At 35.9% G+C, this 144,179-nt stretch overlaps 1 protein-coding gene across 1 annotated transcript; it reads right to left on the reverse strand.

Moving 5' to 3' along the window:
- Nucleotides 1–15,228: 15,228 nt before the first annotated feature.
- On the reverse strand, nucleotides 15,229–87,691 carry LOC128864588 (insulin-like growth factor-binding protein complex acid labile subunit). Its single transcript, XM_054104340.1, has 12 exons — nucleotides 87,562–87,691; nucleotides 74,214–74,411; nucleotides 59,091–59,218; nucleotides 53,385–53,528; nucleotides 53,131–53,235; nucleotides 52,603–52,729; nucleotides 52,253–52,449; nucleotides 46,041–46,196; nucleotides 42,341–42,487; nucleotides 41,807–41,969; nucleotides 40,685–40,816; nucleotides 15,229–15,940 (listed from the first exon to the last, which is right to left on the reverse strand). The coding sequence occupies exons 1-12, from the start codon at nucleotides 87,689–87,691 to the stop codon at nucleotides 15,420–15,422; spliced, it is 2,148 nt and encodes a 715-aa protein (XP_053960315.1). The 3' UTR covers nucleotides 15,229–15,419.
- Nucleotides 87,692–144,179: the final 56,488 nt, after the last annotated feature.

The following is a 144,179-nucleotide window of genomic DNA, read 5'->3' on the forward strand; positions in this document are numbered from 1 at the left end:
GCTTAAGCGAAATTAAAGCGCAGTATTATTTGTATTATGAACAATTTGCTTTTAAAGTGAGTTTTAAGGGAAAAATAAAAAGCTTAAGCGAGAAGTCAAAAGCAAAAAATCTTATTATTGATAGCAGTCATTGCAAACTAATTTAATGCTATTTATTTGCGTGATTCGATATCAATTTCTTGCTAACCAAATAATAGATAATTAAAAATGAAAAATAAAAACAACAAAAAAAAACATTTTTTTTCTTCATGTGATAAGTAAGATGCAAAAATAAAATTTTGATTAAACAAATGTTTACAAAGAAAAATTTAAGGGCGCCCTTAAACAATTTCTATATAATTTTATATGATAAATAAAAAAAAAATTATATATGAAAAATAGGACTCCCCTATTAAGGGGATTTATATTTGGTAAATACTAAGGTTAAAAAACTGAAAAAAAGACAATGTAGGAACCACCCTACTATTTTTGTTATATATTATAGGAGGAACATAAATTAAAGAGCACTTAAGTAAAAATTTGAGGCCATCTCTAATACATTTTTTCTAATTTTGCATGACAAAAGCAAATGTTAAAAAAAATAAAAACAAAAAAAGTTTAAGGACCCAGCTAATGTATTTCAGTTTATTTTCTGAGATAAATATAAATGTAAATATAAATGTAAATATAAATATAAATATAAATATAAATATAAATATAAATATAAATATAAATATTAATATAAATATAAATATAAATATAAATATAAATATAAATATAAATATAAATATAAATATAAATATAAATATAAATATAAATATAAATATAAATATAAATATAAATATAAATATAAATATAAATATAAATATAAATATAAATATAAATATAAATATAAATATAAATATAAATATAAATATAAATATAAATATAAATATAAATATAAATATAAATATAAATATAAATATAAATATAAATATAAATATAAATATAAATATAAATATAAATATAAATATAAATATAAATATAAATATAAATATAAATATAAATATAAATATAAATATAAATATAAATATAAATATAAATATAAATATAAATATAAATATAAATATAAATATAAATATAAATATAAATATAAATATAAATATAAATATAAATATAAATATAAATATAAATTAAAATAAATAAATCAGAAAAACTGAGAACACACCTAATACACGTATCTTTTATATGATGGATTTAAATGTCAAATAAAAAATTATAGAGGCAATTAAAACTATTTTGCCTTATTTTAGATGATAAATGTAAATGTCACAAAATAAAAAATAAAAAAAAAATTAAAAAAAAATAAATAAAAAAACTCCTCTTATATACATTTGTGATTATATCTGATAAATTCAAACATTAAAAAAAAGAAAATAAACAAATTGAACAACTAACCTCTCTATATTATGTATTATATAATGAATATAAATTAAAGAGGATTTAAGTAAAAAGGTAAAGCCATGTCTAATACATATATTTTTTCTAATTTTGCATGACAAAAGCAAATGTTAAAAAAAATAAAAACAAAAAAAGTTTAAGGACCCAGCTAATGTATTTCAGTTTATTTTCTGAGATAAATATAAATGTAAATATAAATGTAAATATAAATATAAATATAAATATAAATATAAATATAAATATAAATATAAATATAAATATAAATATAAATATAAATATAAATATAAATATAAATATAAATATAAATATAAATATAAATATAAATATAAATATAAATATAAATATAAATATAAATATAAATATAAATATAAATATAAATATAAATATAAATATAAATATAAATATAAATATAAATATAAATATAAATATAAATATAAATATAAATATAAATATAAATATAAATATAAATATAAATATAAATATAAATATAAATATAAATATAAATATAAATATAAATATAAATATAAATATAAATATAAATATAAATATAAATATAAATATAAATATAAATATAAATATAAATATAAATATAAATTAAAATAAATAAATCAGAAAAACTGAGAACACACCTAATACACGTATCTTTTATATGATGGATTTAAATGTCAAATAAAAAATTATAGAGGCAATTAAAACTATTTTGCCTTATTTTAGATGATAAATGTAAATGTCACAAAATAAAAAATAAAAAAAAAATTAAAAAAAAATAAATAAAAAAACTCCTCTAATATACATTTGTGATTATATCTGATAAATTCAAACATTAAAAAAAAGAAAATAAACAAATTGAACAACTAACCTCTCTATATTATGTATTATATAATGAATATAAATTAAAGAGGATTTAAGTAAAAAGGTAAAGCCATGTCTAATACATATATTTTTTTAATTTTGCTCGACAAATGCAAATGTTGAAAAATATTAGAACAAAAAAGTTTGAAGACCCTCTTTATATATATTTATTTTATTTTCGTTGATAAATATATAAGTTAAAAAAATGTATAAAAAATTTCTTTTCGTTTTGTTTTACATGATGAATACAAATGCCCAAAAAAATAGAGACTCCCCATTGGACATTACATTAGAAAAATGAAAAATAGCTTAAAACCGTCCTAATACATCTTCTTTGATATCTTGTTCGATAAATATAAATTCAAATAATAAATTTCAAAAAAGTTAAGAACAACCTTAATGGGCGTTTGTTTTGTTTTATATGATAAATATAAATTTAAAAACAAAAAATTTAAGGAAGCCTCTAACATATTTATATTTGATTTAATATGACAAAAAAAAAATCAAGAAATATAAGCACACCTCTTATACACTATTTCTTCTTTCATATTATAATTATAAAGTAAAAAAAGTTGTAAAATTAAAGAACACATCAACAGATTGGAGTCTTCAATGACAGTCAGGCTGCATTGAAGGCCGTGGAGAACGCGAAGCAAACTTCAAAGATTGTTCAAGAATGTAAGAAAAGGCTTAATTCTGTCGCAAGACAAAACAGGCTTGTACTTATATGGGTTCCGGGACACTCCGGTGTTCAAGGAAACGAAATTGCCGACGAATTGGCCAACCGTGGATCAGCGGTGCCGCCACAGGGCCACAGCCAATAATCGGAATCAATCCCGCAGAAATCAAGAATTGGATCAGCGATTATGTAGGCAATCTACATAAAGAGCGATGGTCCGGTCTAGAACGCTGCAGAACTGCAAAGTGTTTTGTGACAAGTCCGAACAGAAAACTGTCAAACTTTCTACTAAAACTTAGAAGGAAAGATATTCGGTTGATGGTCGGTATCATTACAGGATACAACCCATGGGGTCAGCATATGACCACCATTGGAATCATCGAGAACCCGGTATGCCTGTCATGCTTGGAGGAGGCGGATAGCACTGAGCACTTTCTCTGTGAGTGTCCTGCCTTTGCTAGAGCAAGGCTACGAGTATTAGGTTCCGATGTCATGAGAATGAGTAATATTCGTTCTCTAAAACTGAAGGACATTTACAGATTTGCCAAAGAATCTGGAAACTTCTCGCAGGACTAACTATCTCTATCTCTGTCTCTATTCTTTCCTATCTCTTTCTCTGATACTTTTCTCCCTCCATCCTTGACTATCTACCCCCTTTTCAGAACTTTAAATACAATGAGCTCTTTAGCCTGAGTGTTTTAGGAGCCACCAAATCTCCTGGTTCTCCTTGGCTCGACCTTTTCAAATTCAATTCATAGAACACCTCTAATATGTTTCCATTGTATCATATTTGTTAAAATAAATGAAATAAAATATTAATACAAAAATTTTAAGGACGCCCTTAATACATTTTTATTTTATTTTGTATGACAAATGTAAATATGCTAAGGACAACCTTAATACACTTTCTTAATATGTTTCACAAGCACAAATATTATAAAAACGAAAACAAACTAATTATTTAAATAATACAGTTTTTTCTATTTGATATGATAAATATAAATATTAAAAAATGAGATTATATCAAAAAAGCTAAGGACGCCCGTAATAAGCTTTTATTTGATTGTGCATGATAAATATAAACGTTAAAAAAGAAATATAAAAATAATTAAGGATTCCCCTAATGCACTTGTGTGTTATATTTCACAAATACAAAGCTTAGACAAATGAAAGGTGAATTAAATAAATGACAGAGGAATTAAAAGAAAATTAAATAAACACGTTCAGGGCACATCCAATACACTTTTTTTTATTTTATATGTGAAACATAAAGTAAAAAAAATGCTAAACAAATTTAAGAACGCCCCTAATAAATTTTTATTTTATAATATATATATGATAAATATAAATATAATAAAAAAATAGCAAACATCTCAGAACACCCCTAATACATGTTTGTTTTACTTATATGACAAATATAAACGTTAAAAAAATGTATCGAAAACGGTAAGGAGCTCATATTTGATAATCCCAAAAGTTGGAAAAATGAAAAATCTAAAACCACCCTAATACACTTATTTTTGTATTTTAAATAATAAATGTAAATTAAATAAAAAAATGAAGTAAAAAAGCTAAGGACACCTCTACAAGATTTTTTTTTTAATTTATATGATAAATACAAATCTTGGTAAGTGCTTTCGTTAATCATAATAGTTTAGCTAGAATTAAACATTTTATATAGTGTTTACCATAATATATTGTATATACTATGTATATATCATATTATATATTCCTTCTCAATATTTTTTTAATATTACAATACATATCTTGTTTTTTTTTTATGTTTTGTATTTACAAATTTTGTTAGTATCACATTTGGAATGTGTCGCCTCTACTTATCGTAAATAGTTAATTAGTTTACTTACATACTTTCAGTTAAACATAAAAAAAATTATCCGCTACTTATTAGATATTTAATCTTAATCTCTCTTATTAGCTAAATGAAACGTTTGCAGTACGCTTCCGCGCCTAATTTTAGGCTTCATTGGGTTTGCGTATTTAATTAGAGTTCTTCTTCGTCTTGCTTACTTATTTTCACTATTTTATACCAAGTAGCTTAGTAAACTTCCTTTCACGCACGCACACAGTTACATACACAGACATACAATCATATTCTCACTCATATTCGTACATATTACATTTATAAAAATCCGTTGCAAAGCATTTCTTTCTTTATGCTCTCTCTAGCAGAAACAATTATCGATCAAGCACACACAACATTTTTGTATAAATTTTTGTTCGATAATTAATTGCCGAATTAATTACATTCAGAAGAATTTTTGTCGCAAAACAAGGTAAACTGAATTTTCGATTGTTAAATTTTGTGACGGCTGATTGTACCGGAAATGAGAATCGTATTTGAGTAAAGCATAAAGTGAAAAAAAAAAAAACCAAAAATACTAAAGGAAGCCCGATATGTGATGCCATTATTTTTGCAAATTTCACAGCAGCTCGCATACATCTACGCTTACGCATTCATTAATATGTTAAAATTCTGCGAAAAGAAACCCATTTCATGTTGAGAGCCATTGATAGCTGACTATGTCACACATGTGTGTATGCGCACAAATATGTGCATGAGCGAATTGAAGAGTCTTCTTTATAGAGCGCGGATACCCTTTAGAGAAATGTACTAATACCGAATCGGGTGCTGACAAGTTTTGGTGGCGACTGCTTTCAATAAGAAATAAGATGTTAATAGTGACGTATGTATAACTCCGGAACAGCAAACTGTCGAACTTTCTTCTAAAACCTGTCAGAAAAGAGGTTCGGTTGATGGTCGGTATTATAAGAGTACACAATCTATGGGGTCAGCATATGAAAACCAGTGGAATCATTGAGGAGGCGGATAGGAGGAGCAGATAGCACTGCGCATTTGCTTTGTGAGAGTCCTGCATTGGCTACAGCAAGGCTACGTATTTGGGGTACCGATGCCATAAGATGGTGTAATATTCATTCTCTCAAACTGGAGAATATTTTCAGATTTACCAAAGAATGTGGAAAGTTCTCAGAGGTCTAGCTACCTTGAAGCCCATATTTTATCAAATATTTTTCCTTCTGTTACTTTTCTCCTTCCACGAGCTTTAAATACAATGCGCTTTAGTATTTAAGAAACTACCAAATCTCTCGGTGCTTTTTTCTTTGCCCTATTCAAATTTTAATTTCAGTAACTTTAGCTAAGCGCAAACGGTAGTTAATCCACAGTGTAGATATCATGAAATTAACGTTTTTTCAAGAAAAAATTATCAGCTCTCCTTCTAGTATTGGCATCATAATTTACTGCATCACTAACTTTAGCCATTATAAGAGGCTTGGGGCGCAATGTGTGAAAAGAGTGACTGAACGCGTTTTCTGCTACAGAGATTTGCTACTGTTGCACCTTTACCGAAATCTGTTGTTGCTGTTTATTATGTGTGTTACAAAGTATCTTGCAATTGTTGAAATTTCTGAATCAATCACTTGTTTAACTAGATTACAAGATTTTCCCTGCAGGGTGCATGTATGCATGGGATTGGGGCATCATGCATACGTGCGTGCGTGCTTGTGCGCATGCATATGGTTGCATGTGGTTGTATGATAGTAAAACCGGAATTGAATCATATCTTGTAATCACGCAATATCCGCACTTAAATCAATGGAAATGGCTCAATTACACACGAGCACATAGGCACTCGAGTTCACATGCGCATGTATGTGTATAGCTGCATGCAGTTATTCATGTGCAAGCTGTAAATTGGCATATTACATTAGGGCTGGCTTATATGAAATTCTTCAAAATATATAACACTTCGAATTAAAGGCAGGCCACCATACGAGGTGGAATGAAAGACCAAATGATAGAAACAAATTCTGCTAATTAGCGGTCGCCCCTCGGCAGGCAATGGCAAACCTCCGAGTGTGTTTCTGTCATGGAAAAGTTCTGCATAAAACTATAGGTCCCTCTATTTGTAAAAAAAAAAACTTAGAAACGAATACTCCGGAATTGATGTTGATTGTTGATGAGTGTTCTTAATAACAAAATTATTCATAGAAAAAAAAACCTGATGGATTTCGTGCTTCAACAGGGTAGCAGCAACATGTATAGGGCATCAATACATATTTGTGCTCCAATAAATGAGGAAACAGGTGGTTACGTGAGAAAAGGCTCTGAGAAAGGATTTGTTGTATAGATCGTGAACAAATAAGCCTATGAGTTTTAACTGTTTTCACAAGACTAGGAAATCGGTTATTACTAGAATATGGCCAGCACTCGATGAACGACGGGATATGAAACTCTAAATGAATGTGAGATTTCTCACGGGAATACAAAATACAAAAAACAAAAAACATTGGACTATTGAGTAACTGTCGCTAGGCTTGGAGCCCAATGTAATGATTTCTATGAAGATATAAATATGAGAAAGATGCAGCATCTACTCAACTTTTACTGTTTCTTACAGGTTGCGAAGAATTTGGCGCAGTCATATAGGATGGACATATTGCGAAGTTTTGAAACTAAAACTGGCTTTACAGATCCTCTGCTGGAACAAAACAATTTGAAATACCCTAATATAATTTAAATTTTGTGAGCTTCCGAAGAGGAAGCTGAAATTTACTTACTGCGCAACACATCTTAACCTTCTCTAAGCGGGACCAAAGCTTATAAGTAATACCTTCGCCTACAATAGTGAGGATTTTTGTATTAGTTAAAAACAAATTGGTTTACATTTTTTGAGTCTCAATAGAAGAATTTAATGTTTGCCTCTTGTGCGATATGCTTTAACCGTCTCCAATTGGGGGCAAAATTTATGTGTGGCATCCTTGGCCATGGTATTATTTATTGAGGGGCTTAGAGTGAAAAACTCGCTAAATTGTTTTTTTAAGCAGCAACGTCGTATTCATATATCTATATCTACAAATACGAAAAAATGCATTATTCATGAATAGATAAAAACTGAAGTTTATGAGTCAATATTCTTTAAATTTTCAAAATTTTAAACTGAGTTCTTAACCGAATTTTCTCCAGTCAATAGTTTGCTCATCTGATCCGAAAACATCTTATTTGCTATCGTTCGCAAGAAGCCTGATGTTCCAGAATGAAAAAATCCTTAGATACGGCATTTTTTCGAATTTTTGTTTTAATTAAATATTACATACTTAGTTTTGGAATTTTACGGGAAGTCCTCTCAATGAAATTAATTTTTCGTAGAATATGAATTAAAGGTATGCACAGGGGCTTTAAGGTTTATGGAACTTCATACAGACTAATTTTTTTTAAGAAACCTAATACGGCACTGGGCTGGTCTGACCATATCTGTCACATTTTCAGCCGTAAGTGACATAGAACTGCTGCTTAGCTGCTCAAATGACAGCATTTAAGCTTTACAAGTGTCTACTAATGGTGATTTTTTTGAAATTGTGAGTCATGTATACTTTTTACTCTGAACTGCCAATACATATTTTATAAATACATTCGTACGCAATTTTTAAAGAATTTTTAACCAATCGGGATACTATTTGATCTGTGCTCCATTACAAGCAAAATCATTTATAAATAAGTACACATTAGGGTGTGCAAAAAAAAATTTTTTTTTCCAAAAAAATTTTCAATCAAACCGAATAATCCTTGATTTATCATCCATCACTACTAAATCTTTTATACATGAGTACAAATATAAGCATTAGGATGGTCCAACAATTTTTTTTCTTTCCAAAAGAATTTTCAGCGAAAATGAATACTTCATCATTTGTCCTCCATTAGTACAAATTGGTACATGTAAGTACAAATGTACACATTAGGGTGGTAAAAAAAAAATTTGGTTTTGTTTCTTTCCAAAAGAATTTTCAACAAAACCGATTACTCTTTGCCTTCCTTCCCCATTACTACAAATTTGTACAAATAGTATTTCTTTCCAAAAGAACTTTCAACAAACCCGAGTAATCGTGTCCATCACCGTCATTCCAAAATCTTTTATAAATAGGTGTAAATAAACACATTAGGATGGTTCCAAAAAATGTTTTCCTTTCCAAAAGAATTTTGAACAAAATCGAATATTCCTTCAATTGTTCTCCAGCACTACAAAATCTTTTATAAATAAGTACATATATATATGTATGTATACACATTAGGATGGCCACAAAAAAATTTTTTTTTTTGTTTCTTGCTGCTACTGCCTAAAGTTTTCTAAGACCAAAGAAGTGAGTCACATATATTTTTATTTATTTAATATTTACCCCTCACACTCGAAAATGAATACTGAATTTGCGTATAAAAATTATATTTTTCCGTACATTTTATTTACAGTTCGATATAATTTAATCTCTTCTTTTAATTTTCCTTCGTAATCCTCCAAAAAACTATCCCTTATATTTTATTAAAAAAAGGTAACTGTTTTTTGTGTTGATTCTGAAAATCCCAAAAGACTAAAAAAAATTCAAATTAAGAAAAATCAAAATAAGAATCTAATTTTCTTATTTCTTGAATAAATTTTTTTTGTGCCATCGTAATACACACACATACATACACGTTTTCAAGTGCATAGAAAAATCGATGCAATCGTTTTCACTACATTTTACGACTTGAATAATGGATGAGTTGGCTGCAAGCGAACTCTTATCGGTATTAGCGCAAATGCGGATGAAAACACATAAATACAGGCAGCCGTATATGTCATTCTAGCATTTAATGTGGTAGTGAATCTATGCTGGCATAATATTCAATGCGTATTATACATGGCTATGGAGGCTAACGAAGATGTGTGCGTGAATTGTAAATGTGTACGTATACATATATACGTATGTATGTATTGAGAATAATTCTTCAAAGGGCCGGATGAAATGAATATCTTTAGTATTTCCAATTTCCACTCACTTCTACTTTAAAATCGCTCACATCTAAGTATAAACTTTTTACTGGCCATTAAATTTTTAGTGTGTATAAAATTCCTTTAAGCATCACTAAAGAGAAAGAAATATGAATACTCAAGAAATGGCAAATGATTAAATGGAAACATAATAAGCTTTCCTTTTATTTGCTGCTAACAGATTCCAGTGGTCAAGCGCCTCGGAAAGCCATATAAAGGCAACTCAGAATGCGCCTTCTTTTCCTGCGTAGAAGTTAATAAAGGGTGTTAAAATTTCAAGGGCCGATGTTGAATGTGAGCCACATCTAAACGTCAAGTTTTTTCTACATTTCATTTAACATTTTTGAATTTCAGACTAATTCAATTTGAACCATAGAAAGATGGACAATCAAGCAACGCGTTAAAGTTACTCAGGCTTATTATAAAAACGGGCGTTCAGATCAAAATGCATATCGAAAAATCATCTCCAGTGAAGAGGCACATTTTCACCTCAGTGGATACGTCATTAAGCAGAATTTCCGCATTTGGGCGAATGATAATCCAAGAGTGATTGCCGAAAAACCAATGCACCCACAAAGAGTGACTGTTTGGTGCGGTTTATGGGCCGGCGGCATCATTGGGCCGTATTTTTTTCCAAAATGAGGCCGGTCAGACAGATACTGTGAATAATGTTAGAATTGGAAAATATGGATCTGGACGATATGTGGTTTCAACAGGATGGTGCCACTTGTCACACTGCTAACGAAACAATGTCTCTTTTGCGTGAAAAATTTGATCGCCGAATAATCTCACATCGCGACGATGTCAATTGTCCGCCAAGATGATGTGATTTGACACCGTTGGACTTCTTTCCTTGGAGTTATTTGAAAAAAAAAGGTGTACGTCGATAAGCCAGCAACAATTCAAGAGCTAAAGGATGAGACAATTCGGCACATTAACGGCATAGAACCTCAATTATGCCTCAGCGTCATCGAAAATTTGGACCATCCGATGGAGGTGTGCCGCCGAGGCCATTTGGCCAATATTTTGCTCCATGCGAAATTGAGCCGTACAAATATTATCATAATAAAGAGAAATTACAATGATTTGGGTTTCGGCAGATGCAGCCCTTTCACGTGGTATAGAGAGAGTCACACTTATGCCAAATGAGTTAATATTTCATAGGTATACACCTGGTATATTACCTGATGAGCGAGTACACAATTAAGTTCCCTTAACTCCTCATTTCAGACAGCCAGTGCTGTTCTTTTATGCGAGGCTTGAAATTCCGAATATCCATTAACTTTCAATCTGCAAGGTCTTTAAAAAAATATTTGCGGATATAAACATTTCGTCATATTTGTCTAAGCAAGGCAGTGGCAGCGTTAATGCTGCATGCTTCCCATATCCGCTTTGTATCTGTTGTTGCAATATAAGTTATTAAAGGGGCAGCTCACTTGCTGGCTGTGCTTACCCATCAGGTAGTGACTCATCCACTACACGCCAGCTCAATAAAAGGCGAAATGAGATCTAAAGTTTTCAAAAAGATAGAGAAGTTCGTTATAGGTAGAGTTTATTGGAAGGTTAGATTCCAATCCGCCCCTTGTGATACCATTTTAAAAATGGAAAAGGAAAATTATGAAAAAGGTGTAGTAGAGGTCGGGAGGTGGAGGATCATAGAAAATAAAATACCGATCACAGTGTCTAATGTCACTGTTAAAAATTCATATTTAGGCCTACAGTGTCCCCGGACGTAGCGACTAAGTAAGCGCCAAGATGCCTAAATCTTTCCGCCATGAGAGCAGGATGCATCTGTAGCAACCTTCCTACAATTGTTGCAAAAAAGACTCGAAGTATTGCTACTTTGATGACCACAACTTATTGTTCTATATGCCAGCTCACTTTTGAAGTATTGCTACTTTGATGACCACAACTTATTGTTCTATATGCCAGCTCACTTTTGGCACGATTCCACGAAATAGAGCAATGGCTTTTTATGCTTACCGCAATCGTGGAATACTTCACAGCCCGCCTGTTAGAAGCTCTTATATTAAAGGAGGTGCTATTTAAATGCAAATATTTAATTTCCGATTGGCTGGAGTCTGTACAGTTGCATGTACTATGAGCCATACCTCTTATTGGTGGCAATGCATCCTGATGAAAAATAAATAAATGATTCGCGCGTGAATTTCAGCCTACAAATGGATGGACCTACAGTTTTAAGCCGACTCCGAACGGCAAATAATTTTTTATAAGGAACTTTTTCATGGCAGAATTACGCTTGGAGGCTCGACATTGCCTGCCGAGGGGCAACCGCTATTCGAAAAAAAAACTTTTTCTATCATTTTGCTGTTTCATGCGCGGAGATTTAAACTTTCACACTCCCGAATGATAGTCACGCAACAACCCATTCGGCTACGACAGCCTGATAGGTGCTTTAATAATCAGAGAGCCTTAAACAGCAGTTAAGTGAGAGTTGATTAGATTGTATTCCCACAAAGTCGTATCGTCCTGCTTTGAAGATGACCGTAGACTATACCCGTAAGTCTATTTCTGTGGGATCGTCACTTTCGCCTTTCTGGTGGAATCTTGTGGAGACCCTTTTTCAACACGTCATTCAGCTTGTCGAAACCTTATTTGTCCCGGTATCCAAACTTAGGCACGAAATACATTGTGCAAGCATAAATATTTTAACTTTTCCAAGTAATTAAGTTTTTTTTTTTAAGTCTTTAAATCGATTCATTTACGATTCAACTCTAAGTTTAAAGAGCTCATTTTCATGCTTTTAAATAAAATTTACCAAACTCTGCGCAATAAAATTTCACTTTATGACTTAAAGCCGAATTTAAATGAAAACTTTAGAATTTTTTATTAAACTAATTTAGATTTCCCACCTTATTTACTTTTCACTCCGCAGCTGGTCGGCTGCAGCATGCGATTGGTATCGCTTGCGCTTTGTGTTAGTTCTTAGTCGACCATCAGCAAATACCAAAGCAACCAAATTAGCGAGGCAAATTGAAATGGCTGGCAAGGTGATGGTGAAGGTGATTTTATTGGCACTGGCTATGACGACGGCGAATGCTATAGATACTCGTGTTCGCGCCGAGCAGCATGTTGAGTCGCATGCAACGACATTTGCACCAAAAAGTTTTGATGGGAAAAGTTTAGACATGTTCCGCGTCCGAGTGCAACAAAGGCGTCTACCACACTCGACTCAGCCAAAGCTAAAGTCCAAGATAAGGAAATAACTGACTCTTGCATTACTACTTTCTTAGTGGCTGCGCCATTACCGCTACGACTTGTGCTAGACAGCCAGAATGCGTAGATAATGACAAACACATAAATTGCAGCGATGATACCGAGTTTAGGGTGCTGGCTGGAGGTGACGGACAACTGGTGATGGCATTTCGAAATGCTTGCAAATAAAAGTGGTTTTATAGACTTATGAGTTGAAAATCATACGATTAAAGTGGAATTTGCAGAAGTTAGCCAGCAGCATTTTTTTAACTGGACAGTTTCAGTCCGAACACGAAAAAGTCTCAGGTCCTGTAACGTGTATCGCATGCACGTTGGAGTATTTAAACAATTATTTTATAGAATATGATTTTCTTTGTCTTTAATTATTAACCAACGCGGCATGAGCCTATCAATTTGTAAGAAAGAATCGTAGGATATTCGTCTAATATTACGTTCAAACATTAAACTGCTTTCGAAGACCTACGAGAGACACAATTTAGCAGCTTAGAAAATTATTTAACACAATTTTCGAAGTCTTCAATTAATAAGACTTATTTGGCGAACAACATTCAGTGAAAGTTCCTAGTCGTTCATATGTTTTTCAGCAGTGAGTGGGTGTGGGCATGTTAGAGTGTGTGGAAAATAAGCTGAAGAGGTCAAGAAGACTGTTCCAAGACAATGTGCCAAATCACAGAATTTTGACTCAACAAAAGTAAAGAAAGGCTCAAAACAAAGTAAAGAAAGGCTCAAAGGCAGTCGTCTTATTACTGCACTAACTACGATAATGATACTCAAAGGCGCGAAGAAGAGAACTCCTCCAAAAACCAGTCTATTTGAGCTGAATTTGGCCTGGGAATCGATACTTCTGTTCGCGACTTAAACGTTAACTTGGAGTTTAAGAACAGTAAACTTTAGATGTTGCCTTTCAATGTTACCTTTTTTTGTGCATATGTGGAGATGTTGATGTTGATGGAGCAGTTACTCTCACCAAATACGACCCGCATTTTGAAGAATTCTTAAAAACCGATCGATTGATGGACGAAAATGCAAGTAGTGATCGGTCAGACGTGCTTCGACGCCATGATAAAGTGGGCCATAATACTTTCGCATAGTCTTTAAGAAAATTGAAATTTAAGAAATTGCCCTTTCATAGCAACAGACTTATGCCACAAGCCAAAATGAAAGAGCACAAAAGTGCGCTATTCCCAGGCAGTGACGTCTACATGGAAACAGAACACATGAACAGAAGCGAATGCGAGAAGAAAGCGATGAAAAAACTGAGGTTTGTTAGTGTACACCTTTTCCTTTAAGTAGCCCTACAGAGAAAAAACCGGCACGCTCAAATTGGAAGGGCGCAAAGGCCAGTGGAATCACTGCTTTTGGAGAGAATATTGTCTTGAGCAAATTCATCGTACGACGCGCCGTATGGCAGTTGCACCAACCTGATGGAGCCAGTAATCCTCCAACAGATTTTTCTTAATGAATGATTGCAAAAATGTAGCCATCAAGAACCGTTATCGATCACGATTTATAGTTGCGGCACGGCCTTAATCATCGTCGAAAAAGAACGACCCGATAATTTTCGTAGCTCGCTGAGGTTACTACTGTATGTCTCGAGTGTTTTTAGTGCCCCAAAATTGACGATTTTGCTAAGTGAAATGCACGTACGCTGAGTTGAGATATTCGAAGAGTTATTTTCAAAATAAAATTTCACGATTACTAAAATTTTGTAACACTTCGTAGATAAAATTGTGCTGCAGAGGTGTCTTTTAAGTACTATGGAAGAAAAGACTCGACCAACAACTATCAAGTTATTTAAAGTTCTCGTATGTCAAGTATGAACGAAACTCCCGTTATATGCTCCGAAAGGATGTTAAAGTCTCAAATGTTGATAATAAATCGAAAATCTTAAAAAGTTACACCAATTTTATGATTACTTTTTGAAAAAATCTTCCCACTTAGAAGGGCCTTTCCGCCTCAGGCATTTTTCGGCTTAAAAGCGGGCCTGTGCGAAAAATGCTTCTTTAATCGTTTCTGCCATAGCATTCAATTTGTTTTCATGCTTTGCTTGTGTTTCTCTAATTTCTCGTTTATTTTGCTTACAATTAATTTCGTTATTTTCTTTTTAGTGATCGGAAAAAAGTAAAAAATTAAAACGAAAATGTAAATAAAAACGTTCTTAATGTATTTCCGCAATATTTGCAGCACGCACGAAAACACACTTACGTGCGCGTTGTAACATTAAGTGCCGCCTGCCTTCCTACCGTTCCTATCGTTTTCGCCGTCATCGCTATTGTTGACGACGGTGACGATGATGCCGCCGCTGGCGCATTGAAATTTTTATTTGTGGCCGATGTGGTGTAGGAGGCAGTGGCAGTGGCAGCAGCGTTTACGACATCATTACCCGGCGGTCAGTTCACACTGATCAGCGGCTCGATTGTGGTTAACTGCAGTTGTTGTGGTTGTTGTTGCTGGTGTTCGGTCTGATAATGCACTTGCGGCGGGGGCAGTACCACAACGATTGCTTCGGATGGCAGTTTGTTGCGCGCTGGTGACATGGGTGTCGCAGCGCTCGTTGCTGCCGATGGTGCACCGGGTGGTATGACGGTGGCAGCTGCGGCTACTGCGGCCATAGCCGTGGCGGTGTTATTGCCAGCACAACTGCTATACGAGAAATTGTTCAATATATTATTCGTTGATGCTGGTGGTGGTGGTGGTGGCAGTTGTGATGGGGGCTCTTTGGCTGGTGGAGGTGGTGCAGGCGGCAGCACAAGGTCATCTATTGTGCAGACACGATCGTCGATTGGGAATTTGAAATTAATCTCATTGGTGGGCGTGGTAGGTGTAATGGCGTGCTCTGGAGGGCTGCCACCATTGGCGGCGTTGCCGTTGCTTGAGTCTGGATTCTTTTCAATGCATTTGCCACTCTCACCTGGAAGGAGAATGAAAGTTGAAGAAGTGAGCAAATGTTAGTTCTCAAAAGTAAAGGTTTTATAAATTTAGATTTTTTTTTTTAGTTCATATAGTTTTTGTTATTCTTCATATAATTTATGTATGTATGTGAATCAATATCAAGTCAATATAAAACCATTTTTTTTATCATTTTATTCAAACTTTTTGTTCACCATTTAAATTTTTTTCTGAATTTTTCTTAACTTAAGTTTTTACAACAAATATAATTTTCCAAACAGTTGTGAATTTTTTTTTATGCTTCCTTAATTTATTTTTCTTAAGATTTCTAAAAGAAGATTTCCAAATTTATTATTCTGATTTTTTTGAAAACGGTCATATAAGTTTTCCGGATTATGTTTACCTTTATTGTGGGTATCAACTAATACGTAGGGTGCCTTTTATATTTCGGGATTAGAGAACAAAAACAAATTTTAATCATCGAAAATCACTTTATTCTTTTTCAAAATATTCTCCATGAACATCTATACTCTTTTGCATGCGTTTGAACCAATTGTCGAAGCACTTTTGCCACTCTGAATGAGGTACCTCCAAAACATGCATTCTGAATGCCGCAACCGCTTCTTCAGATGTCGAAAAACGTTGACCTCTCAGTTTGTTTTTTACGTACGGGAATAAAAAGAACTCATTCGGTGCCAAGTCAGAACTATACGGCGGATGACCCATTAATTCGATGTTTTGGGTGCTCAAAAATGCAGTTGTTTAAGCCGATGTTTGAGAGCTCGCACTATCCTGGTAAAGAGTGATCCGTCTTTGGCGATTGGTTTTCCTAATTTCTTGGAAGACAACTGGCAAACAAATGGTTGGGTACCCCTGTTCTGCGTTGTTCTAGTGGTACGGTTGCGACATGTCCAGTTTTTCCGAAAAAACAGGCTACCATTTGCTTGGAACTGCTTCGTGCGCGAACAACTTTTGTTGGATTTGGCTCATCTTGAAACACCCATACAGTCGACTGCTGTTTACTTTCGGGCTCATACGCGTAAATCCATGATTCATCACCTGCGACGATATCATAGACATGTTTCGAAGCCCCGCGATCGTATTTTTTGAGCATTTCCTTCGACCAATCGACACGAGCCTTTTTTTGAGCGATTGACAAATTGTGTGGGATCCAACGCGAACAAATATTTTTGACAGTCAAATGTTTATGCAATATTGAATGTATGCTGGTCCCACAAAAGCCTAAGATTGTCTCAATCTCACGATAGGTCACATGACGATCTTGCAAATGGTTCGCGCAATCAGTTCGCGCACAGCATCAATGGTTTTCGGAACAACAACTGATTTTGGACGACCTTCACGAAATTCGTCTTCGCGTGAACTACGACCACGATTGAATTCACCATACCATCGATAAACACTGGTCCTTGATGGAGCTTCATCGCCAAAAAATGAATTAAGTTCATCCATGCAATGTTGCTGAGTTAATCCACGTCGAAAGGTGTAAAAAATAATTGCACGGAAATGTTCACGATTTAATTCCATTCTTGGACCGAGATGAATCTTTTAAGTTACTGTAAACAACACAAATAGCGCTGGTATTTCAAAACGTTCTGAGTACGTAAAAGGCAAAAAATGTCAAACTTTGCGATACAACTGTCAGTTGCCAGATTGCAACACCAGGGTTGCCAAATACTGCCAAATAAAAGGCACACCTCGTATATTAGCTTTTACTCGCAAAGCAAGTTTTTGTTTCGGTAACTGCTATGGCTAAATCTGTGGATTCCAAAATTTTGCTTGAATTATTTAGTTTTCTCGATTGACAAAACTCCTAATGTCGACTTTTTTTAAATATATTTACATGACCCAAGAAAAGCAAAATATGCAGTCGTATGGAGTCCCTAAGTTGCCGACGAGATGCTTTTACAGCTGTGCGAAGTACGAGGTTGTTCAAAAAAGGTGACTTATTAGTTTTCCCGGAAAATATTAATTTATTCATCAATATTTATTTTATCCTACGTAAAGTTACCCTTTATCCAAATAAATATAACACACTTGGGCTAGTATTTTTTTCTGGTCCTTGGAGCATTTCTGATGATTGCTTCTTGGTCTGGCCTTACGCTCTTTTAACGATGCAATCTTCACCTTCTCACTCACGGAAAATCTCCATCGTTCATGGGAAATTACAGTTAGGGAAAATAAGAAGTCACTATCAACCTGTTATTGTTGTCACTTCATTATTAAAGCAGCTTACAAGTTCTTGCTGAGAGTAGCGAGATCATCAGTCGTCGCCGTCATACTTATCTAAGACTAGGCTCGGGAAACACCCTATTTAAATAGGATGGAACCAAATAAAGGAAGGTATTAGCTGAGGAGGAGAGGAAGGTAGTAGATGAATAGGTTTAGCGGATGTGAGTGAGAGTGGGTTAATGCCACGCGGTTCATGTTCTCTTGCCGCACATAACTGGAGTTTTCTGAACAAATTATGAATAGATAGATGCTCAACTTGCTACAGTACTCAGGGCGTAATTTTGCCTAGGTAGCGCAGGATTCACGAATCATCTAATTCTCTTTGCTTCCAGAGGGTGGCCTTGGACTCCCATAACGGCATTCATGTGGTGAGTGTTTGTAAAGGTTGTAATGGATTCTCAGTGAATGTCGCTTGAAGTATGGCGTGTCTATATAGCGCTGGCTCCAGTGAATGTTTTACGTATGTGTGGATCTCGTCGGTTACGTGGAAAATATGGGTTTTAATGTAACTAGGAAGTGACTCCGAATAGAAAAGAGAACTGCTTCTTTACGAATATGGTGCTCAGGTGACATCAGAAGACATCCTGTTGCTGCCCTAAATGAAATGTTTTGGTAAGTTGTAGTTTCGTTCGCTGCCTTCAAACCCGATTTTGAATATGAAAGCTGAGGCAAAAAAATACAGATTATTTAATCCGCAAAAGGCCCAAATGTAGAAACGCCTCAAAGCACCATTCCAGAGGTATTAAACTATCTTATTGGATACCATCTTTAATATTGAAAGAATATTTGACTTTAACAGATTTATACTACAAATCTTCACGACATAGTGGGTGGCCTCAGCGTTTATTTACAGACTATTATCAAATCAAACCGCAAATGAAACTAGAACTACTTTTTCTTCAAAGAACGAATAACATTCTCTTCAGAGACATTAACTAAGCATCATCATCTGATCGCTATCGATCTAGCCTCACTTTGCAAAGGTACAGCGCAAAACTACTCTTCCAAAACTATTGCAAGAAACTTGGAAAATAGTGAAAGTTAGAATGTTCTGAAACAAGAACACAACCTATAAGTCTAAAACTTGGGCATTGCTTCATTTGTCCAAATCGATCCAACAGCACAAAATATATCAACAAATACGTTAGCTGCAAGTAAAGCAGGCTCAAAGTTCATACTGGAACAACCAAGGAATGCATTAATTTTTTAAAACAAAACCTAAAATCTAATAGGACTATGAATAAGTTCGTGCGGTTTTACAACAGATGGCGTAACTTGATTATTATTCCATCGATCCACATTTCCAAACATTCATTGGAGAGCTACTGTCGTAAGGCACAAACGTCAGTATAAGTTTTTTATTTGAAGCGTAAACAACAATATTTTTACCACACTTGAAAATGTCGAATTTCGTGCCAAATAATGTGTTCTTGCGGGGAATTCTTCTTCATTATTTTAATATGAAGAAAAAAGCAGCCAAAGTCATCGTATCTTGGTGGAAGTTTATGGTGAGCATGCTCTATCTGAGCGAACGTGCCAGAAGTGGTTTGCACGCTTTAAAAGTGGTAATTTTGGCTTGGAAGACGAAGAACGCGAGGGTGCGCCGCCAAAGTTCATGGATACCGAATTGGAGGAATTGCTCGATCAAGATCCGGCTCAAACGCAAGAAGAGGTTGCAAAAACTTTGGGAGTTGATCAATCAACCATTTCCAAACGTTTAAAAGCCATGGGAATGATCCGAAAGGTAGGCCATTGGGTGCCGTATGAATTGAAGCCAAGAGACGTTGAACGCCGTTTTATGGCATGCGAACAACTGCTTCAACGGCACAAAAGAAAGGGTTTTTTGCATCGAATTGTGACTGGCGATGAAAAGTGGGTCCATTACGACAATCCAAAACGTCGGGCAACGTATGGATACCCTGGCCATGCTTCAACATCGACGTCGGCGCAGAATATTCATGGTCTGAAGGTTATGCTGTGTATCTGGTGGGACCAGCTGGGTGTTGTGTATTATGAGCTACTGAAACCGAATGAAACGATTACGGGGGATGTCTACCGACGACAATTGATGCGTTTGAGCCGAGCACTGCGAGAAAAACGGCCGCAATACGCCGATAGACACGACAAAGTTATTTTGCAACATGACAATGCTCGGCCACATGTTGCACAAGTGGTCAAAACATACTTAGAAACGCTCAAATGGGATGTCCTACCCCACCCGCCGTATAGTCCAGACCTTGCGCCATCCGATTACTATCTCTTCCGATCGATGCAACATGGCCTGGCTGACCAGCACTTCCGTAATTACGATGAAGTCAAAAAATGGATCGATTCGTGGATTGCGGCAAAACCGACCGAATTTTTCACAAAGGGAATCCGTGAATTGCCAGAAAGATGGGAAAAAGTAGTAGTAAGCGATGGACAATATTTTGAATATTAAATTTGTAACCATTTTACGTCAATAAAGTTTCAAATTTCGAAAAAAACCCGCACGAACTTATTCATAGTCCTATTATATATTTTGTATTTCTATAAATTGATTTTATATTTATCAAATAAAAAAATGCGCTAATGCTGGAATTGCAATCAAAATATTTTCTTTCGGATATTGGGCAATATTGACCCGTTAACGTCACGTAGGTTTCTTTTTATAAGTACAGGACAAGGGTCAATAGAATAGCCGATATCTCATTTTGAACAATAAAGAAAACTCAAAGTTATAAAAACTTTTTTTTCAAAATTTTCTGAGTTTTCTTCTAATTGAGCTCCATACTGCAAAAAACTAATTTTCAAAAGAATTGGCGAAAATTTTAGCTATTACCTTTTTAAACAGTTGGTTTAAACAGCTGACGCACGTTTCGTGTTTTGACTCATTGTCAAACATCTTCAGTTTGGTCTATAATTTAACCATGAATCGTCTTACAAACGAACAACGCTTGCAAATCATTGAATTTCATTATAAAAATGCGTGTTCTGTTAAGAAAGTTTATCGCGCGCTTCTCCAATTTTATGGTCAGTTTAATCGTCCCACTGAAGCGGCTATTCGAGCTATTGAGGCTAAATTTAGAACCAAATTTACATTATTGGACATCAAACCATCAACACGCTTACGTAGAGTGCGAACTGAAGAAAATATCGCAGCTGTATCGGCCAGTGTTAATGATGACCATCAATTATCGATTCGTCGCCGTTCGCAGCAATTGGGCCTCTGTTACTCAACAACGTGGAAAATTTTGTGAAAGGATTTAGGTGTGAAACCTTTCAAAATACAGCTGGTGCAAGAATTGAAGTCGAACGACCTACCGCAACGCAGAATTTTTGGTGAATGGGCTCTTGGAAAGTTGGCCGAAGATCCACTTTTTTATCGAGAAATTGTGTCCAGCGACGAAGCTCATTTTTGGATCAATGGGTACGTAAATAAGCAGAATTGTCGATTTTGGAGTGAAGATCAGCCAGAAGAATTGCAAGAGCTATCAATGTATCCAGAAAAGGTCACAGTTTGGTGCGGTTTATGGGCTGGAGGTATCGTTGGATCGTACTTCATCAAAAATGCTGCGAATCATAACGTAACTGTGAATGGTGAGCGCAACAGTGAAATGATATCCAACTTTTTTTTCCCCCAAAATGCAAGAGGTTGACTTTCAGCAAGACGGTGCCACATGCCACACAGCACGCGTAACAATGGACTTGTTGAGAGGCGAGTTCGCTTAACATTTTATTTCACGTTCGGGACCTGTCAATTGTCCACCCAGATCGTGCGATATAACGCCTTTAGATTGTTTTTTGTGGGGCTATGTTAAAGCTCATGTCTATTCAGACAAGCCTGTTTCAATTAACGCATTGGATGACAACATTAACGCATTTATATGTGAGATACCGGCCGAAACATTGGAAAGAGTATGCCAAAATTGGACTAAGCGGAAGATGGACCATTTGAAGCGCAGTCGCGGTCAACATTTGCATGAAATATTCTTCAAGCATTAAATTATATGGACTGTACTATCCATTTAAATAAAAATTGCATGCATATTTCTGAATTTTCCGTGTGTTTTTTTGAAAAACTTTCCTATAGCTCTTAAAAAATCACCCTTTACTTGGCACAATTGACATGGAATCGCTAGGTATTACCTGAAGGGCTATGTGATCAAGTAACACTTTTCAGAGTCGCTCTAAAATATATGCATAAATAAGTAACTAATCCATTTACCAATTTTAGCTCTATGAATAACCGCATTCTAGAGTTAGTAGTTTTCATACTCGTAGTTTTACAAAGCAAGTCTTTGTTTGCTTTTATAATATTTATTGCTACCAACTCTTACGGCAACCAAAGTTTTTGCCGCACACAAATATGTATATACACCTACGTTTCCTTTGCTGCTCGCTTGTTTTCTTTTAATTTCTTCACAGTTCGTATTTTATATGTTTTTACACAGTTTTGTTGATTTCTCACTAGACTGACCGCCACAACTTTCCTACATAAAAGACAAAAGAAAGAAAAATAACCGGAAAAACAAAAAAATAGAGAAATGCTTTCAAAGTTTTTCAAAAGTTTATTTCCGTGTTGCCACTGGCTGTGTCTGCCACAGTTCCCATCTCTGGTTGGCTATCAGTGTCGATACCAGTTTGTATTCCTACTGAGCGCTCTGGACGCGTACACTCATGGGCAGAGTAATAAAAACTCAATATATTTTTTGGTCAATTTTCACTACTTTCATTCCTTTTCTTATATTTTCGCTAATTTTTTATAAAAATATAGGACAGTTTACAACAAATGCCATATAAGTTACATTTTAGAACTTTGTAAACTTTCGAAAAAATTTCGTGAAAAAATCCAAATTTTTAATCAGAATTTCAAAATAAAATTGGGATGTGCAGTTTAATAGCCCTTTTAATTTTAATATGTATAATAAAGTTCATGCTTGAAATGGTTGAAAATTCTCGTTGATTTTTAATACTCTTTTGTCCGCCGTGTTGGGAATTTTCTCTATATAAAAAATTTCGCGCATTCGTTACATGAAGAAAATGCGTAACTCACTTACTTACTTAATTGGCCGTAACAAGCCGTTACCGAGTTACAGCCTGCCGGAAACAATCTCACTAGGTTAATCTATTTTCCGCATACCTTATCCAGTGTCATAAATCAAGAAAAGGTAGGTCATCTTCAAACACCTTTTTCACCGGAGCAGTTCCTTCCATACCTTAGTCGCTGCAAGGTGACTCGTTTGACTATGTCAATATCTCCGTAAAGCTAATACGGCTCGTGTTTCTTTTGAATGCGGTAACCGTCATCTATGCGAGCAGGGCCAAAAATCTTGTGAAGTACCTTTCTGTCAAAAACTACTAGAGCGGCTATATCTGATTGCTTGACTGACCAGGCCTCGGTGCCATAGAGAAGCATTGGGATGATGAGTGTCTTGCAAAGTGTTCCAATTGCGCACTTACCCAAAAGTAGCACTTGTTGGCAAGAGTTATCATTCACTTAATTTCCAGGCTGTTAGCGTTGTTGCTGGTAATAGCGGTACCAAGATATATGAAGTCATCGACCATATAGTTTTGCCCTCATTTATCACCAAACACATTCGTGCGCACTCCTTTTCAATAGCCGTCAAAGCGGCGGCGTTATCCCTCTTGGTATGATATGGTATGAGTTGATGTCCGTTGCATATGCAAGAAGCTGAACACTTTTATAGAAAAAAGTGCGAACTAAACATTCCATAACTAAGTTGACGAGATCGTATGACAATGAGTCAGTTTGTCTGAAATCTCGAACGGTATCAAAAGATTCGGAGTGGTCTTTTCCTATCTTGATGTCGCTTGCCTGTGCTGCTGAGCGTTATCCCGCAAAACCGTATCAGCTTAACAAGGATACCGAACTCAGACAAAATATGCGATCTAGTTGGTCGCAAATCGGGCTATCAAAGGCTGCCTTGTCATCGACGAATAGGTGGTGCATGTCGACTTGGTTTTCGTGGGTCTTTTACAGGATCTGCCGCAGTGTGAAGATTTGGTTGACGGTGTAGCGACCAGGCCTGAACCCGCACTGGTATGGTCTTATTAGGGATTGAGCGTAAGGTTGTAGTTTAAAGTTTCAAGTTCACTAAACTAAACTGAAAATGCGTAACACCTCAGTGAAAAAAATTATCAAAAATCAACGAAAATTTTGAGCCAATGAAAACTTACATTTTTTTAAGCGAATCTTTAATGGATTACAAAACTGCGCATCCTAAGTTTTTTTAAATTCTAATTAAAAAGGTTGATCATTTCATGAAAATTTGTGGAGTTTTCATAATATTTATACAGAGTTTTAAAGCTGAGTTCCAGGCCACAGAGATATACCAGGGAACTGTAGGGCTGACTAACTTGCAAGAGAAGGTACCTGTATGTCAAACATAAATAATTTCATGGGGATACCTCTCGCAACTTGTAAGTTTTTTGTTATATATGCACTAATCTATACTGTAAATCAAAGAAAGATTAGGCAAACATGGAAAAGGCTAAATTTACGTCTATCCAAGAATATTATAAATTTGAATAGACTTTAAGTAAGGACTTTAGTAGGGCCCCCACAGGGAATTGTCTCATAGGAAATCATGCAAGGAGATTAGGCGTTACATGCATGATTTCCGTCGTAGCTATAGGAATGGTGAGGAGTTGGAAACAATTCAACACCTTTCTAGGAAGCAGGAACCGATATTTCAGATCCTACTTCTTAATGACTATGGATGATTTATACACTTTGAACAATCTTTTACGCTTTGTCCAAAGCTTTGGATGGGACAATCTGGAAAGGCAAATGTAGTCCAGCCCTTGTGGTTAACAACGGACCCATTTCGTGGTATAAGTCACGTCGTTGCCCTAACCTAACCTAACCAATTAAAAGTTTCAAATTTTGTGGTATTTGTTGTAGAGCAAAAATATTTTTATAAAGAATTTATAAAGGTTAAAGCAAAACAGAAAATTAATTAAAACTGGCTAAAATAAAGTGCCCTTATGACATAGACCATGAGTGTACGTACACATACATATACACATACTATAAATGTACGCATGTATGTACACAAGAGCGCCCTTTAGCTGTTTTTCTACAATTCCACAGCTATCATTACCGTTAATATTATTATTGGCGTAGTTTCATTTTATTTTATTTCATTTATTTTTTACTTGTTTTTCTTTTTTGCAAACCCGTAAGTTAGTGCGCGCCCCAGGATTGCTTTCACAGTTTGAAAAATGACGCGAGCTGGCTTCCGACGTACAAACTTGGCGCAACGCAGCAAGCACCAAGAAAAACGATATCGTTAAAGTAGCAAAGCGCGGAAGCGCATAACAACAAGCAAAGTTGAGTACTCAGCTACATTTAAGTGGAGTGATGCTTTAGAACTTGTAGCAGCGGAAGGAATTTGATTTTGGCAATTACCAAGCGCAAATGATTGCTTTGTTAAGGTACAATGGAAAATGTGGATGTGTATGTATGTATCTACTTATATAAATATATATATGAGCACTGAAAAGTACCAGCAGTAAAATGCGGCAAGAAAATATTGCTTCTTGCTTTGTTTTTGTTTTATAATTTATCTCACTCGACTAGCTTGAATTTTATGAATGCCGTAGCGTTTTTCAAGTTTTATACTATACAAATATATACATATATATAAACACGTATATGTATTGCATATAATTGTAGCGGCTCTGGTTTTTCAGCTTTTTAAGCAGCTTATGTATTGGTAAATTGGTAAATTTCTTTCGCACGCGGCATGATTGGTCATTGGTCATTAGTGCAAACTCAGCGCTTATATACTTTTATGAAATTTATAATGGCTTCTTTATTTGTATTTCTATAAAAATTTTGTTTTTTTATAAGTGTGCGAATAAAATGGTTCGTAGTATTATTTTATGGTTTTTATCTGAAGTACAGGGTGCGCCATCTCGAGCTTCGGTATGGAAATATTGAATAACTTTAGCAACTAGGAAAATTGAATATTTTTTGGTGTTTTATTATTTAATTTTGTCCTTTACAATCTGTTTCAACTGCACTTAAAACACAACATCCAGCAAATGACCACCTTTACGAGCCACACAATATTGTGCTCTTTTTTTCGAATTTTCCATTACTTTTGCTAGCATTTCGGGTGATATTGCCTCTATTTCAGATCTAATGTTGGTCCTCAGCGCTTCCAATGTAGTGGGCTTTTTGGCGTATACTCTACTTTTTAAATAGCCACACAAAAAAAAAATCTGGCGGCGTCAAGTCCGGCGACTTTGGAGGCCACTCAACATCGCCACCTTTCGACATCAACCGGCCAGGGAACTTTAGCTTCAAAAAGTTCATCGTTTTGATCGCCGTGTGGCATGGGGCGCCGTCTTGTTGAAACCAGAAGTTCAATAAATTTTTTTTGTGCATTTCTGGAATCACATAGTGCGCCAAAATCCACCGGTAACGGTCGCCATCGACGGTTTCGCCTTCACGAAAGAAAAATGGTCCGATGATGGTTTTAGCGCTAACGCCGGCCCAAACAGTGACTTTCTGGTCATGCAGTGGCTTCTCGTGAATAATGTGAGGATTGTCTGTGTCCCAGATTCTTCAAAATTTTTAGTCAGATTGCGTATGGTGTTATCAGAAGGCACTTTACTACCGCGGTATTTTCGACGGTATGCACGTTGAGCAAGCACAATTGAACGACCATTTTCCAAATACATGGTCACAATTTCCGCGCGTTCTTTAGGTGTAAAGTTATTCATGGTTAAAATTTTACTGAATTGACGTTTCCAAATTACTTTTTCTCAAGTCCTTCTGACAATGGATAGCAAAGTTATTCAATATTTCCATACCGAAGCTCGAGATGGCGCACCCTGTATATGCATTCATTCCCCCATATTTTTGTTACGAAACCGGTTGAAAACCTTGAAAACACTGCTTTTGGTAAAAAAGAAATGTATAAAAAATAGAGCGAAAGCCTGACGCTATAATCAGAAATTAAAAACTGACATTAGTTCTTAAAATAAGGCAGATGTCTAGTGCGCTTTCAATATCTGTGCACCTGTACGTGCCTTGCGCGCTACACGGCGTATACGCAATCAAACGGTGATCAAAATTTACACAGCCAACTGGTTTGATAGACTAGATATCTTCAGAGTGACGTAAAAAGTGAACTGTTTATCTGTTTAACACGCGGTTTGATATTAAGGAGCAAATTTAAAAAGAATGAAGTGTAATTTTATGTATTTGAAATAATAAAAAAAATGTATTTCGAAGTTTTTTGTGCGACTAAGAATAGGACATTCGATTCACACACACATTCATATAATAAGTGGATCGTGAAATTAACCAAGCTCCCACTGCAATACATCTGGTGTGCCAATGCAATATCTGCTGGAAGACTACCCTGGACTAAGCCACACACGAGCAACAGATTTTTTGGTAATTGAAAATCCCCAGTTAATCAGAAATCAGCGAACTCATTTCTGAATTTTCAAAGCTTACTTAATTAAATTCAATATCTGAATATATTTCTATTTTTCTTCTAACATTGTACTTAGTTTTACATACATACACACTATTTTTAAAAGAGCTCTGCACAAATCTTGAGACGAAGGCTTTGGTACCCAGTACTCTAGAAAAATTTTAATGAAATAACTATTATCTATTTAAGTATGTAATTGGAGCTTAAAATACACACGCAGGTTTGCCTCTGCCAATAAATAAGTAAATATATATTTGGAAGTTAAATATCGAAGTATTTATTGTTAGGCAATAACAAAACAGTATGTGATATTTTTTTAACAACAGGAAATTAAAGTGCAATTAAAAACATAAAGTAAATTGTATTACTTTATGCGTGCGAAACATGGAAAGTCACAGATACCATATGCAATAGCCTACAAACATTTATCAACAGATTACTGCGCATTATTCACCGCATATTTTGGCCAAGAGTTGTCACCAACGAAAATCTTTTAAATATTTCAATGTGCAAGCCCATCGCAGCTGATATCAAAGAAAGGAAATGTCGTTGAATTGGGCACACCTTATGCAAAGAAGACAATGACATCGCAAAGACGGCCTTCGAATGGAATCCACAAGGCTCCAGAAGAAGAGGACGACCACGAACAACTTGGATGCGATCAGCACACGCGGAATACCAATCAAGATGTTCCTGGCATGAAATTTGAAAAATTACACAAGATCGCTCACGTTGGTCTGAGTTTGTTTCAGCCCTATGCTTTGATTAAGAGCGGTGTTTCTTCATATAAGGAATAAAAAAAAAAAAAATTATATAATAATAAATTAATCTTCTGGTAAAAAAATATTTTTTCAATATTTATTTCATACTCATATCAACATTAGAGTACCCAAGAGATCTTGTAAACATCAATGAGTATCTGACTCAATATTGAAGCAATATTCATACAAAATATAATATCTTGCCTATGATTGCTGAGACTTGTTTGCCTCCTCCGATACCTACTATTATATATATATATATAATTGGCGCGTACAATCTTTTTGGGTGTTTGGTCGAGCTCCTCCTCCTATTTGTGGTATGCGTCTTAATGTTGTTCCACAAATGGAGGGACCTACAGTTTCAAACCAACTCCGAACGGCAGATATTTTTATGAGGAGCTTTTTCATGGCAGAAATACACTCGGAGGTTTGCCATTGCCTGCCGAGGGGCGACCGCTATTAGAAAAATGATTTTCTTAATTTTGGTGTTTCACCGAGATTCGAACCAACGTTCTATCTGTGAATTCCGGACCTACTATTGCCTCCTTAAATATTATACATTCTTTTTCCAACACCCTGTATATATGAATCAGAAATTTTTGACTGTTTTTGACTAAATATTTTTAGTGAGATTTTACCCGATTTATGCATTACTCTGCTTAAAAGAAGAGAAAATAATTTGACAGTTTTGACTTTAGTAAAACCAATTATGTGTTACAGCGTTCTGAGATGGCGGTAAAATAGGATCAATGGCATAATAGAAGATCCGATATGCTCTTCAATACTATGACGACTACGCAAAGCCCAGGCAGGTACCCAACAAAATGTTGGTCGTTTATGAATACTATGCAGCATCAAATGCAGTTACAAATCGCAGGTTCGAAAAATTCGTTTCTGGTAATGTGGGTGACAAAGATTGGGCTTGCTCTGATAGGTCGATCGTCGAAAATGTCGATAAAATCATAGAAATCGTGATGTTGAACGAGCATGTAAAAATTTACACCATTTCCCAGTAGCTGGAAACAGGAGCCTGCAGGAAAGCCTTTTGGAGCCATTTACATTTAGCTGATATTATGAGGAATCGCAATGTATAAGTGCTATGCAAATTAATGAAAAACTACCTTTTGAAGCTAATGCTTATACGCTGAAACGTAAGAAAATCGATCACTCTTGAAAGGGAATAGTAACTGGTAATGAAAAATTAATCATATTCCAGGATAATAGGCGGAAAAATGCCGGAGGTTTTAATAGGAACTATCCACTGTAAACTGCTTGCCAAGTAATGATTCCAGACTGGCGATAGACCAGATGTAGCCTGAATTTGCCATTAAGAGGTAGTGTTGTGTTCCATCTACTACTACTACTGCTACTACTTTTACAACTACCTTCAGTACTACTTCTACTATTACTAATACTACTACTGCAAACTGCGCCATCTTTTATGTCGGTATGAAAATATTGAGGTAAGTGAGGACAAGTCAGGTATTTCTATTTGGTTTGGTTATTTACAATTTATTAAAACTATGTTTTGAATACAATATCAATCATGTGGCACCTTTATTAGCAAGCACAAGCTGCGTTCTTTTTCTGCGTTTGTTATTACCTTGTCAAGCATTTCGCGTTCCATAGCGTCAATTTCGGCACGAATGTTTGCCTTATAAGCTGGTCAATAGTCTGCGGCTTGTTGGCATAAACCTTACTTTTCATATAACCCCACAAAAAGGAGTCCGAGTATGTAAAGTCAGGTGATCTGGGGGGCCAGTCGATGTCGCCTCTTTTTGACACTAGACGTCCCGGGAATTATCGTTGCAGAAATTGAATTGTTGCATTCGCAATGTGGCATGGCACACCGTCTTGTTGAAACCAGTAACCGTCTAAACCTTTCCCACGCATTTCCGGGCAGACATAATGAGCCAACATCCATCGATATCGGTTTCCGTCGACCGTTTCGTTTTCTCGGTAAAAATTTGGCCCAATGATAGGTTTAGCGCAAATGTCGGCCCAAAAAGCTACTTTCCGGTGATGCAATGGCGTTTCATAGATTTCGAGTGGATTCTCAGTTCTCTAAATGTGGCAATTTTGTTCATTCACGCTGCCAGAGAGGTTAAAATGTGCCTCGTCAGTCATTCAAATTTGCTTTAAAAAATTGGGGTCAGTGTTAACCACTCGAGCGATTGTTTGGCCGTATTCCAAGTGACGTGAATGGTCTGTCGACAATATTCTTTATGTCAATTACACTTTATAGGAAAACAAATTTATATTACCTTTTAAAGTGCGCCGCATTGTGATTTCACTGACGACAAAATGCTGAAGCGATACGACACTGTTAGCTCCTGGGCAACGCTCTCCCTCACTGCTTCAACAAGTTCATTTGAACGTTTTGGTCGTTGATGAATGGCATGTTGACGATCTTCTACTGTCCCGTGCTCAATCATTTTGCCGCGATAGTTTTTGCTATATGCGCGTTGAGTTAGAACAATAGAACAACTATTTTCTATGTATAGCGTCAGTATTTCAGCGCGTTGTTTAGGTGTGGAGCGACCCAAACGTATAGAGCGAATTAACGTATGAAAACATGTATGTTGAAGTCGATCGGTTGGTAAATGACAAAGTTAATCAGCGTTTACATACCGACATAAAAGATGGCGCACCTTGTACTATTACTACTATAGGGTGGGCCAGGTAAAATTTGCTTTTTGAATCGGCTATAAAAAAAGCTAATCAATATTTTTTCACACTTTTTTTTTATTTTAAAGATTGAGCATTGTCATTTATGAATGAAAAATAATATCATTAAAATGACTGCCACGACTGGCTTTATAGTAGGCCATTCGATCAACCCAATTTTTTAGCACATTTTCGATTGTTTGGGCTCCAATTTCATGAATGGCAACTTCGATTTCGTGTTTTAAAGCATCAATCGTCTCTGGATGGTGCGCTAGTATTTGTCTTTAACGGCTCCCCACAAAAAATAGTCCAACGGGCTTAAATCACAGCTCCGAGGCGGCCAATTGATATCGGAATTTCGGCTGAATATTCGGTTTTCAAAAACGGTAGCCAAAAGTTCGAGCGTAACTTTGGCATTGTGACAAGTTGCACCATCCTGTTGAAACCAAATGTCGTCCATGTCATCCTCTTCAATTTTTGGAAACAAAAACTCGTTGAGCATGTCACGCTAACGCTCGCCATTTACTGTAACCGCGGCTCCTCGCTCATTTTCGAAAAAAAGTGGTCCAAATGCCGCCAGACCAAAAACCGTGCCAAACAGTGGCTCGTTGTGGATGCATTTGCTTCTCTACAGTAACGTGTGGATTTTCTGAGCCGCAAATCCGACAATTTTGCTTATAGACGTAACCACCGATGTGAAAATCAGAAAAGAAGAAGAAGACTGACCACTTTGGAAATAGGTTTTCAATATTTCCCAATTTTGTTCAAGCGTATAGCGTCCCATTTCGTAAATGTCAAACCTTTAAGTAAATTATGAACACATTTGACATGTCATTTGTGTTACCATTCTCAAAAAAATAGGTGGTTCTAAAAGCAAACGCTATATGGCCCACCCGTATTACTACTACATCTTACATATTAAACAAATGCAGTCGCCTACCTATGAAAACGGAATTTTTTTACTACTCATTTTTTTATGCAAAGTAATCTTCGATTTATGTAGGAATTTTTTAATCCCTCAGGTAATTTGTGAGAGCTTCGGCAGAAGAAAAAAATTTCTTTTATTTTAAACTTTTCATCGAACTATTTTTAACATATTTTCACAGGAAATTCAGTGCTGCACTATAAGTATAGAATCCATCTTTAAAAAATAATATTAAGTAGGTAAAGTACGGGACATTGCTTCACAGCTTAATGCCTCTACTTTCTCGTTGATAGGCTTTTCATGGTATGGAATTAAATTCAATTTTAGCAAGAGGGAACTAACTTTGTCGTTTTTGGAGTAAATCATGACTGAGTTGAATTAATGGCTGGTTGTTTAACAGATGTTATATTCCGTACCTCAAAATTTATAGTAGTTTTGAGAAGAAAACTAGCAGAACTTTTAAAATAAATGCTCCTTTTTTTGAACTCCATAAGAAGTGGTCTCAATGGAACACCCTATATTACTCAACTCAATATATTCATTCACATACATTTAATTGGTGTCTCATCCTTTACTAGGAGCTTGCTTCTTCTATTGTTTGTGGTGTGCGTCTTGATATTGTCGTACACTGGAGAGCCCTACAATTTTATGCCCAATTTGAATGACATATAATTTTTTTGAAAGACGTTTTTTCACTTTTGAAATACCCTCACAGGCCTTTGTTTGCTGTTGAGCGACCACTAATAGAAAACATATTTCCTATCATTTGATATTTCGTTTGCGTTGCTAGCTTCGAACCCGGACTAGCAGAATGATGGCCACTAATAAATCTACTCGGCTATGGCGACCCCATGAGCTGCCACAAATCTTACATATTTTTAAGGTGCTTGAGTAGTGAATTCAAGCTTTAGTTTAATATTTATAATTTCTTGTACATTTTTAACTTTACAAAAGAAGCTCCACTCCATTATTTACTATTTAATCGCCCCACAATTTGACAGCTCTGAATTCTTTGCCCTGCGCTTGCGTAAATATTTGCATTCTCGTTCGCGAATTGTTTTTCTTTTATGCTTTTGTTTTTGTTTTCCTTTTTTTGCATGTTGTTTTTTTTTTGCTTTTGTTGTTTGTTTTTTAGCTAAAGTTAGCACTGCGGCGTACATAATGCCCGCTGCCGTTTTATTACCATTTTGGAAGACTGCCGCTGGCAAGATACATACAGCTGTGTTCGTAATAATAGCAGCGCGGGTTGTTGCAAGGTTCTGATTCTTTATTTTTTTTTTTTTTTGCTTTGGTATGAAAATATTGTACACCTACAACAAAAACGATATATGAATAAAGTTTAAAAATTAAAATAGAAAAATTCAACAAAGCCATCAAAAGTTCAAACTTTTCAGGCAGTAAAACTTCAAGTACGCAGTTTTAACACCCATTAAATTTTAATACAATAAAGTGCAAGTTTCAATTGGCTGACAAATCCCGTTGTTTTTTTTTAATTTTTCTCCATGCGGTCTTTTTCATTTTCTCCAGATAAATAACATCTTGAGCATTCATTATATATATATATATATAATTGGCGCGTACACCCCTTTTGGGTGTTTGGCCGAGCTCCTCTTCCTATTTGTGGTGTGCGTCTTGAAGTTGTTCCACAAATGGGGGGGCCTACAGTTTCAAGTCGACTCCGAACGGAAGATATTTTTAGGAGGAGCTTTTTCATGGCAGAAATACACTCGGAGGTTTGCCATTGCCTGCCGAGGGGGACCGCTATTAAAAAAAATGTTTTTATTAGTTTTGGTTTCACCGATATTCAAACCTACATTCTCTCTGTGAGTTCCGAATGGTAATCACGCACCAACCCATTCGGCTACGGCGGCCTGAGCATTCATTGCATGGGAGAAAATGCATAAAACTGCTCGCAAAGAAAATTTTCAAAAATTTGCGTGAATTTGAAGCTATAAGCTATATAGGCTAAGGATTCTGACTAAAAAGTTCGAAATTTTGTTGAAAAGTTTTTCGGTTTTTATTTTTCTTTTTCGATTTTATATAAAGTTTAAAACTTTTATTTACTTATTTTTTGTTGTAGTGCGAAATAAACAAATAAGTAGTAAAATCTTTCCGACATCTCGCCCTGCTTTTATTGTGAACACAGGTGTATGTATGTAGGTATGAAAATAGTAGCCAGTTGTAGAAGATGTGCGTATGCCCCGGCAATTCGCCATGGCCCTTTATTAATTAAGTGTAAATTTTTTCATTTCCCTGCTCCCAAGTGGCACTCGAGTTCATTTTCATTTGCGTTTTATCTCAATGTTCCTTCACTTTTTTATTCCTTCACTGCATCTTTTTAGTAATTTAAATTTTTTCTTCACACTTTTCGCGGTCTTCACCGCTCAGCGCGTATCCTATGCCCCAGCTGGGTGCTGGAAGTTAATAAGCCATTGTGTTTGCAAACAACGAAAGCTCGAGCTCTAGAGATTCAATTGATGTTGTTGGCCCTATGCCCAAAGGGTTAAAGCAACGAAAGCGCAAGAGGCCAAATGAGGTTTGAATTCAGTTGAATTGGCGCGTCAGGCGCGAAGGTACCAGCGGCGCATGCACGTGTGCTCTTCCGATTTTCTTCTTCTACATTTTCTGATTTACCATCTACATGTATCCGTCGTTTCTTTTCAATTTAGCTTCTACTTCTTGTAATGCCTATTTGCGCTTTAAAGTGCCAGCTTCTGTGAATGGCGCATCATTTTTATTGCCCAAATTTTAACTCTGTATGCTCTCTCTTCTCCATTTTTTACTCTACCTAATTCTCACAGCATACATTTACTTTGTTACCATTTTGGTGTCTATTTTTTCGTCTCTTACACATCAACATTTAAATTAATTGCTTCTGGTTTATTGCGTGTGCTTAGTGTTATGACTTTCTTAATGGAAATCTTCCGCCCTCGCCAGATATTTGGTTTCTTTGCATTTTATTGCGTATAATTTACATTGTAAATGCATATTGAATTGAAGTAAAAATATGTACTTAAGTTCCAAATGAATTGAGTTCCCTTCTTCTTTGGGAAGAGCAGAAAAAAAATTTTTTTTGTGTAGTTAAAGTGCAGCTAATCTGTTGGCAAGCAGCTGAAATTGGCAAAATAAGCACAGCTGTTTTGCTCATTATCAACAACTCAGTATCAGACAGAGAGATTTGCGGAAAAAGCGTTATCTGTATTTGTAACTTGAGGCACCTTTGTGAGCTGCCTTTCAGCTTTTACCACAATAATTCCATTTTTGCTTCTCTCTCATCCCATTCACAGTTTTAATTTCCTAACGTACATAAAGGTATTGGTAATAACTCACACACAAGCATTCACTTTTATGTGGATGTAGCAGGAGCGGATTCAGGAGCGCAAAACCGTTCTGAGTGTCAAAAAAAAAAAATGTTTGTTCTAAATTCAAAAAAAATATATAAAAAACAAACTACGAAAAAAAAACTCCAAAAAACAAAAATTAAAAAAAAATATTCTGCTGGAAACTGATTTAACTTTTCCTGCTGCTTATTAAACCAGTGTCCTATTGCACCAATGAAGTATTACTTATAACTTTATAATTTTGGGATAAATACTTTTTTTAAGTAAAGTGGATGAGTCCTGCACTATGTACTTATGAAAGAAATTATCAAAAAATTTGTTCCTGGCAATTATTCTGAATAATTGACTTCATGGATAATGAATTTTGGATTTGATAAGCAGTCCGCCGACAATTTCTGTTGCATTGCAAATAGATAACTCTTTCAGTAAAGTGCTTGAATAGAAGGGTCGGTATTTTCCAAATAAGCCTCTAAGCGAAGTCTTAGCAAGTCCGTTTGCAATTTGCTTTGCTTTGGCGCAAGTTCCGAAAATGTCGCAGTCGCGCAGGTTAGCTTGCGCTAATCGGGAGTGGACTCATGCCAGGGATCACTTATTTGACGTTTCGAAGAGTGGAACTGTAGTAATTGCAATAAATAAATAAATACTTTAAAGTTCGATTTTTTTAGTTTTAATGGAATAAGTAAGCATTTCAATAACAAACTACCAATTTTTAAATAAATATTACTCTGTAGCGAAACAACTTATCAATAACAAAAAACCAACCGAATTTTGCTTCACACATAAATTTAATAGCACTGTGCGACAGTGATATTATACTTTTATGGAGACCTAGCACAACTTGCGCTATAATATAGAAAAAATTATGTCAAAGTTGAAAAAATAGAGAAAAAATAAAAAAATTCCAAATACTTCCGTCTACTGTCTCGTCAGTTGTCATTTCAGAAAAATTGTCAACACGCTGTCAAAAAGGCTTGTTTTTGTTCATTCGAACTAAAAAAACAAATTCGAAATCGGATGGAAATTGGCGAAGTTAGGAGTGATTCTTCACATCAACCTACTGAAAAACGGTTTTTTGGCCATAAAGTGAGATTTTGGGGGTGTATTGGAAATTTCTCCTATACCATGTTTTTTAGTTTTTCTATACCCACAAGTTGAACTAGGTCTCCATAAAAGTATATTTAATTTTTTATTTTTTTTTGTCACACAATATCAATTTTTTGTATCAATATCATTTAGACTGAATAAATGTTACTCGTCATTGTTATGATAGGCAAAATAATTTTTAGCATAGTAATATTAGGTAGATGAAGTGGTTGGAGATATTCGGCATATATCCACTGCGGCTATAAGTTACATGGTTCATTCGATCAGCCCAATTTTTGACTACTTTTTCCAATAAATTAGGCCGTATGGCGTCAATGATGGCTTGAATATTGTAATGTATCAATTGTTAAGCACGCTGTATGCCAAATTACACCGTGTTGTTGGAACCAAATGTCGCCAATGTTTAGCTGATTAATTTTCGGAATCAAAAAAAAATAAGTCATCATAACTCGATATCGCTCGCCATTCACCGTAACGTCAGATTCTTCTCCATTAATAAAGAGAGAAGGACGTTGAAGACGCCAGTTCTCTATGAGCTTCGCGAACAGGTTTATTTTTTTCAAAATAAATTTCCACAATTTGAAAGCAATGTTCTGGTGTTAAAGGATTCACGACAAATTGTTTCACTGAACAGAAATGCCAACACAGCATTCCGTTCTCAGCTGTCAAGCCTCGATATCGATATCATGCAGCTAAAAAAATACCCCATATTTTTTAAGGAAGTGATGCTGACTTTAGACAGAAATTGTAATATCGACTAACCAAATAAATGAAACAGTAATAAACTTTGCCTTTTATTCAAATTCCCGGTTTGAACTGAATCTTTTGAAAATAATACATATTTACTACTTGAGAGCCAAAAGCAAAATCAACAACAAATATATATGTAGCTATAATATGATAAATATATTATATATTTCATGCTTCATTATCCTTATCATTACAATACTTCCCAAAAGTATGGAAAGTCGCAGAAATCATTGCGCTACCAAAACCGGGTAAAAACCCAACAGCTTTAACTTCACATCGACCTATAAGCCTACTTCCGACTATATCTAAAATTGCAGAAAAACTTTTACATGACAGAATTACCCCAATACTTGACACGAAAAACATCATTCCAAATCATCAATTCGGTTTTCGAAAAAAACACTCAACTATCCAACAAATACATCGAGTTACACAAAAAATAATTTCAGGCATGGAAAATAAACGATATTGCGTTGCTGTATTTTTGGACGTCGCAAAAGCTTTTGACAAAGTTTGCCACAGAGGCCTCTTGCATAAAACTAGGACAATATTACCACTGGACTATTATTTAATTATCAAGAGCTACCTTACTGACCGATGCTTCTACATTAAATACAATGACAAATACTCACATATACATCCAATAACAGCAGGAGTTCCTCAAGGCAGCGTTCTAGGACCACTGCTGTATGTCTTATTTACCTCTGACATACCACTATCAGACGAAACTAATTCTACTATAGCAACATTCGCAGACGATACAACTTTATTGTCATCTGACAAAAACCTCTCAACCGCAACAACAAAATTACAGATGTACACCAACAATGTAAAGAAGTGGTTTGACAAATGGAGTTTAAAAGTAAACGAGGAGAAATCTGTACAAGTAATATTTACGACAAGAACAGAGATTGCTGCTATGCCGATTAAGCTCAACAATAAAAATATACGAATTGAAACATCTGTAAAATATCTTGGAATCCATCTGGACTCAAAATTAACTTGGAAAGATCATATCAGAAAGAAAATAAAACAAATCAAGAAAAAATTTGACAATTGCATTGGCTAATAGGCAGAAATTCTAAGCTCAATATTTCCAATAAACTTTTAATATAGTACAAGGCGGTCATTAAACCAATCTGGACCTACGGACTTCAAGTGTGGGGAACTGCAAAAAGAACTCACATAAACAAAGTACAGCGACAACAATCAAAAATCTTACGTATAATAACAATGTCCGACAGGTACACAAAAAATGATGACATCCATACTACATTCAATATACCATTAATCGACGAAGAAATAAAAGCGATATCAACAAGGTATTTTAACGAAATAAACCAGCACAAAAATAGAGAGGTCAATACACTCTCACAACTTGAAAGAAGAACTTTACGACGTCTGAAGAGAAACCGACCAATTGACCTATTAAATTAAATATTAATTCTCGTATGCTAAAATAACTGTTGTATATAAAATGTAATTGTTTTCCTAAAATGTAATCGCTCTGTTCGTCTTGGCACTGGCCATGATGAAATATATTTAATAATTTTCCTAACTAATTGTTAAAAAATGTACTAAATGTCAGTATGACAGATGTATGATTAATGTAGGAATAACAAAAAAAAAAAAAAAAAAATAATAAAGAAAAAAATTAGCCAATAACCAGTAATTTTTTGACATTCTTTAGAAGGTGGCGCAAAATTAATCATCCATTTTAGTTTTCGAATAACTTTTTTACTAAATAAAAAAATGTTTTTGACTGCTGGAGATTTTTATTTTGACCTTTCTTTGCGCGCTCCATTGTTTGCCTGTTTGTTTACTGCAGCTGTTTAGTTCACAAGTATTTTATTATTTTATTTAAAATTTTATTTTTTTACAATCGTGAAAAGACACAAAAACTCTCTTGCCCACCATCATCTCCCCTCATGAGCCCACCACCATGTTGCGCATATTGAAGACGTCACTATGGAGAATAGTCAAGTTATTTGTTTACAAATCTTTTGAGCAGCGAATTATTCCCGCTAAACACTTAGGGGGCGTCCATAAATTACTTGAGATGTTTAAGGGGGTGGTCGAGTCAAATCTCTTCTAATCTTACGTTGGAGAGAGGGGGGGTCTCGGCAAATATCACGCAATTTTTTTCTGATTGAAACAAAAAAATTGTACATGCTTAAGATTTAATCTCAAGCGTAATCGTAGTATGATTAAGATCAATCACTAATTCGTTCAAAAGAAAATAATTTCATTCATACTTCGACGTTATATGTACATTACTACTGTCAAACCACCATATTTGTTTTATACCAAATAGCTCAATTTAATCTGAATTTGCGGTACAGTGTAGCCCGTCGGTTGTTTTCGCGCCACTATGTGCCGAACGCCCTATCACTCAGTTTGACGTTTGACAATTCCGGACTTTAAAGAACATGACGGAAAATCATTTGCTCCATTTCTAATACGCGTACCGATTGAACCGCTGAATGCCTTCATCAGCACGCCTATTGATCTCTATTGCCCAAGTATACGTGATGATTTAGAGAAAATATGCTGCAGTAAATGCGGTATTTACTTCGCATCTATCACAAGAGCTGCAGAGCACAGGCGAGCAGCTCACATTGCACCAGCTAAGCAAGCGCGTATGTTCCGCAAAGTGCGACCCTCACGGATTGTCACAAGACGAGCTAGTGAGTTACTGTGCGCAAGCCTCAACGGCTTAGAGTGGCTAGATTAGAACGAAGTTGAAGGAGGACATGATTTTACTGAAAATCATATGGACATGTTGGTCCCAATAGTCTCTCTTGAAACCGCGCATGATTCTCCATGGACTAAATTAGAGTAGATATTCTTTTTTTAATCGCAGTAGTTACGATTTAAGTCTTCTATTGTTAAATTTTTATTACACTTATAACTCTCAGCAATATTGATTACTAGTCTTAACTAGTCGTAAATAAAAGCACGAAGCAACTTTTTTTTCTTTTTACAATAACGATCCAACGCGTTTACATAAGAAACCCACATTTTGAAAAATCTCACGTGAGATTGGGGGATGGGGGAGGGGGTTGAATAAAATCTTACGACATCTCACCAGGGGGGGAGGGAGTTTCAGAAAATTGAAAAAAACACCTCACGTAATTTATGGACGCCCCCTTATGCTTTACCTTAAATTGAGGCATGCTTTATGAAAAAAAAAAACAGAAAAACCCAAATATCATTTTCCTGCTTCTTTTTTTCCTCCTTTACCACCAAAGTGCTACTTAGGAGCATCATGTATAAAATTTTAGTACATATAAGGAGGAGAAGATAAATAAAATCTGTGGTTTGGTGGTGTACGCTCGGAATGCTCACTGCTTACATTTGGTCAATACAATATTCCGTATGTTTCAGCTCCACTTTTTACACATTTCACGACTCTCTAAGTGAGTTAACTGCTAACCATTTTAATTACAACGAATTTACTTAAATAAGGCGGGATGAGCGAATGAGATTTTACTGTTGCTTGTCACTTACCTCCATTCAGTCTATCCTCACGTGTATAGTAACGTGCACGTCGCTTGGAAAAGCAAACAGCCATGGCCAGTATAATGACAACAATTAAAACCAATATAATGCCACCCAGTATGGCGAGCGTATTAAGGCCACCTGCAAGTGAAAAAAGTGAAAGATAAAAGCATAAGCAAATGATGGGAGCGAAAGTTATTGTCGTAGTGTGTAAGGAATCGTAAAAAAATCTATATGAAGTTTCAATGCGAGGAGAGCGAATAACTTGTGGAAAAATTCAATTTTCAGCTTGGAGGAGCTGTTCGTTTGCGCTTGAGACAAATACTGCAGACTTTTTTATTTTGTTCTTTTTTATTTTAAAACATTTAATTTACTGCATAACTGCATTCTTGAATTTCATGAATATAGTGCAGGTAATTATGACAAGTTTTGATAAGCAATTTATTTCTTATTTAATTTGAATAACTTTTTAAAAAAATGTAGTTCATTCTACTACAAAAACACTATAAATCCAATTCTAAATTTTGTGGAAATTAAAAAAAAATCCTTGAATTCTCAACGAAACTTCAAACTATTTAAGCAAAATTTTTAGAAAATATTTCCCTAACGCAGTTTTATAGCTATCAGGTATATACCTCTGAAATGAGCTATTAGCCCTAAATGTCGTTAGGAGAATCTTTAAGCCTTCCCAAATGTCTTGTTTTTTCGTCTGTCTACTGTCAACAATATTCAGTTCATTGTTTGTTACGTTTATGTTACGACATCGTGAAATGCTGATTTGCGGACTTGCCGCTCTCGAAATGCTGCTCTCCCGGTTCAAAAGGAAGTCTTTTTTGCATCGAATCGTTACGGGTGATGAAAAATGGGTGTATTTCTGTAATCCCAAGCGTAAACGATCGTTTGGTCCGCCCGGCCACAAGCCAAAAACAACGACCAAACCAAATCGCTTCGGCCGCAATTTCATTAAAATAATATCATCATTGTTTCTCTATTTATTTCTTCAGATTATTTTTATCACAATTTTAACCCTAATTCAATAACTGATATGAACTACCCTATTGCGATAGAACTTCCTCTAAATCAATACAAAAGTAAAGACATCTGTCCTAAAATTTTCAATTATTTACTTACCACGCTCAAGAAAATTGTGCGAAGTGCTCGCTGCATTCTGCTCCTCATCAGTTATATAGTCGAGGCAGTCATGCAACTTCGACACATCCAAATCTGTTATTTCGGAGCCACGCAAAGGTTTGGGCAAAAAGCAAATTGGATATGTTTCCCATTTCCATTGAAGCTGTGGGGATAGAGCAAAAACGTGGAATAAAAAATAAATGCAAGTGCAAAAATGCAACTGGGACAAAAAAATGTGTGTAATATTGAAAGCCAAAAGAGGAAATAACAAAGAGTTGCGATAGCAATCAACTGCAAAACAAATATTTCTTCACTTTCTTCTAGTTCTCCGCTTGCTTTTTCATTTGTAATTATTTGCATGCAAATGTAGCAGAAATTGCGCGCACATTTTATGAAAACAATAAAAATGCAAATAACTACCACCAGCACAAGCAATGCAACGAAAAGTGTTTGGTGGCAACAATAGCAGCTTATGCTGCATTTAGTGTTTTTTTTTCTATTTTTGATTATCGAAGTGCTCGCTCCTATACTCACATGCTGCACGACATTTATTAATTTTCCCATATGGCATTCATCGCATATCAGCGGATTGTTGTCCAGTCGAACATTGCGAATGCGTTGAATTCGCCCCACTGTGTCCTCGTTGATGCCGTACAGTTGGTTGCGCGATATGTCCAAAAACTTGTAGGCGCATATGAAATGAGAAAAAAGAAATTATTTTATAAGAAAGGTAATATAAAATGAAGGTAAAAAAAGAAAACAAATAAGTACGTATTAGTATGATAGTTTGTATTTTTCGATTGTCAGTATTAGAAAATATACTCTGCGTCAAAGAACTATATCACAGGGACTTACTGACTAGTTTTAACAATTCATTTTGATCTTATTTAAATGTAATGATTTTTTTTTGTATGAAAATATAGTTGATGTCTATGCCCAAACCATATAAATTCTCGCTTAAAAAAAATGTTCAACAAAATTTCTTCAAAAACAAAATTTTTGGAAAAATGTCAAGTATGAAATTTATAGCTCATTGGATTTTATTATAATACATAGCAAGTTTCAACTGGCTGAAAAATTGTACTGATTAAAAATTTTTGTTTTTTTTGCGCTAGCGGGTTCGCGCATTTTCTCCATGTAACGAATGCTCGACATTTTTTATTCGCAAGTTTTTACTGGAAGACGAACCATGTGTTCATAAAAAAAAGTACTCAAATGAAATAAACAATTACCGCTACTATTGGCATAATTATTCCAAAAATATCTATTCTGAGATGAATCGCGAAAGATCGGTAATTCAATAGAAACATCCCGAAATCGGAATTTACCAGTGATCGCAAAATTAGTATGCTTCTATTATAAAGTAATTTCTGGGCAAATCTCTGCGAAATCTTGGGATTATAATAAAAACATTTCCGGGAGCAAAAGTTACTGATAATATTGACCTACATATTTAAAAATGTTTTGTTCTGGAATTAGTTCTGAAAATTCGGCGATTGCAACAAAACTTCTCCAAATCGAAATTTACACATTTTTTTCGTTCATGCAATGCCTTTTTTCTGTTCCTTCTAACAAAATTATCAAATACCACATTGACAGTTTCGGGTTTTATTTCACAACTGGCTCGGACCATATTCACCTTAAGAGCTTTAACTGCTTCTACATAACATCGATCATTCCCGACTTCCCAAGTTTCTTTCAACGTTGTTCAAACATGGGAAGTGTAAGACCGACTGACCGTTAATACTCGGTGAACGAAAAAGCTAACAAAATAAAGTTTTGCCAAAACGCCTTCATTAAAAAGGTAGAAATATGTAATTTAACTCCATTTTAATGATTTTCATAACGCATAGTGTTGGTATTTATGCTTGTAGGTTAGGTTAGGTTATGGGGGTAGTCGGTCCGTACGACCAACTCACTTAGATTATACAGGTCCGTTGTGATATCACTGTGCGACACGGGAACCTTGTTTATTTATTTCCATCAAACCATTTTGTAACTTTTGTGACGCGCAGAATTGGTCTAATCCCCATGCCAGACCATTCAGTAAGAGAATTGAAAAAGTGTTTACCTAGACAACCTGTTCTGGTTTTAGTTAAGGCTGGACAATTGTAAAAGAAGTGCTGAGCTGTTGCTTCCTCTTCCTCACCTCTACAACTTCTACAATATTTATGGGAGAAAACTACTAGTTCCACGGAATGACTGCCAAATGGTCAAGGACCGATGACACAAGGCACGACCTTCGAGATATCCTCTCTTTAAAGGCTAGGCAGTTCATTTGTCTTTTTCTTGTTTATTTGCGGCCATAGTAGCCTAGCTGTTACGCATGTATCTTGATCTCTCCATAACCTATTGACCTCTTGGGTAATGTTGCTTTTACTTATTAATTTGCCCGTGGCCATAGGTAATCTATTGGTACTTTTATCACTGAACAGTACCTTTCCTGGCTGGGCCATCGGTTTTACAGAGTCCCTCTTTATCTCGGTGCTCCGGAGCCTAAATAAGGCTGACCTTGAATACGACGCTAATATCATTAAGGGCTGCCCGAGATTCCTGTGCAACTTTCGATTTTAGTATAGCCTCACTCATTGATTTAATTACCACCTGGCTATCCGAGAATATTTTTATAGTAGTTTTTGTGACGCCATGCGTATTTAAAAATGTAGCCACCTCTTTATATGCCTGATAGACGCTGCAGTAGTCTGGTAGTCGAACGGATAGTTCCAGTTCTAATTCCTTCGAAAATACTCCATTAGCCAACCTTATCGTCTAGCTTGGAACCATCTGTATAGAAATTTATCAGATAAGTACAATACTTAAATTGGAATCTCCGATTCACCACTCCTCTTGTAAAAGCAATAAAGTTATAGAGGTAGATCCGACACTAGCGAGTATAAAACTTTACCTCATACGACTGGTAAAACTTAGTAATTCCTCTGATATTAGACAATTTTCGTTGGACCGCGTTCATAGAGAACAACTTCTGTTGATTAAAGTCGTAACTTGCGGAAAAGAGAGAGACGAGGAAAGAAAGAGCCACCGAGTTGCTCATGCTCGATCTACGCGCCTTGTGTTTACGTTCTTCTCAATGCTGTCGTTGGCTGGATACAAAAACTAAACAGTTGCAAGCCGGGTGTGAACGAAGGGCAGCACCAAAAAGAGAACTCGCAAAGTTGAAGCAACAAAAGTCTCCCAATACGAAAGCGCTTTTACTGATACTGATTTGGTGCTTCGAAATAAATGTAATTTATGGCATATCCTTTCTTGTGCTGGCAACGTATGTTTATTTATGCTTTATTTATTCATCACTCGCTAGAGTAAAATAGACGAGTTAGGCAATCGTGCGCTTCTGTCGCATATGGTTACCTTCCTATTGTTGGAACTAGTACTGCTAGTCAAATCTGCATGATTATCCAAACAAAATTTTATTTCTGAGTTATGACACTCTTGTCGCAAATGAGCGATATACACATACATATAAACGTCTAATTGAAATATATCACAACAATGTTTGCATTTAGTTTATATGCATGTACTGATATGTTGCACGCCAGCCATTTTTGGGCGGGGGGGAAGTGACATGTTGCATGTCCTTTCCAATTATTTTTATATTTCGCTATACTTGTTGTTGCTATTGCATGCATGCAATAAATCCTTTCTGCTCATAGTGTTGGACTGTAGAATCGGTGATTCGTTAGTCGTGTATGGCCAGAGCAATTTGTAGCAGACGATTGTTGACGACTTTTTCACTTTTTGCCGAAAAATACTTCAGTTTAGGTTATTTTAGTGTTTAGTTGCTGGTCTGTTTGCCTGCTTGTTTTTGGGTAACGACAACGACTTTTTCACTTTTTGCCGAAAAATACTTCAGTTTAGGTTATTTTAGTGTTTAGTTGCTGCTCTTTTTCCCTGTTTGGCGTCCATTCATTTTAAATGCTAACATTTTGGGTTTGCCCGCTTGAATGCCACATACAAATTTGGTTTTAGTTTTATCGTTGTCTAACATTTTGACATTGTAGTTGTCAGTGCTCTAACATACATGCGAAACATACACACATACAAAGACATAACAGGCGTACGTTAAAACTAACGTTCCCACTATCGCACATTCAATTCTGTTTTGGGTTAGGCGCTTCTACGTTTAACCAGCCATCGGAGCAGAAACTTCAGTTTCAACTCATTTTATTCTCTGTATGTATTTGGTTGTGCTCTCTTTCGCCTCTTTTCTTCCACTCACCTCTAACTCTCGACACGGATCGATTACTTGCAGCGACATATTGTCCAAATGATTGCCGGATATGTTGAGATAGCGCAGCTGCTTGAACGGCACTAGCAAACCCATCGGTAGTACTCCCATATCGGCCACGGAGAGATGTGTCAGCTGTGGTATGACCTGTAAATGGTAGACAACAACAAGTATAGAGCACATCAATGTGTACATTTCGGTAATAAACATTTTCAAAATTAAATTTGAGTAGTTGAGAAGGAAGGATGTGTCACTTTATTGCCAGTTTTTATTGTTCGAAAACTTTTTATTGATACTAAAATTGTCCACACATAGTAACTGCGTTTATGTGTTGGCGAAAAGTGCTGTGTGTGTGCTCTTGAAAACATATTTAATAGTTTAAGATTGTTTGAAACAATTAATTTAACTTTTATATCCGAAAGATAATACTAATGGATTGGAATGGAGTGATAAAAAAAAGCTAAAAATTCGGTGAAGATCACAATGTAAATTTTACTTTCTAGCGCACGCTTTCACTAGTGTGTGCTTATTTGAGGGGCAACTTTGCAATGTTTAAAGTTTTCACACAATCTCACTCTCACACATGCAAGAAAAATTATGAAATGCATAACAATTTTGGCAAACTTTCGATTCAAAGCAGGGTGGGTGAACTACTGCGGCATAATAGTTTTACTTACAGGATCCAAGCCCACGTAAAAATCATTTTTTTATCACTTTTATTATTCATTTACATATTTACTATTGGGAGGTTGAATTAGTTTTAAAGGTGACACACAGATGGCGCTATTTATCACTTTTCCGCGTTGGCAATACTGAATATATATTCATGACAAAGCCTCATCCCTAGGCTTTGTTTATCAGTATCTGTCATTTCGCTGAAGTATAAACAACGAAGTGTTTTCGTGCTCCGAGTATGTCAACTTTCGTGCCGTCGAAACGCAATTTGCGGGAAGCTTTGCTTTTCTGCTTCAATTTGAAAAAAAATACAGCCCAAGCCCGTGAATTGCTGCAGGAGGCCTACCCAGACTATACTCCGTCGATTTCAACATGTGAGTACTGGTTTCGACGATTCAAAAGTGGTGATTTTCACACCGAAGACAAGGAGCGTCTTGGCCAGCCCAAAAAGTTCGAGGACGTGGAATTGGGGGAATTGGTAAACGAGGACTCGTGCCAAACCCAAGAAGAGCTTGCTGAATCATTGCAAGCGTCTAAAAGCGATGGGAATGATCCAAAAGCAAGGACATTGGGTCCCGTACGAGTTGAAGCTGCGCGACGTCGAACGGCGATTTTTTACGTGCGAATTGCTGATCGAGCGACAAAATCGGAAGGGTTTTTTGCATTGGGTGGTGACTGGCGACGAAAAATGGATCCACTACGATAACCTAATATAAAACGCAAAAAATCATGGGGTTTGCCCGGCCACGCATCAACGTCGACGGCCAAGCAGAATATTCACGGCAAGAAAATCATGCTCTGCATTTGGTGGGATCAGGTCGGCGTCGTATATTTTGAGCTGCTCCAACCGGGCGAAACAATCACGGGGGATCGTTACCGACTGCAATTGATGCGTTTAAACCGGGCATTGAAAGAAAAACGGCCGGAAACGGTAAAAAGGCACGACAAGGTTATTTTGCAACATGACAACGCTCGGCCGCATGTTGCTCAACCTGTCAAAAAATACCTTGGAACGCTTGGCTAGGAAGTGTTACCCCACCCGCCGTATAGTCTAGACATAGCTCCCTCCGATTATCATTTGTTCCGGCATATGAGTCTCGATTTGGCGGACCAGTGGTTCTCCTCGTACGAGGCTACCAAAATTTGGGTTGAGTCATGGATAGCCAAGCAGCGGCCAGAATTTTGGAGAAACGGCATCCGGAAATTGCCCAAAAGATGGGCGAAAGTTGTAGCTAGCGATGGCCAATACTTCGAATAAAATATTTTGTACCGTTTTTTTCACAATAAAGCCCCAAATCTTCGAAAAAAACCTTTAAAACTAATTCAACCTCCCGAGAATTGTTGATTGTCGATTTAAAAATCTGTAGTAAACAGTAGAGAGAGAACAAGAGAGCTTTGTCCAAAAAATTTCTCGGATCTGGCGTGAAATAAATGTAAAAAGCTTCCGAGCTTCTGGACCCTTCAGAGTTAATCCCTGCAAAATCGGCACCAAAATGTCATTCTCTGACAATGCATTGGCTTCTTCGATATCCAGATGTAGTAGTTTTGTTTGCTAAAAAATGAAAATATGTTGAGATGAAAATACGCTGCGTCACCAAACTATGTATGTATATATTTCGAACAAAGTTGTTGCCCAATTCGAGTTATTCTACGGCCTAAAAGATAACGATAGACGCAATAACGAAGCGGATAGCCCTTTGAATAGCTGAATAAATTAGACTTTATTGTGAATAACGCGAGGTCTTTGAGCAAAATTTGTATCACACTGTTAAAGCCGATGCAAGTCGATGTTCAGGACTGAGTCGCAGATTCTTGGCTCTATCCATCTCTCTATATAACTATCTATATGCGTCGGTGAGACCTACTCTTGTGATATATATATTTATATATATTTTTTCCCCTTGTTCACTCCTCTCGGGAGCACTCGTGCGTTGGTTTCGTAAATCTATTTTGCTTTCTGACAGGATAGGTGATTAGCCTGTCGCTACCAGTCCTAAGGAGTGGAAATGCCCACAAGTCGTTGCTTAGGAACAACGCCTTCTTACTGCTTTGAGCGCCATCTGTGTTTAACATTTTCCTGGCAGAAGGATCGTACAGACTTCGCTAAATTTAGTGTATCTGCGCTATTACCGCGGTTGACCGCTTCCTCTTGCTGGCGCCACTGATGCAATGTGTAACTCTGTGTTTTTTTTTTGTTTTCTTTTCTTGTTTTAGCAGCCACAATACAACTAATACGCTGACTATTGTGCAGGAGTAAAGATGGAAAAAAAAGTTTTGAGGGTTCAGGAATGAGATCTTTTTTTTTTTTGTTTTAGAAACAGGGAAAGTAGGTAAATTCGGAAAAGTATAAGGACCCTAGACTACCGTGGCCGCAAATATATTATATGCCTCGTGACATACACTTATATAAAAATGTTCCAACAATCCTTCATCTTTTAATTCATTTCACCCAAGTCGCTACGAACACGCTTATTAATTACTCCATTAAATTTAAATACGGTAACATAGGTATATCGTAATACTGTCAAGAGGGAAGGCCGGGCAATATAACAAGATGTCCGATCACTAATTGTTCGCTTCTCCACGGCGCCTAACAGACAGCTCTTTCAACTGGAGCACTACGTATTGTCCACAAAAACACATATAAATTTATATAAATATTTTTATTAAATTTCCTGTATTATTTTACAAAAATGTTAAATTCGGTTATAAGTTAGCCTTTTAAAAGATAATGAAAATTTAGCGGCACGCACTACTGTTACTTTGCACTCGAACTCGCTCGCTGCTTGTCGACGTCGTCGTCGTCGTCGGTTTTTGCCGTTTGGCAGCAACACAAAAGCAAGCAAATTCAGAAAGCGCCGTATATGGCGAATAAGAAATGCAATTAAAAAGTGGTGAATTTGAAATTAACTCTGATTAACTCGTTAAGAATGATCTAATCTCGGCATCTTTTGGGCATTATCTTAGTGTTTCAAAGCCGATCTTCATACCGATTTTAGGATATTTCTTGAATTTGTTAAATCCAAGAAGGGAAAAACCACGTTTTTTGTTTTTTTAAGTGTTGGTTTAAAGGATACGTGACACTACTATCAAAAAAAAAAAAAAGACATAGCAGACAGAAGATTCCAAACAAAATCATTCATTACATCGATGGATTCCTTCACATACAATCAACGAACGCCGGACTCTTCTAAGAAAGCGTATTAGAACCTCACAAATACTTAGTCTTGCCATAAATTCTGTGACACATTTTACAATCATTTTTCCCAAACGTCTGAAGAGACAGACAAGAAAAAGAAGTGGTCGACCCCACGTGTTGTGAACCAGTATAGCCATTAAAGCCGTTCGAGAAAAAATTCGCAGAAATCCCCTTAGAAAGCAAGAAATGATGTCCAGGGAAATGAATGTATCGACCAGATCCATGTCAAGATTAATTAGAGATGATCTTCACATGAAAGCCTTCCGTCGCTCAACTGGGCATCTTTTGACAACGCGTTTTAAGCAGGTTTGACTCGAGAGGTGCAAACAGCTTCTTCGGTGGCATGCGGACAACGTCCATGAAAATGTTATTTTCAGAGAAGAGAAAATTTTCACTGTTGAAGAAGTTTTCAATAAGCAAAACTACAAAATCTATGCCAAACTTCTTAAGACGCAAAAAATGTTATTCCAAGGGTTGAGCGTGGCCACTATCCTGCCTCAGTAATGGGTTGGTGGGAAATGTCGTGCAAAGGCGTTACATCTCTTCATTTCCGCGAAAAACGGGTCAAGACTGGGGCAAGAGTGTATCAAGAGCTTGTCTTGGTGCGGCATTTGAGATTAGTATTACTTTCAATGGAGAGCGTTGGATCTTCCAGTCCATAAGGCAAAAACCACCCAGCAGCGACTGGGTTCATAACCGCAGAAGGTTGACCGTGTGGAAGTCCAGATCTGAATCCATTCGACTCCAGTCTGTAGTCAGAGTTGAAGAACATGGCCTGTCGAAGATCTCACAGAAATTTGGAAAGTATCTAATAATCTTTGGTTCGAGCAGCGACGTTAATATCCATGGGAAACGTGTGTGCTGCAATAGTTGAGTGGCCTAATTGTTTTTGTAAAAGCAAATGGTGACAATTTGGAATTAAAAATTGTTTTTTTAATATTTACTTTATTAAATAAAACTACCTTCAATAAAAAAAAGTTTTACAATTTCATATCTATAACGGACTTGTAACAGTATTTATGGCAAGACTTTGTACATATAAAACTGACGTGAACATAAAAACTGAGTTAAAATATTTAAGAATTACTATTGACACAAAGCTAAATTAGAAATGCGATTAAAAATTGTTTCAAACGACTTCACTCCCTTCTCGGAAAAGCAATCAAAATATAAAACTACATATAATAATGCCAATATGCAAATAAGACAAAGAAGTTTAGGGAACTTCTTCTAAATCTAATCTGTAGATATTATAATGCAACCAGTCTAATGATTCATGGTGTATGAAATATTGCACCCGTAGATATTTACATTTATGAATTTCTTAAACCCAAATTGTAGACCAATGGTTTCAAATTTGTAGCAAATTTCTACAAATTGTATAATAATTACCTAGTGTAAGCACGATCCTCGCACTTTTTCGAATTTACCAACTTTCCCTTAGGTAAACAAAAAAAAATTCATTCCTCAAACCCAAAAACTTATCCTTTCCGTCCTTACTCCTGCACAATAGTCAGCGCATTATTCGCATTGTAACTGCTAAAACAAGATAAGAAAACAAAGAAAAACACACAGTTAGACATTGCATCAGTGGCGCCAGCAAGAGGAAGCGGTTGCCCGTTGCGGTAATAGCGCAGACATACCAAATTTAGCGAAGTCCTAGATGGTTGAGGACTACGATCCTTCTGCCAGAAATATGTGAAACACAGATGGCGTTCTAATCAGTAAGAAAGTATTGTTCCTAAGCAGCGGCAGGTGGGCATTTCCACTATTTGGGATTGGTAGCGGTAGGCTAATCACCTACTCTGGCAGAAAACAAATAGATTAACGAAACCAAGATGTGTCTTGTATCTTGCCGAGGCCCTATGCCCCGGAGAGGAGTGAAAAAGGAAAAAAATAAAAAACAAACCTTAGCGTCTCAAGACAGTTGTTAGCAATACAAAAAATAAAAAAAAATATATAATAATACTAAATATATTACATCAAAAAAAAATGTAATGAAATAATTCCAAAAACAAATAACAACAATACTAGTAATTTCTACAAATAACCTTAAGATAATTAACTCCCAAAGCACTGCTCATTATTCCACTATTTCTCATACAAAATCCCTACTAAACAGTGGGAAACTGAATTTGCCCAAGACAGGTTTAAAGCGGTGTAAGCACCTCGCACAGGGAGAAGGTTAAATGTGCATGACTCCAAACGCGTTGCCTAATCACCATTATTTTCACAGCAACGTTGTTGCTGTAATCAAAAACGATTACACAATTCGAAAGCGATTACACCTTCCTTCATTCAGCCTCAAATTTAAATTTATGCTACTCACCTCGAATGTTTCTCGCATGTCATGCAAATTCATCTGCACATTTCCGCTGATATTCAAAGTTAGCAAATTGCTTAGCTGACGCACTGATTGCGGCTCCAGCCGCACCAGTTTATTGTATGACAAATCCAGGAATGTTAAATTACTCAAATACTGAAACGAGTCATTGGGCACTTTCGCCAGGCGATTGTAGGATAAGTCTAAAAACAAAAGCAAAATATAATAAAAGCCGTGAGAGCAGTACAGCAGGCCGAAGCAGATTTTTAGGAGCACTAAAGTATGTGTGTATATGTACGAGTATGTGCGCATAGTTCATAGGCGAACAAATTACTGGCTGAGCAGCAAAGACTTACCCAAATGTTGCAGACTCTTTTGATTGCGAAACAGTTCGTCAACAACGACTGACAGTTGATTGCCATCGAGCCAGACTTTCGTGAGGCGTTTGACGTCGCGAAATTCATCTTTGTCAAGGAATTTGAACTGAAATGAGAGAGAAAGTGCAAAAGGATGGAAAAATTAAAACGACTGTTCAAGTTGGAATATTGAAATTTACTTATAAAAAAAGAACAAATACTCGTAAATACCAAATTGGGCAAAATTAAAGCGCAGAAACAAAGAAAGTGCACAATCATTGACTGTTTACGGAGCACATAAATTTTATTAACAAAACTGTTGACTGGCAAAGGCAAGTTCGGGACCAATTCGTAGGTGCGCCTTTTCAAATATGTAAATGAAGGTTTATATCTGTAGGTGTTTATATGTGTTTGTATCGATTGTATATACCTATTTATGTATGTGTATATAGGTAAGTGCAAATATTTACATATATACAAGTATTTTTGGGTACAAAAATGGTTTGCCCCTTAAAATGCTTCGCTTACCTCATTGCGCCCCAAATCCAATTCATTCAAATTTGGCAATATGTTATACAGTTGCGGATTGATTTTCTTCAATTGACAATTACGACATTTGAAAATGCGCAGCTCCTAAGGAAATAAAACAAAACACAAAGAAAAAGAAACAATCAAATATAAATGAAAGAAAGTTGAAAGGAAAGGCAACAAAGAGTTTTTTGTTGGTTTTTGCATTTTTTCTTTCATCAGTTAAGAATAATGACCCCCAAACAAAAACTTACCTGCACATCGTGAAACACATCCGGCGGTAAGTCCTGTAATGGATTCCCACTCAGATCAAGATATTCCAACTTGTTGAGCAGGAAGAAAGTGCGCGGCACTAATTCCAAAATTGAATTGTCCGACAAACTGAGACGACGCAGATCCTGAAAATTTGTACAAAAGAAAGTTTTGAATTCATACCGTCTGAAAAAATGTGGAGAAATAGTAAAATAAAAAAATTTACTAAGAAACAATTACATTTCTTTACGTTCATTGGGTTTCTCGGAACCTACGTCTTCGTATATTGGATGTTTAGCTCTGCTCAATCGCTCGACAAAAGAAGGTTAATATTATCTTTAGCTTTTATTTTTTGCATAATAAAAGAAATTTATGACTGTCAGCCTCTTTTCGAAAAAATATGTTTTAATATTCCGCGGAGGTATCTTCGTGCTTCGTTGCCTTTCTATGCAGCTAGTGCTAGATCGAATTACGCACGTAATGCAGCCATTGGAAGGGCTAGCTGAGAATTTAACCAAATCTAAGCATCTGTCGATCTTGAGTTTCCTTTGCCTAAACAAATTTGATGTTGTTCCACAAGTGGAGGGACCTTCAGCTTTAAGCCGACTCCGAACGGCAGATATTTTTTATGAGGAGCTTTTTCATGACAGAAATACACTCGGCGGTTTGCCATTGCCTGCCGCAAGGCGACCGCTATTAGAAAAAGCTTTTTCTTCATTTTGGTGTTTCACCGAGACATGAACCTACCTTCTTTCTGAATTCCGTATGGTAGTCATGCACCAGCCGCTTCGCCTAGGGGCCAAATCTGGTAAATAAGTTGGATGTTCCAACCCTTTGAGCTTTATTCTGGAATATTTTTTCCTTGTTCACTACTCTCTGGAGCATAGGGCCTCGACAAGACTCGGTTTTGCGTTGGTTTCGTTAATCTATTTTGATTTCTGACAGGGTAGATGATTAGCCTGGCGCTATCAGTCCAAAGTAGTGGGAGTGCCCACCTGTCATTGCCTAGGAACAACGTCTTCTTACTGTTTTGAGCGCCATCTGTGTTTCACATTTTTCTGGCATAAGGATTGTACATATGGTTGAGGACTTCGCTAAATTTTGGTGTGTCTGAACTATTACCGCAATTGTCCGCATCCTCTTGCTAGCTGCTTTGGGGCTCGTGGAATGGGATCCTTTTTTTAGAAACAGGGGAAGTAAGTAAATTTGTGCGAGGATCTTGGTTTACGTGGGACTCAAACACACAACCCCAGGGATAGCAGGCTAACGTACTTACGCTAGACTACCCAGGCCGCCACTGTTAAAATTCACGTGTCACGTTGCTTTGTCCTAATGAAAAGTAATTTTTTGTTTGCAAATTGGGTATTTTTCCACGGATTTTTTCCTGCAGCTGGTCTAAAAGGTTACAGTAATATTCAGAATTTATTGATTTACCCGCTTGAAGTTAAACTACAAGCAAATTTCTTTTTTGCTCATCTCAAACTGATGCTAACACTTTCTTGACCAAGCTCGTTTCGGATGTGAAGAACTGGATTCACGCCACCACTTGCTTTGATTTATGATCTTGGTGATAGACCCAAACTATGTATGTTTTCTGTTTTTGGTGTTCGCCTTCAAGGCTTGTACAACCACGTTTAAGTTCAGCAACCCATCTTTCTACTATTCTAATCGACGGCGAAAAGCCCTTATATATTTTTAACATTCGTTCTTAAATTGCCTTTCCTTTCAGACTTTCCAAAAATCAATCACTGCGCGATACTTGAGCTTTCCATTGTAGAAAATACTGTGACACGTTGATACTAAATGGTTTGATAATCAAAGAATGAATTGACAGCATGAAATTACACTTCACATACATTCATATATGGAGTGTACCAGCATAACAAAAATCGAATCCCAAAACTTAGTGAACAACCTAGCACTGCTCAATCTCTCATATGTATTAAGAGAAGTTATATCTATCGAAGAATAGTTGTAAAATTGGGTTGTCAGGATGGATTACTACTGGTTTAGTCATTAAAATATGCTTTATTTTTATAAAAATATTTCACAAATATGCACACCAAATTTAGCGAAGTCCTCAACCATCTGTACAATCCTTCTGGCAGAAAAATGTGAAACGCAGATGGCGCTCCAAGCAGTAAGAGGGCGTAACTCCTAAGCAACGACAGGTGGGCAGTGCTACTCTTTAGGACTGATAGCGGCAGGCAAATCCCCTACTCTGTCAGAAATCAAATAGATTAGCGAAACCAACACAAGATAAGTCTTGTCGAGGCCCTATGCTCCCGAGACTAAGCACTTTTTTAGTTAGGCACTAAACTGCTTGCTTTTTCCAAAACATTTAATCACTTTTGCCCATAGCTGGAGTAAATCGTCTTAGTAAATGTTCCAGTATGGTAGAACACCTTTCGAGTTCTCTGTGTCCTCAGCCACCATGAGTAAACAAACAAAAGGAAGGGGAATTATTTGTGTGTGAAGAGGAAGGGTAGACAAAAGCGAGCAAGAAGCATAGGTTAGGTTAGGTTAGTGATGGTCGACCAGAGAGTGGGCCCACTTGGACGAAAGAAGTTTGGTTCATCCTTTGTGATACCATTGGAAGAGGGGGAAAAGAGGTGAAGGAAAATCATAAAAACGCAAACAAAAAACTGCATTTGGAAGCTTTGTATTCATTTGTCTTTTCGGAGTTTAACATTTTTCAGTCGTGCCTTTAGTTTGAGTCTCACAAATCACAATATTGGCAAGCTATTCACTGAATTTGCACAAACATGTAATTTTTCTCCTCGCCTGAAGTCACACTCTTCAAAATCGCAAAAATACAGTAACTGCTTTGGGAAGATGCCACCTTCAATATTCAATTCGCCTTCATAAAAGTTTAAAGAAATACTAAATTTTTCTATGATAGTTTGGAACTTATAGACCTTACAGTAAAACCTGTCGATGTTGCAAAAGCTATTTAGACAATTATTTGTATATACCAAAATTTACTGAATATTTCCTATTTTCTAATGACGCAAAAATTATTGAAAGATGTTGAAAAGCGATTTTTATAAATTTTTATATTTTTTTTTGAACTTTCAACAGGAACAGGAATATTTTTAAGACACATTTTTGTTACGGAAATTCAATTGCAGCTACTCTTAAGATACTTTTTCTGACTAGCGGTCGATTCCCAGCCTTCCCAGTTTCCGAATGTAGAAAATTATGCTTTTTGAAAAACTAGGGAAAAATTAAATGGTGACAGTGTAAAAGAGCAAATTTTGCACTTTAAAAGATTTAGTTTTACTTAGAAGTCCAGATACCGAGGCACTAAGTAGTGCGAGTAGCCTCACACTCGCTGTAAACTTGTTTACTGCTCAAATGCTCGAGGAAGCATAGCACGGCCTAACATCCGCAAAGGGTGTTGATTTCTACGGAGCTCTGTAACCAATTTGCTGCAAAGGTTTGCAATTCCTGCAAAGGTTTTTTTTGAAAATTTTGAGCTTCTGAACTATTTGAGCAGCTGTAAAAAAATTGTCAATATTGTTTATCGGCATTTGTTTAGTTTTCCAATAATGGGTAGAACTCAAAGAAGTGCTCCCACAAAGGGCAAACTAATCAAAAGTGCTACTTCGATCACTCGAAAAAGCTGAATATACTCCAACTTATGCTCGAAAATGTTCGATTAGTGAACACCGAACAAACGTGCGTTTACTCATTGCTCATTTCTTGGACTCTTTGGAAATGTGCGTATAAAATCGAGAGCTCTAGTTTTGTTATAGATACGCAATCAGTCAGTCATAAAAGGCATACAAAAGCCATCACCTAATGAGTCATACAGTTTTTCAACAAATTTTCAAATAGCAGTGCACTTATGCTAGTGAAAATGTTTCTAATAAAATAGCCATTTGCCGCGCGGAGGGGAGCTTGCTTGTAGTGAAAGCTTGGCTAACTACTTGCCTATTAAATAATGTATGCCTTTGTAGCGTAATTTCATCTATCATCTCAGAAATGCTATACAAACTATTTTTACTCGTTTTAAAGTTTTAAATGCCATCATCATCACAATACTCCATAAGCTCTAAGCTAAACCTGCAATTATTTACACATCTTGCTTCTTTTCAAGATTTCACACTAAATTTCTATGTAACTGGTACTCGTATATAAATTTTAACTCAGTTCCCTTTTCTTATATAAATTAATCAATTACTGTCGGTCGGTCTATCTTTGCTAATCTCTACTAAGCACAAATAAATATCCTTATAAAAACAAAACGAAAAAAATTCAAGTGTGCTAAAAAAACTGCATGCGGAAACAGCGCCAAACTTGCTTCGATCAGAGACAAATTAAAAAGGCAATACCTTTGGCCGATTTCGGACTTTGATTTTCATTTCGATTTATAGAGGATTTCACAGAAGTAAGAGTATGTGTGTATATGCTTTTATGTTGTTGCTCACCATTGCTGCTTTTTAGCTTAGCATTTTTTCGCTCACATACAAAACAAAAATTAAAAATGGTTGAGTACACAGCAACCATGCAGGAAAAATTTAGTACTTAAATCAACTACTGCACTCAAAGGTTGTTTAATAATTTTTGAAAAATTGTGTAGCTGAACTTTGTAATTTTGCTATTGAAAGATATGGAAGACTGAGTTGTTTATCTTCAAAAGTGATCTAAAACTGAAGTAAATGCAGAAGTAAAAGCAGAAGCTTTGCATACAGCAGCACCAAGACTTATATTACGTATACGCAGTGTAGCTAGAGATAACCTGAAAGTGTAATAGGAGTTGCCGAACAATTTGTACCATTAACTGATTTTAAGAAGCTGTCTCGATAGAAAGCCTTTGACCCAAGTAGATTCGTACTCAGCGCCCGCATCTCAATCGAAGATACCAGACGCCATTCTCTTCACACTAAATCAGTTGATTTTTGCAGAGCTATGTAACCAATTTACCGTTCAATTCCTACAGGGCAGCAACTGCGCAATGGCTAACGAAAAGGAAATGAATGAAATTTGGATCTTACGGGAGCAGTCGCACGCCGAAAGTGTGAGTGTTCAATGCTGAATGCAGAAATGTAGAGCTGTAAACAGCATATTGTAATATGCAACACAAACATAAATGAAAAAAAAAAAAAAAATCGGAAAGCCAACGTGAAATGTGTGGATAGCTGAACCAAAGACAAAAAAATAAATAAAATAAGCAAGAACGTAAAAGTGATGTAAAATTTATTACCGAACACGTTCGAGCGATAAAAAATGTGTACAAGGCGCTGGTTGTAGGGTAAAGTGCCAACGAAATGGAAATTATTGGCAGCCTCGAACCAAGTAACGTAAGTAAAAGCTTAAAGACAGCAAATCAGTTGAACGAAAGCGTATGCCGTGCTTCCGGTTGCTGAAGACTGATTGAATACCCATAAAAAATAGCCCCATCCAATTCGGCATTCAGCAGGTCGGTTTGGGTCTTCAATTTGCAATGCGATAATTACATAAAGTATGACATTTACGTATTTTACAGCCGCATTCTGTTGAATTTTAAAGTGAGTAATCGAAGCATTTCTCGAAGAAATCCAATCGCAGTAAGTTCCAAATTAAAAATTTAATACTCGCTTGTGTAGCTGATTGGCTTTCTGTTTGCACCAACATTTATTTATATAAGGTTGTAGGCGCAAGTAAGATTGTTTGTATTTAATTTTGCAATTTTTTTTCTTTTTGTTGCTGATTTGCATACTTACAACTAATTGATCAAAAGTCGTGCTGGATATGTTGAGTATCTTATTTTTGGACAAGTCCAATTCGCGTAAATTAGCCTGCCCTTGGAAATTGTTTTTATACACATTTGTAATGTTGTTTTTGGACAGATCTGTGAAAACATAGAAGGAAAATTAAATCAAATTTGTGCTTCATTAAGGCAAGAAAAAATGTATATAAATTCAGATACATCTCTTACATATACATACATAAAATGAATGTTTGCGTGTTTGCGTATACGAGTACAAATATCGAAAACCCGCAAACCAACTGGCTGATTGAGCCCATATATCTATTAAGGGGTAACACCACTCTACACGCATAAAATAAACACGATTTTTAAAGAAGTTTTTGGTATAGAAAGAAAGGGAAAACAATCACTCTGATTTGGGAAGTTATTACTTATATACTAAAATACAAAACTACAAAGTTTGATAGAAAAATTTTACAAAATGGCGGCATTGGAGCCATTTTTGTATTGTGGTTTCTCTTGAAGGAGCTCCGCGGCACGCAGCACAGAGGGTGCAAATTTTAATCTGGAACAAGGAAATTTTTTTTTCTTAATCTAGATAAGAATAGCTAGGGAAACACGTAGGGGATTTAAAAAATATTTATTTTTGTGGAATTAGCAAGCATTTGAAGGAAAAAACTCTATTTTGGACTTAAAAAACGGCACTTAAATAATTATAACAATCGTTTAAATTAATCTATCGAAAATCCCCTACGCTCTTCTCTTAAGAAGGTTATTATACAGACGTAGTGAAAAACCTGATTAAAAATATTTAAAATTGTTTGAGTTATGCTGCGTGCCAATTTCAGAAAACGTGTTTTGAGAAAAACGCGTTTAAAGTTTGGAAATTTGGAGAAATCGTTAGGTAGCAGTCACTAACGCTTGGTTAGAAGCTTAAAATATTTATGAAATAAACTTCGGTAATGTATAAAACTTTTTGTTCTGTATTTTAAAAGGTTCAACGAATTTTTTAAGCTTATAAAAAAAAAAAAATTTTTTTGAAATTTCTACAGTGGTGTTACCCCTTAAAAATCCCGTAAGTAGCGCTGAAATTGAGCTGTTTTGAAAAATTGTCTTACTGCGCTATTTCGCGCATATTTATGATAGAATAATCAGTGCGTTAATTAACTATAGCATAGGGAACTACGAAAAGTTTTGACAACTTATTTTTTTCTTATAAAGTAGTGAATTTTTTTAATGTACTTCATTCTAATTTTTTAATTCTATTATAAAAATTTTGTAGCGGAAAGTTTAAAAATTTGTTTAAAATGTATAAAAATTCCGCGAACTTCAAAAACAGTGAGGAACTATTTACTATTCGAGAAAAATTCTAGGCATACAGTTATATAGCCCATCGAATTTTATCACAACAAAATTCAAGTTAGGAGTGGCTAAAATATGGTGCTGATTTTGGACATTTTTTTTTCAACACAAAAAATGCTTGACATTTTGTTTATATGGAAGAAAATACCCAATAGACACGGTTTGATGGAGAAGTAATGAGCCTTCTCGTGCCGAGCGTCTGCCAAGCGATCACCCGAATCGGCTGGTGAGGGAAAATGACCGTTGGACCTTCCCCTTCCACTAGAAACCGATCCCAGTTCGCTGGCAACAGCGGCGCAGTCAACATCGCTCCGCGCGTGAAAGAAGTTTTAAAAGTGTGTTAGGATTTCGCAGTGGCGAAAATGCAGCGATCGTTGGAGCAACGTTACTCGATCAAATTTTGCGTAAAGCTAAACAAAACGAGTACCGAAACCATTGGACTACTCAAAGAGGCTTACGGGGACCAATCTCTGTCCAGTGCCCAGGTAAAACGGTGGTACAAGTCGTTCAAGGAAGGCCGGGAGGATGTCCAAGATGAACAGCGATCTGGAAGGCCTTCGACGACGCAAACAGACGAAGATGTGAACCGGGTTCGTGAATTTTTGAACATAGGCCGTCGTGCTAGTCTACGTGAGATCAGTGAAGAGTTGAACTTAACTCCTTCAGCTGAAAAACCTCGTCGCCCGGGTTCGGCCCGACCTAGTCAAGAATTGGACCCTCCATCACGACAATGCGCCAGCGCACACCGCCTTCCTCTACACCTCTGCATTGGCCAAGATGGGAGTTCCGGTGCTTGCCCACCCTCCCTACTGCCCAAAGCTGTACCCTCGGAACTTCTTCTTGTTCCCACGCCTGAAAAGAAAGCTGAAGGAGAGGCATTTCGACTCCATCGAGGCGATCCAAAAAACTGTGACAGCCGAATTGAACGCGATTCCAAGGGATGAGTTTAAAAAATGTTTCCTGCAGTGGAAGAACCGCTACTGCTGGATACACCGCTGGGTCCTATTTTGAAGAATATTAGTTGTATAAGGCAAAAGATTTAATAAAACTGCTTGAAAAAAATAAGACTCATTACTTTTCAATCAAACCCTGTACGTATTTATATATAATTGGCGCGTACACCCTTTTTGGGTGTTTGGCCGAGCTCCTCCTTCTATTTGTGGTGTGCGTCTTGATGTTGTTCCACAAATGGAGGGACTTACAGTTCCAAGTCGACTCCGAACGGCAGATATTTTTATGAGGAGCTTTTTCATGCCAGAAATACACGCGGAGGTTTGCCATTGCCTGCCGAGGGGCGACCGATAGTATAAAAATGGTTTTCATAATTTTGATGTTTCACCGAGATTCGAACCTACGTTCTCTGTGTGAATTCCGAATGGTAATGACGCACCAACCCATTCGGCTACGGCGGCCGCCCATACCCATAAAGGTCAGAAAAAAAGTTTGAAATTTACTTGAATGTTTTTCTAAATTTGCATAAAATTTGAGATTTCGATTTCTACGGTTTTTGAGGGGGAAAACGAACTACGTCTTTATAAACAAAAATATGAAAATTAAATCACAAACAAATAAATTGAGAAAACTTGCAAAGAAGTCCGTGCGCTATAGTGATTTAGCGCACTTATTTTATTTAAATTAATAATAGTATTGTATTATATTTTGACCAAACATTAATTTGGTTCGCGGAGTCTGGAGGTTTCTCAGCAAGCAAGAACACAGATTGGAAACCTCGCGAGAAATTTCTGATCATTCGGCGAACAGAAGTGCTCGAGAGAGTTCTTAGTGTTAACAAGGACTCAACTCTCGGCTGTGGGTATTCCCCAAGCTGAATATCCTCAAGTGCCCATCAAATGGCGGTAGGACTGAAAATGTCTGACCATAGCATCCGTCGCATACTGAAAAATGATCTCAAAGTCAAGCCTCACAAGATCCAAAAGGCGCATGATCCACACCGAAGTAGCAACAAGCCAGACTTGAGATAGCGAAGGAGCTACTTCGCCTGACCGAAAGTACTCCACTTCAGAGCATTGTGTTTTCTGGCGAGTAAATATTTTAAATTGTATAATTCGTTAACTCCCAAAACGATAAAGTTTGTTTTACCGATCGTTCATACGAGAATTTGAGTATCGATTGGCCACTAGGTGGCAGCACCCGCCACAGGTAATGGTTTGGGCCGCTGTAACCGCAGATGGGCGTCAAGGTAAATGCGAAATATGATCGGAAAAGTATTCTGGAGGTTGCCTTGAAGCCGTGGAAGACAAACATTTTGGTGGCAGACCATGGACGTTCCAACAGGACTCGACACAGTCTTTCCAAGCTCGGGTGATCCGAGAATGGCTAAAAAACAACGTTCCGAGCTTCATAACGTCTACACAATGGCTGTGAAGTTCACCAGGCGCGAGTCCGATGGATTATTCTCTTTGGGCCATTTTGAAGGCCAAGGGCCAAACTAAAAGATTCACCAGTCTCGCAGCGCTGAAAAAAGCCTTTGTCCGCGAGTGGGCCAAAATACCTGCAAGTCCAATTCGGGCAGCTTGCGATTCGTCTCTGGCCCGTCTCAAAGCCATAGTAAAGGCAAAAGGTGGTCATATCGAGCAAAAGTAAGTTGATGCTTAATTTTGTATTATTTTCACACATTTTTTACTTTGAGTTTAATAAAAGTAATTTTCCAAACTAAATTAATGGCCTTTTTAATTGGTTCCACTTCGAATGCCGGACCCTGTATATTCGATTAGCTTTTATTGGATACCAGTTTTGGACTATTTCTCACGTATATTTTGACGCTTTTTCAAAAATCATATAAAAAAATGCGTACTTTTATGACTATTCATATGAGTATGCAAAAAAAAAAACAGTTGTCCCTGCAAATTGAAAATAGTAGGTGCAGTTCATTCGGCTTCGTGCCGTAAAAACAGCCTCATCCAAGAAAAGTTGCGCAGTCGTATTTTTTCTTTATATTGCTTAAAATACAGCTTATGACATTTCCAACAAATGTTGCCTTTGCAGAAGTTTAATTCATTTTACTGCCTCGCTGAAAAAATTCCAAAATAATACTTATTTTCCAGCAACAACAATGGCCTAACACCCTAAAGGAAATAAAATCAATGATAAGAATTGCTTAGCTGCAGTTTTTCGGCAAACATTGTTTTGGGTTCATTTAATTTGTAAGGTGATTTTGTTCTTTGTGCTGCTGTTGCATTCACTGCCAAATTTATTTTACACGCACGTGTGATCAGTCTATTTCATTGTCAGTCAAACTCAGCACAAAGTACTCGTAGATATATTGTATGTTGCTCATACGCCCCATGGGCTCCAAGAAAAGTATAGCGCGAACGGGAAATAAAAACGTAACAAAACGTAAATGGTGTATTATTTACGTTTATGTATATGCCTACGTATGTAGATGTACATTTTAAAATGTATACGCATACGCCTACCAGGCTGAACGATCAAATGCGCCTGTGGAACCAAAGAGGTTTAATTGCTGCCTTTGCAATTTTCCCGGCTCAGACAAAGACAATAATTTTAACTGTCAATATATGCGTGTAATAACAGTAAAAATTATGCGAACATTAAATAGTATTTGTTTTATTATAACCATAACAGTTAGTCTGATGACAGCCGTGTATTGTTTGATTTTCGCATTTTGCGGTTTTATTTAAAAATTTTTAAGGTCATGCTATTTGCCATTGCTGCTATTCATTTCGACTTTTAACTTTATTCAGAAACAGTACTTGGAAAATTATATGCCGCTATATTGGGGAGCCATTAAACTAAAGTAGCAGTAGGCAAATTGGTAAAAAATGCCAAAATCTTAACTACAGCAACGAAGAGCATTCTAACAGGAGCGTTTGTGCCAAATAAATTGATTAAGGGAAATGAAAAGGCAAAAAAAGAAAACATTAAATAACCTTATAATTGGTTACGCTAAGATTCTTAAAATGGATAGGCACTAAAGAACTAAAAATGAGAAATAAAAAATAAATAGAAAAGCTAATTTTGTTACAGAAGTCAGCGAAACTTTATAAAAAAGTTGAAAAAACTCTTCTATGGCTGTTAAGTTTAATGTTTAGGTTGGTTGGCTAACTCTTTTTTTACTATACGATTGGTAATGGATTTATTGGAAAATTCAAATTTATGGGAAAAATAGTCAAGAATTTTACTGATCGAATAAACTAAGTAACTCGTATTCACGGCGGACAAATGCCAGATATCAAAAAATTAATATCTCGAAATTATATGCCAGATTATAATAAAAAAATCATTCGCATTCAAAAGCTCTTCATTCAAAATCTCTTAAAAAACTACCTGATACATAGCCAACATATTTGTTTTTTTTTTGTTCACTCCTCTCGGGAGCATAGGGCCTCGACAACACTCTTCCATCGTACACGGTTCTTTGGTGTTGTTTTTGCACCGTCTCACGAGATGTCGGTATCTGCTAGTTCACGCAGAGTCGACCTTCTCCAATTGTCTTTTGGTCGACAGCGACCTCTGCTCCCTTGCGGGTTCCAGTACAGTGCCATTCTCGTGATGCTATCTGGGAGATTTCTCAATGTGTGACCTATCCATCGCCACTTTCTGATTGATTTGATTTGCCTAAGGATAGGTTCCTCTTCCTTTTTCGTTAATCTCCAAAGGGCGTCGCTACTGATGTTGTTTGGCAAGAATATTCTGCAGATGATGCGGAGGCATTTGTTGATAAAAGATTGTAGCCTTTGTGTGATGGTGTTAGAAACCAGACATGTGGCGCTTCCATACAACAATAAAATAGCCACCATCTAGATGTCTCCGAATTCAAATGCTTGAAATTTTGACAAAAAATTATGGAAGCATTAACCTTTTTAAATATGGAAAAATTCAAAAGTCGGTTTAAAAAAAATGTTATTAAATGAGTGAGGCTTAAGTCACTAGTACCAAATTGCACTTGCTACATTTTTTTAGTCATGGTTTTGTAACTCCCCCAGATTTTCCCTGATTTACTTCAAAATTTTACACAAAATTACGGAAGCGTGATCATTTTGATATATGCAAAAAACACAAAAATCGGTTGTTTAAAAAAAATCGGTCAAAAGAACCTAAAGGCTCTCTAGTTTCATGTTCCTAAATGCCCTGGGAATGAAATATCATTTGATGGAAATACAAGGTGAAGTCCAAAATAAAAAAGACTGAGCTAAAATGGAAACGATAGGAGCTTTTTTCTGATAACTTCGAGTTTATTTATTCAAAATAGTTCGCTCTGGCCGCGATACACTGTTTTACGCGATCTAAAAGGCAAAAGTGTTTCATGTCATTGACTGAAATGTCTTTCAGGATGTCGGTACAAGCCATTTGGATGGCCTCTACGGACACAAAACGTTTTCTGTTCATGGCCAAATGCAATTCTCCGAATAGGGAGAAGACACAGGGAGCCATGTCAGTCGAATACAGTGAGTAATTGATGGATAAAATACGATTTCTACTCAAAAAATCAGTCACAAGAGTGGGTCGATGAGATGGTGCATTATCATGCAATAAGCGCCAGCTTCCTCCTTCGCAGTATTCAGAGCGAATTCGACGAATGGGATGCAAGAAACACTTCAAAACCCCACCAGGGGAAATTGCATTGATGGTTTGGCCCATTGGCACGAATTCCTTGTGGGCAATTCCTTTAGAAGCGTAAAAGCAAATGAGCATCGACTCGATTTTTGACTTCCTCAAATACAATACGATTTTGTGGGTGGTGGTTCGCCTGGGGCCTTCCATTCGGCACTTTGGCGGTTAGTTTCAGGTTCATGTTGGAAACACCACGTTTAATCAGCAGTTACAATGTTGTAAAAAAAGTTCTCGTATTTTCTCGCCTCTTTAATGAGGTGTTTCGAATGTTGAATTCTGAGCAATTTTTGAAGATATTGCCGATACCGATTCCCTGCTATCTACTAGCTCCGAGTGCATTGCTGTCACGAACTTCTACATTTCATTTCGTTTCTTATACATGAATCCTACCAGCTATTCAGAAAAAAATCATAACTCTACATATGACTCCACGCTCAGGACAATGTAAAAGCCTACATAAAATATTGGAGGAAAAGATAAACAAATACAAAAATAATTCAACAGCTATAGAATGCTAAAAAGATAATATAAGCTAATTGCTTTGCTAAGACGCTACCGAGCTACCAAGACGCGAACTACTACGCCCTGCACAAACGATTGCTTTCTGAGCCTTTGGAGGTGTTGAGCGGTGTACGAAAAGAATGCATATTGTCTTCAATCCTGTTTCTTTTGGTCAACAAGGACGTTATGTGCGCTACTGGCAGTAATGCAAATCAGCATAAAGGCATTCAGTGACAGTTAAACAATTAATTTTCCAGGTACTTGAAACACGTGGATGATATCTGCTTACTAGCTTATAAACTTTGCAATCTGAAACAGCTTACTCAAGGCATGCAGGAAAATCTTCAGAGTATCAGCTTCAAGATCAACGTGAAAGCGCTATATCTATCTCAGTTAGATCCCATAAGAGGCGGTTGCAGTAGGCGCACAAGAGTACGAAGTTGTAGAAAAATTTTGCTACCTTGTTTGTCAGTACAGCCAGGATTAACAAAGTTATTTCTTCATTTGGCATCTTAGCGCCTTTGTGGAAAAATATCAACTTCAGCCTTCATACAAAATTGCGCATATTTAATAGAAATGTCAACCTGTTCTCTTATGTGAATTCACACAAGTGGAATAATCGCGACTAAGGCGAGACGCTTAGAAACGTTTTTTAACCGCTACCTTGACGTATTTTGCGATTTTTTAGCCCCAGACAATATCCAACTCGGACTTGCTAAACAAAGATTACCAGCTTGACGTGCCGACTGAAGTTCGAAAAAGCAAGTGGTAATGGATAGGACATACGCTTAGAAAAAGTTATGTCAATGTTGCTAGGCAGGCCCTGCTTTGGAATAACATTCCATAAGCTGGCCGAGCAGTGGGTAAGCCACGTATCAGCTGGAGACGTTCAACAGAAACTGATAAGTATTAACTCTCTTGATCTTACGTTGAATAATCCGGGATATATGTGTACTTCAAACTCGTGTCCGTTGGAGGCGAGGCGTAGTCGATGTCTTATTCTCCAATTTGCGGTTATAGAAGTATAAGAGTTAAAGGAAAAAAAAATATAAATAACTATAATATATGGAAATGAGAGAGCATACATTTTTCTTCTATAATTTGTTATTATTCTCGCTTAGTGAAATTTGGCACACAGCGAAAATACACAAAAAAAAAATAAATATCGGTTAAGTAAATTTTGATTGGGTGCAATTTTAAAATTTATTTTACTTTTCTTTATACCTTTTGGCTTATAAACACATCTCTTTGGTAAGTTTATGCATTTTATGTCAAGGGAAACCTTCCAGGAGAGGCGCGCTACAAAATGCAAAAAAACTTCTATGAAAATCAAAGCATTCTGTGCATAGTTATTAGGGTACCTAAATGCAGGGCGAGTTTTACTCAGTGTATGATAATATTTTGTTTTTAATATTTAAAATGATTTTCGAGACAAACTTTTTTGTTTGTAAATAGTGCTTACGCTGTAATCAATAACATACAGTCCTGTGCAAAAAAAAAAACCGGACAGCTAATTTACCCTATTTAAATTTCTATAGCTTGAGTATAAAGCTTCTTGGCGGTAAGTGGCTTTTTTTGTGTATAAATAGAAGAGTTTTGAATTAATTTGTATCATAATTTAACCAATAAGTGAAATAGTTGATACGTGGCAAGTGTTAATATCAAAAATATGCCAAGATCGAAGCTAATGGGAGCTGTCGTTAAGGCGCAAATTATTGCACTATCACAGTAAAAATTGTCCGTACGTCATATTGCTGCTAAACTAGGCTTCAGCAAATCATCTGTTGCCAATTTTTTAAAGAAATTTGCAGAAACGGCTTCAACGGAGCGAAAGAAAGGATCTGGACGACGAAAAAAGACGTCGCCTGCTGAAGACCGGATGATTAAGCGGATGTGTATCCAGGACCGTTTCAAATCTTCGGCAGACATCAGGAAGGAGTTCTTGGATGCAACTGGCGTCGAAATAGATTCATCTACTGTGCGTAGGAGATTGATAAATGACGGTTTTGAAGGAAGACATCCCGCAAAAAAGCCGTTTTTGAACGAAAAAATGCGTCAAAAACGATACCGATGGGCCAAAACTCATGAAAACTGGACTGCCGAGCACTGGAAGAATGTGATTTTTTCGGATGAATCCAAGTTTAACCTCCTTGTATCGGATGGTATCCACCATGTGAGGCGCAGATCTGGCGAAAGATATAAAACTGGATGCATACTGCCTACTGTAAGACAGTCAGTTGGTAGAATGGTATGGGGCTGCTTCAGCTATGACGGAACGAAAGCACTGACTCTTATTGATGGTCGGGTGAACGCAGATGCTTACATTTCAATTTTAATTAGGCATTTAATACCTGTCATTGAGGAGCAGTATTCTCTAAGAACGGACGTTATATTTCAGGATAATTCTGCGCCATGCCACCGATCTCACAAAGTAAGTTATGATTTTTGTTAAATCTCCCGAGTGTTTGTTTAAATGTCGAATACTTTTGTATTAAAAACACAATGGAATATAACCACATTCAAACATATTTGATAAAATCCATACTACTTCAAAAAATGGAGTTTTCAGACTGTCCGGTTTTTTTTGCACAGGACTGTATATGTATATAAAAAAAATTTAAAAGATTTACAAAAATTAAAAAAAAATTCAGTTTCTCTAACATTAAAAACAAATTTCAGTTTTTTTTAAATTAAAAAAAAAATTTCAGTTTTTTAGTTTTAATTTTTAAAAAAATATTTGAGTATGCGCAAGTCATATAACAATTTTTTTTATAATACGATGTTCCATGCCTACCGTGAATTCAGAACCCGAGCCAACCGAATGGTAGTCACGCACAAAAACATTCGGCTACGGCAGCCATTACCTTACCAAGATATACCAACCCTTAGTCTATTTATGGCAGAATTCAAAAGGGTTATTTTGTGATTTTTCCAGTAAACGTTAAATTTGTATAAAAGTTACATCATTTACTTTATTTGAATCGCTGCTCATTTTTTCTACGCTTTGCGTCATCTCGACAGGCTTTTCTTTTGCCTGTCATGCTTACACTTGCATATTTGCTTATTTACTTTCCAATTTTATTACCCTTCTACTGGTCATTACATACTTTCCTTTTGCAATGAGTGAAAAATCGTTAAAATTACGCAGCTTAATTTGAGTAAGAACCGTTATTTGCATGTTTGTGTGTGTGCAAACAATCAGCCACCTTGCTGCTGATCCATTTATGTACCTTCGCTCCTCTTCGCCAAGTCATTGCGGCTTGTGATTGCTTAAAAACCCTTTTTCGGACACTTTTTACGCATTCCTCTTTATTTATTTTATGAGTATTTTATTCAATCTTCTTTTCAATTCTCGCTCCATTTTGTGTTTTTCAGTGGTTCTCTTGCGAAAGTTTATTTGTCGGCTTGTACAAATTGAATCCTTGTAATCGCTGTCACTACATAAAATGCATTCACATTTATCCTTTTCTGTGGTTACCGAATTATAGCCGATGGTTTTACGAGGAAATTGCATTTGTATGTGTTTAAGAATTTACGTTTTCACCGAAACGGGATGGGTTTTACTGCTACTTTTGTAGGACTCATGATAAATTGAATTTTTTTTCTGGTATTTCTGATTGATTGCTTGTTGCCGTTATAAGTGTAAAAACCGAATTTTTACTCTCGGGCTTTATTGAAATTTTTAAATTGATGCCGTAGGCAATTTTATAATTTTTTTTATTTATTTTTTACAACTACACCCGACATGTATTGACGGAATTATGTTTTTTTTGTAATATTTTCAGTAGATCGAAAATACTTTTTTCTCAACGTTTACCCTGCTTTTAATAAGCATGCAAAAGCGTAGCTATTTTTTTTTTTTTTTTTTTTTTTGAGCAAATTGCATAAATATGACAGAAATGTGCGAAAGTCGTACCTAATGCGATTCTCCTTGTATACTAGTGTAAATCCAGTGACCACTCGTCCTGTACTGTTTTTCACTCGTCTGTTCTGGGTATTTTTTCAAAACTTGTACTGTTAAACTGCTTTCGTTTCAAAGTGCCCGTTCTTATCCCGAATTTTATTGGATATTTTAAAATTTATTACGGCAGTCTTGACTGATCAATATATAAGGGATTATCAGTAGTAACTATGATTCCTTTTTGAAAATATGATATTTGACAAGCCATTTTTCTGATTGATTACTGAATAAATAATTTTTGAAGTTGCTAAGCAATTCTATTCATATTTTTGAACGGTAGCTTGATCTTATAGTCATATAAAAATATAAAAAAAAAATTTGTGTAATGAATTTCTGGGAAATTCTGATGAAATTGTGTTTTTTTTTTTTTATTTTGCTACAGTAAAATTTTACAGCGCGGCGGAAGTGATGCTATTACCAGAAAAAAGATCTTTTAGACTTCCTAAATTAAACAACCAGTTTCTTACACGCTCTCATCAGAAGTCAAGTCTCTGGGTGTAATACTTTTTTCTCAATGTTTGGTGCAACACTTGAGCCTAAGGTCTATTGGAAGCTATACGTCGGAAATCGAGTTAAGAAAGCCAGTATAGCTTAATATTCCTGCAAATCTATATTCGGCCAAAAATGGGGTCTCAAGCCAAGTGTTGTACTCTAATTATACAACTTAGTTGTTCTGCCAATTGTGACATATGGTTGCCAAGTTTGGTGTGTTGCTCTTCGGACGGCATGTATTGTTGCCAATGAAGCATTTAGAATATGCCCCACTGCCGCTATTAACGTCATCTTTAAGTTGAATCCACTGCTGCTCAGAACGCTATTAAGATGAAGGACGTTGTCCTCTGGAGGTAATCTCATGTAGGATATGGTAGCATTGTAAGGCAGACTTCTCTTTCCTTCTCTGTATTTCTTATAGATCTCTCCATCCGCAAACTCGATTTTGAGGGTTATGCAAGGCTGTCTTTCTCGGTTGGAAGAAGGGGAAGTCTGCGTGGACATAGGTACATGTTTTCACCGACGGATCCAAAATGAAATCTGTAGTTGGTGCGGTCTTTTTCTCTAAATCAACAAATATTTCAAACTCTTTTAAACTGCCGAAAACTTATAGTGTTGGTTACACTACATTAAGATAATGAGTGCTATGCGATTATGTAAGAAGTAAATATTTTGCAACTATGTTTTAGGTAGGTCATACCAGAGGCCTGCAATTATCTACAACAGAGGCAGTTAAGTACTTAAAAAATCAAGTCTCCTTGAAAGCAATATCGATCATAAGCCTGGTAGAGCCGTAGAAAGCGATGTCAAAGCCACTACAAATATATTCGTAAAAAATACTGTCGGAAGCTTCATACAAGCGAAACAAAAGCTTTCGCGCACAAACACAGTCCAAGAGCATATTTTTTGACTGAAGCACACAATTCAAGGTATGTTAAAGAATTCAGAATCTTAAAAAGACAAAATGTCTGCATGGATTCCACAGATCAACTACCAGTGTCCTTACAGGTATTATAACATAGAATGCGTGTAGATGAAGAAGAAATTGAGTCGGTATTACATCTCCTCTGTGAATTTCCTGTACTTCAAAGACGTCGTGCCAAATATTTTTGCGTTTATTTATTCGAAGACCAGGGAAATTAGCAAAATGTCTCACTGAAGGGACCAGTTACCTTCTTAAGTAGATCTAAGTGGCTTATGCAAATTAGTTAGGCGATGGAAAACAAATGCAGGTATCACAATGGGCCTTGCAAATAGCATCTCGGCAATGATTTGAATTGCACCTACTGCCAGCTATATTTGTCTCACTTGGTTGTCTTCCAAATATCGTGGCTAATTCTTCACGTTCTCTTGCGAACCTTGGACAGTAAAAGAGTACGTGTCGCGCCTCCTCGAACTCCCTTAGGCAGGTAGAACAGTATGCTGATGCGAAGATACTTTATATAAAGATAAAGCAGATAATACTAGGAGGAGTCGTGTTCACTCAGCATTTGAGAGAGGAAGCAATCCACTTATCCATGTAGCAAGGATAGGGATGACTTCATCTGCCCCCTCAAACTTACGAAAATAATAAGAATTACGTTCTATAATTCAAAGCGCATGAATCTCTCTGGCTTTAGAGGTATGTACATAGATATATTAATTCAAGAATGTATTTTCGTTTAACCCATTATCCTTGTACGTAAACTATTCCATTTTTTCTTGGGCACAATTGCACACTTTCATCCATATGGAAGTAGAATTTGTAATTTTTATTTTTTTGTCGTTATATTACAAATTCTGAAAATAATCATTTCATGACTCCAGTATACCTGTAGGAGGTTCGTTGGTTCGCCAACTAAGGATATGTCCTCAAGCCTTCCGTCGTAGATCACATGTCGTGTCCAACTGTTGTAAGCGTGGTAATTTTCTGGAAGTCTATGCGGATCATTTAACCAACAACTCTGAGCTTCGATTAATCGGACCGGTAATACGATTTGCGTAAATATATTTATATATATATAATTGGCGCGTACACCCTTTTTGGGTGTTTGGCCGAGCTCCTCCTCGTATTTGTGGTATGCGTTTTGATGTTGTTCCACAAATGGAGGGACCTACAGTTTCAAGCCGACTCCGAACGGCAGATATTTTTATGAGGAGCTTTTTCATGGCAGAAATACACTCGGAGGTTTGCCATTGTCTGCCGAGGGGCGACCGCTATTAGAAACATGTTTTTCTTAATTTAGAGTTTTCACCGAGATTCGAACCGACGTTCTCTCTGTGAATTCCGAATGGTAGTCGCGCACCAACCCATTCGGCTACGGCGGTCGCCAATTTGTGTAAATATATATCTCAATTATAGACCCAGTTTTTCGCTACATATATTGCAGAACTTTTCTTTTTACGTGATAAATATACTTGTATTCTAAATGTCTCGGCTACAGCGACATCTATACCATCATCATCACTTGACACTGCAACTCTTTGTGAGCTTTGGCCTGCTGCGCGTGAGACTTGCACACGTTTCGATCGCTTTGTTGCACTTTTCTGCCTTAAATTTATGTAGAGGTTTTCTATCTTTTTTTCATGGACTCTCTTTTCTTTCCTTGGGACATTTTCTGGTTTTTTTAAGCAGCCATTTTTTCTTTGCTTACTGTTTTAAGTCAATCATTCTCGTACACTCTTGATCGAGCTATTCGCAGTTTTTATTCTTAAATTCGCATCCAAATATATATTTCGCTAAGATTGTTATTGATGTTTTTCGTCTCTTAGTTTATGGTCAATTTCCATCTGGAGTGAAGTTTTAGCCTTGAGATCCGCTAGTTTGCTTGTGTTCCATTTTCTCCTTTTTGCTCCTTTAACTTTCTTGACGTTCAAGCATCATGACGATTTTTGAAAAAATTCTACAACCTAAAAATTGTTTTTTGCAATATTTCGATATCAGGGCTATTTCACAGATGAAACTTTATATATAAATATATATATTTTTTTTCGTTTGTAAGATAAATTCGCAGTATGAACGAAATCGGGCCATAAATAATTTTTCGAAATATCTCGACACCAGAAGCTTCTATAAAATTAGATCTGAGTCGTTCACCTTCAGTCAATACTCACAACAACTTATCGAAATTTCGTAACAATTAGATTAACGGTATAATAGCCCATTAATACAAGCAAACAGCAATACTTTCACATTTATACACATTTACGTTTATACTTTCCCCTTTTTTAGGTAGCACAACTTACCCAGTGTACGCAATTTCGTTAAACCCCAAAACCGTTTATTTCCCAACGATGGAACTTGAGAGTCGGTGATGCGCAACACTTCAAGAAGTGACAATTTTTGAAACAATTCACCAATACTGATGTTGTTGCCTGGTCCTTTGATGATAATAACGCGCACATCACTATCGATTTGACTCACCGGCACAGCGCTGAGGCCACCTGCAAAGTAAAATAAAAATGAGTCACTATATAAATTAGACAAAAAGGTACAACTCGTTATGAAATTGAGATTTATTTTATTGTACAATAAATTTATTTGCAATATTATGGCATTATGAGACGCAAAGTGGATTAACAAATTTTTGTTACTAAGATTTGTGTAAAGAAATTAGCATTTTTTATGATTTAGGCTCTACAGAGAGCACCAGTGCAAAATTGATGGCAATTCTGAGTTTATGAGCTGCAAAAAATTTATGAGTTGAAAAATGTGTATTTGCAAAGGATTATTGCAAAATGTTGTATTAGCCCAAAACCCAAAGCTTCACCTGCGAGGCATTACCACATAATAATACAGAGGCAGTGTAATAAATTTCAAAATTTATGCAAATAGCCGTACGAGCATATTGGCTTCACGTAGTGAAAAATTTGTTTTTTATTAGTTTTTACAGAATAAAATTGAGGAATAGATAAGCAAAGGGTGTAGACTTGAAATTTATAGATATGTGGACCGCAATGAGCGCTAAATCACACCTATTCAATTTGATTCTTTTGACGTAATTTCCATTGATTTTCGGTTGTTGTTGCTATAGCAGCATAAACATTCCCCACATGATGGAAAGAATACTGAGATGGCGCCTCTCGTGGTCCCGTTACTTTGCTCTCAGCGAATTTGACAACGAGTCACGTGATTTTAGCTCCAGTATGGCCAAATTACCATTTTCGTAACTTGATTTAGCATTTTTTTTTTTATTATTTAGTCTCGGAGTTTTAGTTCTTTCTTCATGACATTTTTCTAACCTGTTCTAATTAAAAGTAATGTTTATAATTTTGCAAAATATACATTTTTTAATAATTAGTTAAGTAATTCACTCAGTTTTATTTAGCTTTACTTTTTTTAACATCTGGTCCCGCGATTCCAGTTGCTGTTGGTGTTCTTCTGCTTTCAGCAGTCAAATCTCTCTCTAGCTACTGCGGTGTTGCCTAGCTTTGGATATAAATACGCACTAAAATGCCCATTTAAAGTTCATAAAACACTACATTTTTATTGAATTACTTAAAGAACTTTGTGTGCGTAACAATTTGTCTTGAAAATGTGTCTTTTGTTAAGGGAATGACTTTTTTGCTATATTTGAGGTTATGTTACTAGGTAAGGTACTTTTTTTGTAAAAATGTCATAATGGTTTCTATAGTATTTTCTGGTATTTTTTTGCTTATTTTTACTATATAGGTGTACTCTATTAATGCCCTATGCCCCACTAAGGATTGTTGGCAGGGAGGAACGATTGCACCTCAATGGTTTTAATCTGCATTCAGTAAATTCAAACGCCTTTTAAAATGTGTAAAAAGGTTTTCAATCTTAAGAAGAGTTGAGAGAGGGACATTAAATATTTTTGCATAACCTTAAAAGGAGCAAAAAATTAAATTCACACTTTCAAAATATCAAATTTTATAAGAACCAACTACTTTTCATTATCACTAAAATTTTCTCAGAGTGGCCTTTTGTAACCCTCTTTTGTATAATAATACAGTTTTTTTTAACTTAAAGTTTCGGTAGCTTTAAATTAAAAAAAAAAGAAACAAACACGAAACTTCAAAATTTTCGCATTTTCGGCATAAAAAAGCATTAAATATATTGCGAAGAGCAAATGGTTGGCAATACTGCATAACTTAGAAAAACGTGACGTCACGTACTCTCTGATGGGCGCAATCTTCTTTCTATCATTCTTGCATTCTCCATACATATACGGGGAATGCTGCTGAAGTCCTTGGCCAGATATAAAACCGAGTCGTTCCGGTTATTTAGAACCGACTGTCGTGGGAATGTCGGTTGAGTGTCCCCATTCGTTGGTTCCTTTGATGAAGGTTTTGTTGAGCTTGTTGTATTTACATATCGTTTAGGCATTAGCCTTCATACAAAGCAAACTGAAAAAATGTTATAATTTCAAGTTTTATTATGAAATAAACTTCAACACTGTACAACACTACCAGCTACTCAATATATATGGTTTTCCAAACAGAGGTGTTATTATGATATTCAAAGAAAAATACTATTTTTTAATATAAATGATCGGATGTTTATTTCATTATAAAGAGGAAGGTATGCCGTTAATAGTGGCAAATAACATCAGGCAAACGACCACCACGGCCACGTTTACAGGACAATATCTTTTTCATGAAATTTTCCATAACTGAATTGCGAAGTGGCTGCCCTATGTCCTCGATAGCCTCACGAATTCCATCTTTGAGGTTTTGAGTCGACACTGGGCTGTTGGCGTAGACCTTCTCTTTCACGTGGCCGCAAAGAAAAAAGTCGCAAGGTGTTAAATCACAAGATCTCAGTGGCCAATTGTGATCACCTCTTCGAGAGATAACATGGCCCGGAAACTTTTCCCGTAAAAGATCAAAGGTTTCGTTGCTTGTGTGACACGTAGCACCATCTTGTTAAAAATAAACGTTGTCGAGATCATTACCGCTCAATTCCGGCCATAAAAAATAATTCATAACACCTATTATTGGAAAACCCTTAAGTACATCCTCTCGACATAAATGAAAACGATTTGCGCTGTATACAAAATCTCTACTGAAACCAAATCGTAGAAGTTAGTGTAAAAGATGAAAGTACAAATGAAATCGAAATATCAAGAGGCGTTAGATAAGGATGGATTTTTCAAAAAACACTTTCTAATGCGAAGGTGGCACGAGACTTTTTGTAGATAATGTAGAAGATCTACAAAGCCTATTACACAAAATTCGTAAATACAGCAATAAACACGGCCTTAAGATTAATGTCACCTAAACCGTCGTAAATAGATTAAAAGGCCTATTAAATAGGTTATCTCATCATGTTAACAGCGAAGCCTTAGCCGTCACCGACCAACACAATTGATTTGAAAGGTTGAAACGCAGAAAGCCTCACCATCTCCTGCAGTAATCAATTCCTTTGGTAGTCTTGTGCAAAGCATCATCATGTTGATTGTATTATACAAAAACCGAAACCGAAGAAAAAAAAAACCAAAACTAATTCAAAAAATATTTTTAGTAATTCAACTTTATCAATCCAAGGTGAAGCCGTAGAAAGTGTTCCCAAATTCAAATACCTTGGATGTTGGATTAATGAGCAATGGGACTGCAGCGAGGAAATTAAAACAAGAAGAGAAATGGCGGCGTCATCATTCTGCAACTATAAAAAATATACTCCGCAGTCATGAAATTAACATGCAATTAAAAATTTGCTTCGTCAAATGTTATGTATGGTCACTATTCTTGTATGACATAGAGGTATGGACCGCTAAAATAGCAGATAAGAACAGTATAGGAATGTGGATATACAGACGTATACTTAAAGTTCCACGGACTGATCCTGTTTCGACAGGGAGGTTCTTTGCCAAATGAACCGAAGTAGGCAGCTTCTTATGACGGTGAAAGGAAGGAAGACGGCTAATCTAGGACACCTTCTACGAAATGAGATGTGTAAATTGCTATAAATTATCCTGGAAGGAAAGAGCGAGAGAAAATGTAGGATTGGGAGGAAACAAATATCATAGCTGCATAATATTAGACACTGGACGGGAATTGGCAAAATCAGAGACTTATGGAATGTGGCAAGAAACAGAGCAGGTTTCAGCGAAATTACAACCAAAATTTTTTAAGAATATGAATTTATACATGGATTTGTTTTTAAATATATACTTATATATACCCTTTGGTACGATCGCTTACGTTCGAAAACGAATATGCAAATTAAGAAGAAGACGAGTTTATTCAACGTTGAACATTTTAGTACAAAGTTTTTTTAAAGTAAAATATCTTCGGGTTTCTTTAACATTTTTATAATTTTTTGTTTTTTTGGGTTAAAATAAATCTTTTGGAAACATTTTTTTTGAACAAAAATTTACTTTTGTCTTAAAAAAATTTGTTTTTGTTACATATCGAATAAACACCCAGCTAATAGCTTTGACTGTTCTCAGAAATTTTTGTTTGGAAAAAAATTTACTTTTTGTCTTATCTTTTGTGATATTTCGAAAAAACACTCAGCTAATAGCTTTGACTATTCTCAGAAGTCCATAAAAGTTTTATAAAGAGAATTCCATAACTTTTCGCGTTATATTCAAGTGCGATTTCAGTGAAATTTCAAATTTTAGTAAATTCAGTAAAAAATACAGTGGATCTGCATACTAATGTACGTAGAGAAGCTTTGATCGATTTGCCCACGGGTACGAGTACCAGTGATTCGTTATTCATTAGGCTATTATTTTGAACTGAGTTTTATCTGGATATCGGTACGTATTTGAATATGGAAATTGGAAGCAAACGAGTCATACAAATATTTAGGATTACAACAGAGTACCACAATAGACCACACATTAATAAAGAAACAACTATGCAGGGAATATGAAAAATGCCTCATTCTAATACTTAAAACACATCTTAACTCTAAATATATTCTTCTTCTTCTTAATTGGCGCGATAACTGTTTACGCGATTTTGGCCGAGTTTAATAAAGCGCGCCAGTCGTTTCTTTCTCGTGCTAACCGGTGCCAATTGGACACACCAAGTGAAGCCAAGTCCTTCTCCACCTGATCTTTCCAACGCAGAGGAGGCCTTCTTCTTCCTCTACTACCACCAGCTAGTACCGCATCGAATACTTTCAGAGCCGAAGCGTTTGTATTCATTCGGACGACATGACGCTGCGCTATGTCCATATCCGCCGTACAGCTCATACAGCTCATCGTTCATTGCCTGCGATATTCGCCGTTGCCAACGTGCAAAGGTCCAAAAATCTTACGCAGAATCTTTCTCTTTAACACTCCAAGCGTCGCTTCATCGGATGTTGTCATCGTCCAAGCTTCTACGCCATACGTTAGGACGGGCATGATGAGAGTCTTGTAGAGTGTTAGTTTTGTTCGTCGAGAGAGGACTTTACTACTCAATTGCCTACTTAGTCCAAAATAGCACTTGTTGGCAAGAGAGATTCTGCGTTGGATTTCAAAACTCTGAAAATATTACCAAAGCTATAAATACATATGCTATCCCAGTACTAACATATTCTTTTGGAATTTTAAAATGGTCGGAAACAGATTTCAATAATATAGAAGTAGCCACACGAAAGAACCTAACAAGCCATAGAAAATTACATCCTAACTCAGGCATACAAAGAATAACCCTACCCAGAACACAAGGAGGTAGAGGGATCACAGATATTCACAATAAGCAAATCGCAAATCGCAGAAACAACTTCATGGAAGACATATTCATATAATGAACGAAGCGAATATAGATAGGACATGCAGCTATACATGGTTGAAAAGAGACGAGTTGTATCCTGAAACAGAAGGGCTCGTAATTGCGATTCAAGATCAAGTGATCTTGACAAAAAACTACCAAAAGTATATTTTAAAAGATAAAAGGATTATTGACGACAGATGTTGCAAATGCTAAATAAATACAGAAAACATAGACCTCATTATTACTGGATGTCGCCTTTTGGTAGGAAGTGAATACACGGAAAGACATAACAATGTAGCAAACGTAGTACACCAAAAAATAGCGAATAATCTGCGCTTAAGTACAAATACTTCACCCTATTAGGAACGCAACCCCGAGAATATATTGGAAAATGAGGAATTCACGATAAACTGGGACATCGCCATAAGAACAGACAGAACAATCACCCACAATAGACCGGATATAACGCTAATAAACAAAAGAACAAAAACCACCATTTTCATTGAAGTAAGCACACCCAGTGATACGAATATATATAGAAGATATACCGAAAAACTAGAGAAATACAATGATTTAACAATAGAAGTGAAAAGAACCAAATTACAGTAAAAACCTTACCTTTTATTATGTTTGCAACTCGGATAGTTCACAAAAGTGTTGTCAATAACCTCAAATTTTTGAACAATAAAGCCGATATACCTTCTGCTCAAATATGAACGAGACTGATTTAATAAAACACAAACGGTTAATTATTGTTCAATTTTTATTTTATCTCCTTTAAAGTAATCACCATTGGAGGCGATACACATATGCCAACGTTTTTTCCAATCATCATAGCATTTCTGGAAGGCCGATTTCGGTATGGATTTCAGTTCCTTCTTCGAATTCTCTTTTATGACTTCAATTGTCTCAAAATGTTTTCCACGAAGCGGCAACTTGAGCTTGGGAAACAGGAAAAAGTCACATAGAGCCATATCAGGCGAATACGGTGCTTCCAGAACGATATTAACATTATTTTTGTTCAAATGATCGCGAACAAGACGTGATGTGTGAGCTGGTGCATTATCGTGATGCAAGAACCATGACTTGTTGTCCAACAATTCCATCCTTTTAAGACGAATGTTCTCGCGCAAACGCTTTAAAACGTCTAAATAATATTTAGCGTTAACCGATTTTGCGATTTGTGCGATTTTCAAGCACAATTTCCTTTACTTTTCCGATGTTTTCGTCGTTTACTGATGTTGCTGGACGATGTTCATGAGGCAAGTTTTCAGCCGATGTACGGCCCTCTTTGAACGATTTGTACCACTGGAAAACACGTGCACGCGATAGAGCAGAGTCCGCATAGGTTGTCAGCAACATTTTTAAGGCGTCTGAAGCCGAAATTTTGTTGGAATAACAAAATTTCAAACAAATTCTTTGTTCAACTTGAATTTCCATCGTTAAATTCGAAGAACCCACTCGAGCTTGACTTGTTTACAGTAGCACAGAAAACAAACTATGTGACATATCACGCTGAAATTTGCCATGTAAGCTTATAACAGTCCTACCAAAAAACAAAAAATTTATTTTTGCCATATGTCATCCGCGGACCGTTTTATTGATAACGTCTCGTTCATATTTGAGCAGAAGGTATATCCTTTGGTACGATCGCTTACGTTCGAAAACGAATATGCAAATTAAGAAGAAGACGAGTTTATTCAACGTTGAACATTTTAGTACAAAGTTTTTTTAAAGTGAAATATCTTCGGGTTTCTTCAACATTTTTATAATTTTTTGTTTTTTTTGGGTCAAAATAAATATTTTGGAAACATTTTTTTTGGAAAAAATTTACTTTTGTCTTAAAAAAAAGTTTTTCGTTACATATCGAATAAACACCCAGCTAATAGCTTTGACTATTCTCAGAAATTTTTGCTTGGAAAAAATTTACTTTTCGTCTTAAAAAAAAAATTTTGTCACATTTCTCTTCCAGCTAATAGTTTTGACTATTCTTAGAAATCATAAGAGTTTCATAAAGGGATGTACGGTCTAAGATTAAAAAGAAAAGAAGATATTTCACTTAAAAAAACTATACCAAAATTTTGAACATCGAATAAGTTTTATTCTTTTTATACTCAAGCCTACAAATAAATAAATTAAAAAAAAAAATTACGAGAATACCTATTTAAAATTTCTGAATTATTTGACATGGAATCGCTCATTCTTTAAAGAAACGACATCAAATCGCTTGATTTGTGCTTGAATAATTGACCATGGACAAGAGAGAATGAAATATTTAATTTTATGAATTTGTCCATTCCTGTTGTGGAGGTTCACATTCCATTGGGCAAAATATCCACATTTTCAAGATATTTCTCAAAATTTTTTTCAAGCTTCTCTTATACAATATGTGACCGTTTTATACATTAAGAAGAAGTTTTTGTAAATACACGAGTTAATATTTTCACAAAAGTCAATTATGCCTAATTGAACAAAAAATACTAATAATAATAATAGTGTACATTATTAAAAAAATACCTGAAAGGGCCTAACAGACTGCAACGATTTTCAAATAAATTTTAAAATTTGGTCTATATTGTTCCGTAATTTTTTAGCAGATTTTTCATTCATTTGTCGCGCCTGTCACTTTGCAGCTTGTGTGAATATGTATGTATTAGTATGTAAGTAAATAAATTCACTGTTTATTATGTAAAAATATCATGAGCACTAGGAGTGCTGCGTTGTAAGCAAACTTCAGCATACATTTTAACTTATACGCAGATTAGAAAAGTATGAGAAGAGTGAATGGCGTGATAAGCGACCCTGAAGAATGCATTACTAGAAAACAAAACAACAACAAGAATTATTTAAAAAAATTATGCATTTCTCGCATTTCATGCAACTAAAAATGGGTTATCTGTCGCCACTGCGGCAATTGCATATTCATATAAAAATTTTAATTTTTGATGTTGCATGTACAGTAGGGTGGTGAAATAATACACAGGGACAAAACAAAAAAATTAAAATTAAAAAAAAAATCATTGTATGAAGCCCCGAATTTTTTAAATAAAAAGACTCTACTTATGTTACTAAACAAAAATTTACATGCATTTCACAAAGTTTTACGTATTTTTTTTTTTAGTTTTCGTAGGTTTGGCTCTATGTCTTGATTTTTTTAATTTAAACAAATTATTTAGATCCCATAAAGCTTGTCATGCATTTTATTTAAACAAAACACATTTTCGTGGCATAGAGTCCTGAAATACTTTTTATTTTTGATGTCGCATATGCAGTAGGACAGTGAAAAAATACGTAGGGATAAACAAAAAAAGAAACAAAAATAATAATATTGAACAAAAATTTACTTCCAGTTCATAAAGTGTTCCACATTTTTATTTAGTTCTCGTAGATTTTGGTCAGAGTCTTAATTTTTTAAATAAAAACAAATTTTTTAGATCCCATTGCAAGCAAAACACTTGTTATAGAGTCCAGAAAAGATTTTTTTAACTAATCTATTCTGTTTCTCTTCACAAAGGCTCTAATAAGGGGACAGATACCTGTGAAGTTCCGAAATTGAATTTTTTCTTGTCATAAAATGTTAATATAATCCTTTAAGAATATACCAACAAAATTTTAGAACGTAAATTTAAGAATTTATTATATTATAGATCATCAACCGTGACGACTCTATTCTTTGCGTTCGAGTACTGGGAGAGATATAGTTACGTTGTATTCAAACTTTAGACGCGTTTTTCTCAAAACTATATTTTTCGAATTGGCGTACACGACAACTCGAAAAGTTATTGACGGATCTCCCTGAAATCTTGCACACATCTTTTTTAAAGTATAACTTTCTATGCGAATTTACAATTCGAAAAAATAAGCAAAAATAATAGGAAAATTCGCCGTAAAATTAATTTTGTTTTTGAAGCATTTTATTCCGTGAATTTTTTTTTTCGTTTTTGTTTAATTCATATAGAAATTATGACACTAATAAACAAAAAAATTTTTGGTTTTTTGTATTCAGGTCACTGACGCCGATGCTACAATGCCCCCGATTGAGAAGCCCCGCTGCGACCTTCCTGGAAAAATTGAGTGCACATCCGCCATTTTAAATGATTAAAATATAAAAAAAAAATTATATTATTTTAATGTATAAATAAACCGTATGCGAATTTAAACAAAAATATATTGATTTCTTCATTTTAAATAATTTTAATGAAAATCAGGGAAAATATGGCCGTTTACAGGTATCTGTGCCCTTAAAGATACGCAGTCATATTTTTTACTAATTTTTTATTACTAACTGTTTCTTATATTAAGGGTGATTCAATTTCAAGGGCCAATGTGGAATGTGAACCACACCTAAACGTCAAGTTTTTTCTGCATTTCATTTGAAATTTTTTAATTTCAGACTAATTCAATTTGAGCCATGGAAAGATACACAATCGTGCAACGCGTTAAAGTGGTGGCAGGAAATGGCAACAAGGAATGACCAATTTTCGAAGAAAATCGTCTTTTTGGGCCGTATTTTTTCCACAATGAGGCCGGTCAGGCAGTTACTGTGAATAGTGTTCGCTATCGTGAGATGATAATGAACTTTTTATGACCCGAATTGGAAGACATGGATGTGGACGATATGTGGTTTCAACAGGACGATGCCACTTGTCACACAGATAACGAAGCAATGGCTCTTTTGCGCGAAAAATTTGATGGCCGAATACTCTCACGTCGCGGCGATGTCAATTGGCCGCCAAAATCATGTAATTTGACACCGTTGGACTTCTTTCTTTGGAGTTATTTGAAAGATAAGGTATACGTCGATAAGCCAGCAGCAATTCAAGAGCTAAAGGAAGAGATAATTTGGCACATTAACGGCATAGAACCTCAATTATGCCTCAGAGTCATCGAAAATTTGGACGATCAGATGGAAGTCTGCCGCCGAGGCCGCGGCGGCCATTTGGCCAATATTCATTCGCAATTGAGCCATACCAATATTATCATAATAAAGAGAAATGGTAATAATTTCTTAAAAAAGATGCATTTTGTTCAAAATCAACACCGGCCCTTAAAACTTATATATATATTGGCGGTTATTGGCGCGTATACCCTTTTTGAGTGTTTGGCCAAGCTCCTCCTCCTATTTTTGGCGTGCGTCTGGATTTCAGTTTCAAGCCGACTCCAAACGGCAGATATTTTTATGAGGCGCTTTTTCATGTCAGAAATACACTGGGAGGTTTGCCATTGACTACCGAGGGGCGACCGCTATTTGAAAAAACTTTTTCTTAATTTTGGTGTTTGGCCGAGATTCGAACCTACGTTCTCTCTGAATTCCGAATGGTAATCACGCAGGAACTCATTCGGCTACGGCTGTTTTTAGTAGGGACCTCAAAAACGCCATAAATTTCTAAATAGGGAAAAATCATACGAATTATTAAATTAATTCTTATGTTTTCACTAATACATTTCAAGCAAATTTTTTAAACAAAAAATACTAGCGTTTTTTTTCTTTTTATTATTAAAGTTTTGGAGGATAAGAGCTGAAGAACTACATCCGTATTCACTAAATAGTGGTAGCAGATAATCTCTAATGCTGAAAATGAAAATGAAATAATGAAAATTTCTTCTTCATCACTATTGTCCATTACAGCGGTAATGGTATTTTTATGGCTTGTATGGCTCGTATGGTGTCAACAAACACATTTCTGTCGACTAATTTCTTTACTCTATGCTATGTGGAGTAACTAAAGCCACCGAAAATATCCGCAGCTGATCGAAATTTAGATTTTTCTCACTTTCGTAGAGTATTTTAGTTATTTTTAAACGCTACTCTAACAAAAACGATTCCAATTTAGAAAATTGTAGATTTTCTGCTTGACTTCTGTCAAAAAAGACGCTGTTTCACAGCTAACACCCATCAAAATGGAACACTTCTTAATTAAGAAACTCTTACTTGAAAGACCCTGTATGCATGCGTTCAGAAAAAAATTATTCTTTGCTCAACGGCGGAGCGCTGCTGACACGCCTGCAATGTGCTACATCTACCATTGAGTTACATTGTATTTGTCTGTTTAGTTTTTTGCCTTTTATCCTTGCAACTGTAAGTCATTGCAGATTCTTTTTTCCCAAAATACACTGCTTTCTATTGCCGCCCATGCATACGAGTATACAAAAGAAGATTTGTATCGTGTGTGGGTATGCATGCACAGCTGGGTTCACAATAATAGCAGCGCGACATATGGAACTTTCTACTACTTCTTTATTTTTTATAACGTTGTTCATTTTATTTGATAAAAATTTAGTTTATTCTACAACAAAAAAAAGAAAGTTACGAAATATTTGAAACTTTATATTATATAAAATTAAAAAAAAAAAAATCTAAAAATGTATATTAAAAATTTCAATTTTTTTAATAATAATTTGAAGAGTTCTGGGTACACAATATTTTAGTACATACAATTTTTGTATAAATAAGTGTAAGTTTGAAGTGGCTCAAAAATCGGGTTGATTTTTGACATTTTTTTTTGCTGGTGGACGCGAACATTTTCTCCACATAAAAAAAATGTCGAGCTTTTGTTTATGGAAAAAATGCATAAATAACATCGTTGGCAAAACAAATTACCAAAAATAACGCGAATTATGGGCAACTTTAAAATCGAGCAATATTACACTAACATGTTTACACAAAACTGTTTACTTAGTAAAACTTCAGACCAAAATGTTTGAAATTTGGATGAAAATTTTTTCAAATTTTTTTTTTAATTTTCTACAAGGTCTGAAACTGAGTTATATGGGTTTTGTTGCAGTATGCATATTTACAACAAAAAAAAAAAATAATAATAATACAATAATAAAAAAAATAATAAAAAAATCCCTAAAAAAGTAAATAATTGGCGCGTACAATTCTGTTAGGTGTTTGGACGAGCCCCTTCTTCTATTTATGGCATGCGTCTTGTTGTTGTTCCACAAATGGAGTGACTTATAGTGTTAAGCCGATTCCGAAGGAGATTTTTCATGGCAGAAATAAACTCGGAGGTTTGTCATTGTCGGCCGAGGGTCGACCGCAATTAGAATACACTTTTTCTATAATTTTGCTGTTTCATGCACGGAGTTTCGCACAACCCATGCATCCCTAACCGAAGTCACGCGTCACCCCATTCGGTTACGCCGGCCGCAACAAGTCACGCTGCTATTTTTTTGAACTTAGATGTATGTGCGCATATCCATGTAATAAGCGCGCACATTGAAATATGCAAATTTCAAGTTTTGTATGCATTTGTTTTTTGTTTTTTTGTAATTTTTTTTATTCTCATTCTTTCGGTTTCCTCATTCTTGTTGCATTTAAATTTTTTGCTTTTCAACATTTTCCGCTCATGATTTTTTATGCGATTGTCTTTAGTTGTTGTTGTGGCACGCCTGTTTTTCTGATGCTGAAGGAAAACGCACAACACAGATTTTCATAAGGATGCAGTCTATTAATACGGATTGTTATTGTGTTATTCTTGCCATTCACATTCACATCGTATTCGCATTCAAATTTGCATTGTCTGAACGCATTTCAGCGTAGTTATTTTCGAAGAGCCCATCGAAGGGCTGTAGTTGGAGGCCATTACTCGGAAGCGGCTCATTGTGGCTGCAATTATGCACTGCTTGCTTTTGTTGTAAGGAACGAAAAACAATTTACAATTTGTACGTTTTACCGTTATCGCGATAAAATAGTAATCTTTTGTTATAAGTATTCACTTTTTTCTTACTGTGCAATTTTATTATCTCTCATTTAAGAGAATCTGTTCATTGCAGCAAGAACAGCATTAAGTTGAATTGGACGTGTATGCACTGTAAGGATTTTGTTTGCGAATTTTACGAAATGATTATGCCACCATTATGCTTCTGTTTTTTTTTTTTTTCAATGGAATATCTCTGCCCAACCACTTCAAGTACTCACCTTTTGTGCAAAGCACCTGTCGGCGATTTTGCTCATCTAAGTTGCATGTGCACTCCATTGGACAGCTGCGACCGGTGCCTGTCAGCACAGGCATAGCCAGTAGGCAGATCACGAACCACTGTAACAGCATCTGGAACGAAATAGTGGAAAAGTTGGTTGGTTAGACGGTGTCGGATGATTTTTATATAAAAATCAGTGTATAAATGCTAAGCAGTGCAAAAGAAAGTAGAAGTGTACCATGAACTCTTATTGCGTAATTAAGAGGAAGTAAATTATTGGGAGGTTGAATTAGTTTTAAAGGTGACACACAGATGGCGCTATTTATCACTTTATCGCGTTGGCAATACTGAATATATATTCATGACAAAGCCTCATCCCTAGGCTTTGTTTATCAGTATCTGTCATTTCGCTGAAGTATAAACAACGCAGTGTTTTCGTGCTCCGAGTATGTCAACTTTCGTGCCGTCGAAACGCAATTTCCGGGAAGCTTTGCTTTTCTGCTTCAATTTGAAAAAAAATACAGCCCAAGCCCGTGAATTGCTGCAGGAGGCCTACCCAGACCATATTCCGTCGATTTCAACATGTGAGTACTGGTTTCGACGATTCAAAAGTGGTGATTTTCACACCGAAGACAAGGAGCGTCTTGGCCAGCCCAAAAAGTTCGAGGACGCGAAATTGGGGGAATTGGTAAACGAGGACTCGTGCCAAACCCAAGAAGAGAAGAGAAGATAAATCAACCGTTTGCAAGCGTCTAAAAGCGATGGGAATGATCCAAAAGCAAGGACATTGGGTCCCGTACGAGTTGAAGCTGCGCGACGTCGAACGGCGATTTTTTACGTGCGAATTGCTGATCGAGCGACAAACTCGGAAGGGTTTTTTGCATCGGGTGGTGACTGGCGACGAAAAATGGATCCACTACGATAACCCAAAACGCAATAAATCATGGGGTTTGCCCGGCCACGCATCAACGTCGACGGCGAAGCAGAATATTCACGCCAAGAAAATCATGCTCTGCATTTGGTGGGATCAGGTCGGCGTCGTATATTTTGAGCTGCTCCAACCGGGCGAAACAATCACGGGGGATCGTTACCGACTGCAGTTGATGCGTTTAAGCCGGGCATTGAAAGAAAAACGGCCGGAAACGGTAAAAAGGCACGACAAGGTTATTTTGCAACATGACAACGCTCGGCCGCATGTTGCTCAACCTGTCAAAAAATACCTTGGAACGCTTGGCTGGGAAGTGTTACCCCACCGGCCGTATAGTCCAGACATAGCTCCCTCCGATTATCATTTGTTCCGGCATATGAGTCTCGATTTGGCGGACCAGCGGTTCTCCTCGTACGAGGCTACCAAAATATGGGTTGAGTCATGGATAGCCAAGCAGCGGCCAGAATTTTGGAGAAACGACATCCGGAAATTGCCCGAAAGATGGGCGAAAGTTGTAGCTAGCGATGGCCAATACTTCAAATAAAATATTTTGTACCGTTTTTTCACAATAAAGACCCAAATCTTCGAAAAAAACCTTTAAAACTAATTCAACCTCCCAATTTATAAAATTAAAATGAGTTTAAATTATGCAAAGGGTCAAGCATTTTAATAGCACAACAGTAGAATGAATGCACTATTGAAGTTGTTGTGAAGGAATGGTATGCACCGCCTAAGAATGGCAATATTGCTTGCATCACAGTGCCGCATCTTAGTTTGCTTACACGCGTTTTGTCTGTGGGGGTAGCTGCATGTTGAGAAGTAGAAAACCTGCAGTGATTTTGCATAATTTTGCTACTTAAAAGAAAGCATTCACTTCTCTTCGTCCTTAACCAACCAAAGAGTTATTAACCTGATTGAAATATGATGATGATTAATTGCTATTGCGCTGATCACTGGGCGCATAGTGGCCAATGAAATATGCTATCACATAACTAAATCCTGCCACATTTTTCCCCATGCCACTTTTTTTTTAATTTTATATAAAAAACCTTATAAATCAAATTTCCAAACTTTGTACAAAATTTTAACAAATTTCAAAAAAATCTCCTTCTTTCAAAGCGTTACAACGCGGGATGCGTCAAAACTTCCTTCACAATGTCATACAAATTTTCAACTTTTTGACCAGTTTTCTCAGCTTTCAGTTTTATAGCCAATTTTGTTTTAGATTAATAAACTGTAAGTCTAAAGTCGCCCGTAAGAACATCTCGTTGATTTGTGACAATTTTTTTGCATACGATGTTGAAAATTTTCTTCCTTATACATAAACACCATGTTCCCGGGCCTTGTACGAAAGGAAATGTATGCAAAAAAATTATAAAAATTTAACGCGATTTTTAAGCGAATGTCCTATAAAACTACGCACTCACAAATTTTTCTGCCTAAAAAAATGACAATTTTTATGAACACTTTTTGAAGTTTGTGCAATTTTTGAGAATTTTGAACAAAAGTTTGGACTTTTATATAAAGGGTGGTTAAATTTCAAGGGCCGATGTTGAATGTAAACCACACTTAAACGTGAGGTTGGGTTAAAAAAAAAATAAAAAAAAAACGGTGTCGTTGACTTTGGGGTTACTTGAAAAAACGGTGTACGTCGATAAGCCAGCAACAATTCAAGAGCTAAAGGATGAGATAATTCGGCACATTAACGGCATAAAACCTCAATTATGCCTCAGCGTCATCGAAAATTTGGACCATCAGATGGAGGTGTGCCGCCGAGACCGCGGCGGCCATTTGGCCGATATTTTGTTTCATACGTAATTAAGCCATACCAACATTATCATAATAAGGAGAAATGACAATAATTTCCAAAAAAAATTGTATTTTATTCAAAATCAACACCGGCCCTTGAAACTTAACCACCCTTTATAAAGTTTTTCGTATAAAATAAAAAAAAAATGTGAATTTTTCGAACATTGCAAACCGACGGTGTGATGAAATAAAGTCATAAGTAGAATATTTTCAAATAAATTGACGCCAGTCAACCAACTGGTTCCACGCGATGCGTCAACATCCTCAAATATGCACTTGAATATCGCATCACCTTTCATCACAATCGCTACCGCTCTTCACCCAATCGAAATGTGTGAAAGTGTTTATAAATTTGAACTTTTCAAGCATACTTTTCACATGAACTCCTTCAAAAATGCGCTTGTGACGCGCATTTCGCTAGCAAATTTATTTCCCAATGCCATACATCTAAATAAATAGAAAAACAGTCACAGAAATACAAATGTGTCGAACTCAAATTGATTTGCATTGCAAATCCGGTGCGAAATTATGTCAACACTAAAGAATTTCACTCATGGAACGACTAAATATTTAGTATTCCTGTGTTGAATACTCGAAAGTTTACTCACATACATACATATGCTCTTACATACATACGGTTTCATACATACGAGTACATACTGCTTAAAATCACATACCATTTCAAAGTTAATACGTTGCTGAGTGGTATCATGCAACTGAACCAGCAATTGTAGGTGATTCTGATTTGAAATTTAAGTCTTCGTCCAACATACGCGCGCCGCAAGTACTTAGTTAGTTTAGGGCTGTGCGAAATCGATTCCTATACAGATTTTGGTTCAACTTATCGGGCATGAGTCTGCAAAATTGCAGCAGAGTTTTGTAAAAAGGCAGGCGTTCCTAGGCAAGACAACCCGAGATGTTATGGCATCATAAAATCCTCTAGTTTTATCTCTAACAAAATCAAACTATGCTCGTGCACTGCAATTTGCAATAGAAGCTCGGCCTAAGCCTGTCAGAGTTGCATGCACTATCGCGGTATTAATTTGACACAATTTGAGCTTAAAATGTACTCCAATAAACCAAGCTTAAAAATGTATTCATGTATACAGATGCAACAGACTAAGACAGATTATTATTTTAACCAGTTTTCATTATTTTGCTTTTACATTTTTTTATATTTATATTCACTATTTTTTTATAAAGTTTATGTAAATCATTGTCTAACAAAAACTATATAAGTCCAAGTCTCAAACTTTATTCAAAATTTAGAAAAATTCCACACACTTTATCCCAATTCCCAGGTTTTCAATCAGAATTTCTAAAAAAAAGTTAAAAAACACGTCGTGCATATGTCATATGAAGAAAATGTGCATCAACGTAGAGCAAAATAATTACAAAATACTAAAGGAACTTTTTGCTATAATAACTTCAAACCTGCACTTTGTTAGACTAAAATTTAATGAGCTGTAAAACTGCACACCATGAAATGGAAACTCTAATTGAAAACTATGGAGTTGTGTGAAATATTTTGGGAATGTGTCTCAATTTTTTTACATTTTTTTGTTTATAATTTTTTTTTTTTACAAAATCCTCAATTTTTTATTTTTTTTAATATTTTTTTTTTTGTTAGCCATTCCTTTACAAAAAAAAAATTGTTTAAAATGTTGACGTGCTATCGTTTTGTAGCGTTTTTGTATGTTCTTTGAATATAGTAATATAAAGGGTAGTCAGATTGGAGGTACTTTTTCCAATAGGATCTTTTTGACAAATCACGCGTCACTACTGCCAAAATAAATACATACTTTTTTCAGTATTCATTAACATTTTATCATGGAAAGACGTACGCCTCAACAAACGTATACAAATCGAAAAATGGGATTACGAAATTCAACGCTCTGTGAAAAGTGTTCATCACGCGCTCAGGCCAACTTATGGTGTTCAGCGTTGAGGCTCATTTTTGGATTAGTGGCTACGTCAATAAGAAAAATTTCCATATTTTGGCTGAAGAGCAACCCGAGGCTATTCATTAACAGACACTAAATCCATTTAAAACAACTTTTTGGAGCGGCTTATGGCATGGACGAATTATCGGTCTATATTTCTTATATTTCTTCAAAGAAGAGGCTAGCTCCAATATAACAGTGAATAGCTAACACTATCGTGCCATCATCGGCAACGACTTTTTGATGCCGGGAATTGAAGCCGGTGATCTACCCAACATTTGGATCCAACAAGACGGCGCTACTTGTCATGCAGACCATAAAACAATAGATTTACTGCGTCGTGGTTCCGCTGCGCAATTTACCTTTCATCTCCGACCAGTGGATTGGCCACCAAGATCGAGTGATATCATACGTTTGGACTTTTATTTGTGGAGGTATGTAAAGTCTAAATGCTTTCTGGATAAACCAACTTCGATTGAGGTATTGGAAGCCATTATTACTAAAGTTACTCCCGAGATACGAGACCGTAGTCCTCCAGTGAGTCATTCAAAAAAGGTATTCACGGATGCCTGAATGACGGCGAAGTTGCGGCAACATTTGAAAGTGATTATCTTTAAAAAATAAATATCATGCATGGTACTACACAAAATTAATAAAGATTTCCCGACCAATTTGAATGTTTCATTTCAATTTGAAATCCAATACCTCTAAGTTAATCACCCTTTATATGAAACCGCTACTGAATATATGTATGTCAGCACCAGTGCCAGTGGTAGATAAACGCTTCGCTAGAAAGTATTTTGTACTGATTCATTGTACGTACTTGAATACAACTCGAACAGTTATGAGGACCCGATTATGCAACTTGTAGTGATTACTGGGCACGGCTATTAAAAAAATGTTTTTCGTTTTTCAGCGTTTTTCAATAGGTGCGCTTCAACTTTTTTCCGATAGGGAGAACGAACGACGCAATATTTTTTATTTTTCGCTTGTCATTTGTAAACTTCATTAGTATACATTTCATCATGGAACGCTACACATTTGAGCAACGATTGCAAATCGTGCAAATTTTTTATGAAAATAATCGTTCTGTTGCTGCTACTTTAAATCCAAATAATTCCAAAAAATCATCTTCAGTGATGAAGCTCACTTTTGGCTCAATGGCTTTGTCAACAAGCAAAATATGCGTTACTGGGCAGAAAGCAATCCACACGTGATTCATGAGGCACCGTTGCATCCCGAAAAAATCACTGTTTGGTGCGGTTTACATGCCGGCGGCGTAATTGGATTTTCGAAAAGTAAAAAAAAAGCGATATATGTATTATTATATAAATTATAAAATGAGCCGAATATATTTGACTCTAAAAAACTTTAAATTTTCAAAAATTTATAAGAACTTTTTTAACAAAATGTTTTAATTTTTCCCCAAAAATTTTTTAGTAAAAATTTGAATTTTTTCCCAATTTTTTTTGTTTTGACGTTATGTTTTTCCAGCAAATTAAGAACCAAGTTTCGCAAAAATGAGCGGATAATATTTCGCTCTAAAAAATGCATACTAAAGTTTTCGACATTGAATAAATTTCAAAACTTTCAAAAATTTGCCCAGATTATTTATTTTTATATTTAAATAAACCAACTTTTAGAAAGCTTAACGACAATGACCAAAATGCTTGAATCGCTCGACATGATATGCGTATGGTCGATAGCTCCAAAAATGCAAAATTGTATTGATTTTTCAGCTTTACTTATCTCCATCACGGCATATGCAGCCACCCTCGCACTTAATGTGCTTATCATACAGGGAAATTCACTAATTTAGAACTAATACGAAATGCTTTTGGACTCTCATTTTAGAGCAACGTTTTTTCATTTTGGCACCCTTTGGAGGTAAAGGAAAAAATAAATAATGGCCCTTATTATGAGCAACATTCGATCTTCGACTATAGTCGAAAGTGCTGATCGAACGAATTTTCATTTGGTTTTATGGTGCTCATTCGTTGAAGAATAGGACTATTGTGAATTTCGATCGTTCGACGCATTTACAATAGATAATTTTTTCTCAGCTGATACAGCAAATTAAAATAAAAGAAAAACCGATTGTGTTGAAATTCTTTGCTAACAACATTTTTAAAAGTAAAAAAAGTATTTTTTGTGAAAATAATTACAACGGAGTTGTGTTTCGACGATTCATCGGTCGAAGAAAGATTAGTGGAACTAGCTAGAAGTAGAAAACAGCTGAGGGGCGCATCCAACCCCTTAGAAATGGCTCCACTGAGTAAGTTTAGAATTTTCGAAATGTGTTGACGTACTTAATATTACAGAAATTTCCTTACAGTTTTTTAAAGAACTTTAGATTATCTAAAGAGGCGTTTATGAACCTACTGTCCAGTACAGAAAACCAGTTGCAGCAGTGCACCCGAGCCAAGAGCTCTTCACTATTCTCCAAAAAAAGCAACACAAATTATTAATGTGTGTGCAGCTTTGCACAACATTTGCTTGTTTTATAATGTTCAACTTCCGGATGAAGAGTTATCCGATGAGACCCTCAACAATGATGCTGAAGATATTGAAGTGGAGCCAAATAACGGAGAAGCAGAAAACATAAGAAATGAAATTCTTAGAATATTATAGAAAAATCTAAAAAGTATTAAATAGAAACCTTAACACCACAGTTTCTGTTTTATTTTTGTTATACATTTTTTTTTTTTTTTTTTTTTTTGTATTTGAAAATTGAAAAGTAATGAATTATAATTAATCCATTTTGCTGCCATTCTAACTGGTGGTCCCAAGCAATTCAGCTCCGTTGTAAATTCCTCCCATTTTTTTGCTGCTTGTACTTTGGTGGAAATCCCTTTTGCGAATTGTGGATTCCCTTCCATTAATGCAACTAGCCTTTCTAATTGCTGTTTGGTACTCACGACTTTCGACCTACATCATATTAACAAAATTAGTATATATTTATTATTTAGTTACTATAAAACAATAAATAATCGCAAACAACTTACATTTTAACAAGTTTTTTTTTTTTTTTTATTTATTTATTTATTTAACTAATTAATAGTCTAAAAATACAATATTTCTTACAGACTATGAAAACAGATTAATGCTGAATAAATTAATTAAAGTAAAATTAAACTTATAATTAACTAGTTTCAATTGTAATGAGTGAAAGAAAAAGAATACATTTTTTATAATTTACAGAAGAAGATTAGATTAATACTAAGAATTTAGTTCAACAATTCATTTAGAACCAATTTGAAGTGATTCTTTGTGGAACAGAAATCCAGGCCAGTATGATTTGAAAGCGAATTAAAATCACCCAGAGTTCTAGAAATCGGAGCATTGGAAGCATAATTAGCTCGTGCCATCCCTAACCGGAAAAAATCATGATTCCGTAAACTTCGCTGAGGAATATTGAAATTGATTTTCTCGAGTAGCGATGGGGAGTCAAGTTTTCCCACAATACGCTACACAGTCGAAAGCAAAATTGCATTCGACTCTAAATTCGGTATGCAACGAAAATTTCGACAGCGTTGCACCGCTCATAATACCAAATTGACATTCGATTTTCGATCTTCGACAACCAACGAATATCGAAGATCGAATGCAACTCATAATAGGGGCCAATATTTGTAGAGCAGTGTTACAAAATCTAGCTAGTCCTAGGTTTAATTTACCGAAATCCAAACTTTCATTCGTAGATGACGGAGTCGGCCATCCTTGGCGTAAGAATGGTAAAATAAAATAATAAAATAAATGGTAATTTGCTCAAGTATGAAGGTGGGAAGCTGGTGAAGTATAGACATCAATTTGTGTGCCTATAAATTGCAACTTAATTATGCTCTGTGGATTCTACAAGCAGTGCAGTTCTACAACTTGCGTCAACTAATGAGGAGCCCATAAGGCTCGTCTGTTCCCATCAACAGCCGCAATGAAATTACTCTACTTAGCTCATAAGGTTCTGCCTGTTTCTATCGATGATCAACAAATTTATTGGATGTTGTTGCTGTAAGTAGCCTTCGACATGAAAACTTGAATAAGGATAATATAATTCTTGATAAATAGCCATGACACACCTTCTCAACTTGGTGACTTTAAGACCGCTTTCGGCAGCCTAAAAGAGAACTCACCCCATAAAAAAATATAAAAAATACTTGGCGCGTACACTTCTGTTCAATTGATGCTGTTCCACAAATGGAGGCACCTGCAGTTTTAGGCCGATTTCGAACGGCGAATGGTTTTTTATGAGAAGTTTTTTCATGGTAGATATACCCTCGGAGGCTTGACATTGCCTGGCGAGTGGCGACCGCTATTAGAAAAAACTGTTTCTAAAAATTGTGAACTAACCTCATAACTCCCTCATAACTCCAACTAAAACGAGGGAGGTTTTTCAAAATATTTGAGACGCTAAGACCTCTACCAGCAGCACTAGGGCGGATCGATTTAAAAATCGCTCATTGCTCTGTGAAAATCGTATTCTAGGGATCAAAATAAGAAACTTTGCCGAAGGAACCATACCTCTAAAACGAATTCTGATGTCCCTCAATTTGGGTCGAACGAAAAATCCCACTTTGACCCATTTAGAGTGCTCCAATCGAGTCCAAATGTATGACCGACCACCACTAACTTTGGAGGCCGATCCACGCATGCCAGTGGTACACCCCCTGGAACTCCCCTGGGGGTTACCCATACAATAATTTCAAAATATCACCATTTTTGGCCTTTATATGAAACTAAACCTTTCAATTTTACGAGAGGAATAAACATTGAAGTTTGATTTCCCAACATTTTCACTTCTACACATTTATTTTTCGGCCATAAAGGGGATGTTATAAAACGGCTGAAGCTGTTGGTGCACGGGGAAAAAATTAGGTAGCTCATTAAAAGGCACATCCATGTGTTGCCTACCCACGTTGCTGTGTAATTTTGAAGTAGAAAATAGTTCCCTTTTCTACGCATACTACAAACGCCAACAGCGGCAGGCTTTAAATGAAAGCGGACATCTCACTTAATTACAATCAAAAGTTAAGTACTTTGGAGAGGGTGAGCAGCTGAAGATTAAATTTCGCCTTTTTGTAATGTAAAAGCCTTTATAAGTCTCTCATTCGCCAATTTTGGTGCAATTTAAACCGTCAAGCCAATACTTTTGAACTCAAGCCGTTTGTGAGATTTGAGTCAGTAATCTAAAACAAGGTATCGGATCTCTGCGAGTCTCAGTATATTTTTATAAATCCTTATTATATAAACATTTTTGTAAAAGAGAGCTGTAATTTCAATTATCCTGTATATACTTGTACAAAAATAACAAAAACAATATCAATTTTAAATATGCATTTACGTCACTTACATTCTCGCTTAGACACATTGCAGAGGATTGTTGGCAGCCGCCAGAATAAAGCACAAATTAAGTCGTTAAGCATTGAAAACTTTATCAACAGTCTAGCTGTGAAATTTCGCAATGACAACTAATAGCCAACAGCTAAAAGCTAACGACAAACACCTACCAACAAACAGTCAAAACAGCTAACAACTAAAAGCCAACAATCAGCTGTCAAGTGCCACCAACAACACCAAACTAAACAACAAATCAGCTAAGTCAATCGGCTTGTAAACTCAAGTTGACTAACTACACATATACGAGTATAAATGCATACATGAATATACATATATAAATGGGGTTTCCAATAGGGGCGTATCGATGTAGAGACAATCTCGGCGGCCATGTTATTTTGATAGCCTCTGCTGAATGTGTTGGTTATTATTCAGTCACTGATGCAAAATTATCATGACACGGTTGGGCAACACATATAAATGAGAAAAATTTAATGGAAATAAATTTAGAAAATGTTTATATCTCACGAAGGTGAGGTAAATTTGGCTCTAAGGCCATACAGTTTGACTCAGATAAACTTTTTCTGCAAGCTTTTTTAAAATCACAGGCCTATGAAAATATAATAAGTCCCAACCGATTTCACAGTCAACATAACAACAGGTAGCAAAAGCCTTGAAAGTCAAACTAGCACGAAACTGAAACTGGCCTCATTAGGCCGAAGGTTTTATCATCTCGTGCACCTTCAGAATGGCAAACTGAGAACGTTTAATCCTTACGCACAGACTCCAGTCAATTCTGTGACTTATCTGCGGAAACACCATCAACTTTCTTCTTGAACGCATTGCAATGCCCTTGCAAGAAGACGTGGAAAATACAGCCAACTCCAAAAGAAACTGTCCACCACGCATTGGTAAGTTTTGTTTTCTTTATTTATTGTCTATTTAATTTCAATTTTACTTCATTCTTCACAGTTCAATCCGCAACAAAAATCATATAAGTCAATGCTTCAAACTTTGTTTAAAATTTGTTTGAATTCGGCAAATTTTCATAAAATTTCAAAATTTTTACTCAGAATTCAGATGAACTTGTTCGAATTGGTACAACTCTTGATATCCATTTCGATAAAATGTTGATACCCACGCCTATAGCCATTTGTTAATAACAAATAAATACAATTTGGCAGTGAGGATTTGCCATGCGAACTAAGTAAACAAACATGGATGAAATGGAATAGAGGTCGCTCAAAAAGCCTGTTGAGATTTAAAGGGAAGTTACAATAAATATGATAGGTGTATTAACTGGTCATTGTTTAATAGGTAACCGCGTCAGAATGTTAGGACTCCCTTACGACGATTTTTTGTAGAAGCTGTCTTAACACAGAAGAAGAGGAAATAATCAGACACCTCCTATGTGAGTTTGAGGCTTAGCCAGAAGGAGGCTTCGTACTCTTGGTACTGCATTCCAGCCACCCTACCCACCTACTCAGAATTTTTGAAAAAAATTCAAGTATGCAATTTTATAGCTCATAAAATGTGAGGGCAAGTAAATATTTACAATACGCCAAATCTTGCCGTCGATGCCATCTTTTCGTCGATTTCAAAGCTGCATTTGACAGTACGGAAAAGAGTTAGTTGTATGCCGCGATGTCTGAATATGGTATCCCCACAAAACTAATACGGCTACGCAAGATGACATTGCTCAACACCACCAGCGCCTTCAGAATTGGGAAGGACCTCTCCGAGCCGTTTGATACCAAACCAGGTTTCAGACAGGGTGACTCGCTGTCGTGTGACTTCTTTGCCTGATGTTGGAGAGCATCGTACGAGCCGCAGAACTTAATCGCTCAGGCACAATATTCTATAAGAGCGTACAATTGTTGGCGTACGCCGATGATATCGACATCATCAGCCTTAACAACAGCGCAGTTAGTTCTGCCTTCTACAAACTGGATAAAGAGGCAAAGCGAATGGGTTTGGTGGTGAACGAGGACAAAACAAAGTACCTCCTGTCATCAAACAAAGAAATCGGCGCACTCGCGTATCGGCACCCATGTCACTGTTGACAGTTATAATTTCGAGGTTGTAAAAGACTTCGTTTATTTAGGAACCAGCATTAACACCGATAACAATGCCTGTCTTGAAATCGGTTAGCACGAGAAAGAAACGACTGGCGCGGTTTGTTAAACTCGGCAAAAATCGCGTAAGCGGTTATCGCGCCAATTAAGAAGAAGAAGAAAATTTAGGTAAAGTGCAAGTTCTGAGTAGGTCCAAAATCACACTGATTTTTGAGAATTTTTTTCGATTACGGTCTTGTGCATTTTCTCCAGTTAACGCCTACTCCACATTTTTTTATATGGAAGAAAATATCTAATATCGTCAGCAGAAAAAAATGTCAAAAATCAACAAGATTTGCATTTTATTATACCAAAATTGAATGAACTATAAAACCGCATACTCGAAATATTTCTAAAAATTCTCAGTAAAATGTTTTGAAATTTTTATGAAAAATACAAAGTCTGAAACTTTCCTTCATACAGTTTTTGATGTAAAATAAACTATATTTTTATAAAAAAATAACTGAAATTACAAAAGAAATAAACAAATAGTCTAAATTTATCAATATGTGGTGTACCCATCCTTTTGACATTGACAGTAAATCAGCTTGCTACTACCGGAAGAGAGACACTTATACGTACTCTCAGCCCAACCCAGTATTAGCATACGCTTTTTGATAGGACTGGGTCGGGGTATTGTGAAGAGTAAAAGGCACAAAGATCTTCGAAAGATGAAAGACGAAACCATCATTCATCCATTTACTCCTGCACTCAACTCAGGTCATTACTCAGTTTCCTTTTGTTCCAAGCAGTATAGATATTCGAAATAGGGCCACACAAATACGAGCCGGCAGGCGAAGCCGCGTCGAGCATTTGAATGATTCTATAATCCATAAATAACAGCCTTTTGAATACAGACAAAAAATTGACCACTATCTCACACACAGCTGGTTTTATTTCATTTACACATCGCTATGCCCTTATAGGAAAACCCTAAACTAGTAATTGCTTTTGCATAAAGGCGTTTTACCATAGCGACAAAAAAGAGTGGGCGAAGCACCGGCAACAATATAGGGTATGTCAGTTAGAAAGAGGTTTAAAAAAAAAAAATTAAGCAAGAAATTTTGTTGAAATGTTGACGATATCAACTTTCAACGACGAGCGGCACTTAAGCAGCATCGACTTAGACACCGATGAAGTCAAAGGCAAAAGTAGAAGCAAAAGCAAAACGGCAACGACAGTATGGCAAGGATAAAGATTATAAGAGGGGGCGGCTTTTAGTATGTTAGCTAAGTGGCTGTTTGTTGTTGCATGTAAGTGTGCGGGCGAGGATACTAACAAAGTATCAATGTGTGTGGGCGCGTATGGGCGAATAAATGGTAACGACGAAATTGAGCAGTTTAGCATAAAGTGCCGGCTGAGAGGTAGCAAATTGCATGCGGCATTTGGCAAAGTATTGAATGGTTAGTTGTGAACGGTGAATGGCGATAGCAAAGCTAAGTAATGTTGTTTTTTTTTTTTCTTTTTAATATATGCAAAAATAAAAATAAAAGTTAACAGCAGATGATGAGTTGGCTGCTGAAGGAGCGGAAGTAAGGCATTGAGCTTGAAATAGGATCTGTTTGTCAATTACACGTGCCATTGCCACAGTTGATGCGCTCATGTCACTCAAAGGATAGGCTTCAATCATCAACGAAAATACAAAGACGTCTCTGCCTGTGTGTGTGTGTGTGTGTGATTGTGACTGTATGCCGGAAAGCTTGCTGCATGTAATCGAATACGGTAAATCAAAGTAAGCTGCCTGTTGTGTGACTTTTAAGTGAACCTCACAGAAGACACCACAAGAAGGTGTACCGCAATTCCACGTGCAACAAAACAGCACAATTAATTGCAGCCAATATTTATAGTCACGTATGTGCTACATAGCAATGGCGGGTTTAATGCCGTGGAAATCACAACGCAGCTGTCGTAGTATGTGTCTACTGACACTTTTTGTTTGGGAGCTCTAAGGGTTATTGCCTTTTTGTAGTATTTAGACATCAACAATGTCACTCTTTTCCGGAAGCCGGCTTAAATTTGCTCAGTTCCAGGTATTGAAAGCATATGGTACTTTTAGAAAAAGCATAAGCCTGACTTGTGTGCTCAACAGTCCTGATTATTATTACTTTCTATTGTCAGTATATTTCTTCAGTGACTTTTCTTAAGTTTGGAGAAAGTAGTCATAATCAATTAACTGCCTTGTAGATATTCGGTGGTAAAGTGAGGTAGAGATTTCTCAGCTGTTATAACTAATGTAATTCCTCAAGGCTCCTCCGCTGTCATGTCTAATGTAATTGATTGAGAAGGTTGGTAAGACAATTTTTTATAACCTATGGATACCAGAAGACGTACATTAAGCGGCAGTGCTTGGCATACTTAGAGCTAAGAGATGCATCCAGAACTGGTGCCAAGATGTACTGAAAGCTCTCGAGTAAGGTAAAGGCTTTTTAAAAGTGACGCCTAGATGTCAGCCGTGAATATTTCCTAGGCGGTGCCAGTTTTGCCGGTGTCATCATTGATATTTGGTAAGCAGACAGGTGTACAGTTTAATACAATAGAATAGCCTGTTAATATTATAGAAACTCAGAATGGTCGATCTTCAAGAACAAAACATCGCGAAATTCGTGATGTTTTTGGTACAAATAATTGTCTGAATGAGTTGACAATTCAAAGATTGGTGCAAAAATGGTTCTGTTGAGAAGAGAAAAAGGACTAGGCGACCAACAACGGCACATTTTATTGCTGCTATAGCGCAAATTTTCAAAGTCTGAACAACCTTCAACATCGACGTCTCGCAGTTCTCAACAATTAGGTATTTATGAGTCGTCTACTTTTCGCATTTTACCTGCAGACATTTAAATGATGTTATTTCTCACAAATCATTTTGAGAAGCCATATTTTTAATACAACAATTATAAAAAAATTCAATTGCGGCTCCAATAACACACAACATCAATGCGCTCACATGCTAGGTGGTCGACTCTCCGATTTTCTTGATTTTGGTCAACATCTTCGGTTAACAGGATATATTCGTTGGAAATTTGCTGATGCATTTAATACTGTATTAAGTCCATTAGCTGCACAAATATTACTGGTCGTAGAAGAATTTAAGAAAGTACCGAATTTTCTCAGCTCTTACCTCCAGTTCGGTGCACACAATGGTTTCACTATACACTAAACAGTAAGATAAGACATTTTTTTTGTAATCATAGTGTGGCATATAAAATCATAGCGTATAATATACAAGACGAAGTCCAAGGCGCCATCTTTTTAATGAGTTAGTGCGTTGGAAGTTACATCCCTAGCTGATTTCCAGTGAAAGTTTGGTGACATTCAGTTCCGTGGACGCAAGTTATTGCGTCTAAAGTGTCAGTATGTTTGTGTCATCGGTACAAAAATCAGTTTCGAACAAAGAGCTAATATCAAATTTTGTTTTGAAATCGGTAGAACGTTTACCGAAACATTTGAATTGAAATGAAAAAAAAGTATATGGCGATGATTGTCTATGTCGTGTCAGAGTTCATGAGTGGTTAACACGTTTCATAGATGGTTGTGCGGACATAAATGGCAATGAACATACGGGCCGCCCAAAATCAGTACTCACCGAAATCTCCATCGAAATTATTCGTAAACTTACCAAAAATGAACCAGAATCATCGTTGAATTCATGCAATCGGAGTTGAAAACTTCGATTTACCGCCTTTTAGCTTATCATTTGGGTTTACGAAAATCTGTGCACATTTCGTTCCGCACAAGTTAACTGAGGACCAAAAATAGCTCAGAATTTAACATTCGAAAGACCTCATTAAAGAGGCGAGAAAAGACGCAAACTCCCTTTACAACATTATACCTGGTTGTGAAACTAAGCGTCAAAGTGCCGAATGGAAGGCCTCAGAAGAGCCACCTCCCAAAAAATCACCTTTGGAGAAGTCAAAAATCTAGTCAATGCTCATTTGTTTTCACAATTCCACGCGAATTGTCCACAAGAAGTTCGTGCCCACGGGCCAAACCATCAATGCAATTTTCTATTTGGGTGTTTTGAAGCGTTTGTTGCATCGCATTCGTCGAATTCGTCGAATTCGCTCTGAGTACTGCGAAGGAGGAAGCTGGCGCTTATTGCATGATAATGCACCATCTCATTGATTCACTCTTGTGACTGATTTTTTGACTAGAAATCGCATTTTAACCATCAATCACTCACCGTATCCACCTGATTTTGCTCTCTGTGACTTCTATTGTACTTATTCGGAAAATTGCATTTGGCGATAAAAGGAAAACGTTCCATTTTTCCTTTCCTTCCAAAAGACTAGGACCGACATCCTGAAGGGCATTCCGAAAAGCTTTTAGATCGCGCAAAACAGTGTGTCGTGATCAGAGGGGACTATTGTAAATAAAATAAACTCGAAGCTCTCAGAACAAGGCTCCTATCGTTTCTATTTTAGCTCAGCCTTATTTATTTTAGACTTCCCCTTGTAGTTTGAGAAAAAGTCATCCGTTATTTTTGCGTAAAAATTTTGCGCAAATGGTTTAAAACTGCTCTTTAGCTCCACCTTCGATTATTTCTGTGATTCTACAAATATTATCGACATTTTCTTAAACATTGAATGGAATCAACGAAACCAAAATTGCACGTAATTAGGTGTGACAGTATCGACAACATAAACACAATTCACAATTTCAGCGGCCTGGTTTGCATTAGCGCCTTTATCAAAGAAAAAATGTAAAATGTACCGAATTTTCTCTTTGTTGACTTCCATTGCTAGCAACCTGGAACTCACAACTGAATGGAACAGCAAAATAATTTTTTTAGTGTGAAATGCCACCTTGGTAACGAGCATAAGCTTTAAATTGGATGTTCGATAATTTACGAGATTTTGATCATCACTTCAGCCATCTACTGAGAAAATAGTGAATTTCGTTGTCCCCGAACAATAACACCCGATACTATGCAAACATTGCAAAATATGGCCCATTAACAACATCTCGGAACAAGCCCACACACCTTTTTATTTGACCTATTATAATATATATAAAGCATCAAAAACCTCCATCATTTTGTAGTGGGAATACAGCTATACGGCTCTTTCCCCATATTCTATAGAAGCTTGACCTAAGCGTCAATTGAGTGCTCAAAATTTAATTATTATTAACTTATACTTATATACCCTCTTCTATATAAATTTTTCGAAACTCGAATGCCATTCAACTCAATTTCGTGTGGTCTGCTCCAATTATTTGCTTGAAGACACTTTGCTTTGTACTGCATTAACCCTTTTGTGGTATAGACATGCAAGCCTCCTTACGCTAGCGGCTACTGTCGTAGAGGAGTACGAGTATATTCCATACATAAATAGGAGTGTATGCCCTTGGGATAGAAATGCAATACATTTTCTTTTGAGATTCCCATATGCGATACTTTGGCACATGCTTTGTGTGTAAATAATCAACGAAAAGAGGAGACAGTGAGCACTTTCTGCAATGATAAATCAAATAAATGCACCCAAATGCCGTTAGCTGCTTACGATACATATCTGATAGTAGCGCTGCAAGAACATTCAGGCATATAAATGTACAATTGCAAATTGGAAAGGAGGCTACAAAGCAAATAATGACACCCAAATAAGGCCTAAAAGCAGTTGTGTAAAATATTTCGATATGTGAATGTGAAAATGCATATGTAAACCATGCATGTACACACACACACACATAGCCATTGCTTTTCAAAGAAGAACAGATATAGGGAAAACATTTAATCATCGTTTGCTACTCAATGCATTAACTGAAATGGATGTTTTGGATGCACTGCTGAATTGAGTTATATGAACGGGCTTTGTCTGATGTAGTGCATGAAGCCCAAAACGGATGTTGTTGCTGTGTGTGCGAGCGTAATTTGAGTTGGTAGTGAATGCAAAGCGATTATAATACAGATTGAACTTTACCATCAAAGGCGAGCAAACAAGGGAAACAAATTAATGCAGTTATATACAGTACCCGCTAGTTAATATAGACGCTCGATTTCATGAACGTCCAATAGAGTGGACAAATATAATATAAGCCCAAAATATTTCTATTATATGAATATCATCCTCCTTTTTCTTGCTTTTATTTTCCAGCCTGCTTAAGTAATTTGTAGTGAAAATAATGAAAAAGATATATAAAAAGTTATAGTTAATGAGACTCAAATAATGCGACAGATGAAAGTTGATGTGTCGCAAACGGAGGGAGCAAGTAAAGCCAATAAAACTAAGCACAATAAAAAAAATTAATTTGTAATTAAAAAAAATTTATGTAATCAAAATTTTAAATTTGGAATTAAAAAAAATATAAATTAATTACAAATTTTAAATTTGTAATTAAAAAAGTTTTAATTGAAATTAAAGTAAAAATTTATTTTATAAAACTTAAAAAAAATAAAAAACCTCTAACACAATTTTTTAATGTTCGGTAGGTTAAGTTAGGATAAATGGCTGCCCTTACGAGGGCCCACTTGGACAAATATTCAAAACTCGTCCATTCTGATTTCATAAAAGGGAAAGGAGAATGAAGGGGAGAAGAACCCTTGGTATTACAGGACGACGATCAACGCTGGATAATTTACGTCCGTAATTAGCCTCTTGAAGCTACTGATGAACTTCATCAGATGTGTGATATTTAAATCCGCAATATCCTCATGTGTAACGAAAAAGTGAGAGGGTTCCCTATCTAGCCAGCTCATCAGTCTAGCAGTTTCCCTCTATGACACTGTGACCGGGAACCCAAATGAGCTTGATATCGAAGTGTTTGGATGCAATCAAGAGAGAAGCCAGACATTCTCCGACTTGCCTGTCGCAGTAGATAATTGCATCCTTTACCGTAATAACCGAAGTGAGCAACCAGTGCACTGCTTCCTTAATTGCGGCTTTCTCCGCTTGGAAAACACTACAGGGATCCTCGCAGAATACTTGCCCACCAACTCTTCCGTCCAACACCCTAGTAAAAAAGCATATATAACTGGTAATTTTTCAGCTATTATCTTTTTAAACAATTGGTTTAAACAGCTGACACTTGTTTCGCGTTTTGTTTCACTGACAAACATCTTCAGTTTGGTCTATAATTTTACCATGAATCGTCTTACAAACGAACAACGCTTGCAAATCATTGAATTCTATTATAAAATTGCGTGTTCTGTTAAGAAAGTTTATCGCACGCTTCTTCCATTTTATGGTCAGTTTAATCGACCCACCGAAGCGGCTATTCGAGCTATTGTGACTAAATTTAGAACCAAATTTACATTATTGGACATCAAACCACCAACACGCTTATGCAGAGTGCGAACTGAAGAAAATATCGCAGCTGTATCGGCCAGTGTTAATGATGACCATCAATTATCGATTCGTCGCCGTTCGCAGCAATTGGGCTTCTGTTACTCAACAACGTGGAAAATTTTGTGAAAGGATTTAGGTGTGAAGCCGTTCAAAATACAGCTGGTACAAGAATCGAAGCCGTACGACCTACCGCAACACAGAATTTTTGGTCAATGGGCTCATGGAAAGTTGGCCGAAAATCCTCTTTTTTATCAAGAAATTGTGTTTAGCGCCGAAGCTCATTTTTGGATCAATGGGTACGTAAATAAGCAGAATTGTCGATTTTGGAGTGAAGATCAGCCAGAAGAATTGCAAGAGCTACCAATGTATCCAGAAAAGGTCACAGTTTGGTGCGGTTTATGGGCTGGAGGTATCATTGGACCGTACTTCTTCAAAGATACTGCGAATCGTAACGTAACTGTGAATGGTGAGCGCTACCGTGAAATAATATCCAACTGTTTTTTGTCCAAAATGTAAGAGCTTGATTTGCATGACATAACAATGGACTTGTTGAGAGGCGAACATATTATTTCACGTTCGGGACCTGTCAATTGGCCACCCAGATCGTGAGATATAACGCCTTTAGATTATTTTTTGTGGGGCTATGTTAAAGCTCTTGTCTATTCAGACAAGCCTGTTTCAATTAACGCATTGAAAGAGAACATTAAAGCATTTATATGTGAGATACCGGCCGAAACATTGGAAAGAGTATACCAAAATTGGACTAAGCGGATGGACCATTTGAAGCGCAGTCGCGGTCAACATTTGCATGATAATCTTCAATCATTAAATTATATGGACTGTACTATCGATTTAAATAAAAATTTCACGCATTTTTCTGAATTTTACGTGTGGTTTTTTGAAAAACTTTCCTATAGCTCTTAAAATGAGCCACCTAAAATTTAATGAGCTATAGAACTGCATTTTTAACGGAAATTTGAAAAAGTTGAAATTTCAGTGTTTCTTCTCATTGTTTCTACTAAAAGTTCTGCCTAAAAGTGTGAAATTATTGAGGAAATTTGTGGAATTTGAAAAAAAAGTTTGACCCTGTAGTTATATAGTTGTTTTAGAAGCATGAACTATATTTTCATAAAACAAAAATTATTAAAATTAAATGAAAGCAAATAAATTGTCAAAACTTGTCAATAAGTCACTAAGCTGTAGTTATTTAATGCAGTGCATATTTAATTTTTTTCCTGTATATATCAGCAATTCGTTTATGAGAGCTGAGCCTATCTGAGTTAGTTCACTTAAAAGAGAGAGTACTATATAAAATTAATTTTTAGCATTAAATCACTAGTTGAAGACGCTTTTGTGCTTATAGGTTAGAATAAATTACCTTGGCTGGCTTGAAGCTAATATACTTATAGATCATTTGGTTCGTATCACTGTAAAACAGCCGAAAAACGGCATGCAATTTTTCAAAAGGCAAAATAAGATTCCGATGTCCCACTAGAACACCCGCAAATAGATTATTATATAGAAGAAATAATTGCATATAAACTAGTTTTACTCTACTTCACGACCAGCGAGTACAAACTTAAAAAAACGCTTCAAAGGCCTAAGTAGGTTAGTAAAAACTGAGACTACGATCCATATATAAGTACAGCACAGGATTTCAGAAAAACTTCGTTTTATCAATTCCACAGCTGACTACTGAATAGTGTAGAGATTTTTGATGGAGTTCCATCACTATGAGTTTAAAGATTTACAAATAGAATATCAACACTTATCAAATTTTTCAACACTACTTTCCGTTCTTCTTTTGAGATGTCATCTATTTACTGAAATTTGGAGACTCTCAATTATTCAAGTTGCGTAAGAGATGAATGTAAGAGGTGATCTAAGGTATATGGTATCTTGCTCCTTGCTCAGCATACTTCCTGCATATGTTTCCGTTGGTGAGTTCCATCTTGCAAGCATGCGAACCGGCAAAATGTGACCGCTTAGCAAGTCGGTGATACTTTTATCTTCCACAAGCGTACAAAGGTAAAGTGAGTGTAATCTGCGCACACGACTCTCGCAGTTTCCTAGCAAGCTCACCCCTTCTATTGGCATCCAATGTGTCTTTCCATGTGCGAAATAAAGTTATATAAAATAAGAAAATTGAATTATTCTATACAAATGTAAGTATATTGTTTTGCCTGTCTAAACCTTTTTAATCCCCTTTGCTTCTTGCAAAATAAAAATTACCTATTTTTGATAAACCTTTCTTGTTACCTAAAATTTAGCGACGGATAATTGAGCTTGTGTACATCTCTGAAGGGTTGGGCCATATCATCGGTTTGTTCAGTGGTCAAACTAATATATGCATGTAACTGGGTGGGATGTCACTAAAGATCTGGCCCACTATTTCGGAATAGTACGTTTGCAGTCGAAGGTAACAGGGTGCGCACCTCGGTGAGTAACTGTTGGCTTGTTGTGTCATAGATGGGCATAACTGGCCTTCTTTCCCCCCCACGCGCATACAAAACCTACCATTGGTTTAACCTGAACCGATTTAAAGGTTGTACGGAACTAAATAAGAATAATTTTAGAATCACTACGAGAATTGTATAGGTAGACCTTACTAACCTGTGAATATACCCGAATTAAACTTGAGGGTTCTGTAAGGAGGAAGATGAGGCCTCTAAAAATGCACTGATGCATAAGCGGCACGAACACCTGGCTAAATATATTTACATCCCAGAGGAGGAAATAAATCTCAATAAAATAGGACAATATATATATTTATAATTGATGAGTACACCCTTTTTGGGTATTTGGCCGAGCTGCTCCTCCTAATTGTGGTGTGCGTCTTGTTGTTGTTCTACAAATGGAGGGACCTACAGTTCTAAGCCGACTCCGAACGGAAGATATTTTTTATGAGGAACTTTATCATGGCAGAATATACTCGGAAGTTTGCCATTGCCTACCTAGGGACGACCGCTATTAGAAAACACTTTTTTTTAGTTTGGTTTTTCTCCGAGATTCGAATCTAGTCACGCACTAACCCATTCTACTACGGTGGTCGCGGAAGTTGGACAGAGAGAAATACTAGGAATTTATGAAGTGCGCACAATGGATCGTACAAGTCGCAATGCTAAGTTCCCTCTTAGTAACAAAAATAATAATGAATAAACCTTTTACACTCTTTTACAAGATAATTTTATCCACCGTGTTTGTATGTCAGAAAAAGGCAGAATAGCATAGGGTCGATTCACACCATTATTGTATATTAATAAAAAATGTGTTTAAGAGCAAAACTTCTGTATAGCTCTCACAAACTTTTTACGATAGTCGAATATGTTTGAATTGATAAAAAAGTTATAAAAAACTTTAATAGTTGTATACATAATTATTCATTAGTAATACAATACGGCGGCCGCCGTAGCCGAATGGGTTGGAGCGTGATTACCATTCGGAATTCACAGAGAGGTCGTTGGTTCGAATCTCGGTGAAAGCAAAATTAATAAAAACATTTTTCTAATAGCGGTCGCCCCTCGGCAGGCAATGGCAAACTTCCGAGTGTATTTCTGCCATGAAAAAGCTCCTCATAAAAATATCTGCCGTTCGGAGTCGGCTTGAAACGGTAGGTCCCTCCATTTGTGGAACAACATCAAGACGCACACCACAAATGGGAGGAGGAGCTCGGCCAAACACCTAACAGAAGTGTATGCGCCAAATGTTATTATTATTATTATTATTAATACAGTGACTTGGGCAATAACGAAAAAGTAGTCTATGGCCAGGTTGTACTTCTCTTCCACCGAATTGGGACACAATTGCTTAGTAGGGCAAGTTTAGTTATTATTGACGGACTCTCTTCCTATACATTTGTGCCGGCTTCTGGTGCGTTTCAGGGTATCATATTAGATTCACCATTTTTTAATTTATTTGTTAGCGTTGCTTCTCTGGAGCTAAGTACTAATGTATGCAGATGATTAAAAAAATTTCTCGATGATAAGAAATGCAATTTACCCAACGTTGAGCGTAAATTCTAGCTTTTCATGGCAGAAATACACTCGGAGGTTTGCCATTGCCTGCCGAGGGGCGACCGCTATTAGAAAAATGTTTTTATTAATTTTGCTTTCACCGAGATTCGAACCAACGACCTCTCTGTGAATTCCGAATGGTAATCACGCACCAACCCATTCGGCTACGGCGGCCGCCTCCGATTACCTAATAATATTAAGAAATGCCACCAAGCACATGACTTTTTTTAACTTTGTAATCCAAATCGTACCTCACGACGTGATTCGTCGACATACTTTGATTTGATAAATGAGCTGAAGGTTTAGGGTTAGTCAGAGATTCGAAAAAATCATGATTTTCAATAAATTTTTGTTGCTAGGTAATAGCTTTATTTTACAAAAAATAAAAACATAGCATTGATACATAATTTTTCGACTTAACTTTAGCAAAATTTCAATAAAAATATTAATAATTGTAAAAGTTATCGCTGTTTGTGTGGTGCCCGTTGCTCCAGAAGCCCCCTGCGGTGATCAACACAAGTCCTTGGAGATTCGTCTAAAATCAATCGGACAAAAAAAATTAGTTTTATTAATAGATAATATTGTGCTTAATGGAAGCTTTTTTTCTAAATTAACAATATGGTGCCATTAGGAACTATTTTTAAAATTTTCGAGAAAAACCGACAATTGATTGTTTAAAATAAATCGGAATTTTTGAAAAAAATTCCTTCTTTCAGGCACGAGTTTTTTATGTTTTTCAAAAGCAGTATACATTTTATTCATATCTACCAAGTTTTAAGTTGGTCAGCAGTTCAAAAACATAATTTTGAGAAAAACGCATAGCAAAGTTTTGCTATCAATTATGTAGAGTATACTGTGTTGTTGTTGCTGTAGCAGTATAAACATTCCCCATAAATGGACGGAGAATGCTGCGGGAGTCACAGTTCTTGGCCGGATATAAATCCGGGTCGTTTCGGTAACGTAGAACCAACTGTCATGGGAACGTATACTGTGTCATTTATTGTGCCTCTCTGTTGCGTAAATTAAATTTTAGTGAGCCTTGTAGAACCATGCAATATTTCAATCTATTTTGTGTTGTTACCAGCAAGACTGCATATAGCTTTAAGGCCTCGATTAAAAGAACACTCTGTGAGTTCAATATGCACTTTGTTTCAATAAAACTTGTTCTCTTGGTTACTAAATTAGTTTAAACACTTGAATAAAATTATTATTGTGTAATAGTTTCGCTTTTTTATTTATTTATTTTTATTTTTTAGTTTAATCCACTTGTAATATTACTCACTCAATTTTACATGTCACTAGTCCCTATGAACTGTAACTGCAACTGGTTTGAAAGAACTGTAAAGTTATAAGCAAATTTTGAACAAATAAATTGGGCGAGATGTTGAAAAATGACTTTCTGATGCGTTCGGGAGCTGTATCACTTAGCGACGAATTATTTATTGCGACTACAACCCATTTTTATGTTTTACCTGATTCTTGGCTAATAATATGGAAAAATATTTCGCAACCAAGTCAAATTGAAATGTTAACTTCTGGCTGTCCAATGTATGAAAATAAGTATTGATATCCAATGGAATAACCCCCGTTTGCTACATTGAAGAAAAATATATCTAAGTTTTCATCGATTCTGACTGGCGCTGCTTCATCATTACAGCCGTAATAAACATCGTAGTACCCAATGAATTTCCCGTTTTGTTTCGCGTATTGTCTTCTTTATTTATTTGCACGTGTCTCTGTATTTTTAATGACAGCACAATGCATGGGGTTTTTTCTTTATTACCCAAGTATCCAACCCAAAATTTTACATACCTACGAACTTAACATTCAATTGCGTTCAAAGCTATTAGATAACGAAATTAATACAAAGAATAAGGACATCAAATAATAATAACAGCTCTTGAAAATGAAAGTACATTTTATTAGTATTTTCAAAAGAAAAGAAAACTCTTCCACCAATTTTTGCCTACCTCGTGCAGTTTATTCCGTCGCCCACTTTTCACTTTCCTCTCCATTTGCTTACATTTGTGTAATAAAAAAAAATGCAAACACAGCATTTCCTATGAAACGAGAAATTATTTTCGAAGCCAAAATATGCAAAAAGTATAGAAATTAGGTCAATTTAAATTGTGGCATCCACACGCACCTCGAATGCCTTTCCTGTGCGCCTAGTCCACCCACCGTTGTTGGTCAAGCCTGCCGTGGTGAAATTTATTGTATGTAACAACCATTTGGGCGCATTTATGGAAATATTGAGGCACTTATGTTTTTTTTTTGTTTTTTGCTTTGTTTTGAATTACATCCAATTTATTATTTGAAATAATATTTCGAGCGTAAATATAATTTATCAATTTATGAGTCCGCGTGCAGCCAGTTGTTCATTCGAACCTTGCTGGGTTGGGAGAAATTTCTGCTGACACTGACGCGTACGCCTCTTCAATATTTGCTGCGTTGATCTTTTACCCTTTTTTTGCGCTTAAAACGAAAGATTATAGTGGAATAGGCTGGTTAGCCGGTGCCCGATGCTTATATGAAACTCATACTGGTAGCTGGTTAGTAGTTAAGTGGTTTGGTGTGGGTGCAGTTCTGGCCCTAAGCTGTTCACTTCAGCGTAAAACTGTAATTGCCAATAAATGCGTTCGTGAATTTTAATGCTGGCAATTTTCAACGAAACGCTGTGCGTACTGCAAAAGGATAAGCATAATTCATTTGAAGGATACATTCTATTTTGTTACTAATTTATTTTATTTATGTATAATAGCTGTGTGGGTTCAAGGCTTCGATTCGAATGGTAAAGGAATTTTTTAGATTTGTTTTTAATTTTTCTAAATTTTAAATCAAAAAATTTTCCCTCCTGTCTTTTTTAGGCTTATACATTCCAACGCTGTTCTAGTTTGCTGTTCACTTCCGATCAGTCTAAGTCTGAAAAAGAGCCTTTCCGACAGCCATTTCCTCAAATTGGGAAACAAATAGTAGTTCAAAAGAGCCAAGTGTGGATAATTGGCGATATGAAACAATTTTGAACAAAAAATAAATCGATCTGGCTGAAACTTGTGCCAGTAGTGCCATCTTTCTGACTTTACACGAACTTTTCGAAAAACCCTCGTATTTTTTTGGTTTTTGTATCGAATGATTTTTTTTAGAGTATAGATTCATTAAGATTAATTCTGATTGTCTTACGTTGATTGTTGGAGCCAAGTTGCAATTCAACCATGTATAGTTTGTAAAAGTACGAAAAAATATCAACCTTGTTGTAACTTCTTTAGTTCTTCTTCTTGTATTAATGCTTACTGTGACTCAATGCACTCCAATAAAGTTCTTTATACGGTACGGTCGTGATTGTAATTTTCCATTGCGTTTTTCCACAGAGAATTCTAACATTAATTAATACTTTTTATGCTCGATCTGTTCCACTTAAGTGTAATTCTGTCTGGCTAGTTTTATTTGCCTTATTTTTACGAAAATTCTTTATAACCCACCGAATAGATATTTCAATAATTGTGAATATATTCACAAAAAGACAGTCACTTATAGTCGACACGTTGTGACTGGACTTAATCAGATTGGAACATTTTTATTTTCCTTGAAATTACCTGGAAATGAAGGTTAGATGGCATCTTATGATCTCGACATGTGATCGCATCATGTGATCTCATCATGTGATCTCATCATGTCTGGTACATATTCTATAACCAATATTTATTTATTTGGCCTTTTTTTTATATAAAATTCTTCTTACCGACCAAGGCACATTGATTGAGTAATAGCAGTAAAACAAAAATAACAAGAACAATGTATTTTGTTTTTGCTTTTAGTTACTAAAATTTCAAAATATGTAGACGAATATTGTAAATTTAGTATAATTTAAACAAAATTTGATAATCAGAGGGAAATAAAAAAGAAAAAAATCAAATCAGCTGTTCTACAGATGCTGTAGGTATACCTGTTCAATGTGCCTCGAACCGACCGATCTCAATGGTAGTGGATATTTTCTCGAAGACGCAATCACACACAGTCGACAAGATACTTCGGCATTTAATCAGAAAAAAAGAATTTCTTTGAAATCATCTGGGAGTGAAGTTACATGTGATATTATCATGTGATCCCATCGTATGATATAAACATAAGATATCGTAATTTGATCACATTATGGGATACTATCATGTGATCTCCACGTGTGATCTCATCATATGATCTAATCATTTGATCACATCCTATGATATCGTAATAACATCCCATCATGTGATCTCAATATGTGCTCTCATCATATGATATCATCACGCGATCTCATCATGTGGTCTCCTCGTATGTCTGCTTTCCTCTTTTATATATAAAAATGAATGTTTGTCTGTATGTCCTCGATGAACTCAAAAACTACTGGACCGATTATTATACAAATTGGTATACATATGTATTTTTCCACGCAAAAGGTTTGTAGAAGATGCTCATTGCTGCCACTCGCCATCAGGTGGCGCTGGCGAGTAGCAACTTCTGCCCCGTTCAACCGATTTTTTCGAAATAAACAAAATGAATAAAATGGTTTAGAATGAATTGAATATTTGTGGACTAATTTTTCTTTAAAGTTATTTTTCTTAAATTTATTTTAGTTGTTGGCGTAGGAACGCGTGCCGGGTACAGCTAGTATTTAATATCACATATTTATTTTTATATTTATTAAAGAAAAATAACATCAAATTTACCATTTACTGTTACAAATAAAGCCCTAGCTGATTAAATATCGATAGAAAATCCATTTTTTTCATAAGAATGCGAGATTTATGAGATCATGTGATGCAATCTAATGTTCATTTTATCTCTTTTACTGCAGCCAGTCTATAAAAACTAATGTCAATTCCTTGTTCAGCAGAAACCTTTAGTAGATAAGTGTGCGGAAGTTCGGAAAAAATTTCTTTCTACAAATACAATTTTTTTAAATTTTGTTAAATGCTTTTGATTAATTAATTATTATTTTTTAATTTTTTAACTAAAACTCTATAATAAATGATCATTGGGTCTTTCCCAATTACGAGTCCAAAATTTCATACCACACTTTCCTACTGAGCTCGAAAATGGATACATTTACTATGAAGTGAAATCTAGTTTTTATACTACCAGGATTTAATATTTTCGTAGGTAATCAAGAATTTGTGATATTGTTTCCTTTTAAAATGAAAATAAATAAAATTCATTATTAAAACGCATAGTGAAATTTATATTAATAGTAACGTCAGAAACAGATATTCCATTTTTTTTATTTTCTGTACATATATTTATTTATTACTAAATGAATATCGGAAATACTCTTTCTGTCTTTATTCTAAAATTTATCTTTCCAGGGTATATGTTTATCTTCATAAATTTTTAGCCTTCTGTTAGCAGCCACCAAAAAAGTAAAGCTACCCAACTAAAGCAAAAAAAAAAAAATAATAATAATAACTCAACTTGGAAAAAATAGCTTAAGGCACGTGCTCGTTGTATTGGATTTCATTGATGATTTGTATTGTGCTGCCATCGTCAATTTATGGAATTAATAGCAATGAATTTTAAGTAATTGGATTGGCAACGTGTTTTGTTTTTGCTTTTTTTCACAGTCAATCGGACTCGAAAACGATAAATAAATTATGGTTATTTATTAATTGATTGATTTTGTAAGCTTAACTATTTACAGGCCAACAGTGAAAAATAGGAAAGTGTTTATGATACATTGAATAGCATCAAAATGAAATCCTCTTCAAGCTTCATGCAGAATGATTATTATTAATTTTAAAGCCGTACACGAATTTCATTTACAAACGCTAAAGGACTTACAAATACCATTAAATAAGGACACTATGAATACGCGGTGCGCATAGTAAAATTGCATAGGGTCAGATTTGTTGTTGTAATGTGTTACTATTTCCTTCACCTTATATTTTCGCCTTCCTGCACAGATTTTCTGCTACATTTCGATGACTGTATGGGGCATCGTAAAGTACAAATGCGTGTAGGTGTAATAGCCGTTGTGCTTTCCACTTTGACCTTGTGTTGAGGTAAGCGCATGTAATACCCCGTGCGATGGCGGCTCTGCCATGTAGGAAAATGGTGCTTAATATATTAACATGAGTTCATATGTACTTATATATTGCTTATGAAAATATTAGTTGTAAGTAAACTTAACAACCGCTGTGCATCTGGCGAAAATCCATATCGTATTTTTCACCAGAAACAGCTCGAATAGAAGTTTTTCGGGATGGCGACATGCCAAATAAATTTACAGAAATCAGATCAAATTAATTTTTATTTCTGGAAATTTTTTATAGCCCAATTAGTTATACAAATTCTCGCTGATTTTTTGTATATTTTTATTTTGTTTTTTTTTGGTTGTTTGGATTTATAGTATTTATTATATGCAATATATTGAATCAGATCTAGTCACCACAATTAGCTATAATGACTGCCCATCTTTGAGTCATACTTTGTGTCAATTTCTGCGCACGTTGAGGAAGTAATCGATTCCATATCAGTCGAATTTGCCTTGAGAACGAGGGCATGACTTTTAAATCATGTTTCTTGTTTCAGTAAATTATTCCCAATTGACAACAATTTTTATATCTCAAGTCTATTTAGTTATCATTTACCCTACAGACTGTTTTCTATTCAAATATTCTAACACCTTAGCAGCCGTGGTATCTGCTACGCGGCCGCCCATAAAGTGCTCACACATACAAACATACCGGCAAAGGTAAAAACACTTTTGCTAGTTGGCTGTTTAGTTGCACGCCAAAGTCACCAAGTACCCACATACATACACATATGCACGAACAAATACACAGATGCACAAATAACAGCTAGAATAGCAATCTCTTGCGGCTTAAATGTGAGCATAATAATACATGTGTTAGTGCGTGTCCGCTTCACATTTCATAATGCCAGTGAGTGTGTGAGTTTTCAGATTATGTGCGCCACTGTAGCAAAGGTGCTACTATTCACCAGTAAATGTGACAAATGCAGAATACATCACAAATGCACACAAGAAGCAGGTACATGTGTATGTAAGGATTACAGCACGTACTATTTAAGTAATCGCTACAAATGCTTCACCCACCAGCAAAATAAATGCCCTATATTAAAGACGACTCACGAACCATGCAGCCTAGCCAAGCTCAATGCATTGCTGAAAGGTGGTAAGGCAACCGAGCAGACAGACAACCAGCGTCATGCCACTCGCACTCTCTCGCGTCATGCCACTTTGCTATGAGCAGCAAAACCGACGCGTCGGCTGAAATGGGTATGTGATTGGAATAGTTATGCTTTTAGGTGCTATGCCGATGTCAAGGTTCCATATTTTATGTTTATTTGAGCACGCACACACATTCGCTCACACATTCAATACACATATGGATAAAAGGAGAATTAAAGTAAGCACACGTGATGAGGTTATGTAGTGCAAAAGTTCGTTTTAAAGTAAAGCAGACTATTTCAATCAAAAATATATTCCAAAGGGTGAAAACGGATTTTGCAAATTTGAAACTGAGGATTATAACTGTTGATAAATGACAAATGGTAGTGATGATTTTATATTGGTTAAACTTATTCTTGGCCCCTAAGTATCAGAACTTTTTAGTCGTAGGATATGCGAAGGGGCTCAACAAGGCCCTGAACGGGTCACAGTAGATATGAAGCTCCAAATACTAGAAAAAATTATAAAAACAAGTTTCCCAATATGTTTCTGTTATAAAAATTCGAAGTACACTACCTTACTAATTCTAGGATGCGCAACAAGTCTCGACGAGGCCTTTTTTGATTTCGGATAACTGCAAATTTTTTTCATGAGCTCTAAGTGCTGAAATATATTATGCCAACTACCACTAATATTTTCCAAATATAGCGGAAATAGATAAAAGTTACTTGTATTGATTCTGTAGAGCAAACCTGATCTGTTTATGTATCACAGTTGGTAAGTGTATCTACTGAGCCTCAAGAGACGCGCCCATTAAATGCATGGCAGATGTGAGTACAAGGATGACTATGCCACCAGCTCTGTGCGTATTAGGAAAGACCATTTGATACTAAATGGGTTTCAAACAAGGCGACTTGCCTCGAAGTGCGATTTCTCTAACTTGATCTTGGCGGGGGTAATCCAAGCTGCAAAGCTGAATCGACCTTACACAATCTTGTTCAAGAGCGTGCAATTACTTGCGTATGCCGCTGATATGGAAATCATCGAATTAACAACTACGTTACTAGTTTTGCCTTTCCCAATCTAGAACGATAATCGAGGCGAGTGGACTTGAAGGTGAACGAGAGCGAAACGAAGCGCATCCTGTTAGTACAGAAAAAGTCAGCGCATTCGCGCTTTAGTAATTCCATCACTGTTGGCAGCTATAAATTTTAAAAAGTAGAGGTCTCCTCCTATTTGGGAATCAGCTTCAACAAAAATGACAATGTCAGTTTTGAGTTCCAATGATTCAACAATAAATTTAATAGTAGTAAATACCCCACCAGGTGTAGCCCCACAATTTGGCCTCCTTACGGGGGGATATTTCTAATCTTCTTCTTGCTAATTTGGACTAAGTAGGCCAATGAGTAGTAAAGTCCTCTCTCGACGAACAAAACTAACAATTTATAAGGTTCTCGTCATGCTCGTCCTATCGTATGACGCAGAAGCTTGGACGATAACAACATCCGACGAGGCGTACCTTGGAGTGTTTGAGAGATTTTTGGACCAAATGTCCACGTTGGTAACGGCGATGGAACAATGAGCTGTATGAGCTTAACGACACCATAGACATAGCGCAGCGAATAAAGATCTGGCGGCTATGTTGGCTGGTCATATCGTCAATTGAGCCAAACGCTCCGGCTTTGAAAGTATTCGATGCGGTACCAGATGGTGGTAGCAGGGGAAGAAAAGGCCTCCTCTACGTAGAAAAGATCAGGTGGAGGAGGACTTGGCGCCGGTTAGCATGAGAAAGAACGTATGGCGCGCTTTGTTAAACTTTGCCAAAATGGCGTAAGCGGTTATCGCGTCAATCAAGAAAAAGAAGAAGGCAATTGAGTGGTAAAGTCTTCTGTCGACGAACTTATTGCATGGCACAGAAGCTTGCATGAGAACAACACCGGATATTCGACCGACCTACGACGACCGACACCTTTATTACGAATACTACGATCGACATTGCCTCACCATGATTATTCCACCACCAAGCATATTCCAGCACGAAAGAACAGGACGGTGTGGAACTCTCAGCAGGACTAAAACGAGCATAAAACATTCTTGTCGTTTGAAAAATTTAAAATATTTAACCCTTCTTCATTCAATAGAAGAGCGGAAACCGGAAACGATGTAAGACAAGGTGAGACCATTCATGTAATATATATACAGATGGCTGAGAGCTCGAGAACAAAGTGGACGAAGGTGTGTATTCCGAACATCAGTATTTGGCTTCCCGACAACTTTAGCGTCTTTCAGGCGAAACTGATGGTAATAATAAAAAGCCGTGACACAAGTACAGTGTGGTGCGATATCTGGAGATGATATTTTCATTTACACTGATAGGCAGATGGCAAAAAATCCCCCACAAAGCAGTCGACGACCTCCGAGGTAGCCATGAAAAGCCGCACATCTCTTAACGATATCTTATCTTTTAAAAATTACATAAAAATTGAGAATGAAAAAGGGGATGAAATAACTAGGAAATATTCACTACTGATATTTTGGCGCCATTTTTAAAAGAACCTTTATTTATATATAAAATGCCGTTGGCTGTAAGATTCTGAAGTCGATATATCGATCTTGCAATCGAATAAAACAATGTAAAATGGCGTACTTTATTTAAATTCTGTCTTTAAGCTCAACCCATTGATGGCCAAAAACAAAATGAACGATTTTTAATATTCAGCTCAAAGTGAAACATATTTGTAGCCACACCCCTAATGAAAATATCATTTACTGTGTATACAAAATTTAATGTTTCTCGTCATGCTTGATTTTAATATGCATGTGTATGTATGTATGTGTTTCACCAAGAGACTAACTGGCACTGTCCCATAAAATCCTGCAACCCTCCTTCCAAAAACTGTTATCTTCTACTTAGTTGCCTGAAATGGTATTTGCATAAGCAACTATGTAAGTTTAAATAAAACTTCTTTGTCACATCATTATTCTCCCCCAGTTGTCCAACAAAACAAATTTAAATTCCATAGAAAATGTCAGCATAATGACATAATCCACCAGTACTCAACGAAAAGTTTTTCCATGGGTTCTCAACTTTTTTTCATAATCCACTGCATGAAAATAAATGAAAAATAAAAACAAAAAACACATCCAACACTGGTACTTAAGCGAAAGGAGCGAAAAAAACAACAACAACTAAAAACATTGAATTAAACTAAACTTTTCCTATTAATTATGCCAAGCAGACCTTGAAAGTAAGCAGCGATGGCACGAGTTCAAATGTGTGTATGTGTATGCATGCATTTCTTTAAATAGGCCCTATCAGGTATTCATACTTACATAAAAATTTGCTTGCTATATGAAATGAATATTTATGTAAATTAATACAGAGTTGAGTGGTTGAGGGTAGCTAAACTCTGGCGTAACAGAATAAGTGGTTGTTAATTGGAACTAATTTAAAATTCTCCATTTCGCCAAGATACTGCAAATATCTCAACTGTCGAATAAATTTCAGTTTGCTATTCTTGCATTAATCGTACATATTTCATCCACCCATTGCCAGAAGAATGGGCCGGCCAGAACTCACTGAGTTGACGTGAAGCCTACCTTGGTAGTAGCTGACAGCTGGTTTTTAAAGGACCGCTAAGCCTCTCATTTCGCGGACAACCGCCATGCTGATACCTTGTCTAGCTACGTGATCCGCCAAGAAACTATGCGCAATATCCTTGTGACCAGGTGCCTAATATTAAAGTTTAATATTGAAGTATTCGGATGCAATTGAGAGAGAAGTCTTGTATATCCTAACTAATGCTCGAAGCACACCAACATCGAATCCAGGAACGCTAATTGCCGCTTGACTGTGGGACTAGACGTTTACTTCACTATCAATTGTTGCACAGCTGAACAGCTAATCAGCTGTTTCCTTGATTGTGGGTTCCTTTGCTTTAGCACACTGGAAAGCTTTTCGCTGAATTATCCTCTACCGACCTTTTTGACCATATTCGTTCCATACGTGAAAAGGTTTAGGATGCCACTCTTCCCTTGAGTGTATAAGAATGTCCCGCTCGGACCCAGCGAGGGTGGGCATTGTCACCACGAGACAAACTCAAAATTTCTAATATAAGTATGATATATTGGAGTGGCTGTATCTTAACTCTAACTTGTGGCTCGAGTCCCTCACTTGGATTACGGTACATGCACCAGCAGTTTTGCCAACGATGTCAATTATCAATCCTCTTTGCAATATTTGCCTCAAGTAACTGGTTCAAAAAATGGAACATCGAAATTAACGCTCACAAAACAATACAAGTAAACTACACAAACCGAAGGACAACCATTGAACCTGTTAGCGTTGGTAATTCTGACGTGAATATTGACACCAAAGCGAAATACCTGGGTATTACGATCGACTCGAAATTAAACTGGCAGGAGCATATAAAGAAAAAGCGAAATGAAGTTAAAAATCGTTTTAAGAAATTGTACTGGCTACTTGGACCTCAGTCCAATCTATCATTGCAAAATAAAGTACTTATTTATCGAACGATAATCGCTCCAATCTGGAAATATGGAATTGAGATTTGGGGCACTGCTGCAAAAAGTAATCTAAGCATACTTCAACGAGTCCAGTCTAAAATACTTAGGACCTTAACTAGTGCACCTTGGTACATACCTAACGCAGATATCCATCGCGACCTTGACATCGATACTATTGATGAAACAATACAAAGCGCTGGCAGAAGACACATAAATAGATTATTAACGCACACAAATCCTATGATGAGATGACTACCAAATAAAGAAACATCTACCCAAAATCGGCTTTACCGTCAAACACCAACATATCTTGCAAAATCCATGTAATCAATTGTCAACTAATCGTATATGTCATTGTCATTGATTGTTAACCACTTGTTTTTAAATAATATGTATATATTTCTTCTAATTGAGCTTGGGGGCATTGACCCTTCAATATCACTCTCATTCCATTGTTTTGTAAATCAAATTACTTATTGTCTAACGACAGATGTAATAGTTTATGGAAGAAATAAAAAAAAAAAAAAAAAAAAAAAAAGTTACTACCTCCATTGCTTATGAATAGGACGAGCTCTATCTTGAGAGGGTTCACTAAAGTTCATTTTCTACCTACTTTTAGGTGATCGTGCAACAATTCATAAACAGTATCTAACAGCTTTCCCCTTACAATAAGTGCCACATCCTGCTTGGAGGTAATCACACTGCAGCTTCTTCTCTCCAGCTGTACCAGCAAATTTTTGCACTAATGCGAGTTTCAGCGGGCTAAAATTAGTGTCTTTATTGTTTTAATTATGGCTAATTACTGGAAATACCTCTGCATCTCGCAAACAGCTTTTATCCACTACAATCAAGTATTATGCAGCGAGGTCCAACGTTTTATGGAACAAATAGTTAAATGAGCTCATCCATCGCGTGATTTATGCCCAAGCGGTGGTTAGGTTAGTCCTGCACACGAACTTCTGGGTCTCCGGAGATTTTAGAAATCTCTTTAGCCGGATACTGAGGGTCGGGCTGATTAGACATAGACAAGGGGAGGTAAAGATATAATATAAATACATACACGTGCATATAACTTTGAGAATATTGCAAAATATTTGAATTGTTGCACTTAGGCGAATGTTGAAACCCTGCTTTCGCGCCATCTCTTTGGTGCACGGTCCGGCCTGCATCTTCCAGGTGGTATAAAATCTCGTGTTGCTCTCTCTCGCCCCTGGTTACTGTCTTGTTGTGGTAAACTTAACGGTGTTGTTTTTGTTGTTTGTTGTTGTAGCAGCATAAATATTCCCCATACATGTACGGGAAATGCTGCTGAAGTGACAGTCTTTGGCCAAATATACAATATATAGATCCAGGTCGTTCCGGTTACGCAGAACCGACTACGGATTATATCGCTTCTAATGCAGTCTAATCGTTTTTCTGCAACGATTGTTTAGAGTGCTTGCCTTTAAGTTGTACGCATCAGTTGTTTTGTGTTTGAGATTTCTGCTCATGCTTCAGCTCCCTAAATCAGTACAAACCTGATTGTAGTTTTATATTTAAGCGATTTTTTTTTTATTTCTCATGCATTTATTCCTCACTATTACATCTCTGAAGTATCCAGAAATACGTGCCTCTTTCTCGAACCTCTTTATAACATCGCTATCACTCGATGTCTCTACTTCAAGATATTTTAACTTCATAACTTGCTCTATCAATGTCCTTTCTATTTCAAATTTACAACTAATTGGATCTTTAAAAATGATCAAACTTTTTGTTTTTTCTATCGAGACTTTCATATTGAATTGTTTTGCTGTTACAACAAATTTTTGTAGTGGTCTTTGGAGACGCTATCGAAACGGCGTCATCTGCATAATATAAAATTGTTATGCTCAACTCATCAAGTTCGCATACATCTAATGTTTTGACAACCTTTATTATTTGGTACGTTATATATATAATATAGATTATATGGGTTATATAGATTATATTATATATATATAATTGGCGCACACACCCTTATTGGGTGTTTGGCCGAGCTCCTCCTCCTATTTGTGGTGTGCGTCTTGATGTTGTTCCACAAATGGAGGGACCTACGGAGGTTTGCCATTGCCTGCCGAGGGGCGACCGCTATTAGAAAAAACTTTTTTTTAATTTTGGTGTTTCACCGAGATTCGAACCAATGTTCTCTCAGTGAATTCCGAATGGTAGTCACGCACCAACCCTTTCGGCTACGGCAGCCGCCTATTTAGGTACATTACTACTGTATTAAAAGGCAATGTACTAAGCGAATCGGCTTGCCGTATTTTGTTTACGCATAGAACTTCTTCAGAGAGCACGCAAAGATCAAAAAAATATATTTCCATCACTCAAAATATTTTTTTTGTATTTAGTAGTGGTTACCTCTTTTCCACTACGAAAAAATAGTTTGAGTAATGGAAGTCTTCGGTCGAAGTAATCATCTTTACTCTAATTTTCACTTACCTTCACTATTCTTCATCCACCACCATCGTTAATGATCTGGTTGAAATACCCTAATGGCTCCAATATCCTACTCCATTTGTTCGCATGGCTGCAAAAATATTTATGATATGTGTCCAAACTCAAATATGCATGAGTATGAAAATCCCTCCACTGCACCATTTATAAGCAAACCGAGTAGATGCCCAGTATTTATATTGTATATTACTTTTGAATTGTACTCATGAATATCATAATCCATTTGCTGCATTCTTACTCATCTTTACTTTACCGAAACACAAAGGCAATTAAGGGTTTACGCATGAGCCATGAGTAACTATGCTTTAAAACTTAATGAATTTTACATTTATTTTTAAATCGCAGTTATTAATACCCGCACATTAGGACGGGTCAATTTATTTGAAACGATTTTTTGTGAATTTCTTTATCTCAAATTTGGATTCCACGAAATTCTAAGAAAAAGAGTTCAGAGAAGCATAGCACTAAAGTCAATTTCGGTCGCCCCTCCTAAATTTATAAAAATGCTATATTTAATTAAGACCAAAATTGGGAGCGAGGATTGGTATTGAAGGAAGATAGAAAATAGAAAAAATATCGCTCTATTGAAAGTAAAAAGAACTTAACACTAAAATAATTTTTGGTATTGTAATTGGCTGTTGGTAATTACAAGAGAAAAAAATAATGTTTATAAAAAAATGAATGAATTAAATTAAATGAATTTTTGATTTAAATTTAAAAAACATCCCATACAGACCTTTTCCCATGACAATATTAAAAAAATTTTAATAATTTGCTTTGCCGCACCAGCGTGGGGCTCTTTAAATAAAAAATTTCAGTAAAAATAAATTCTTCGTAACAAAAAATTTATTAGTAAATATATGTATTAAAAAAATTGCAAAAGAAAAAAATGCATAGTTAGAAAATTTTTGCTTTACATATAAGAAAAAAACTTCCTATACTAAAATTGCTAATAATTTGCACCACCGTGTGACTCTATAAATAAAAAATTTCATTAAAAAAAAATTTTTCGTAATAAAAAATCGGCAAGTAAAAGTTTGTATTTAAAAAAAAAACATTAATAATACTTTTGTCAGTGCTAAACTTCACATTAACCACGTATTATTTTGCGAATAGCTTCTTCTAAAATTTGACGGTGCTAGAATTGACTTTAAAGCTATGCCCAAGACCTTTTTCTTAGAATTTCATGTGGAATAGACATTTCTTAGGAATGATGTCGCAAAAGGAAATTGTCCCGCCCTAATGTACACACTACGAAAACTTACCATCTCTTGCTACCCGTACAATTTGGGAAAGTAAACAAACGTATGTATTTACATACATAAATGGCGCAAAATTTCAGAAAACTACAACTACAAAAATTCTCTTTATGAATTTCATTTGATTCAGTCTCAGTTGGTGTTTGCGAATTCGAATCTCAAATCCTTTTCCAGCTGTCAAATGCTCAATGGCACACAAATGATAAAAAGTATTTCTACATACATACATAAAATGTATACATACATACGCAGAGCACATGCGCAAGCATACCAAGCATACCAACATACATCTAAGTATAACTTACAATCAAACACTTCCACATAACGGAAATTCAATCTGCATATCCTGTTGCCCATTTCGAAATTTCGAACCTTATGCAAATATCTACCGGTACTATTGACTTTGCTTTCAACTAACCACCCACATCCGCCATCCTTCTTCTTGCCTGTGCGTTCATCTGCACAATTGTTTGTTTGCCTGTGGCGCCTGGCTTTATGTGTTACTGTGTTTTTCCAAAAATATGCAGGTATGTGTGTGTGTAGGTGTGTTAACTCTTTTGTGAATTTTTTTTAATATCCTCCATACTTTTTTGGGGGTGTTCTCATTTTGGCGTTCGTTGCGTAAAAGTTTGCAAAAGTTATTTGTGTTTGCTTTTGCCCTTTTTTCCTCAACGAATTACCCAAATTTTTGCCAGAATGTTAAACATTTGCCATGATATGACCTTTTATTGGCTGAGAGAAGGTGTAAAGTTTTAAAGAAAATATTGAATTTAGCACCGAAGCTGCCAATTTGGCACAATGCCGAGATTTTCTTTTCTTTGCTTGGAGTTCTTGTTAGTTGGTTTTCTGTGTAACTGAGGCTGCTTTAATGTGATTTGGTTGCAAATGCGAACTTTGGATTGTTTTCAATTACGCTTTTAACAATGAAAATTTTAGAGAAGTTGAAAATATTTTCAATGCAGATTTTGAAATACCAAATATTTTAGCTAACATTTGTTTTTATTTGAAACATTAATCTGTTATTTGTGTACATATCGGCCGCCGTAGCCGTATGGGTTGGTGCGTGACTATCATTCGGAATTCACAGAGAGAATGTAGGTTCAAACCTCGGTGAAACACCAAAATTAAGAAAAAGATTTTTCTAATAGCGGTCGCCCCTTGGCAGGCAATGGCAAACCTCCGAGTGTATTTCTGCCATGAAAAAGCTCCTCATAAAAATATCTGCCGTTCGGAGTCGGCTTGAAACTCCATTCGTGGAACAACATCAAGGCGCACACCACAAATAGGAGGAGGAGCTCGGCCAAACACCCAAAAAGGGTGTACGCGCCAAGTATATATATACATTATATATATATAACGGGTGCTTTTTTAGCTATTATATTTTTAAACAGTTCGTTTAAACAGCTGACGCACGTTTCGTGTTTTGTTTCACTGTCAAATATCTTCAGTTTGGTCTATAATTTAACCATGAATCGTCTTACAAACGAACAACGCTTGCAAATCATTGAATTTTATTATAAAAATGCGTGTTCTGTTAAGAAAGTTTAAGATCTACTTTTTTATCGAAAAATTGTGTTCAGCGACGAAGCTCATTTTTGGATCAATGGGTATGTAATAATATATAAATAAGCAGAATTGTCAATTTTGGAGTGAAGATCAGCCAGACGAATTGGAAAAACTACCAATATATCGAGAAAAGGTCACAGTTTGGTGCGGTTTATGGGCTGGAGGTATCATTGGACCGTACTTCCTCAAAGATGCTGCGATCGTAGCGTAACTGTGAATGGTGAGCGCTACCGTGAAATGATATCCAACTTTTTTTGCTGTTTTGGCCAAAATGCAAGAACTTGACGTGCATGACATGCGGTTTCAGCAAGACGGTGCCACATGCCACACAGCACGCGTAACAATGTACTTGTTGAGAGGCGAGTTCGGTGAGCATTTTATTTCACATTCGGGACCTGTCAATTGGCCACCACATCGTGAGATATAACGCCTTTAGATTATTTTTTGTGGGGCTATGTTAAAGCTCTTGTCTATTCAGACAAGCCTGCTTCAATTAACGCATTGGAAGACAACATTAAAGCATTTATATGTGAGATACCGGCCGAAACATTGGAAAGAGTATGCCAAAATTGGACTAAGCGGAAGGACCATTTGAAGCGCAGTCGCGGTCAACATTTGAATGAAATAATCTTCAAGCATGAAATTATGGGGACTGTACTATCGGTTTAAATATTGTAAAAATATCATGCATTTTTCTGAATTTTACGGGTGTTTTTTTGAAAAACTTTCCTATAGCTCTTAAAAAATCACCCTTTACATATAATGTAATGAAATCGGGGGGTATGTAACATAAAATGGAGAGTTTTTCTTAATTATGTCCTTAGAATGTATTGTATGAGAAAAAAAACGACTCATCCATTTTCTGTTTTATTTTATTTGAAAATTACCGTCGAGTTCTTATGAAAAATTGCACACTTCCGTATATTCGGTGTAAAAAGTTGAAAGATTGCCCCTAAAATTTGGTTTATGAAAAAAAGTGCTCATATATTTTTTGTTTTGAAAAGAAAAATTAAATACTCATATATTTTTTGTTTTGAAAAAAAAAAAACATAAAAGTAATCATATATTCTTTAGTTAAATTTTTTTTTTTGCATTTAATATCTACTCGTGCCGCCGGATATAAATCCGGGTCGTTTCGGTGACGTAAAACCGACTGTCGTGGAAACGATTTAATCTCCTCTTTCAGTTTGCCTGCAAAAAATTTATTTTATAATTTTACCTTAATTTTTCATAAAATTTTTCAAATTATTTATAAAGTAAAAAAAAAGATTCTTTGTTTCGGAAAAATATAATAATTTTCGATTTATACTGTATGAAATAAAAAAGACAATGACTCTGGAATAGCATTTTATTACTTAAAGGGAACGTATCGCTAAAAAATTTGCAATACAAATAAAAAAAGTCCTTCACTACACCGTACGACAGCAAAAGTAATCCAGAAATCAATTTAATTTTTTAAAGGACTTAAAAATATTAAAAGACTGAAATTTCAGTAACTACTTTCCGATACTCATAACCACTCTATGATATTATTATGGATATCAAACATAAAAAGAATATAATCAACAATTGAGAAAATTGTGTTTGCTTATGCTATGCTTCCATGGCATCTAATTCGCTCTGTAAGTAATTCACTTTGACAGCTGCTCTTTCTTCTGGTTCTTTGCTTTTTACTAACATTATTTGCTGTCACTATCGTGAAGAAAAAAATTAATTAAAACTTTAACTTTATTTTGAAGCGAATATTGTATTAATCCATTGCTTCCACTTTACAGCAAAAAGAAAAGGTGTCAGCAGTCCGACAAAAGTCACTCATAGAGTACAGTTAACGAGTAACGAGGCTGCGATAAAAATAGCCATGAACGATAAGAAATTGCAGAACTAAGGATTTATGTATTCGGTGGTGGAAGTAAAAAGGAAACTGCAAAATTTAAACGCACCGTATCTCTAAAGATAATTTGGTCTCTTCCACCATTGTGTTAATTGTTGTTAGTTTTTTGTCTCCATTATTATAAAATAACTTTTTCTTGTTTTATATTTAAGTTTCGTTTTGGCTTGACAGCTAGCTTTCATAAATCTCCGCAAAAAATGCGTCAAAACAAAGATTTGTTCATAGCTCGCATGTTTATTGGCATAGAATTTGAGATAACTTACAAATGAGGTAATTCGCTCCATAAATTTTGTATGGCGAATTAAGAAATCCGAACGTTAATTGGGAAGTGAGTTACGAATGAGAGAGTGAATTACGAATAGAAGAGCTAATTTCTTGTCGCAAAAACAAAGCATTGCTTTTCAAATTTTCTTTCTTCTTTTCTTCTTTATGAAAATGTAAAAAATAGCTGAAATTTTCTCCTGTGAAAAAATTATGTGCAATGGATACTATAAAAAATATAGATTTGTAATGGCGAAAATAGCAAGTAGCTAGCAGCAGCTAACACTCGAAAAGGTAGAATGCTTCGCAGGCAACAGCAAATCGATATTTTGGAAGCTGCTATGACGGCTGAAGAACTATTATATGGCCCAGGAATAAATGACACAGTGTAAGTAATTCAATAATTTTTATAACTCTACATAAATCGATAGCGTTTTCGTCAAACCTATGTTTTTTGAACTGGTGATCAACTTAAAATTTGGTAGATATGAATAAAATTTATACTGCTTGTGAAAAACATAAAAAACTCGTGGCTGATCAAAGGATTGTTTTTCAAAAATTGCTATTTTTTTTCTGAAAAATATTTCCTGATGCCGCCATATTGTTAATTTTGAAACAAAAAAACTTCGATCAGGCATAAGATTATCTATTAATAAAACTTATTTCTCTTGTGCGATTGATTTTAACTGAATCTCCAAGGCTCTTCTGATGATCACCGCAAGGGACTTCTGGAGAAGCGGGCTCCACACAAACAGCGATAACTTTACAATTACTAATTTTTTTTTTTTGAAATTTTGCTAAATTCAAGTTGCTAAAGTCAAGTGTTTTTATTTTTGTAAAATAAAGCAATTGACTAGGAAAAAAAATTACTGAAAATCATCATTTTTCCGGGCCCCCTTAAATAATTTAGTGGGATACATCGTCTTTCGTTTTATATCCATATTAATATCACAGAGTGCATAAAAGTATTTATTTTTATTTATATATTTATTTATTTTTTAGAAATATAATTATAAATAACTATATTACATTACGAAAGGCGCTAGTAGCTAGGACTATCGGCCTAAAATAATACTAATATATTTTTTACTTATTTATAAAAAAAATATTAGAATAAGAATTATTATGTGTAGGGAATTAATAAACAGAATTATACAAGATAAACTAGTCCAATTTGATATATAAAATCATAAATATTCGACATATTTTCTAGAGAAATCTCTTTCAGTAACTCGGAAGGTTTCCTGCCGTTAAAGATATTGTTTCTGCCATTGTTATACTTGGTGCAGTAGTCTATTATATGAATAATGGACAGTGGACAGTTACATGCTGAGCAAATCGGGGCAGGCATTCCTTTTAGAAGGTGTTGGTGAGTAATATTTGTGTGTCCTAGCCGGAGTCGGGTAAAGATTTTTGTCTGCTGCAGTGTCGCTCCTGTTGGAATAATTGCTTTTAGTCGTTCTGGATTTATTGTTCAAAAGGCACCCTCGCGAACATATCAGCAATCTACCATTCAGCCGTTCGTAAAAGTCTTCGAGCTTTCCCAACCTACCCGACAAAAAATATTTTAGCCGAAGCTGGACTTCCCGAAATGAATGATAGAGTAAGGTATAATACACTTCGTTTAATTCCAAGGATATATTGTTCCAGTAACCCAATTATAAACAATGACTTGAAAAATGTCATCAGAAGAACCACAAAATTGAAGCGTGAATCAGCTATATACAGAGCGGTGGAAGAAACCGCGAAATTCGACGTCTCCATGAAGCCCATGTTAACTTTTCAATCGAGATTCCCACCCTGGGAACTTGTTTATCAAATGCTATTCTGTCAAATCAAGAACTATTGGGATGCCAAAGGCTGGACATTTATTTATGGTACACTGACGGCTCTAAAGAAACCGACTCAACTGCATTTGCTGTGGTATCTGATAAGGGAAGCATACTTAGGACTGGTCTTCTATTCTCATACAACTCGATATTTACTACCGAGGCGATTGCTATAAAATTCGCCATTGACTATGCCTTCTCAACTAAAGGAAAATATATAATCCGTACAGACAGTAAATCTGCATCGCAGCTCTGTCGAGCGCAAACAGCAGAGAACCTTTAATTGACAATATTCGAAATAAATTGTCCCAGCAAAAGGCAAAAATAAAAGTCATGCGGATCCCTGGACACAGCGGAATTCTTGGCAACGAAAACGCTGATAAAGCAGCGAAAAATGTCAGCAATATCCCTACATTCTGCTTCGAAACCTTCGTTAAATCCGACATTCTCAGGATAATTGATAGTATCTATCACTCAACCGGAAGGGAGAAATGGTTTACATACCAACACAGCTACAAATCCATGAAAGTATTTAAAACAACTTCTTTTGGAAAAATTCAAACTTTACAATCTTTTACAGGATGCATTTCTGAGTAAATTGGTTATTAGTAACGTAAAAAATGCAAGAATGCAGGCATTGAACTTAAAAAAGCAGAACCAATGCGTGCTTTGTAAAACGCAGTATTTAAATAAAATTGCTAAGGCATTTATCGCAGTTTTTCAATATGAGATGTGCAACTTTACCTGCGCTTTTTGCTTTTCAAACTCTAAGGCTTCATTTAAAAAAAAAGAATATTGAAATTTCGAAATACTTTGTGTCGTTTGGTTTCACTTTTCCCCTTCTTGAGGTGTTACAATTTTATTACTTTTTGGAGTGAAAATATTTAGCCTTCTATCGATCGGAACAAATTGTAGTCAAAGTGTATCGCGGATGGGACAGGGCCTCCGGTTTTAATGTTTTCAAGTGTGTCTTCATTTCATTTTGAGACAAGAGCCCGAATGTTATTATACTGAAGAATAATGGTCCCCCCAAATGCAAAGCATAACCCTGGCGCCGTGTCTATTCGGTTTCACTGTACCTGATACTTTCTTTCACTAATTACAGTCTTACCGTAAGTATTTCAGATCACGCGATGAGTCTCACAAAATAAAAACTTCTAGCAAATGCCAAGAATGAGTATTTTGGATCTGTATATTTCGACTGGCGCTTACCTTGCATCTATTGAAAAATTGTGAAAGAAAATTTTGGTACATAATAGTTGAAAGAATGGAATTTTCTGAAGGGTGTAGCCTAGTAGCTTAAGTCGGATCGAAATTTTAATTTTTATGCTAGCCTCTTCCAGTAAAAAAATACTAATATTAAAATTTGTGTTAGATATACGATGCTTAAATTTGAGTTAAAGGGGAAAAAATAAATAAAAAAAGTCATAAATAAAAATTAAGAAAATTATGAGAATGATTTAATATTTAGATCGCTATGAAGAAAGCAATTTCATTTTTACCTTAAGTCGACTTGATCTATTATGGTATACCACACCACATCGAACTTATCAATTTCTCGCGTGCGAGTTTTCAAACAAGACACATCTAAACCCTAATGACTTTCCCATTCATTATCTCTGTAGCGCAGTGCCAGCAGGTATTTCTTTTACATATTTATGCGTATTAAGATAACCCTTAAATATAGCTTCTTTTTAGTCATATTTCATGTTTTGGGATTAACTACCTTGAAATAAAATTGCATTAGGGTGAGCTTGTTTGGTGTGACTTTTGTAAGGACTTTTTTTACTAAAATATAATAATTTTACAGTAATGTATTTTGTGGTATAGCAGCTGTATCTTATTTACAGTGAGTGCTAAAACCAAATGAGTGTCACTTTTGGGAAGTTCCCTTTCATTTTTTAGAGAAAGTGACAGTGATTTGACAGCTGCCAACTTTCAGAATTTAAATTCGTGATCAATGAGCTCTAGAAACTAAGGGACACCACTTTTGGGAAGTTTCTATTAATTTTCTAGAGAAAGGGAAATTTGAAAACTGTCAAATATTAAAATTAAAATTTGACATAAGAAACGGTAGCTAATTGGCAACTGTCAAACATAACAATTAATTAGTATCTAAGGGCTGTCATTTTTGTGATTTTTTATTTACTTTACACATAAGAGAAGTGAAACTTTCAAGGTAGACAAAGAAAGAGGGAGAGACCCGAGAGAGAATGGGAGAGAGTGAGAGAGAAAGAATATATATCTAAATAAATTCACAACATTTGCAGAGAATACAAATAGACAAAATTTACAAAAAACGGAGAAGAGTCGACCGGTGTAGGTAAATGCCGGACACAAACCGAGACAACAACGCGCATTACTCCGAGCGTTTATCACCCACACAAACGCAGCGATTCCCGGACCGCAGCAAGGGCACAAATTACCACAAGACAATACCAATAAATCCGAGGCCGGAATGGGTAGCACTTTATAATACGCAAAAGTAGGCACAAAAAAACCCCAAAAAATTGGGATCAAAAAACGCCCCAAACAGTAGGCACCAAAGAAATAGAACGCCAAAAAGTAGGCATCAAGAATATATTTTCTACAAGTTTGCATCAACAAACAAGCGCCAAAAAGTAGGCAGTGTTATTTCTCACCAGAAATTAGCAACCACAAGGAAAAACTCAGAAAAAAATAGCCTAAAGTGTATCTAAGATATATATTGATAGATATAGATATAGCTCTCTCTCTTTTTCCTCTACGTTATATCTTTTTTCTCTCTCGCGCAACGAAAATTCCCATAACGTTGCATGGCCTTGAAATTTTACTCTCCATTATCGCTCGACCATCGACGCCTAAGAAGTTTCATTTTACAATTTTATTTTTTCAAAAACCCTATTGTATTTTTGACAGCTGTTAAAGGTTAAAATTCAAATTTGACGTGAAATTTGCGATCAAAGTGTCTTAGAACTTAAGAGATGTCTTTTGTGGGAAGTTTTTTTCTTATTTTTAGTGAGTAGGACAGTTGTTTTGACAGCTGTCAAATGTTGAAATTGAAAACTGCCTTGTATTTTGTGAGCAACGAATCTTAAACTTAGGAGTGACATCCCTTTGCTTTTTTTTTTGTTACAGCGATTTTAAAATAAGTCAAATTTTTTGATCAACGAGTTATAATTTTTTAATTTTTTGTGAAAGTTCAGTGACAGGTTTTTTGACAGCTGTCAAATGTTAAAACTGGAAATTGTCTTGAACTTCGTACAGAACTTCTCCTAAAACCTAAAGAATTTCACTTTGTCGCAAAAATATGGTTCTTCCCACCTCAAAGGTAGCCTCTGTATATATATTATATAATTGGCGCGTATATCCTTTTTGGGTGTTTGGCCGAGCTCCTCCTCCTATTTGTGGCGTGCGTCTTGATGGATGAAATGGAGCGACCTACAGTTTGAAGCCGACTCCGAATGGCAGATATTTTTATGAGGAGCTTTTTCATGGCAGAAATACACTCGGAGGTTTGCCATTGCCTGCCGAGGGGCGACCGCTGTTTCTTCATTTTCTTTCATCTTTCACCAAGATTTTCTTTGAATTCCGAACGGTGTTCACGCACGAACCCATTCGTCTGCGGCGGCAGCTTCTGCTTAAGTTAAAAATCTTTAAAGGCCATAAAAATGTGTTAGTTAATTTAGCAAAAATGTTAGTAAAAATAGGGCGTACTTACTTTCTTTTCTTTATGTTATACCCGCAGGAAAATTTGCGACTTTTTTATTGGCTAAAAATAGCGATATTTACTAATTTAAGTTAAGAACCACCCTAATCCATATATATAATATAAACAACCGCCAGCGAAACTTTCCATTGGTAATATAATTATACACCAACGTCGACTAAGGAAAAAGAATTAAAAATAAGGCATGAAAGAAAGAAGACGAAATAATAAATGCGAAACATTTGTTCAATGACAATTTTAATTAAGAGGAAGCAAACAACTTCTGCACAAGCATTTGTCTACATATATGTATATGTGTATGTATACTTTACGCTTGGGAAAGCATTAATGTAGGTGCCATATCTTTCCAAAAAACACCGGCAAAATTCGAGCCGTACGTGAGAATGTACACATGGGCAATACACCTACACATAAATGCTAACTATGGATGTGTGTGCGAGTACGAGTACTGTTAGGGCTGCCAGCAACAAACTTCTGCTTATTTAAGCAGCAGCTGCTACGGTATGATGCTGCAGACAACAAGAAACGAGCCTGCCGCACAATATTCCACTTTCTATTAGAGCCACTCATGGACATGTCTTGCAACACCTACGCCACCTCTTACACCCCGCCTTGTGCTACCAACGCTACCTATCGCAAGCCAGCGATGTAACGTTGAAAATAACGGCACGTCACTAATTATTTCCGGTGTTCATTAAGCGTGGCAACATTGGCTTTAGCCGCAGCGAGCAAGCGACTTCAGTCCCATGTTGTAAGCAACTAACTTCCTTCTGCCTCATTCGAGTGGTGTTCCATACTGACATTTTCGCAGTGCCCGCTCGTTTTAAACAAACCGCAAATATTAAAATTAAAGCAGCTTCAATAGCTCGAAAAGATGTACAGCACAGCTGCTACGACGTTGCCTGCGCATTGGCTGGCTAGAGAGTGGAGCTTGGCTGCGTGTGGGTGCTTGAGTTGGGGGATGTGGCGTGGCTAAGTGGTAAGTGGCAAGTGAACGGACGTTTATGTATGTGTAAGCATTCTGCGAATATGTGTTTGTGGCTGAGTTGTTGTGATTGCTAAAAATCATAGCATCCAACCGCAAAAAGCGCCCTACAATTGCTTCAACATGGATGGTTTTGTTGGTGGTGTAGCTGCGCACTGCTGTGCGCCCATGTTAACATCTACTGAGGTCTTGGCACTTGCTGTGGCTTTGTTGTTTCCACTTGTTCAACGAGTGCTGCGCATGTGATTGCTGTTGTTATTGCATTCTACTTGCGCTCACATTTATCACTCTTCATTATTTTGCTTTAATTTAATGTTTTACGCTCAAGCCAAGAAAATTAAAAAGCAAAACAGAACAGACTTTCAGACTAAAGACGGCTTGTTATCTTCAGATACGTTTTGGCGCTTAGCGGGAGACTCACATCAGATAGCGCTCACTTGCGTTCACTTTTTTTCGACGTAAATTGCATACCGTAAGATAGAAGAAGATATGCAGTTAAAAATTTTGGCTGAGCACACTCATACAAACATACATACACATATACAATATGTTGTACGGTTTCGCTTTCACACTTAGTGTTAGTCATAAAATCTGAAAACTTACTTCGCTTTTTGAAGGAGTAGGAAGAAAGAAGAGTAAGGCCATAACTTTTTTCACGCACAATTTTTCCAATAAAAAATAAAGTGTATTTTAAACTTTGTTCTTTGAAGTTGTAAACATTTTGAGTGGTTTAAATTTTTTTGATATACAAAACTCAAGACTCAATTGAAAGAGGACAAATGCACACTGCGTTCGATAGCTGTTGAACAGGAACTTGTGGAGAAGTTTTGACAATTTATTTATTTCTTATTTGATTTAATAATCTTTCTTGGAAATAGAGTTTGTTCTCCTATAAAAGTCGTATTAGCTATGACTTTTTGAAATAAAGAAATAAATATATCTAAACTTCAAACTTTGTGTAAATACAAAACAAAATAAAATCAACAAATTTTCATCAAAATTTTGTAATCATAGTTTTTTGGGAACTTGTTAGTATGTAGTTTTATAGTCTACTGAATTGTGAGAAAGTCCATGTTTTTTTTAGTGAGCATTTATTATATGGAAATGTACAAGACAACTAAAAAAATTGTTTAAATCTACCTGATTGAAGAAGAAATTGATTAAGTACAATACTTCCTCTGTGAATATCCTGCACTTCAAAGAAACCATTCCAAATATCTTAACAATTATTTCTTTGAAGACCTTGAAATTTGCAAAATGTCTCACGGGAGAGACTAGGTACCTTCTTAAGAAGATCTAAGTGGCTTAAGCAACTTAGTTAGGTGATGGAAATCACCGAAACATTGGAATCTTCGACAAGCAACCTTGTTAACCTAGCATAACCTAATGCGATTTTTAAGTCACTTCAAGCCAGTGGCGGATCCACGGGGGGGCTTTTCGGGTCAAGAAATGCCGATTTTGGGCATCTTTATGAATTTTTTTTGAGTAAGGTAAATTTTTTTTTTTATTTTCCACAACGGAATCGCAAAGTAATGCTCTGTAGCTTTAAAATCCATTTTTTAAAAGACTTCTAGGATGAATGAAAAAAAAGTTATACTATTTTGAATTTAAGACTTTTAGACATGCAAATTCATTTTCTTAACGCCCTCTTAAATGGCGGAACAGATTCTTAGAAAACTATGTATGTTCGACATTGGTGTCGATGATTACAAATCTGATGTTAGTTTTTTAAAATTCAAAATGGCAGATCCAATAACAAGTTTCAAGCGAATTACATTAAATTTTCGAAAGATCGTCCGCCATATTGGATCAGCCATTTTTAATTTAAAAAAACTAACATCAGATTCGTAATCATCGACACCAATGTCGAACATACATAGTTTTCTAAGAATCTGCATGTTGAGTTATAATAAAAATATGCACGAGTTAAAAAGATTTGGAGTGAAAACACTTGTATACACAAAATGATTGTTTACAGTAAAATATCTTGTACAAAAAACGTTAACTTTTTACTTACAGTGGGTGCTCAAATTATTAGAATCATACTGTAGAGGAACAAATTACCGAGTTTAATGACGTGTAGTTTGCAAAAATGTTAGGAAATGCTACTTTTTTGTATAATGTGAAACATTGTAGCAATCATTGCTTTCATTGCTTTGTCGAAATTACCGTTCGATATATTTGGCTTTTTGTGAGCAGCTTTTTGGAAGAGCAAAAAATTCAGGTTCTTAATTGACCAGGAAACTCACCAGACCTCAATCCAATTGAGAACCTTTAAGAGTCAACAAAGACAGAAATATCGAAAGATAATATTACAAATAAAGAACAACTGAGCGAAAGACTGCAAAATATTTGGAAAAATGACGACCAAATAAAAACAAACTGCTTAAAATGCGTTGAAAGCATACCCAAAAGGATTCCGGTTTTAATTGCTGCACGAGGTGCTCACGCAAAATATTGATTTTTTGATTTTTTTGTTGATATTTTTTTAATAAAATACTGGTTTGAATATTGTTTTTGTCGTATTATAGAAATTTAATAAACAACATATTAAAAATAGACTATTCTTTGATTATTATCAGTTAAATGGCTGAAACTTGAATTTTTCATAGTGATTCTATTAATTTGAGCACCAACTGTACACTGACTGTTCTTGGATACAAATTTTTAACTTTACCTGTTTTTCCTTCTTTTTTATTTTGGTTCTGATTCTGGATCAAGGCGCTCGAAATAAGAAAATAATGTTCTCTTCATGTTAGGAGGCGTATTAACAATCACATTAACTACTTGTCAACAAATGCTCGACACAATGTATTCTGCTCGTTGAAAGAAACAAAAGAATAGAAGCATGCTCATGCATGTTTAAAGATAGCCTAGTTATTCACCAAAAAAACTTAGGGAAAAATCACTCGGCGCCGTCATCGCGATTTCGTTGGCGCGCTATTTAAAATTTCGAGTTAACAGTACACAGGGCGTCGCCGTTACGATAAGGAAAAGCTGCAACGGCTCTTTCATGGTAACTTTCTTGCCGTTATATAGCAACACATGTTGTTAGAGAAAAGCGCAATTAAATATATAATATTATATATAAACACGACCGTTTCGTTTGAAGAACTTTATTGGAGTGAATTGAGTCACAGTAAGCATTAATACAAGAAGAAGAAGTAAAGAAGTTACAAACAGGGTTGATATTTTTTTCGTACTTAAACTATACATGGTTGAATTGCAAGTTGGCTCCAACACATGTTATAATATATTGTATCTTAAATAGGCGTAATTATTTATGAAGGTGTCCCACGATGTATAAAAACCGCCAATTATTCTTGTAATTTTGAATCAAAGTCCTTTACTATTTTTAGAATTTTTTTTACAAGATATCTAGAGCTATTAGTTTTTTCATCGGCTAGTCACGACATGCAGCGCGAATAATGCCATATTTTATTCACGAAATTGATTTTTAATAAAAACACCCTTCTAAAATAAAAGGAAAAGCAAACACTGCTTTGGTTCAATTTTTTTTCGTTTCAATGCACATATTTACGTGCTTTATATTAAAAGGCAATTCCAATAATTTTTTAATTAAGAAAAACGGTGGCAGCACTATTAAAAAATCCTTCGTAATAAAATGCTCTCAATCATAATTTGCGAAATACTCCCATATTAATACATCATTCATCTGTACAATTATTGAGCATTTTCGTTATAAGAGTTAGGTGGCAACGCCATACACAAATACTTTTAATTAAAACTTTGTTCATTTGAACACAGTTTATACCGATACCCTTTCCTCCAGTTAAAATTTCTTATCAATAAATTTTTTTTTTAAACTAGATGGCAACCCCCCATACAAAAATACTATTGGATTAAAGCTATCTTTAAATTCATTTATGAAATACATTTTTGCGTTTAATGTATTTTTGTAATCAATTTATCAGTTTTCGCAAAAATAGGTGGCAACACCAGCTAAGACAATTTTTTAAAATATTCATCATATGATTACTATATTTTAATATCCAACTGAAATGTGTGAAAAAACGCTTTTTTTTGCACTAAAAAAGTTAGCGAAAAATGTTTGTTAAATTCATCGTCGAAATAAAGCGAAAAAATTTTCAGTGCTTTTTACTTGACCAATTTCCAAATGGCTAGTTAAGTACCTGCTTGCATGGCCACGATTTGCATATAATTCTGAAATCGAGAAAAGCAAGATTTCAAATTTTAAAGAGAAAGCTGCTGCATTTCGAGGACTACCTCGAAATTTCCATTGCTTTGTTCATATATTTCAGAAAATTTTGCCAACAAATACAGCATCAATTCTTATGCAAGGCAGACTTTTAATTGGAAGCATGCCTGAATGGCCGATATTTTTTTATATAAAAAACTATTACAATATTATACCAAAACTCAAAGGGCTACGAAACCGCTGCCCAAACTTTTCCTATCGGGTTCTTTTTTTTAGCTGCTTGAGAATTTTCGATACCGATAACTATGGTTTGACAGTAGAAAATGGGAAACTGTGTTGGCATATCTGCCAGTAAGGATTGGGAACTTATCATGGACGCCAGAAGGACGCTTCCAAATTATAGGCATTTACCTAAAAAAAACAAATAAATAAATATGTTCGCAAGTCATGGCAGTGGCGGCATCATCGGTCCATATTTCTTTCGAAGAGAGGAAGTAGCTGCGGTGTTTGGCGATCGCTCTTGAGCCATCCTGGCTGAATTTTTGCTTCCAAGATTAACCAGCTAAATATCGACGACATTTCGTTGCAGTCCCATACAGCGCGCTTAACTATCGATTTATTACAATATTCAAGCTAACATTGACGGCATATGGCCAGATTTATTAGAAAAAGTAGTCAAAAATTGCGCTGATCGAATGAACCATGTAAAACCAAAAAATAAATGCCATGAAATTATCTACCAGATTATAAGAAAAAAATAATAATTCGAACAATATTTCCGTTTTTTGTTATTATTTTAAATTCTTACGCTCCTAAACAAAAAAAGGGACTGACTTTAAAGAGACGATATCTCGAAGGTCGTGGCTTCTGTCACCGGTAATTGGCGCTATTTGTGAGGCATTCCTTGAAACTAGGAGTTTTCTCCCATGAATATTGTAGAAGTTGTAGAGATGAGGAAGAGGAAGAAACAGTTGAGCATTTCCTTTGCAATTGTCCAGCTTTAGCTAAAATCAGAGCAGGTTTTCTTTGTAGATACTTTTTCAATTCTCTTGCGGAACTGCCCGACGCGGGGAATAGACCAATCTTGCGCTTCATAAGAACCCCAAGCTGGTTTCAAGGAGATACATAAATGGGGTTCTCGTGTCGCACAGTGCTATCACAACGGACCTGTAAGGTCTAAGTGTGTTGGTCGTACAGACTAGCTATCACCATAACCTAACCTGATCTCTTACATTCGATAAAAGTTTAGTCAGAACAGAAGAAAGTTTGGAGTTTTGATTTTGTTAAATTATTATAATAATAAATATTATCATAATAAAGAGAAATGGCAATAATTTCCTAAAAAAAATTGTTTTTTATTCAAAATTAACACCGGCCCTTGAAACTTAGCCACCCTTTATATATGAACTAAATAAATACGTTTTGTTAAAGTGCAGCGCATAAGATGGCTCATGGTCATGCGATCCATATGCCTGCTGACTGTATCGTGAAGAAAGTTTTTACAGGAAAGATAATGGGCGGGAAGGTCAAAGGCAGACCGAGGTCTCGTTGGATAGACGCAGTGCAACACAATTTTAAGAAGTTTGGAATACGTAACTACGAAGCAACAGCTCAAGATAAACCGCTTTTGAGGAGCATTTTGAAGAAAGCTTTCATGCACCCTGCATTGTAATGCTATGAAAGAAGAAGATAAATTATATAAAAAATTAAATAAAAATAAAAAAGATGGTATGTTTGTAAAAATTAAAAAAAATGCCAAAACTTTGAAAGATGCCGCGCTGCTATTATTCTGAACGCAGGTGTATATAAACCTTTAGACAAATTAGTTAAGTAGTTTCAATTCGCCTACCTAAACAGTGCTGGTAGACCTAAAAAAAAACAAAATAGATTTGTATAATAAAATTTAAATATAATATTGTGTACCTACCACTTGAGAGAGGCAAACAAAATTTCAGATACAACTTTTTTCCAGTTCTAAAGGGTTTTTCAATAAGGGTGGGTAGATGTGTAGAATGTCAATCGTGGAGTTTGCTGTGTCGCACGTAGCGCCGTCCTGCTGGAACCACATGTCGTCTAGGTCCATATGGTTCAACATGGGCCATAAGAAATTGGTTATCATCGTTGTGTAGCGCTCGCTGTTGACGGTGACCGCCTCACCAACGTCGTTTTCAAAAAAGTACGGATCAATGACGCCGCCGGCCCAAAATCCACACCAAACGGTAACTTTTTGAGGATGCATTATCACCTGGTGAACCTCGTGTGGATTGGTGTCGTCCCGTATACGGCAATTTTGTTTGTTAACACAGCCATTCATCCAAAAATGCGCCTCGTCACTGAAGATGATTTTTCGCCCAAAACTGGGGTTCTCTTCCAATTCGAAGCCCAGTCAGCGAACAAACGGCGTTGTCTATGGTCATCAACTTTGAGCTCCTGGGTCAGTTGGATCTTGTACGGGTGTAGGCCCAAGTCCCGACGCAAAATTCGCCACGTTGAAGTCTGCGAAAGGCCAAGTTCTTGTGAACGGCGAGGAATATACTGCCTCGGGTTCTGCTGTACACTTTCACGGACCGCGGCAATGTTCTCGGCTGATCTTGCGTTCCTTGAACGTATGGGTGTTGGCTGATTGTCTACTGACCCGGTCGTCTCAAATTTGGCCACCAAACGTTGAAGAGTCGACTTTGAAGGGCCACCACGTCTACCGAAAAATCGGTGCAATGCGCGCAACGTTTGCGTTAATGAACACTCATTTTGATAATAAAATTTTATCATTTGAGCGTGCTGTTCAATCGTTTAACTTACCATGATGATTTGGCATAAACAACTGAATAATCAACAAAAGATTTGACAGATGTCACCAAAATAAAATGGCTGCCACAAGGCGCCAAAATCGACCCGTGCCAATTGAAAAACCCTTTATTTTTAAATCAATTCAGAAGTTATAAATTTTATAGATTGCGTTTTTTTTTAACTTCAAAGGATGTGTAAAAACGATTTTTTTTAATGTATTACAAAAAACGCACTATATCGTAACCCCCATCGTGTAATTTGAGAAAGTGAATCCAAATTTTTTTTAGTTTTACCTTTAAATTAGTGTGCAACAATTATAAGACAAAAATTTAATGATTTTATTTTACAAACTTTGCAATAACTTTTGTGTTTCTGTTAAATTTAAAATAAAACGCGCCCTGTACCCTAACCTGAATCGAAACAGCCTGTCACTGCAGCAGAAGCCATCACATGACGACGCGGTGAGAAACTGGCGCTTACCCTTTGATCTGAAAGGAAACCAGAACTAAACCCAGATATACTCAATAGTTGTAAACCACAAATATTTCCGCATACATTTGTATGTTTGTG

Source organism: Anastrepha ludens, chromosome 5, assembly GCF_028408465.1.
Source record: "Anastrepha ludens isolate Willacy chromosome 5, idAnaLude1.1, whole genome shotgun sequence".
Classification (NCBI taxonomy): domain Eukaryota; kingdom Metazoa; phylum Arthropoda; class Insecta; order Diptera; family Tephritidae; genus Anastrepha; species Anastrepha ludens.

Coding starts and splice junctions, on each gene's coding strand:
- LOC128864588 (XM_054104340.1), bottom strand. CDS start 87,691: ATGCTGTTACAGTGGTTCGTGATCTGCCTACTGGCTATGCCTGTGCTG. Junction 74,412..87,561: donor ACAGGTGCTTTGCACAAAAG/GTGAGTACTTGA, acceptor TTTACTTTGCAG/GTGGCCTCAGCGCTGTGCCG. Junction 52,450..52,602: donor AAAGAGTCTGCAACATTTGG/GTAAGTCTTTGC, acceptor TTTTGTTTTTAG/ACTTATCCTACAATCGCCTG.